At 40.6% G+C, this 144,179-nt stretch overlaps 4 protein-coding genes across 9 annotated transcripts in view; all 4 read right to left on the bottom strand.

The window, feature by feature from the left end:
* LOC131244434 (2-methylpropanoate--CoA ligase CCL4-like) overlaps positions 1-901 on the bottom strand; it is a 2,059-nt gene extending 1,158 nt beyond the window's left edge. Inside the window, exons 1-2 of the mRNA XM_058244036.1 lie at positions 700-901; positions 1-382 (exon numbers count right to left, since the gene is read on the bottom strand). The exon at positions 1-382 is cut by the window's left edge and continues 1,158 nt beyond it. Coding sequence (XP_058100019.1) covers positions 1-382; positions 700-897 — 580 coding nt within the window. The 5' untranslated portion in view covers positions 898-901. The remainder of the gene's footprint in view (positions 383-699) is intronic.
* Positions 902-68,529: 67,628 nt separating this feature from the next.
* LOC131242944 (2-methylpropanoate--CoA ligase CCL4-like) lies at positions 68,530-71,049 on the bottom strand. Its single transcript, XM_058241932.1, has 2 exons — positions 70,466-71,049; positions 68,530-70,180 (listed from the first exon to the last, which is right to left on the bottom strand). The coding sequence occupies exons 1-2, from the start codon at positions 70,661-70,663 to the stop codon at positions 68,696-68,698; spliced, it is 1,683 nt and encodes a 560-aa protein (XP_058097915.1). The 5' UTR covers positions 70,664-71,049; the 3' UTR covers positions 68,530-68,695.
* Positions 71,050-75,376: 4,327 nt separating this feature from the next.
* On the bottom strand, positions 75,377-82,021 carry LOC131242946 (uncharacterized). Of its 4 annotated transcripts, XR_009169771.1 has the most exons (3): positions 80,976-82,021; positions 80,818-80,866; positions 75,670-75,912 (listed from the first exon to the last, which is right to left on the bottom strand). XR_009169771.1 is itself a non-coding variant. In XM_058241938.1 (2 exons), the coding sequence occupies exon 1, from the start codon at positions 81,964-81,966 to the stop codon at positions 80,977-80,979; it is 990 nt and encodes a 329-aa protein (XP_058097921.1). In that variant the 5' UTR covers positions 81,967-82,021; the 3' UTR covers positions 75,377-75,525; position 80,976. The 4 variants fall into 4 exon arrangements, 3 of the variants coding, with proteins under 3 accessions (XP_058097921.1, XP_058097919.1, XP_058097920.1); XM_058241938.1 differs by lacking the exons at positions 75,670-75,912; positions 80,818-80,866 and adding an exon at positions 75,377-75,525; XM_058241936.1 differs by lacking the exon at positions 80,818-80,866.
* Positions 82,022-85,987: 3,966 nt separating this feature from the next.
* Positions 85,988-119,346, bottom strand: LOC131242945 (4-hydroxybenzoate geranyltransferase 2). 3 transcript variants are annotated; one of them, XM_058241934.1, is made up of 10 exons: positions 118,804-119,343; positions 93,387-93,522; positions 91,211-91,332; positions 89,324-89,393; positions 87,964-88,113; positions 87,706-87,841; positions 87,486-87,582; positions 86,697-86,769; positions 86,540-86,600; positions 85,988-86,330 (listed from the first exon to the last, which is right to left on the bottom strand). In XM_058241934.1, exons 1-8 carry the CDS (start codon positions 119,280-119,282, stop codon positions 86,700-86,702), a joined length of 1,260 nt encoding a protein of 419 aa, XP_058097917.1. In that variant the 5' UTR covers positions 119,283-119,343; the 3' UTR covers positions 85,988-86,330; positions 86,540-86,600; positions 86,697-86,699. The 3 variants fall into 3 exon arrangements, with proteins under 3 accessions (XP_058097917.1, XP_058097916.1, XP_058097918.1); XM_058241933.1 differs by having other exon boundaries at positions 86,540-86,769; XM_058241935.1 differs by lacking the exons at positions 85,988-86,330; positions 86,540-86,600 and having other exon boundaries at positions 87,486-87,587; positions 118,804-119,346.
* Between the last annotated feature and the right edge of the window lie 24,833 nt (positions 119,347-144,179).

A 144,179-nucleotide genomic window follows, 5' to 3' on the forward strand; every position in this document is an offset into this window, starting at 1 on the left:
TATAATTCAGGATCGCTGGTGACCAATCGCTCTCAGGCCTCACCCATCGGAATCCCGGATTTCCCTTCTCAACCAACATTTCGTAAGTAAGCTGATCATCAGGGGACGGAGGTGATGATGATGGGAGACATCGACCGCCTTCTTCAAATTCGTCCTCTATCAATATCAAACGAGGCGGCTTCTCCAACTTACCGACGGCATCCTTAACAAGGGACCAAGATTGGAAATCAACAAACACAAGCTTGGCCTCGCTATGAAGAAGCAGCGCAGCAATGGTGCGGCTGTCGAGGCGGATGTTGATGGTGTTGAGAACGGCACCGCACATGGGAACGGCGAAGTGCATCTCATACATGGCTGGGATGTTTGGGGCCACGACGGACACCTAAATGGACCATGCATAAAAACCATGTGAATTTGTAGAATTGAAAGATAGTAGCTATGTATGTTGAATTCGATGGAACCTGAATTATTGAAGACCTTTCAAGACTCGGACGAATCTGATGCGACTCGTCCTGAGTTGACTCTAACATAGTAGGAGATCCAATTTGGTACGAGTCAACCCCTACCAGTGCAAGTACTGACTCAGCTCAGACCGAATGAGATGGTCCAAGTCGCCGAGTTTCTTAACTATGATCGAAGGAAATTATTTTGAAATAGACCAACACATGAGAAAGGTGTGTATGTGTGTGTTTTTCTTACTACATGGCCTCTGCCAATGCCCATCGAGGAGATGGTTGATGCGAGCTTGATGCACCTTTGATGTGTTTGTGACCATGTATGGACCATGTCGTTGTAGACCATTGATGGACGGCTTCCATAAATGGTAGCCGCTCGATCTAGGAATCCCATGGGAGTTAGAGGAGATGAGTTGGCTGCACCTGGCTTCAAACTGTCCATATCTCTCTCTCTCTCTCTCTCTCTCTCAAAGAAGGATGTGTTTGGAATGTGCGGAGGATAAGCGTTCTTTATATTGACCGAGTTCATTTTGCATCCGTCGTGACTAAGGATCTAAGGTATGTCGCGGGTATGTTGTGTTTCACAATGATTGAACCGTGCACTGAAAGGATCTGAAAAACGACGGATAAACGGCGTGAATATACAAGGCATACATTAATTTGGGCCCCATAGTTGGGGAAACATTTCTAATTAACATGGCTTGGATTGCATGGTTAAGAAAAAATACGAATTCAGTCATCGTAGCACACGTGCCGTTGACACAAGGAACACGCCATGGATCCTCAGTCGCGGCAGACGTGATATTACCGGGAGTTGATGTAAGCTCAGCCCACGGATTTCGAGTGCTTCCTGAGGCTCAGCCGATGAACGGTGTAGATTTTACCAATACAATAAGGTGGCTTCACAGAACTTGGGTGTATCACCCGCTGTGTACCACGTGTTGTTAAAATATTTACTAAAATAAAAATTAACTTCCTTCTGAAAACTGGCCACCTGCACAGATTTTAAACTGTTTTATAAGAAATTATATTAGGTTGGGAATTATACAAAGAACTACAGGATGAAATTTACAGTTTAGTTTCTTTGTTAAAAAAGTTTTCAAATATCTACCTCACTGATCGTTATCAGTGTCATTCTGTTACGTTCCTTTTAGGGCGTGTTTGGATTCACGTATAGTATTGTTTTGCACTGTAAATGTGTACGGTACCACACTGTTTGTTTTTAATTACTAAAATTCGTATATGTATTAATTGCGGAATTCAGTGTCGATGTTTGGAAAGAGACTAATGGTGGGCTTATGATGTAGAGCGGGTCGCAGATAGTTACATGGCCAAGATGGATCGAAAAAGGCCCGGTCGACGACAGAAGTGATCCCGACCATCGAACCTTAGATCGGGGGTATCTCGCAATCCGGAATGAGTTACCTGACGTAAAATATATGATTTTGGGGTAGAACGAGCTACTTTAGCCAACCAACCCCGCTATGCCGAGTTCCACAGCCCGAAATTGTAAAAAACTCCTGGATCGACGGTCGTTTCCCTGCTTTAATTTCATTTTTACTATAAATAGTAAGTTTTAGTTTGATTATAACTCTTCATCTGTCAGGCTTTAGGAATTGCGTCCAATGTGAAAAGAGCTTAGAATAATTAGGGGAACGGTTTAGTGAAGCCAAATAGGACACTTACTATTTTTGGCCGAAAACCTTGCGCACAAGTAGACATCACGACCGTCGATAAATAGTAAGTTTACTATTTATAGTAAGTCGCGGATTCTAGGAGTTTTAGTTGTAGTTTGATTCTAATTTCTTTCTCATTGCTTGGTACCCCTATTTAAAGGGTTGTGAACTCATTTTTATTCATCAATTAATCAATTTCGAATTTCTTAGAATTTATTTCTATTTTCTGCTTTCTTTCCTCGTGGATTCGAGAAGTCTCTGTGAGGAGTCCAAAGAAGCTCCGTGGATTCGGAGTAGTTATCCTCATCACGTTCATCCCTGCGTCAATTGGTATCAGAGAGAGGATTCCCCTTGGGCTGATGGCAAACAATGAAGGTATGAATCAAAATCCTTTGGACAGTGATCCAAGGATTCGTTATTTTTCAGAAAGAATGGAAGCTTTCCACCGGGAGAGTCAGTTGACCATGCAAGGGCTACAGGTAACCCTCGACTATCTTGCGGATGCGCTACTTCTGCCCTGAGCCCTAGGCGGTGCTCCACCACCTATGGTTGCTCCACCACCCATGGTGACTCCACCACATGTGGTTGCTGTACGACATAACTCCGATTTTCGTAGAGCACTACCAGTGGAAAACTGTAGGGCTACACCGGATGATTCAAGTTCTAGCGATGAGGACCTTAATGAGGGTTTTGCCCAACGACTAATCCACAGAGGTGATCATCTAGATCGTGCTGAAAGAGACTATTGAGGTAAGGCTGAACTTCCTAGTTTTAATTATTTATTATGTATAGAAGATTTTCTTGATTGACTAGCCAAAGTAGAGAGATATTTTAATTATATGGACGTGCCAGATCATAAAAGGATAAAATTGGTAGCGTTTAAATTAAAATCTGGTGCTTCTATATGGTGGGAACAATTACAACTCTCACGAGCCTGTCAGAACAAGGCGCCCATCTCATCATGGCCACGGATGTGACGTCTTCTTCGATCACGATTTCTCCCCAGTTATTATGAGCATATATTATTCCACCAATATCAAAATTGTCGACGAGAAAATGGAACCGTCACAGATTACACTGAAGAATTCTAGCAGTTGGCTACATGAAACGATCTGTCAGAATCTAAGTCACAGAAAGTGGTACGATTTATAGGTGGGTTGCGATCGACAATTCAGGATCAAGTTCAGATGTACCTAGTCGGGACCATGGATGAAGTAGTTCAATTGGCGGGTAGGGGAGAAACACAACTTGTAAGAGCTCCTGCTCGTCCATATTCTTCAACTCGACCCCCTATGACGGGTCCCATGCAGGATCCAGTGCTGACATGAGGAAAAGATCTAGTAGGAGAACGTCCTCAACCTCCTATAACCGTAAACCGTGATATGGGGAGCGGCTCATCCAGACCTCAACATGCAGCACTCACAACAGCGAGCCCGAGTAGGATTCTAAATCCTTATGCTCCGCCAAGGTCAAACAATTGTTACCACTGTGGCCAACCAGACCACTTATCAAACACTTGTCCTCAATGTCCCGCGACACACTTGACTATAAACGAATGTGATACTGAAATGAGGCCACAGAAGAAGACCATCGCTTTGATGAACATGAACAAATCACTGAAGAAATAGCAGGTGGTGATGAAATGACGGGCGAGGATCGTGGCGAATTTCTAGTTGTGAGGCGATTGTTGTATGCCCCACGAAAGGAATTACATCCACAACGACACAATATATTTCGTACTCGGTGCACCGTCAATGGAAAGGTCTGTGATGTGATCATAGACAGTGGTAGTAGCGAGAACATCGTCTCAAGAGTGATGGTGGACAAGTTGCGGCTACCAACGATGAAACATCCTTCCCCGTACTCAATTGGCTGGATAAAAAAGGTGAATGAGACCAAGGTAACTGAACAATGCACTATCTCGTTTTCAATTGGCAAAAATTATAAAGATCAAATACTTTGTGACATGGTCGATATGGAAGCTTGTCATATGTTACTCGGTCGACCCTGGCAGTCGGACCGTGATGCGACCCATCGGGGACGAGATAATGTTTACGTATTCGTCAAGGATAGTCGAAAAATAATCCTTGCCCCTATGGCACCAGAGAACCACCCTGAAGCCTCTAAAGTGGAGGGGAGTTCCCTCTTGACCATTCGAAATTTTATGGAGGAATCCAAGGAAACCGGCGAGGTATACGCTATAGTGGTGAAGGGCGAGGAAGAGGAACCCTCAAACATCCCTCCAAGTTTAAGACTGTTGCTAAACGAATTCAAAGAAGTTTGGCCTAAGGATTTACCTGATGGATTGCCCCCCATGAGGGACATCCAACATCACATAGACCTCGTCCCTGGGGCTAGCCTGCCCAACCGCCCTCATTATCGGATGAGTCCGAAGGAGTGTGAGATACTTCAGGGGCAAGTGGAGGAATTGATCCGTAAGGGTCTCTTGAGAGAGAGCATGAGCCCATGTGCCATACCAGCATTATTAACGCCAAAAAAAGATGGAAGCTGGCGCATGTGTGTCAACAGTCTGGCAATCAACAAAATTACCATCAAATATCGGTTCCCAATACCACGGTTGGACGACATGCTCGATATGTTAGAAGGGGCCAAGGTGTTCTCTAAACTAGATCTAAGGAGCGGGTACCATCAGATTCGTATTCGACCCGGTGATGAGTGGAAAACGGCATTCAAGACCAAGGAAGGGTTGTATGAGTGGCTGGTCATGCCCTTCGGCCTATCGAACGCACCAAGTACTTTTATGCGTTTAATGAATCAAGTTCTAAAATCGTTCACTGGCCGATTTGTGGTAGTATATTTTGATGACATATTGATATATAGGCAGGATGAGGCGGAGCACAGGAAACATCTCAAGCAGGTGCTATAGGTCCTACAAATTAATAAGTTGTACCTCAACTTGAAGAAGTATAGTTTTTTAACTGACAGCCTATTGTTTCTAGGATTTGTTGTAATCTCCACAGGCATCCGTGTGGACGATGAAATAGTGCAAGACATTAGAGAATGGCCGATCCCGACAAACATTCATGAGGTGAGGAGTTTTCACGGGTTGACGACTTTTTATCATTGATTTGTCCGAGATTCTAGCACCATAGTCGCGCCTATAATAGATTATATGAAAAAAGGCCTGTTCCAGTGGACTAATAAAGCTGACAAGAGCTTTCACGAGATCAAACATCGTTTGTCTACAACACCGGTTTTAGTGCTTCCTAGTTTTGATAAATTGTTTGAGGTTGAGTGTGACGCTTCATACGTCGAAATTAGAGGAGTATTATACAGGAAGGCAAGCCAGTAGCCTTCTACAACAAAAAGCTCAGCGAAGCCCGAAAGAAGTGGTTGACTTATGAGCTTGAGTTTTACGCAGTTGTTCAGGCGCTGCGACATTAGCGGCATTATCTGATTCAAAGGGAGTTTGTTCTATACACTGACCATCAAACATTAAAGTTTATTAATAGTCAGACTAACATGAATTGTGTGCATGTTAGTTGGGTTACGTTTTTATAAAAATTTATATTCATTCTGAAGCACAAGTTAGGACAGCAGAATAAGATAGCTGATGCACTTAGCCGTCATGCATCACTACTTGTTACGATGAGCAACAAGGAGGTTGGCTTCGACTGTCTCAATGAGCTGTATGCCGAGGATGAGGACTTCAAAGATTCTTGGATGAAGTGCCAAGAAGGTCACCCCAGTGACCTTCATATACATGACGATTTTCTCTTCAAAGGGAATCGATTGTGCATCCCCCAAAGTTCTCTAAGGGAGCAGATTATTTAGGAGCTACATGGAGGTGGCCTCGGTGGACACCTTGGGCGAGATAAAACTCGAGCTCTTGTGGAAGAGCGGTATTATTGGCCGCAATTAGTACGTGATGTGGGAAAAGTCGTACAATGTTGTCATATTTGTCAGACCTCCAAGGCGCAAACTCAGAATACGGGCCTCTATACCCCGTTACCTGCGCCTGACGGTCATTGGGAGGATTTATCAATGGACTTCGTGTTTGGTCTCCCACGAACACAACGCGGTAAGGATTCGGTGTTCATGGTGGTAGATCGTTTCTCTACGATGGCACACTTTATCCCATACAAGAAGACCCTCGATGCAACATACATGGCGAATCAATTCTTCATGGAGGTCGTACAGCTACACGGGGTCCCTAAGACCATTACTTTTCCGATCGTGACACGAAGTTCATTAGCTACTTTTGGCGGACTTTATGGACTCGATTCGATACACGACTTCAATTTAGCAGTGCTTACCACCCACAGACTGATGGGCAGATCGAAGTTGTGAATCACATGTTGGGAAACCTCCTTCGCTGTATTTCAGGAGAAAAATTGAAGCAGTAGGATTTGGCCTTGTCTCAAGCAGAGTTTGCATTCAACAACATGGTGAACCGCTCAACAGGGATATCACCGTTCCAGATTATCTACGGACGAGTGCCTCGCCACACACTTAACTTGTCTCTCTGCCCAAGCACCTAGGCACGGGCATTGCAGCAGAACATATGGCAGACAAGATCATAGGCATCCATGTAGAAGTGCAGACCAAGCTACATGCCTCGAACGAGAAGTACAAGGAATAAGCGGATAAGCATCGGCGACAAAAAGTGTTCGAGGTGAGCGACCGCGTTATGGTCCATCTGCGCAAAGAGAGATTTTCGACCGGGACATACAACAAGTTGAAAAATAAGAAGATTGGACCTGTCCCAATCATTCGAAAGATCAATGACAACGCTTATGTTGTTAATCTCCCAGATGACGTGGCAATCTCACGGACTTTCAATGTCACGGACCTAACCGAGTATCATGAACCAGAGCATGACAAGAACTTGAGGACGAGTTCTTTTGAAGTGGAGGAGACTGATGCAGAGCGGGTCGCGGACAGTTATATGGCCAAGATGGATCAGAAAAGGCCTGGTCGACGACAGAAGTGATCCAGACCATCGAACCTTAAATCAGGCGTATCTTGCAATCTGGAATGAGTTATCTGACGTAAAATATATGATTTTGGGGTAGAACGAGCTACTAAAGCCAACCAACTATGCCAGGTTGCGCAGTTCAAAATTGCGAAAAACCCCTAGATTGACGGTCGTTTCCCTGTTTTAATTTCGTTTTTACTATAAATAGTAAGTTTTAGTTTGATTCGAACTCTTCATCCATCGGGCTTTAGGAGTTGCGCCCAACATGAAAAGAGCTTAGAATAATTAGGAGAACGATTTGGTGAAGCCAAATAGGACACTTACTATTTTTGGCCGAAAACCTTGCGCACTAGTAGACATCACGACCGTTTATAAATAGTAAGTTTACTATTTATAGTAAGTCACGGATTCTAGGAGTTTGAGTTGTAGTTTGATTCTGATTTCTTTCCCATTGCTTGGTACCCCTATTTAAAGGGTTGTGAACTCATTTTTATTCATCAATTAATCAATTTCGAATTTATTAGAATTTATTTCTATTTTATGTTTTCTTTCCTCGTGGATTCGAGAAGTCTCTGTGAGGAGTCCAGAGAAGCTCCGTGGATTTGGAGTAGTTATCCTCATCACGTTCATCCTTGCGTCAAAAAGTGAATTGAATGGAGTACAATATATATATATATATATATATATATATATATATATATATATATATATATATATATATCAGGCTTCTTTGTCAATATTAGGTCCACACAGTATGTGGGACCCACCATGATATGCGTGCGGGGATTCCAAACGAGAACGATATCATGTGGCATGGTCCACCTGAGATTTGTAACCCTTTCAGAAGTAACATACGGTGGATATCTAATCACCGTCAGTTTTGTGTGGTCCACCTCTTATTTATAACCCTCTCAGGAGGTTTTCAATGGTGGATATCCAATCATCGTTGAACTCATGAACGTGGTGCATATGTGATACATAGCCCTATCCAAGGGTTTTCAACGGTGGATATCCAACCTTCCTCATTCAAGTCATGATCGTGGTCCAGCTATGATTTATGGCCCTCTCAATATCACAACACTGTGCATATAATGATCTGGACCAAGACCCGCAGTAACTGTACATTTGAAATAGGATGATCAGTGGTGGGGTCCACACACTGGAGGGTTCATTTCTTTTGGGAAATGGAACTAGAACTAAATTTAAAAAAAATGTAAAAACTGTTAAATGCAACTCAGTCTTACAAAACAAACAAAATAAAGTTTAAAACAAAGTAACAGTATTAGAGAAATGAAGCAGGGACAGACATTTCCTTCAATCAGTTAAAATGCTTCCATCAGCAGGCTTATTACATTTCAAACCTCCCCTATGAGATAAGGTTTGAAACAATCCATCCGACCACCACATATATTACCAACCCCTCTATCAGAACTTTCAATATAGGGGAATCATCAGCCGAAGAATCGTCATCTCCTTTCACATCCGGAACGACAGCGTCGGAGAAATGCGGCCCATCAAACTGATCTTCATCTATAGCCGCAGAATGAGTACGTGAAGATTCAGTCTCGCGTCTCCTGGAAGGTCCCTCATAACGGCAATTATGCCTTATGGCTTACAATAAATTTTAACAAAAAATTATGGAAAAAAAGAAGTAATCTCAGACCGATCAGATGAGTGATTTCAGTTACAAAAAATCAGGACAAACAAACCACCGATGGTTCGTCTATCTAGAATTAGCAAGCATATAACATACCTAAAAGTTAAGCCAAGTTATTGCGGCCTCCTCGAACGATTTATATGACTAATGTCTACATCCTGAATATCGATATTCCTGCGGTTTTATATCCTCCCATTTGTCATAAAGGCCTGGAATTCTTCCCACAAAAACCACATAATATTTCTTCATATTTTCCTGTAAAAATAATGGCTATTAAAATCGTCAAACATTCATGTTGTGAACTAACTGTAGCTTATATAAACAGATCAGTATCCTAAAAGATGTTTGAAAAAATTACTATCTGGGTGATATTTCATAGAAGCTGTCATGAAAATTTTCCTGATAGTTATACATTCGTAGTCTCACCTCAACAATTCACACTCATACAATAACTCAACATTCAAATTCCATGTCAATGTGGAATCTGATATTTTGCTGCTGTGGTAGGATTTATACGTACCCTGCTTACTGATATAAAATGTGTACAAGTTCAATAATCAAGAGAGGGCATTGTTATCATTCAGATATCATAAGAGACAATCAGCAGTTAACATCAGAAACTTTGACTTTTAAACAAACGTAGAACCCTGGATTGAAACAAGCAGAACATCTTAGAGCAATCAAATAACCACAACAGTGTAGACATCACAAATGCAGTTTATGCATTCATTTAGAGGCAATTTTTCCTGTTATACCTGCACTTATGAGCAAAATACCAACCCTGTTTTGAGTTAGATAATAGAAGAAACTAATTATCGAGATAGATATATCAATGATGGTCCGACCATCATTACGAAAAGTTTGCAGCAAGTCCAACCAGCAAAGTGTTGGATGCTCATCGAGCACCCAAATATCCATGCATAATCCACTTGAAAATATTTAAAAAAAAAAACAGATTTAAATTTTTTTAAAAAAGAGTTTAGTTGTTTAAGATTCCAATTTCAGCCAAGTAAAATAGTTTTAGACGGACGAATTATAGTCCAAGAGCTTCTGGACCCACTCCTTGCGCCTCTCATGCCCCATTTTGATGAAAAAACTTGCACTGATAATATCTTCTTACATCAACCTAGCGGCGCGGACCTGATCTTCGCGGCTCAGACCATCAACCTCCTTTAGTATTTTCAATAATTTTTGTAGTCGGGTCATACTTTTGCCCTGTGCCATTGTTATGGTAAGGGTCTTGAAGGCCTCTGCCATTGTTATGGTAAGGGTCTTGAAAGCCTCTGCCATTTTCCCCATTCTATCACCTATGTGATCACTTGGCTTTTCCCTTCTTCCTCGAGATATGCCAGTAGCGGTGCTTTGGCTATTTCTAGACTCATGCGAGGTCTCCATAGGCCTTATGTGGACCCTCTTTGACAGGTGTTGTGATCCTTCATTGAGATGAAATGGTGCACCACTTACATGGTCATCATCCTCATCCAAAGATAGGCGGACAGTTTCAATTCCATTGTCATCAAAATCGAGTTCATCTCTTTCGCGAAGTTTGTCGGAAAGAGGAGATGAGTACATGCTGTACTGGCAAATGCACCGTGAGCACAATCATTAGCAAATATATGTGCTAAATCATTGTAGCGGTGTGTTTGCCATGCACTCTCTCGGCGTATGGATGAGACTGCAAAATAATCATATGTGTATATAAGCAACTCTGAAGATAATTCAACATATATACATAGTAAAAACTGGACGAGAAAGGTGTATTAAAGTGACACTTGGTTGAGTGAAATGCTCATGTCACTTACCAAAATATAGCCATCCCAAACATCATTTGTTGTCACAACCATTTTCAGGTCCGCATCTCACTCGAAACCACTGGCATTTAGCATATCCCAGACTGCCTAATAAATTTTTTTAAAAGTTCAGAGACGGTTGGAAATATGCTTATTCTCTAACTCCACCCCACATCTGTTGAATATTTCAGTGATGGTTGCCTTATAGGCTTCGGGCTTAAAACCAATATTACTTTTATGACCCGGATTGACATGCTCAACTAATGCATCAACCAATGCATTATCCTTTAGATCACTCCACTGAATGCGCGATGTTTTCTTACTTTCTTTGGTTCTTAGAGTGTGGGCACTCTGAGACACAGAGGACGGAGCTTTTTGAAGTGAGCTTGTCTTTGTCGGGGAACCGAAAATATTGCTTGTTGATGTGACAATCTTCTTGGGTGAAGCTATAGATTTGGAGGGAGAGGCAGTCTCATTCTTATCTTTCCCCACCTTATACGAGCTTCGAAGGAAATTCATCTTACCTACGCTACAATAATAGTTAATGGAAATACAATCTCATGATCCAAATTAAAAGACGTAAATTACAGGTTTAGACAGATTCAAGAAGATTATAATAGTGCGTACTGCAATAAAATTTAAACTAAGTACTCACATATTTTAGAATCCATATAAAGAGTTAGAAAATATAATGAAACAAACACCCCAATAGCACACATCAAAGAACAATTTATCCAAGAATACAGTACTGATGTTACAATAACAGCATAAAACAGTGACTTAAAAAAAGAAAATTAATGTTACTGTCGCGTTCGAGGAAGGTTGTCATTCCACATCTCTCCGCAATCTCATCCCTCTTTTTTGTCCATTCCTCTCTCACGCAGTCTGTCACAATAGACCTTGCGTTCTCTTCCTCTGCAATAGATACGTCTATAGGGGATGGCGAATTTTTCTCCATACTATCTCCAGTATCCTCAACTGTTTCCAGAAATCCATCTTTACCACTAATATGGATGAAGTTGTACATAACACAGCAAGCTATAATAATTTTTACTTGCGTTTTAAATTTGAATTGTGGTGCTATGCGCAGTATAAGAAATCATCCTTTTAAAAGACTGAAACATCGTTCAATTACATTCCGTAATTGAGCATGACGATAATTGAAGAGTTCCTTCTTATTAGCAGGCTTCTTCCCAATACGAAATTCATTCGAATGATATCGTACACCTCGATAAGGTGCCATATATCCTGGAGAATGAGCATATTACGCATCGACAACATAGTATTTTCTTATAAAATCAATATATAAATATTAAGCACTAGCCAAATTGCATGCAACATATTTATATTAAACTTGCAACAGTTATTCCTTATCATGAGGCACAAGGAAACAATTAAGGTGACGAGTTAATGCATTTTGCAAAACACGAGCATCGGAGGCAAAACCATCCAACCCGCTATCACATATACAAATTTCATATTAAAAATACAAGCTACCATTACATTTTGGAATAAGAAATCTTTTCGATTTCGAAAGGTTGCACTTGCTTCTTTTGGCAAATAGGTCGGTATGTGGGTATCATCAAGTGCCTCAATGCAGTCCTACAAGAAACATTAAGCTAAATTTTAGGTTTATATTACATAAACAGCAATTTAAATGTATTATAATTGCATATTTTTGGATTGTATTACCTGAAAATAAGGGCTCCACATTGGATTATCAGATATCTCTTTCGGTGTATGTAAACCGAGAAAATTTACGTATTTCGAATAAAGGCCTATTACAGCATCAAGAACTCTATTGAAATGTCGATTCACGGTTTCGCCAGACCATTCGAACTAATTACCAATGACACGGTTTCGCACGCTGTGGACAATAGTATGAAGGAACATGACTTGTTTCTCTAAACTGCATCTCCTTGTATCAGACAGCAAATTCCTATCTCTTAAAAAAGAACATAGCTCAAAGAACTTATCACGACCCATTCTTAGCTGTGTAAGACAGTCTGCGTCTCTCTTCTTTATGATTCTATTAATAAATCTATTTCTACTTATATGACAATCTCGAGACAACGACTTCATACAATAACGACGATAATATTCAGCAGCTCCCATAATACATGCAGAGGCTGCAATTGTGGTTAATGTTGTTGCAATTTCTATTTCATTCTAATCACTATTGGAGGAGTCCTCCCGGCTAGAGTCATCACTGTGAAACCCCATGGGTGATATGGGTTCTGACCTGTTACTTTTTCAAGTTACCCTGCTTTTAATAATTTAGATAACAGAAAAATCCCAAATGTACAGCAATGCCAAAACACTGTCTATAATAATATTCTTACAAGAATTCTACAAATAATGTATCTGTTATACAATATACATTTCTTTGAAGATAATAATAATCATTCATGGATCAAACGTAACAGAAGTTAATTTGTATGCTAGTTTATTCAAATTATGAAATAATAATCGGGCAACGAACATAAGTAATGCAATAATTACCAAAAAAATCAATATTCTCATAGCTACATCAAGTTTAGCATAAACTGACTAGTATACCACGCACCTGTTAACAGTTTCAAATGAAAAGTACTGATAACTTTGAGGGTCAACACTCTTGCAAGACTAGACTGTAAGAAAGGGCTACAATTAGTCCTCTTTAAAATATAGATTTCACGGTGCTATATGGAAATACACACAGTATTCCTGGAGTAACTATCATGCATGATGTGGGTATTCATTTGAAAATAAACGAAAATATTACAAACTTCATGTTCACAGGCATAATTTCTTAATATTAACAGTAATAGTGCAATTATCCCAAATAATGTCTTCTTATATGCTGCATACGAAACGTATAAAATGAAGAACAATGATGATCCTTTATAAATCTCATTGACATTGAGATTGGAATATTACCTCCACTATCCTTTAGCACCTGCGACTTAGGGGAAACCCCAACAATATTTTAGAAGAAACGGAAGCTGGTTCTTCATCTGGTAAAGAAAATTTTCTTATATAGCCATTCCCGATATGATTCTGACCGTGGAAGAAGATCATAACTTCCAGTCACATTGACATGCACAAGTCATGTCACAAGTATTTGGAGGTGAATCCATCTATGAGATTTTCTCCAGATTCATAGAAATGTCACGGTGGTACAGCAGACTGTAAAAGCTATTTCGGATGTACTGCGTGGGTTGCCCGCATCATAGAGGGAGAGAAAATCTTAGTCTAACACCCATAGAGATGCGATTGCAACTCATAGGGTGTATCGTGGTATACATGGAGATAAGGAAGACCAACATGCAAGGGATAAGATCCATCAGAACAAAGAGGACCACACGTAACCATCCATGTCTCGGATCTTCTAGATCTGCAATGATATTCTTAACCAGGATGATTAGTGAAGAAGAAGGGAATGGATGAGGGAGGGAGTATCTGCGCCTGATGGAGTATGTGCGTCTAATGGTCTGCAGGACTGAAACCTTCGGTCTTTACTTTTTCGTTGAAGGGCGGTGCAGTGTAATGACACCACTGCACTGCCTGATGCATTGAACTCTGACAGGAGATAACGCGTGGTAGCCGAAATTTGGTTCGGCGACGTACTCGGGTCTCTCTTCCATGACCGCTTTTAATTCGAATTCAAACATTGAATAACATACAGCCCACGTCTAAACACAGTGCAACACCACCTGGGCCGTGAATCCAAACACGCCCTTAAGTCTGGTTGAGTAGGCGTGCCAATAAATTGGTTGGCTGCTTGGCTGTATCCTATTACGTTCATGCAAAATCCATTTCAGCCTCTAGGTTCTTCACCTCAAGTTAAGCCAAGGTCAGAAGAGAGTGCAAGATAACAATCAGGCTCAAAACTATTTCTCTCGACATGGTCCACCATAATTACGAATGAACTTGAAGCTTTAGCCTTGGTTTTTTTTTTCTTCTTCAACATTCAACGGTTGGAGAGAGTTTCATGCAATCATCATAGTGGGATCTGTACATATTAAAGGTGGATGTCTCTCCAAATTATTTTCTTTGGTGTGGCCTGTCTCTGCCACAAGTCAGCCTGATTCTTTAACATTGGGCCTAAATTGAGATTAGGCATTTAATAGTTGGATTAAATCTTTCATAAATGGCATGGTGGGGCTTACCAAAAATTAAGTCCTCATGTTCCTCTCCAACCTTGCACAAAGAGTAATTGTTGATGCAGAAATCCGATTAGCCCCATTCTAAACTTGTTTACCTGCACAAGGAACGGAAGAGGAAGGCCCTAGCTAGAGCAGTGGACCCTCCGATGCCTAAGTCAGGAAAAGGATCTGAATCTAGTCGAGTACTGAAGGTTTAGGGCTAAAGATTGTGCGTACCTTCCACCATTAGAGGCCTCTCTATTTATAGCTTATGAGAGACGGTAGCATGGAACGGATCTTTCTTTTTGGTGACCGAAATCAGATCTCGGATCAATAAGAGGATACTTTGAGATCTTCAGTGAAGATCCAAGAATCCTGAGCGCGTCAAAGATATCCTCCGAGATCTTTGGGAGTAGACCTCGGACGGACCTCTCTTGGATGAGACTAGGAGGCCGAGGTGGCTTTGGCCGACCTAATTATGCCGACATGATTCATACTGACCTGGTGCCGACCTGGGTTGTACTGACTTGAGTCGTGCCGATCTACCTTCCTAGTTAAGCAGAAGGACATGAGCTCTTGACGAACTCTGGAGATCTTGGAGTCGATGGAGGTGGTTCTCTTACGGGCATGTCACTTTGTAGAGCTGTACACGAGCAGACTTAACTCGGTAACTCACTAGACTCATCTCAAAAAGGCTCGACTCGGCTTGGATCAAAACGTTGTTCGAACCAAGTCGAGCCTTTTTTTTGGAGCTCGGAACAGGCTTGAGAAGTAGGTCAGACCTGATCAAGTCGAATTGTTATTACTCGGTATGGAAGGTCTTCCTGTCATTAATGTTGAATAAGGTGACAGGTGCGGGTATTGAGGCGCATTAGTAATCATAGTACGGCACCCTCAAGGTGGTGTGCCACAGCTCGAGGTCACGTGGACCGTTAGGGCGCCTTTTCGGCGCTAGGCGAATGAGGCAACGACGTGTGGCATGTCCTTAGTTGTGGAGTCGTGCTGCAAGTTGGAGCACGCTATGTGTTAAAATGGGAGAGCCAAGGTGCCATTTTTCGGTCGCGCATTGATTGAGAACAATGAATGCTCGTACGCATGGCTGTCCTATAAAAGGGGATGCCCTAATCATCGGCAATGTTACTTGCCACTTCTGACTATCGCACACACCCTCTTCCTTGGCGTTAGATGATTCTCGACGACTGCATGTTCACACCCCAAGTATAGGGTTGTGATGTAGTAATAATCTTGGTAAGACCGAGGTCGAATCTATAGGGACTGAACCTTGTACGTAATCTGAAAGTAACTTGAACTAGAATGAAGAGAAGATGAAATCTAAACCAGGAAAATTAAGGGAAAAATTGTGAATAACTTTAACTAAAACTTGTGAAATTCAATGGTGGGAAACTAGGGTGTCAAGGATCCATTCGTAGAGATCAGGGAGATCTATGCTTGATATAATATTAAAAATTAAATCTGAACTTCCTTTGATCCAGTTTTCGAGAGATGAGAGAGATGTGAATTAAACTTGATTTCATCACAAAACCATGCCCATGAGACAAAGCAAACAACAGAATTTAACCAATCCACAACCAATCTGACAGAGTTATGAACGTTAGGAAAGGTTCCATCATCCAACCATGCCCAGGAGACGATGGTGAACAATAGGGCTTCCTAACTTCATAATCACAGTAATGAAAAGGACATGCTCAGAGTTATCGTAGATCTATTGTAATTTAAGTCACAACCATTAAAAACTAAAGGGATTCCTTATAATCAGAATCAAAATCAGTTCAACTTAAATCTGAATCAAAGGCAAAAAGAAAAGTCTCCCATCACACTACAAGCTTCACCTCTTAGCCCTAGCTAAGAGGTTTAGCTTGTCATAGACATGATGAGGCTAGCATCAAAGAAGAAAAACAGAGAATAAAGAAGGAAGAAGGAAAAACTTCCCAGCCAAAGCTAGCCCACGCCCGTTCTCTCTCTCTTTCTCCCTTTCTTCTTCACGTTCAAGCTTGATCTCTCCCTCTCACATTCTTCTCCTTTTATAGAGCCTGGGAGTCGGTGCTGGATAGTGGAAAAGAGGCGGTGGAGTGCTTTCTTTCACAGGTGCATGCGCAGCCGCGAAACGCAAGCTAACTTGCGTTTGGATGCAATTTTCGACCACAGGAAGCGTCGAAAACAAGGTATTTCTACATGGCTATGGTCTTTTTGGCCTAGGATTCCTCTTAACGGTTTAGATCATCTAACTGATCAAGGATGGTGGGCCACAACTCCCTGCAATCCCAGACATGTTCGGACTGCATAAATCTTACGCAGACACGCTGACATGTTCGGTGGGCCCCACAGAGATGTTTTTGGTGAAATCTACCCTGTCCATTGGATTCCTGGCAAAAACCAGTTGGGAAGGGGTGGTTTTGGTCGAGTTTGGTGCTGCCCAGAGGATCAATCTTCCCACCTTTCATCTTGTGTTTAATGGTGATCTGGGTGTGTACACATGCATAGGACTAGATAGACTCCATGGCTAGGGTCGTGCTCCCCCTCTGGATCAAATGGACGGTCCTGATAGTCCATGTGGGCCCTAATGGTGGCCCACAACATCCCTCAAGAGGACGCACGTTGGGTTCCTGCGTTAGAGAGGAAGACAAGTCAGCATGTGTTGACCCGTTTTTTAATTTTTGGTGCACGCCATGTACACATGTGCTAGCACACGCACACCTTCCAGGTGGGTCCCGTCGTGATGTTTATAAGAAATCCTCTCTGTCCATCTACCTTCCCATCTAATTTGAAGGGTCGAGACCAAATTTGAAGCATATCTAGATATCAAGCGGGCCCTAAATCGATGTTTTATGGGTTGATCTGTCCATTGGGCCACTTTCACAAGGATCCAAGGCTGAAATTTTACGTGTACAGTTAATTTATGGTCATCAGGCCAAATATAAAGTTTCAAGTCATACAGATAGTGGGAACCCTGTGATCTTGCATTCTGGATGACTTTTAGGCCCATTTAAACCTAATCACTTGATTTTCTTAGATCTTTGGCGTGTAAATTTTTCGATCTCGGTTCCCTAGGGTCCGTCCCTTTCCTTAGTGATTTCTGAGCGTTAAATTCATGCTTTTAGTACCCCTTTTCAGTCCAGGCTCCTAAATTCACCTTGCAACACAAATACCATTAAAATAGGCCGTTAAACAGTATCATGTTCGTAAAATCAGGTAATAACTAAGGTCTAATATGCAATATTTGACCCTCAACACAATCCTCAACCAGCATTTTGCTAGTCCTGAGCAAAGTATGCGAAAAATAAGTTGAGAATTACAGGATAAATTTTTATAAACTCAAGCGATTTTTGAAAAGCAATCTAGATCATAGAATTCCAAGATACATCAATGTTGGGGATTACTTTCTCCTGGACTCAAGCGCACAGTAAACTTAATAGTCAAGTTCAAAATATTAATCCATTAATTAGAACAATTCTAAACATTGAGTTCTATGGGTGTATAATGTAATCTCGGCTTATCATCATTAAGAGTCCAATCGTTAATTTTCATGATAACATTGATAATCAAACAGAACATTCCTGAATATCCCAACCTAAACCAAAACTTGCCTTACAGTTCAGCCTTTTTATTCTTCCAGCTTTTGATTTTTTCATCGATGGCTTCATGCTGTGTCAACCTTTTTAAAGATCTTTAACAGATAGCCATTTTCGAACACAACTGTTTTTTAGCTGGGTATTATTTATTTTTTTCTTAATGTACATGATGGACAAATTGCCCAGGCTAGATCCTTCCATGCTTAGTGATTACCAGGTTAATAATTCAATATCAAACTGAAACCTTAATGTGTAAGCTAGATGTGACATGTGAAATCATGACTCAATCAATGTTTAAAACTTCAAATCATGGATTAACAATTCAAACTTAACTGTGAAATCTAAAGATAGCTGAATCCAAGAGTCATAAATTACCCACATTACGTATCTTATACTTCTAAAATCAAGATTGCCCTCAAAATCACTTCGAATTCACAAGAATTTTTAAAAAAAATTTCAAAATTTTTCACAATTTTTGCTCAAGACTGAGAGAACACTGATTAGGTAACTAATCTCCCATCCCCAACTTAAAATCTACATTATCCTCAATGTAAAAGATATACGCATGCAATGCACGAGAGACAATGAAATTAAAGGAGACGTGATGGAAAGATAGTACCTGATAACGGAGTTAAGCGGCTTTTTCCCAAAGATATTTCAGTGTGAAGGCGGCTCGGCACATGAGTTAACCAATAAAAGCAAACTATCCTAAAACACTGGAAAGAAAACTATCCTAACGGCATAAAGCTGACTAACCTAGAATGACAAAAAGCAAACTACCCTAGTCCTATGAAAGCAATAAACCTACTTATACCTCCATCAGACTAGGAGATCAATCCTGGTAAACAGGATCATTCAGAGCCATGGATATGTCCTCTGAATCAAATTTCTCGACAAATGGCTTTAATCAATGTCCATTTACTTTAAAGTCATGGCCATTGTCTGGATTTCGAATCTCGATAGCCCCATGAGGATAAACATTGATAACGGTGAAAGGGCTGGTCCAACGAGATCGGAGCTTACCCAGAAAGAGATGTAACCGAGAATTATACAAAAGGACTTTCTGACCTGGCGTGAATGATTTTCGCAGAATGTGTTGGTCATGAAACGCTTTCATCCTATCCTTGTAAATTCTCGAGTTCTCGTACGCATCGTTCCAGATTTCTTCAAGTTCATTCAACTGAAGTTTGCGTAGCGAGCCAACGTTGTCCAGATTGAAATTCAGATTTTTGATTGCTCGGTAGGCTTTATGTTCCAACTCCATAGGCAAGTGACAAGCCTTCCCATAGACAAGTCTAAAGGGAGACATTCTAATAGGGGTCTTAAATGCAGTATGGTAAGCCCATAAGGCATCAGTCAATCGAATTGACCATTCCTTATGGTTAGGGTTAACCATTTTCTCCAAGATATATTTGATCTCTCTATTGAAAATCTCAACTTGTCCACTTGTCTGTAGGTGGTATGGGGTGCTTACCTTATGAGAAATACCATATTTGTTTATTAAACTCTTGAATGGTCTATTATAAAAGTGTGAGCCCCCATCATTAATAATGGCTCGAGGCGTTCCAAACTAAGAAAGGATGTTTTCTTTTAAGAATATAATGACTGTGAGATAGTTATTGTTTCGACACATAATCGGTTCGACCCATTTAGTAACATAATCTATGGTGAGCAAAATGTACAGATTTTCAAAGGATTGGGGGAATGGTCCCATGAAATCGATGCCCCAGCAATTAAATGCCTCTATAATGAGAATGAGGTTTAAGGGCATCATATTCCGACGGGACAATGCTCCCAATTTATGATAATGCTCACAAGCCTTGCAAAATGCATGAGTGTCCCTGAACATAATGGGGTAGTAAAAGCCATACTACAGAATCTTGGTCATGGTCTTTTTAGCAAAAAGTGACCACCACATACCTGTGAGTGACAGAATGAGATGACACTCTGATGCTCATCGTCTGGCACACATCTCCTTAAAATTTGGTCTAGGCAATATTTAAACAAATATGGATAGTCCCAGAAAAAGTTGTGCACATCAGTGAAAATTTTCTTCTTATCTTGCACAGTCCAATGTGTCGGTATGAAACCTGTAGTAAGATGATTAGCAATATCAGTGAACCAAGGTAAATGGGAGACTTCGAACAATTATTCGTTAGAGAACATGTCATTGATATGTACCGTCTCAAGAAAATCAAAAGGATTAAGACGAAAAAGATGGTCAGCCACTACGTTCTCTACTCCCTAATTTCTAAATCAAATTCTTAGAGTAAAAGGATCCATCTTATCAAGGGGGCTTAGCATCATTCTTAACAAGAAGATACTTGAGCGCCGCATGATCTATGTAAATGATGATCTTGGATCCTATCAAGTAGGACCTAAATTTGTCCAAAGTAAATACTACGGCTAAGAGTTCCTTTTCCGTAGTCGAGTAGTTCACTTGGGCAGGATTTAGAGTCTTACTTGCGTAATGAATAACGTAGGGCTTTTTTTTCTTTTCTCTGGCCTAAAATCGCCCCAAGAGCATAATCAGACACGTCGCACATAAGTTCAATAGGAAGGCTCCAATCGGGTGGCTGTAAGATAGGTGCAGTGGTTAACATGCCTTTCAGCTTAGTGAAAGCTTCCTGGCATTGCTCAGTCCACTCGTATGGTGCATCCTTTTGAAGTAGATTACATAGAGGACGAGAGATGAGACTAAAGTCCTTTATGAATCGTCTGTAAAAATTGGCGTATCCTAAGAAGGATCACATGTCTCGTATGTTCTTGGGTGAAGGTAGGTTAGAGATAAGATCGATTTTAACCTTATTATCTACCTTGATTCCTTTGGACGAGATGATATGTCCAAGGACAATTCCCTTACGAACTATGAAATGACACTTCTCCCAATTGAGTACCAAATTATTTTCTTCACATCTTTTCAACACACATTTAAGGCTCTCTAAGCACTCGCTGAAAGATGGAATGAAGACGAAGAAATCATCCATGAAGACCTCTAGATATTGTCCCACCATATCAGTACGGTTCCTCTTTGGATAATCACCGGGGTCTAGTACACTGCAAATGGCACTGTGTCACACCCCAAACTCGGAAACCGGGCTCATAAAATTCTCGATCGCCGAATCCGATGCCGACAACCTCCGTAGTACCCCATTCTCAGCACCCAGCGTCCATACGCCAGATTTCAATCCTGGGATCCTACAAGGAGAATTTTTCAATGTACATTTAACTCGTAATAAGCATAACCACAAGTATACCGAATTCACAAAGGCACAATCATCGTCACATATCCACTAATATAAACATTTGAATACAATATTGAAAGGAAAATACATATATCGAAGTCAAAGCTCCAGAAGATCGTTGCACGCTCCATGCTCGACGCTACAGCAACATCACCCGCATGCATTAATCATGCATAAGCTTATAGAAAGATTAGTGGGTAGTGAAAGTGTGTGCGTAAGATAAGTGCGAAGCAATACAATGTCATAAATCATACAATATTGAAATAGATAAAATATCGATAAGATCATGAATCATACGATATCGAGTAAGTGGAAATATATTAATAAGTTCATGAGTGCCATCACCATACTAAGGCTATGCAATGCAAGGCATGAATGCTAACGACCATATCAATGCGAAACATGGCAACCCAAAATGTTAAATGTCATGGATGCAATGCAATATGCGGTGTGAATGAAATGAACAAGCTAGAGTGAATTTGGAACGATAGTACGTAGTATCGCAGGCTACGGGGTCCACCACAAGGACTTATATCCAAACCAGTCCCATACCTAAATTTAGATAGTCAAACTCGATGTGGTAAACTCCTGATCTCAGGTTAGTCGCGCACCCCAACCGAAATCCTGACCATCGCGAAGGTACACGTAATAAATAGTTGCGCACCACCAGCCCGAGTGGATAGTGAATGAATGAGTATGCAACTTCTGCTCCACAAATCAGTACTGTACATCTCTGGGATCATCACCAGGGTTTAGTACACTATACATGCAAATCGACGCCCATTGACATGTGACCATGCAAGTGAAAGAGACCTCACTATCCGCCTGGCTAGTAGTCTACCAATATCTACCTGGCAAGTCGATAGCGGACACATTCACGAGCTGTTCAAACTTAGCCTAGCTATGTCCCCTACTCTCGAGCGGGTAAGGCCACACCCCCTCCCAACCGACCATGAAAGAGTGGGAGACGCAGCCTCTTGGTTTTCGGTAGTCGGGCGCTCTTGTATCCACTCGGTCTCGATGTTGGGGCGTCTCCTGGCCTCGAAAGTTTAGGGACTTTCACCTACGAATATCCAAAGTGCCCAGATGCTCAAACCAAACATTTTTGGTGTCCCATATGGCCATCTAAGACATGCCTATGGAGGTCATGGCCTTGATGTCACTAGGGCATACAGTAATCACAATCGTACAATGTAAGATGCATGAGTCATGTAGTCTAATCATGTATCAATCCTGCGCATACCATGCGCTCATGTGGGATAACTCCACCTATTAGGGAGTCTCATAAACCATCTGTACTATGGCATATGCAAGGGTCAATCACATCTCACAATAAACATGTAAATGATACGTATGGGCATGTATCATGATGCTATATTGTCACATACTCATAATCAGTATCAATAACTGGTAGCAATAATCGGCCTTAACAATGTGAACATTTAACTAACATTGCCCCCAAGGAATGGCCCACGTAGAGCCTAACGCATAATGGACCCATGGCCTCACACAAGGACCTAATATACAACATCATGGGCCTCACTCAAGAGCTTAATACACATCACGATAAGCCTCTCACATGGGCCTACTATACATCACAAGGGACTCCATCGCCTGGCCCTCAAATGCATCACAATGGACCTCATCACATAGACCTCATATTCATCACATTAGGCCCTTAAACACCAGCTGCATATATATCACATAGGTCTCGACAATCGGCCTTGGCAATCAAAATTAGCCTTGACAATTGAAATCAGCCTCGACAATCGGAATCGACACTTGAAATCGGCCTCGACAATCGGAATCGGCCTATATAATCGGCCTCAATACTCGGCTTTGACAATCAGAATCGGCCTCGATACTCGGCCTCGACAATCGGAATCGGCCTATACTCAGCCTTGACAATCGAAATCGGCCTATACAATTGACCTCGACAATCGGAATCGGCCTCGATACTTGCTTCAACAATCGGAATCGGCCTATACAATCGGCCTCGACAAATCAGAATCGGCCTATAGTTATCGACAATCGAAATTGGCTTATACAATCAGCCTCGACAATCGGAATCGGCCTCGATACTCAACCTCGACAATCGAAATCGGTCTATACAATCGGCCTCGACAAATCGAAATCGGCCTCGATACTTAGCCTCGACAATTGGAATCGGCCTCGACAAATCGAAATCGGCCTAGATACTCGGCCTCGACAATCTAAATCAGCTTATACTCGACCTCGACAATTAAAATTGACCTCAACAATTGGCCTCGACAATCGAATCGGCCTCGACAATTAGAATCGAACTATATAATCGGCCTCGACAAATCGAAATCGACCTCGATACTCACCTCAACAATCGAAATCGAATTATACAATCATCCTCGACAAATCAGAACCTCGACAATTGAAATTGGCCTATACAATCAGCCTCTACAAATTGGAATCAGCCTCTATACTCGGCCTCGACAATTGGAATCGGCCTATACAATCGGCCTCGACAAATCGGGATCGGCCTCGATACTCGGCCTCAACAAATTAAAATCGGCCTTGATACTCGGCCTCGACAATCGAAATCAATCTCGACAATCGGCCTTGACAAATTGGAATCGGCTTATACAATCGGCCTCAGTAAATCAGAATCAGCCTCGATACTCGGCCTCCACAATCAGAATCGGCCTCGATACTTGGCCGAACAAGGCCTAAGCAAAGGTCATGATGTGGACATTAAACCATCATTGCCCATCAATGTGGACATTTAACCAACATCGCTCCCAAGCAGTGGCCCACATAGAGCCAAACATATAATGGGCCCACGACCTCACACAAAGGCCTAATATACAACACAATGGGCCTTACTCAAGGGCCACATATACACAACAGGTGGGCCCTGCTCATGGGCCTCAAATACATGACATGTGGGCCCTACACATGGGTCTCATATGCATCAAATGGGCCACGTATCTGGGCCTCGAATACATCAAATGGGCCATGCATCATGGGCCTAATACATATCACAATGGGCCTTGCCCATAGGCCACGAATACATCACAATGGGCCTTGCCCATGAGCCTTAAATACATCACAATGGGCCCCATCATATGGGCCTTAATTACAAGCAAGTGGGCCCTATCACATGGGCCTCAAATATACATCATGATGGGCCTCATGGATAAGTCGCACCAATGGGCCTCAAGTGGGCTACAAATATATCAAGGTGGGCCTCAGAGATGGGCCACAGGATACACCAAGGTGGGCCTTATTAACGTCAAATCGAGCCCACCGTTCTAGGTTAGCAAACTACACCATACATCTATTTTTAGAGATCATTTTAGAGTGTTATCCAAATGAATCATAACGGGAGATCATCTGGGTCATACCACAAATAACCATGGCGATAATGGTTCTCACTGTTAAACTAATCACAGGGCCTACCATAAAGTTTATTCCCCATCCAATTTGATTATAAGGTCACAAAGACCTGGATTAAGGGGGAAAACAAATATCATATTGATCCAAAAACCTCTGTGACCCAAAAAGGGTTTCAATGGTGGACGTTCAATCTCCATTGTTTTCTACAGTGTGGTCCACCTGATCACTAGATCTGTCTTATTTTTATTCTCAAGCCTTGAGACGTTACGCCAAATAGATGAATGGTTGAGATGTAACACATACACTAGCGGGCCCTACAGAATTGCTGGTGTCGTGGGGTGTGGATATACAAACATCACATGTGGGACCCACAGATCTTGCTGACGTCAGCAGCAGTGGGACCCTGTCTCTGTAGAAATAGATGAATGGCATATATATAAAACACATACATTATAATGGGGTCCACCATCCTGGACGGATGGTTTAGATATAAAACATATACATTAGAGGTGGGGGCCATAGAACTTGCGGATGTCCTACAGTGGGATGGCCACCATCCAGATGATGAGCGACGTAGCTAGAACAGAGACATCACGGTGGCCCTACATAGCACCGTCCAAATGGACTGTGCAGATAAATACATCATGGTAGGCTCCACGGACCTCGCTGACATCACTTCCTCAACCATATACCTGGTGCGTGAGGGATCCCAGCCAATCCACTCCTCATCAGGTGGGTCCCACATGGTGCCCACCATAATATAATATTGTATTTTAATATATATATATATATAGAGAGAGAGAGAGATAGAGAGAGAAAGAGGGAGGGAGGCTTCAACATCCAGCGTTTAATCTGGACGGACGGCTTGGATTAAAACACAAGCATCAGTGGGGCCCACAGTTACTGACACAATACAGCAGCACATGGCTATGTGGGTCCCACCGTCCCACACCGTGGACAGTGAGGATCAACATCAAGGTGGGCCACAAAATGGGGAAAAGAGAGAGAGAGAGAGAGAGATAAAAACGTGGAAAGGGGAGGGACCCCACCACTATGGGCCCTCTTCATACAATGCATACGTCAAGATGGGACCCACCACAAGTGGACCTTTAAATCATCAAATCCAAGCAAAAGCTTATGAATCTGATCCTAGGAAAACACCCACCTTTGATCTTCTCCTCCTCCTTCCGTCAAATCATCCTAGAGCTCCAAAGGATGAACTTCAACGGTTGAGATAGGTTTTAGAGGGTGAGGATGGGAGATAGGAAGTGGGCCACACAAAGCTCTCTCTCATGGAGCTTGCTTGGACGTGGGTTACTTGGGAGGAAATGAGAGAGAGAGAGAGAGAGATGAGAGAGAGAGGTGTAGGAGAGAGAGGGATGGGTGAGTGATGGGGTGTGATGGGTGAGTGAGTGATGGATGTGTACTTGTGTAATAGAGAGTGTTGACTTTTGGGGAGGGTGGTTGTACTTGGGGATGGGATGGAGTGATGAGTTGTACTTTGATTGATTGATATAACGTGTCATAGAGATTATCTCAGAATTGCAACGAGCAGTGTTTTCCTCGAACTGAACGCGGGCTCATATCTCCTGGCCTTGGTATCACCTCAGCGCGCGAGATGCGCCAACGACACAGTCGCACTAGTACAAGTCTCGAGTAAAGTCAACTCAGATATGGAAGACTCGACTTAGGCTCATGGGCAAATGTCGGTTACAGGTCACGGGTTGCCGGAGTTCGACCGAGAGGACCGTAGGAGTATACGGAATGGTACGAACTAGGATACGGGTCTTACAATAAGCAAAGGTGTCGTAGGGACATGTAAACATAATCTTTTCCTGATCTTCAAGAGCTATCTCTATCTGATGATAGCCCGAATACCCATCAAGGAAACAGTAATAGGAATGACCAGCTAACCTTTCCAAAATTTGATCAATGAAGGGCAAAGGAAAGTGATCATTCCTCGTGACGATATTCAACTTTTTGTAGTCAATGCACATTCTCCAATCAGTATTAACTCTAGTTGGCACGAGTTCATTATTGGCATTAGCTACAATGGTGATTTCGGACTTCTTAGGAACCAACTGAGTTGGACTCACCCATTAACTATCAAATATAGGGTAAATTATACCCACATCTAATAGTTTAAGAACCTCGGCCTTAACTAGTTCCTTCATATTTGGATTTAGTCTATGTTGTGATTATTGAGAAGTCCTTGCATTATCCTCAAGATAAATGCGGTGAGTACAAATCGAGGGGTCGATTCCCTTGAGGTTCGCAATCGTCCATCCAAAGGCTCCCTTTACTTAATAAGAGTAGATATGAGCATACTCTCCTGTTTTGCCTTAAGGTGGGATGAAATCATCACTGGGTATGTCTCATCTTGACCTAAATAAACATATTTCTAATCAGAAGGCAAAGGTTTTAGGTTAAGCTTTGGTGCCTTAAGGTTAGACGGCAGAGGTACTTCGGTTTGGGGCAATTCTTCAAATTATGCATCCATTGGTTAACTTCAAGTACTGACGCAGTATCAAGCATGACACCCATCTCCTTAATCATGTCATTATCATAATTATGGGAGTGGGCCAGGCACGTTTCTAGAGGGTCAAAGGATAAGGTCAAAGGGGTTCTATCTTCCGTGAAAGAGTCAATCATGTTAATGTTGTGGAAATCGTCATCATCCTCTAACCGTCTACCAGTATTAAAAAAGATATTTAACTCCAATGTCATATTCTCGAAAGACATACTCATGACTCCATTCCTGCAATTAATGATTGCGTTTGAAGTGGCAAGGAATGGGCGACCAAGAATGACAGGAATCTGAGTGCTCATGTTACTGATGGGTTCCGTATCCAGGACGATAAAATCTACTGGGTAGTAGAATCTGTCAACCTGGACCAACACATCCTCAATTATCCCTCTCAGTATACGAACCAAGCGATCAACAAGTTGTAATGTGGTTAGGGTGGGTTTTAATTCACCCAAACCTAATTGTTTGTAGACCGAGTAAGGAATCAGATTTACGCTTACTCTTAAATCAAGAAGTATGTGCTCACTCCTGTAGTTCCCAATTACACAAGTGATGGTTGGGCTACCAGGATCATTGTACTTTTGTGGCACATCTTTCTTTAGGATGACACTCACTTTTTCAGTTAAAAAGATTTTCTTTTGAATATTTTACCATCTTTTAGTTGTACATAAGTCTTTCAAAAATTTGGCATATGAAGGTATTTATTTTACAGCATCAAGTAGAGGAATATTGACCTTCACTTGTTTCAACACCTCTAGAATGTCTTGAGAGTTAGAGAGAGGTTGTGGTGCAACCAACCATTGAAAAAATGGAACAATCGGTTTCCCTTAAGGTTCCGGTTCTAATTCTTGTGGAGCATGACTAGATCCATCATCTTTGTCCACTTCTAGGTCCTTAGGCTTTTCAGCCCTAACCGGAATGGTTTTGTCAATGATCTTCCCACTCCTAAGAGTGGTGATAGATTTAGCTTGCTTCATCTGATTTGAAGAGCTTGGATCACTTATCTCATTACGGTTTAGGATCGGGGAGAGGTTGAGAAGGGAGCATCCCCTTTCCCCCAATCGTTAAGTGTGACTCTATCCTTTGAATAGACGATGCAAGTGTTCCTAATACTGATCTGATATCATGGAACGTTTGTGCTGAATTTTGATTAAGTAGCTCTTGTTCTCGAATATGTTTTTGAACCGGATACTTCTAAGGTTTCCCTTGATTTGGAATTTGATTACAGAAACCTTGAGGAGTAGCAGTTTGTCCATTCCTCCAACTGAAGTTTGGATGATTTCTCCAACTAGGATTGTATGTATTGGAGGTAGGTCCATTGAAAGGTCTTTGATAATTGTCACGGCATTGGATTCCTCATTCAGCAACCCTCAGAAGGCAGGTATTGTTGGACAATTTTCAGTTGCGTGAATGTTGCCATCACAAATACCACAAATAGTTTCATTAACCTTATCGTTCTTTAATTCCATGGCCTCGAATTTTCTTATGAGATTAATCACTTTAAAATTGATATCATCGTCCTCTTTCAGGAGATATATTCCAGCCCTCTCCTTAGATTGAGTCGGCCTAGACATGGTGCTTGATTTTGGGTATATGTCCCATGATTGTGCATTTTCAACAAGTCTATCCAAGTAATCTCACACATCATCGACATTTTTATTCACGAATTCTCCATTGCACATTATCTCAACCAATAGAGTATAGAAGATGTCAGTCCATCATAGAAAAAGCGTGTAATGTGTCACGTTTCAAAACCATATTGTGGGCATGAACTGAAAAGATCCTTGAACCTTTTCCAACATTGGAAGAATGTTTCATCCTCCTTTTGGGCGAAGTTCATGATTGACTTTTTAAGGGTGTTCATTTTATGATGTGGAAAAAATTTCTTTATGAACTCTCTTATCATGTCATTCCATATGCCAATAGATCTGGGACGTAGTGAATGCAACCACGTCTTAGGTTTCTCTTTCAAAGAAAAGGGAAAGAATTTCAGTCTGACCATGTCCTCAGATACGTTTAAAAAATATAAAGTGGTTATAATCTCATCAAACTCTTTCAAGTGCAAATATGGACTTTCAGATTCAAGTCCATGGAATTTTGGAAGGAGTTGGATGACCCCTGGCTTGATATCCATGTGTCCCATATTTTCTGGAAAAACCATGCATGAGGGCGTGCTCACCCCCGCCGATTGTAAATAATCTCATAAAGTACAAGGCGGGGGCGCTTGATGCACCTCATTCTCATCCTAGACTTCCCCGACCCTAGGTTGAGGTAGTCCTTCCAGTTGATTGGCCATTGCTTCAATTAACTTTGGGGATCTTGAGTAGTGTCTAGTCTTGCGATGGATAGTCAACCCCTCAACTAATCCTCCTTCAGTTAAGAGACGTCGAGTGTTGTCACGAACCCACTTGGGCATGAAACACTCGCAGCCCTCAATCATAGATTTTAACCTAAACCTAAAGCAAAGAAAAGAATAGAAATCTAGGAAACGAAAGAGAGAAGAGTTGGAAGGCATGAAACACTCGCAGCCCTCAATTCAGATTCTAAACAAACCAAAACAAGTTAGTTTCTAGAAACAGAAAGTCTAGAAATAGCAAGAGATCCTAAAATAGAAAGTAAACTAGTTTCTAAAAAGGGAAAAATTCCTAAAAGAAAATAGAAAATTTCTAAAATAAATTAGGAAAGTTCTAAACCTAAATTACAAAGTAAGTAAGTTTCTAAAATTAAAAGAAATCCTAGAATTAGAAAGTTTCTAAAAATAAAAAATAAAACCTAATATAAAAATAGAAAGAAAAACTAGAAAATTAGAAAGAGATTACCAATTTAGAAGGTCCATGACAGGGTCCTACAAAATAGGAAAGTTAGGTTAGTTTCTAGAAATCAAATAGAAAAAACCTAAACCTAGAAGTAAAAATTAGAAAAACCCTAATCTTAACCTAATTCTAAAACTAGTTAATCTCAGAAGAACATAACCGTCAATCTCCGGCAGTGGCGCCAAAAACTTGTTCACACCCCAAGTATAGGGTTGTGATGTAGTAATAATCTCGGTAAGACCAAGGACAAATCCACAGGGACTGAACCTTGTACGTAATCTGAAAGTAACTTAAACTAGAACTAAGAGAAGATGAAATCTAAACCAGGAAAATTAAGGGAATAATTGTGAATAACTTTAACTAAAACTTGTGAAATTCAAAGGTGGGAAACTAGGGTGTCAAGGATCCACTCGTAGAGATCAGGGAGATCTATGCTTGATTCAAGAACACAACTGGAATCAAAGTCCTATCTTCATCCAGTCGGAGGATATAACATTAAAAATTGAATCTGAACTTCCTTTGATCCAGTTTTCGAGAGATGAGAGAGATGTGAATTAGACTTGATTCCATCACAAAACCATGCCCATGAGATAAAACAAACAACAAAATTTAACCAATCCACAACCAATCTGAGAGAGTTATGAATGTTAGGAAAGGTTCCATCATCCAACCATGCCCAGGAGACGATGGTGAACAATAGGGCTTCCTAACTTCATAATCACAGTAATGAAAAGGACATGCTCAGAGTTATCGTAGATCTATTGTAATTTAAGTCACAACCATTAAAAACTAAAGGGATTCCTTATAATCAAAGTAGAATCAAAATCAGTTTAACTTAAATATGAATCAAAGGTATAAAGAAAAGTCTCCCATCACACTACAAGCTTCACCTCTTAGCCCTAGCTAAGAGGTTTAGCCTGTCATAGACATGATGAGGCTAGCATCAAAGAAGAAAAATAGAGAATAAAGAAGGAAGAAGGAAAAACTTCGAAACCAAAGCCAGCCCACGCCCATTCTCTCTCTCTTTCTCTCTCTCTCTCTCTCTCTCCCTTTCTTCTTCACGTTCAAGCTTAATCTCTCCCTCTCACATTCTTCTCCTTTTATAAAGCTTGGGAGTCGGTGCTAGACAATGGAAAAGAGGCGGTGGAGTGCTTTCTTTTGCAGGTGCGTGCGCAGCCGCAAAACGCAAGCTAACTTGCGTTTGGATGCAATTTTCGGCCACAGGAAGCGTCGAAAACTAGGTTTTTCTCCATCACTTTGGTCTTTTTGGCATGGGATTCCTCTGAAAGGTTCAGATCATCTAACCGATCAAGGATGGTGGGCCACAACTCCCTGCAATCCAGGACGCGTCCGGACGTGCGTAAATCTTACACAGACGCGCTGACATGTTCGGTGGGCCCCACAGAGATGTTTTTAGTGAAATCCACCCCATCCATTGGATTCCTAGAGAAAAACCAGTCAGGAAGGGTTGGTTTTGGTCGAGTTTGGTGCGGCCCAGAGGATCGAATCTTCCCGCCCTTCATCCTGTGTTGAACGGTGATCTGGGTGTGTACACGTGCAAGGGACCAGACAGACTTCATGGTTAGGGTCGTGCTACCCCTCTGGATCGAATGGACGGTCCTGATCGTCCACGTAAGCCCTAATGGTGGCCCACAATGTCCCTCAAGCGGACGCACATTCGCTCGCTAGCGGAAGGAGAGAGAAGTTCGAGATGGGTTCGGTCAGCGTGCTTTGACCAGACCCTCTCGTTTTGGTGTAGCGCGGGTGCACTTCTGATGTGCGCGTGCATCTCTTGGCGTGGGGCCCACAATGATGGTTCTAAGAAATCTATATTGTCCATTCATATTTCCATATCTTTTAAGGCATCGAGTCAAAAATTGAGGCATATCCAGAGATCATGTGGGCCTCATATCAGTGATTTATGGGCTGATCTGTCCGTTAGGCCACTTCCACAAGGATCCAATGGCTGGATCTTTATGTGTACGGTTAATTTAGGGTCCCTAGGTCAGATATAAAGTTTCGAGCCTAACAGATAGTGGGAACCCTGTGATCTTACATTCTAGACAACTTTCAGGCCGTTTATACCTAATCACTTGATTTTCTCGAATCTTTGGTGTGTAAATTCTTCGATCTCAGTCCCCTAGGATCCGTCCCTTGCCTTGGTAATTTCTAAGCATTAAATCTATGCTTTTAATTCCCTTTTTCAGTCCAGGCCCCTAAATTCACCTTGTAACACAAACATGATTAAAATAGGCTGTTAAACAGTATCATGTTCGTAAAATCAAGTAATAACTGGGGGCTAATATGCAATATTTGACCCTCAACACTACATTTACAGTAATTTTTCCAAGCAGTACCGACCTCCCGTGAGCTCCACTTCTGCTCTCCCCTCCCTTCCCTTTTCTTTCTTTTTCATTCACTAGGTTTTTCGACAATTTTTGGCCCACAGCCATGCCGAAAACCTCAGGCATAGGGGAGGGGGATCTCAGGCTGTGATGGTGGGGCAAATAATCTACGTCCCATGTCGAACCCGCTATCACCACTGATGATGATAAGCGACGTTGATTTTTGGATGTTGCATGTGTCGTAGGTGTTTGAACGGTCCCCAGCGGAGCGGCCAGTTGAGGCAGAAGAGGACTTCTTGATGGAGGAGGGACTTGTCGAGTCCTCATCAAAGGAGGAAGAGAAAGGGCCAGTTGAATCCATGCTGACAGAGGTCAACCCGGTGCGAATAAGGTCAGGGTACCACATTCCAGATTCTATGGTACTCCGAGTTCCCTCACCAGATGAGCTTCCTAATGCACCTCCTGAGGGCGAGGTGGTTATCTTTCAAGTCGCCCTTCAATGTGGCCTCAGGCTTCCCCTCCAGCGGATAGTGAAGCGGGTGCTTGCACACTTGGGGTTAGCTCATAGGCAGCTGATCCCAAACACTTGGAGGACACTGGTGGGGTCGTTCATCATCTAGTCCAAGCTTGACCAACCCAAGCTGATCGTAGAGGAATTTCTCCATCTATACCAGGTGAAATCCAACCCTCTTCATGAAGGTTGGTATTATTTCTCCTCCTGGTGGGGTTGGGCAAGGCCATTCTTACTGACATCCCGACCTCAAATAAGAACTGAAAGAATAAGTGGTTTTGGGTGTCGGGAGAGTGGGAGACACCGGGGATAGCCGGGCTACTTTCGTGGGTCCCGACCTCCTTCACTGAGCCAAGTTGATATATCCGAGCTTGGATCTTCCCTTCCATCTTTTTGTTTCATTTGGTCATCATTTCCCTCCTTAACTTGTGTTCTTTTCTTGTAGTTCTTCCCAAGTATCCTACCGTGTTAGGCTCGAAAGCTCTTACTCGAGTTGTTGGAGTGACGTCGGTGGAGGACGAGCTGAGATCTTAGAGGGAGCTTCTCACGCCCAAGCTCTTGCTTAAATTAGGTCTTGACTCCGCCATGATAGGTATAGCTTTTGCTTGTTTGGGACTTAGAGTACTTCATAAATTTGTTGCTAACCCTTTTAGTTGTGCAGATATGCCTGAGGCGAGGCCTTCGAAACACAGGGCACCTCCTCCTACCGAGCTGGCTCAGAAGAAGAAGTAGAAGCCTACCTCCAAAAGCAAGGGGAAGGATGGGTCTTCATCCTCGATGGCCCAAGAGGTCGAGAAGGTCATGCTGACCTCGTCTCCTGCTTTCGTCGTCACCGAGGAGACCGTTGGGTTGGCTCCTTTCTTCGAAGCTCAGGTTGTTGAGCAAGCGGTTGTGCAGACGACCAAACTTCCTACGCCCAAAGTAGGGGGCTCATCCAGTGACTGCGACGGAGAGGGTCAGAGGCCTCTTAGGTCAGTTCGAACCATGCTGGAAAGCCTTCTCCCTGGGCGGATTGGCATATTTCCATGCCGATTTCACCAGCACGATGGACGCGCCGCCGGAGGGAGTCCTGCTCTAGCTGTTGCGGCTCTTCCTCAGGGTAAATTTCCTTCACTTAAGTTGGCTTTAGTTTTTCTAAGCTTGATCTAACCTTTGTTGTTTTTCCTCTTTTTTTATTTATAGTACCCCCTGGCTTGCTCAACGTACATCGCAAGATGTTGCGCCTCCAGGAGGAGATCAAAGTGGCGAAGGTGGTGTTAATGCAGAAGGGGGTTGAGGCCGAGCGACTTCCTGTCGAGGCCAAGCAATTCAGCACTAAAGCTGGGCGACACCGCGAGGAGGCCAACCAACTTTGACCTACCTTGAAAGCCCAGGCGGAGAGTTCCACGGCCGAGCTGGAGGTGTTAAAGAAGCTACTCATCGATGCCTTGGAGAGAGGGGCTCAGTGGAAGTCAGATCTGGTCGTGCTGAGGCACACCTTCGACATCAAGGTTAAGGAGGCCGAGGTAGCGGCTGTAAAGGGGTTCAAGTCCTCCAAGGAGTACATGGAGGAGAGGGACATTCTATACGGCATCGGGTACGAGAGGTGCCTCGAGGATGTGAGACTCAAATATTGTATATTTTCTCCCATTTGTATCTTATTTTATGAACAAGATAATGCTTAATGGTATATTTTATACATGTTTGTGTTGCAAGGTCAGTTTTAGAGCTTGGATTGAAAAGAATGCTAAAAGTATGGATTTAAGGCTCAAAAATTACCAAAGCAAATAATGGATCTTTAGAGACGAAGATTGAAGATTTCAAGATCAAATATTACATATTTTCCCCATTTATATCTTGGTTTTACAAACACGATAGGGCTTAATGGTATATTTTATATCTATTTGTGTTGCAAGGTCAGTTTTAGAGCTTGGATTGAAAAGAATGCTAAAAGTATGGATTTAAGGCTCAAAAATTACCAAAGCAAATAATGGATCTTTAGAGACGAAGATTGAAGATTTCAAGATCCAATGATCCAAGGAAACCAAGTAGAGAAGGAAGGAAGTCGAAAGAACAAAGCACAGAAATTCACTTCACAATTTGTGTCATTGACCAATATTCGATGACATCAAAGCCATTGTTTCGTTGACATCGAATACATGTAATGCCTCGAACTTATCGACACTCGAGCATCGAAGTTCTCAAGCATTACAATAAGATAAAACGTAATATATACGTGTGTACTATACCAATCCAACTATCCTAACCTTACATCAATGCACTGACACGAACCTAATCATTGGAATGATCTCCATACATAGATCAAACCATCTGTCCCTTGATTTATAGAAAAGACCTTCCATCTTTTGACTTTAAATATGTACTATTTCTTAAGAGAATTTGTGTATATCTATTTATTAGTAATGATTTACATGAAATTTTGTTTATAAGAATTGTTTAGAAACTACGTAAATTTGAGGCAGTTTTGCGATTTTGCAAAAACTAGCCTATAAATATGGGTTTCCTAAGTATTTTTGAGGATGTTTAGGGTTTTGAGGAGCATAGCAAAGGGGTGGAGCCGTCATCCAAGAGTTTCTTCTTCCTTTTTTCCTAGTTTTTAATGCTTTCTTTGAGGATTTTAGATCCAATCATGTCTATGGTTGGCTAAATCCCTTAGCTAGGGCTAAGGGGTGAAGCTTGTAGCATGATTGGGATGTTTTTCTTGTTTGATTCTTGTTCTTGTTGAACTTCTTTGATTCTAATTTGATATTTAAGGAATACTTTTAGTTTTTAATGGTTTGTTGTGACTCAAATTACAATGGATCTGCAATAGCTTTGAGTATCTTCTTTTCCTGAATTGAGATTGTGAAGATAGTAAATCCTGTTGTTCACCATCGTCCCTTGGGCATGGTTGGGTGATAGAATCTCTTCTAACCTTCACAATTCTCCTATGTTGGTTGTGGATTGGTATATCCTATTGTTTGTCATTGTCTCCTGGGCATGGTCAGATGATGTAATCACTTCCAATCCTTACAACTCTCATCCATGGAGAATTAGGTCAATAAAAGTTCAGATTGAATTAGATTTTAATTTTAATTTTAAAGTGTTTGGATATTTATTTATGAATCTGTTGTAAACTCTGGTACATCGGATGCTTTGAAATACAATTGCTTAGCTTGTTTGGAGAGTGAATCTATCTATAAAATTTCTTAATCTATTGTAGATTCTTAGCAAAATAGATGCCTCAACACTACACCAAAATCATGAATTTGCGACGGACCAAATCCGTCGTAAAACCAAATAAACGATGGATTTCATCCGTTGCTTGGTCCGTTGTTGTTTACTGGGTCGTTTTTTTTTGCGACAGATAAGGTCCATCGTAGATTACCGACGGATAAGTTCCGTCACAAATATTAAAAAATCTATCGCTAAAATTCAAAAAAAAAAAAAAAAACCAACCAAATTTTTCATCATTAAAAATATTGGCAATAGATAAGCAATACCTCTAAATAAAAAAAATATCGTTAGATTTTATTTATTTATTTATTTTAATCTTACACTTGATAGTCATTCATTAAATAATTCACATGATTTTTAATAAGAATCCTATTCACAAAATTGATAGATACACAGATTTCTAATTTATTATGGGGAGATCCTACTGAACAGGTTGTACACCACACATACACCCCCACAGCACTCATAAAATAAGCTTGAAGATAACACTTTTGACTGTTTACATTGTGATAAATATATGCAAAGAAAATGAGAAGTAAGCCTTAGTAACTGAGGTAGAGCACTCCACACAACCAAACGAAAGAAATCTAGAAACAAATCAAGTACACTTACCTATTCAAAATGGTGCCATCTAACAAAGGAGGATCACTAACCACAGAACCTCAAACATAGGCATGGAATTGTCTCTGGTAAATCGGGAACTTTAAAGTATAAATTGCAGAAAGAATTTTGCTTAAATATTGCTTCTCTAAGCTAACTTGGGAGTGCCCTTTAATTTTCTTCTTACATTTTTTTCACTTGTAGTAAAACCTGTACCCTTATACAAGAAAGCAATGTAGCTATAGCATAGCTGCATTACCCTTTAGGACAAAATATGCATTGCACTTTAAGACGTGGCCAGCAACCAGAAGAATTTCATTAATGAGATGATCTTGTAAAGAACATTGAACAAGAAAACAACACAACACAAAAAGCCAATTGGGGTAGCACTTTGGGAACACCGGTTCTGTTTTTCGGTAACTTTTGGGAATGGATGGTCCATTAAGCAAAAGAGCTTGTATAAGAAAGTTCAGTGATTGTATAATAGAAATTACAATAATGGTGCCTCTCGTATACTAACAAGAACCAATTTCACCAAGAGATTAATGAAATAGTTCTAGAAAAAGGCACTAAGTTACCTGAAAAAAGTTGAGAAAAGAGATGAGCCCTTGAGATGAGATTAAGTAAGATCTCACTGTTGAATTAGCTCTTTTATTTCTTTCTACATCTGCACAACAAAATGTCAAGTCATCTATGTTTGTAGGTCATAGAAACTTTGGCTCTCTAAATGCCCAATAATTTTGAATCCAAAAATCAAAAATTGGATTTGGGTTTTGAATTTGTAGAGTTGAGGCCCTAGGAATTTAAAAACCCAAAATGAAAGTTACCGTTTTCTAGCATTGGAGAGCCAAATTCAAAGAAACAGAACAACCAAATGCCATTTCAGAGTCTTCCAAAAGAAAGGTTTTAAAAAAAAAAAAGGAAAAGAAAAGAAAAACCCACTTGAGTTGTTTGGAATCCATACCATAAAGCTTGAGTTGTGTTTCAAGATCATGTCTCCCACTCGAATCACCTCCACTACTGCCATCGGGCTGTTTATCAATCAACCGCCTCCTTTTCTTGGTTATTGCTTCTTTAAGAATTCAACCTATTAAATATCAAAATACTATCAAACAGATCCCAAACCAATTTCCAAAGAAATGCAACTTTAATTCAATGAAATCATCAATGAAAATAGAGAATTCTGCATGAAAAAACACTTTTAAAAAAATGAACCTTTTTATATGGCACTCTTTCTTTGCACCAAGGCCACATCTCTTCTGGTAAGCTTTCACGTCAAATTAATGTGTATGATAACCATCAGTAATTTTTCAGAATGATCCAGAATAAGAAAGAAAGAACCAACATACAGAGGTGAAGGAGAAGGAATAAACATACACAAGTGTAAGACATGCAAAGTTGTAGGGTCTCTCCAATTACAGCTATTAAATGTCTTCTTTGCACACACAACACAATCAGATAATGATATTCAAACAATCACTGTAAGAGTCTCTCCAATTACAGCTACAAGAACATTTGTGTCTAGGTCCCATAAAATGACAACATCTTCTGCAGCAACAGCTAGAACAGAGCCATCACCAGAAAATACAGCAGTTGTCATTGACCATTTCTTGCATGGAAATCAAGTTCTCAATCAGAACGTGGACTAGAACTGTAATGGCAAAAAAATTCTTAAGCGGGATAAGAAAACCAAAGAACTTTTATTCTGATTCAAGACGAGAAATGTGAATGTAAATGCAAGACTAGAAAATATAAATTTATACAGTAAATTATAAATTCTAAAATAGTTTAGAAATCAAACTAGTTTATTTGGCACAAAAGAGTATTATCTACACAACTACACTTGCCAAAATTGAAGAGTATTTTTTTGAAAGAAGTAGAGCACTCGGTAAGGGGAGCAATGACTCACAAATGGAGGAATATATATATATATATATAAAAGTCGACATGGTTTTGCAGAGATGTAAGTATATGAATTGAGTGTTACCTTGAAGATCCCATGGCTGAAATTTCCTCAATGGTTATATTTGACAATAAAATAATGCAAACAGCTATAAATTCTAAACTAAATAAAATAAAAGAAAAATTAAGAAATGGAAAACAGGATAATATCCACTACCAGAAAAATGGAAAACAGGATAATATCCAACTGGGTGGTTACCTGGTCAGTGGGCTTAAAAGGTACAGTTAATTCAAAATACAAACATCCATCCACAGACAACAAGCGAAACTTTCCATAAATGGGTGATCAGAGCAGTCCAATCTCTATCATTTTTGGCTCATTGCTCAACAATCTAGTGACAACTGGTGCACAGTCCCAATAACTATAAATAAATAGAAAACGAGATGTGAAAATCTTATTTAAGGCATGCATTCGTAAAACTAAAGATTTTAAATATATTCCAACCATCCACATTCAAAAGAAAAGAAAAAAAAATTGCTAATTTTATGAAGTGACACATTTTATTATAGAGATTATCTGAAAATAAAAAATTATAAATAAATAGAACATGAGATGTGAATATCTGAGCTAAGGCATGCATGTGTAGATCTAATGATTCTATATGTACTCCAACTATCCACACTCAAAAGAAAAGAAAAGAAAAGAAAAGAAAAATCTTTTTTTTTTTTTTTTGCCGAATTTTATGAACTAACACCATTCATTTGACAAATTAGCTGAAAAAAATATAAAAGCAATAGAAAATGAGAAGCAAAAATCTGACGTAAGGCATGCATTTGTACATTTAATGATTCTACATGTATTCCAACCATCCACACTCAAAAGAAGAAGAAAAAAAAACTAATTTTGCTGAATTTTATGAATTGACACCATTCATTCCAAAAATTACTTGAAAATAGAAAGTTACGAAAAATGAAAATGAGATGCAAAAAATTGAACTAAGGCATGCATGTGTAGATTTAAAGATTCTACATGTATTCCAACCATCCACGCTCAAAAGAAAATAGAAGAAAAAGTTAACACTTCATTACAGCTGACACTATCCATGTATTTTATGAATTTTAGTAAAATGCTTGAAATGTCCACTTCAAGCACTCAAAAACAGGAATGCTAGAAAATTCAAATGTTATCAGCTCAGACAAACAATCAGATCAATGCCTGGAACCCAAACCATGAGGCGCACTGATATAAACTGAAGACCTAATCCTGGGACCCAAACCATAAGATTAATCCTATTCTTAGAGATCATATGTATGGTATCATTGGTGGAATGCATTAGCTTCATTAAGTAAAAAAATTCAAAGGAAATTACCATGACATTAGCATTCATATATAAAACTTCCTAGAGTATGAAAATGCACCAGTTAAAGCTCAATTTCTTAATCAATATGCCACATGTTTCAAATAATCACCTAGATAACGGATTGTTTGCATACACAAAATAGTCTTTAATTACTAGTATTCATGTTTCAAACCAAGCTTGTGCTTCCGCCTTTAGCATGTCAAGTTTCAGCCCTAAAAAAGGGAGAAAAAAATTTATAAGGTGCTAGAGTGTCACGCCCCAGACTCGGTAACCAGACTCACAAGCAATCTGATAGCCAGTTCTGACTGCAACAGCCTCCGTAGTACCCCATTATCAGCTTCTGAGGCAGATTTCGATCCTGGGATCCCACAAGGAGGACTTCCATAACCATATAACAATTTCCAATACGAGCATACCTAAGATCACAACAAGTAAATTTTAGAAATAACAAATGGACACATTACAAAATTCACTATAAATTTGAACTTTTACTAGTACACAGCTAAAAAGAAATACATCTGATAATGAAGGAAGTAGGAAGAAGATCTGCAACACTGGGGGTCCTCGGCGTAACTCTAATCCAAGCTCAGTTGCTACGACGCCGACCTAGGATCCTTTGCATGCATCAATCATGCATAAGCTTGTAGAAGCTTAGAGGGTGGTGGAAGTGTGTGACAATGGTACTCAGAAGAAGATGAAGAATGCAGAAGGGAGTCATAATCAATACCAATACCATTAGCCTTACTAAGGTTATCATGAACGCAAGGAGCTATACCAAGGTAGTACAATCATGCAGGAAACCATACTAAGGCTATATAACACAATGAGTACCGTAATGTAATGAGTACTGGGCGCCATGCCAAGGCGATGCAATATAAGGCTTATACAGCCGATGTAAATGCAATGCGAAGTAATGCCAGTGCTCATATCCAACCCACATATCGAGTATATTTTCATCATAAGGAAATCACCGGGGTCTAGTACATTGCAGAATGAGTACCGCTCTACAGACCTGCACAGTCAAACGAGCGTAGGAGACCTCATTACTCCCCTGTGGACAGTCAATCACTAACAAGGTCTGACGGTAGCAGACCCATTCACGAGCTGGTCAGACTCAGCTTAGTTATTGCCCTCTTTTCCTCAGACAGGTAAGGCCACACCCTAATCCAATTGACTACACGACAGTGGGAGTCGCAGCTTAAAGGTATAAGGCCCTCGTGCGCTCATGTTTCCACCTAGTCACGGCGCTGGAGTAGATCCTTGGTACCATGGAAGTTTTGAGAATTTTACCCGTGGGCATCCTATGCACCCTATATGCTCAAGTAACATTTTCGGTGTCCAAACATGGCCATCCACGATGTATCTATAGAGGCTATAGCCCTGATAAAATAAGGGCGATAATGTTCATATATTATGCAATGCCAGATACATGAATCACACAATCAACCATACATCAACTCCAAGCATCCAACGTACTTAAGAGAGGATACTACGTCTCTCGGGGAAGGTATCATGTAATGCCCAATGACACAATCATAACCACACACACAATGTCATTCAAGCATACAATGATGCACATGGGCCATGAAGATGAATCTAGATGCGTTATGCGGCGATATACAATGCGGTACATTCCTCCTATCCAAGAAGGGACCAAGATTAAGTATTTAGACAATATCCATAAGGAATCAACCTCCCATGGAAGCCCATTTACCAGGGGTAGTCCACGAGACTAAGCATATAAGCTACAAGACTAAATAATGAAGAAATGGTCCTAACAAGAGTCTAAGATGGGCATTCAATCACACTTAAATACTACCGAGCCTAGGGAGTCCACAATGGGGACGTTTAACCACCATTCTCCAAAAGGTATATCAACCATGAACTATATGGATAGAAGGCCTAAGGCCCATAATTAAGATAAAAATAGGTTACCACATACATATATCCCTCATAATGGGTCATAAGAAAAAGGGTCTAATGCTACATTCAACAACATGGGCCCCGAGTGGAGAATTAAGGCCCAAGGCCCAATTCCCAATGACCATAGAATTTCATACATTAAGTTAGACTTGGTGGGCAGCCTGCATACACAACGTATGGTTTAAAAAATAAGTTTAAGTTTGGATGAAATTGGCCCCACTACATCAGCCCAATAACTAGCAATTTAAGCAGGCAACCAAGGGTCCAATACCATCCTTATCTCGGCCTACAAGTCTATCAAAGTGGTGGAGTCAGCCCAATGTATGGCTGGGCCAAGTTGGGACGTCCCTGCCCATTCTGGACCCACTAGATGTCCCAAAAATCTAATCTTAATATGGGGTCCTCATATGATCACTAAAGGTGACCTAAAAGAATGCACTAATTAAACCCAATGATTATAAAATATATGCATGCAACACGTACACAAGTTCTTAATATGGTGGGTCCCACATCCAATAAAGTTTCAGCCATAACAATGTACATTTAAGGCCCCTTGATAAACTTTCGGCTCACTCAACTTCCTGGACCTGCTAAAGCCCAGAAATTAGTCAACTATGTGGGAATGATCTCATGAAGGCCAACAATACTCACAGGGGGCCCCACCAGATGGAGGGCATGTATACATCATGAAAAAGATCAAGTGGGCCTGCTACTAGACTATGAGTCTAGTAGCAACCTAAGGCAAAGAGTGCCTCCAAGATCGGGCGATCCAAGGCTTGGACGACCTGGACCAAACATATGTTAAGGTAGGCTCCACGTACATCCACATTGAGCCTCAAATAAATGACCTATGGTCTATGGTGGGCCTTAAACCACCCATAGAGAAACCCATGGGCCTATCTTAGGATCACCCAGGAGGACATCCAACCTCAACTGGTTCCCAAGAGGTAGCCCGCTTCTAACCAAATATAGATCAAGGCCCAAGGCCTAAGAAATCCATGTCCTAGTGGGCCATACACTAAGCCCAATACTTAGGCAACATGGTGGGCCCTTAAGCAAGGTTTGGGCTCAACCATAAAGATCATGAGACTACTCATTATGGTGGGGTCTAATGGGCAGCCCATTATTCTAACATATGGGTAATCCTTATATTTAAAACAAGTAAGTTGGGCCTCATATCTCGACTCAAGTATGGGTTTATTTTAATTGGCAAGCAAGGGCCCCACTACTTGAGTATTTTAGCCCATAGAACCCATCACAATAGTGTATTAAATATAGGCCCAAAGGTCAGGGGCTTATCAAGAAAGTTTCAAGTCAATGGGCCTAAGAAAACCCAACAAATAACCATGAGGACTAGTCAAATAAGATCCCAATTGGAATGGGCCTTAAATATGCACTAATTAAGCCTAAAATCTAATTAAATTTAAGGTAAGATATGTGTAATAATATCCTCAAATTTAGTGGATCATGATGCCCTAAAATATTCATTTATGGGCAGCAACTTTGGGCCTATTGTTGAAATTCCAGCCCACCCACAATCTGGCATTGCTGAAAATTCAAAAATTAATTAATTTATTTACTTATTTTAATTCTTGGTGACCCATACATGTCATAGGGGGTTCCATCAGATGAAGGAAGTAAATTAAAGACACAAATCAAATGGGACATGCTGCTGGACTAGACGTCCAACAACAGCCCAGTGGGCTGGACGTCCCATGGTGGGCAGCCATATGGGCCTGGGTATTTGGCCCAAAAACTCATCCAATGGGCCCCAATTGGATGCTACTAAAGGGGACGATGATCAAGTCCCCTATGGACCCCATATGAATGAACAGTGGGGTATAAAATACATTAAGGTGGGCCTACATAGTGGCCTGGACAGTCAGCCAAGGCTGGACGCCCCAGCCTAGGCGTCCCAGCCTGGTGGGCCACTCCAGGATGCACCACGGATGATATATGGGCCCGATGGGCCTAAACATTTTCAGAGTAGTACTTCCATGGGTGGGACATATCTCAACAAAATTTCATAATTTTTGGATAACTAAAAGTATTTTAATTAATTTAAAGAAAATAGTCTATCTAGAAAATCTGTCTGACCTGGACGTCTCAACATGGTGGGCCGGTCCAGCCCTTGCCACGGTATACAAAGGGGTCTGTTGGCCTCAAAATTTGGTAGGTGAGTCCTACCATGGGTGGAACACAACTCCACAAAATTTTATGATTTTTAGATACTCAAAAATATTTTAATTAAATTCGGAATTACAATCTATCCAGAAATTCTACTAAGTGCAGAATTCTGGATAGACCATGATTGAGCACCCAATGGGGTGGGCCCTGGATATCCAAAAATTAGGAAATTTGAATTTAAACCTTACCTAATATATGTAGTATAAGGTGTGGTCCACCAAAGTGGCCCACCTGATCAGGAACTATTTTAAAATTTTGAATTTCCAAATTGGAACCTTGCTGAAATTTCAACAGAAAATTTAGCAAGTACCCATATTGGTTCACCCTTTTGGGGACCCAAATGAGGTCAATTGGGACTGGAATTTGGCATGATTATAGGTGGGATACCCATATTTAAAAATCATATTTCACTTGATATATAATTCCCCACCAAAAGCCCCAAATCCTAGCCTCAAGTTGGCCCAAAATCTGTTCAGATAGATTTGGACAGCAACATGTACTTGAAAAAAATTAAATATAGACATCATTTAAGAATGGATTTAACCTCCAAAAATATGTTTTGGACCACCTCAGTGGGTCCCAAAAATATCCAGACCTTTCCATCACTAAAAACCCCTTGCATGTGCCCCATTAGGTGGATTTGGGGCCACATGTCTAAGGATGGACCACCATGGACGTCCAACCTCCATGGATGGTCTGAATTTTTGTTGGTCCACAAGGTGGGCCACACATACATGATTAGAATGCTAACATCAGAAAAATAAAGAAAAGAAGAGAGAGAAGAAGACAATCTGGCCATAGGAAAAATGGCTCCGCCACTATTGAGCCCTCCCAAGATCAATCACACCACACATCATACATTGATTACTATTACAACATGGATCTAGCACATGCATGGCCTATGATCAAAATGGATGGTTGGGATATCATTCCCACCATGAATCTAGGGTCTATATGACCCATCATGCTATAAAATCAAAGAAAACCACCATGATGGGGGTCCATAGAGGAAGACCCCATGCATGTGACATGCATGCATAATGTAGGCCATTTGGCCACACCTATGGGAACGTGTGGGATCTACACCATTGATTGGTGGGTCCTACACTTCTCTCATCAAGAAAAGAAAGGATCTACGCTATACAAATCAGATTTACATCCTAGAGAATTACCCACCTCAAAGGATCTTCACCAAACTTCTACCAATGGACTCCCTATGCTTCAAGCTTCCAAGATTTAAGGTTGAGATTGAAGGTGGATGGTTAGATGAGGGGATTTTAGAGAGAAAAGGGGTTGAAAAATGGGGAGTAAGGTGGGATGTCCAAGGGTAGAGAGGGAGAGGGAGAGATGAGGAGAAGAGAGGAAGAGAGAGGAATGAGATGCATTTGCTAGCAAGAAAGGGAGTTTTATTCAAAGTGATGATTATATTTGCTAGAAAAGAGGGATATGATGGTCTCTCTCTCCCTAGAGAAGAGAAATTTTAAAAAAAATCAGATTGAGGAAGAGTGAAAAGGCACTTTTAAAGGAAGAGAGAGGAATGAGATGCATTTGCTAGCAAGAAAGGGAGTTTTATTCAAAGTGATGATTATATTTGCTAGAAAAGAGGGATATGATGGTCTCTCTCTCCCTAGAGAAGAGAAATTTCAGAAAAATTCAGATTGGGGAAGAATGAAAAGGCACTTTTGCATGGGGTAGAGAAAAAGAGCTCTCTTGATAAGAGAACTCATCAACACTAGCTACCTAGGTAGGGGCTAGCAACCTAGTCTAAACTACCTACCCTAATGATAGATAGGGAGATGAAATATATGCTTAGGGATTTATACCAAATTCTAGGTGGGCCCCACAATCACGATCAATGGCCTAAATTATGCACGGCCCACATCTCATGATCTACAACTCGGCTTGCCGCACGAGATGCGACGATGGAACCGCGGCGACGATGCGGTTGTTATGGCACTAAATTTTGGTCGATCTGGGTCGAGTCTATGTGACCAGACTCAAGGAAGACTGTAAACGCTAACCAAAAGTCGCGTGTCACCGGAATTCGACCGGTTGGACCGCAGGACTAAGATAAATGAAATGCATACTCACATGCACACATGCACACATATGAACTCGGGTCGGGTCTTACATAGAGGCACAGATTAGTATATAACAATCTAAAAAATGCATAATACATGTCAACACACATACTCAGGAAAAAAAAAAAAGAAAAAAAGTGTTAGTTGAAAACATCCAGCTCTGGATTCTGCACCTTTCCTCTATATGAAATCAGTTGAAAAGTAAATACCCTTATCCAGTGCCATCCAAGCACTTAGATAAAACGATCTTGACTACTGGCAGACTATTCTTTTTTACTTAGTTTCATGGTGTTATAAGTAGTCCATTCAATGGGCATAAACTTGACATCACCAACTTACCCTTAGGGCAGGATTGGCATCTAGATGGAACATAGAAAGAGTACTCATCGCACTGACAAGCACACCCATTGGGTGTGCATCATGGGGCATCGCCTGAATAATATCCTACACGCAAGAAAATATAAGAAAAATCCATTAGAGAGAAAGTCACATTAGTAAAGTTTCTCTTATCAGCAATGTACAAATGTTTATCCTATTAGTGATAAATAAACTCAACTACCAAAAAAAATGTAGCAATAGGGCAAGAATCCATCAACATGCTAGATTATAGAAAAGGGGTGATACTTTTCATTGCACGGACCCCAAGAGTCATAAAGAAACTGATGTGGGAAAAATGTCTACATCGGTTAGATTATTAAAACACTAAGAAATATAACAATCAAACCAGAGTGAGAGATTCAATCACTACTGCAGGTCATTCTGGCCCATCAACGCCCTGGTGTTAGGGACGGGTTCAGCCCCAGTAGCATGGTGTTCCCACTGGGAAGGTACGCGACAGTAGGCGTCTTCGCCAATGTGGCAGCAATCTCCCTCGATGCCTCAATCCTCCGGAGCTCAACCAGCCCCATCCTAACAGCAGCAGTGGCTTTTGAGATCAACTTCGTAGACTCACTTTCACCCTTAGCCCAGATGATCGCAGCCCACCGCTCCTACTCAGCCTTGCCCACCACAAACTTTGACCGCTTAGCCTCCTACTGTGCAACCTACTTCTACTCAACGGCCTTGGAGAATTCGGCGTTGTAGGAAAGATGTGTGATGGCGATGTCGTCGAGCACGATGTTGATGTCACGGGTGTGGCGAATGAGGGATTCACGGACAAGGCCGGAAACGTGGATCAGTGAGAAGCTGGTCGGCATTGAATTGGGCGATGACAGCCTTGAGGCCTTGAGACCTTCAAATAAAAAAAGAACTCAAGAAAACCTAAAAAATCGGAAGAAAGAAAATGCAAAAACCGTGGAAAAATCAAATGGCGTATATGAAACCCTAAAAATCACTACTCCGGGAAATTTACACCAAAACACAAAGATTTTCTTCTATTATGATACATCATAGAAAGAAAAAGAGGAGGAAATTGAAACGAGGTACCTAAAAATCTCCCAATTGCAAATTCCTGGCAGCGTAAATGAATGTCAAAAGAGGAACTCCAGCAACTTTTGTTTGAATGAAGACGCGGCTTCCTCTACTCAAAAGATGGATTCGGAAATCCTCTTCTAAAATGAGATGTAACTTTCAAATCCGAGAATTGTGAGTTTTCCATCATTTATAAAATAAACTACATTAAAAGCCATACATATAATGAACCATTTACTAGATGATTAAGATAGTCTTATATAGGAAAAAAGTATAAATATTAGCCATTTACAACTAGACCCATTATTTAGATGGTCTAGATAACACCATCTCATTGCCACTATTGTTATGAATGAGTCACCACTATTTTACATCAAATACAAAATTCGCACATTGTCACTGTACAATAAAAAAATATCTGGTTAAGCTTTGGATCTGGTAGGCTCTATGGGCCCCACCATGATGCATATGTTTTATCCCCGCCGTCCATCCACTTCTTAACATCATTTTAGGGTTGATCCCTAAAAATGAGCTTGGTATAAATCTCAGGTGGTCCACACCACGGGAAAATACTTTTGATTGGACATCCACCATTAAAGGGGATTGTGTCCTACCCCGCCCAGATGATAATTTGTCTGGGCAAGGCTCTGTGGGGCCCACCATGATGTAACTATTTTATCCACTCCATTCATCACTTTTGTCAGATCATTTTAAGGTATGCTCATAAAAATGAAGCAGGTTCACAGCTCCTATGGAACACACCAAAGGAAGCTACAGTGATAATGACACCCCCGTTAAAACATTTCCAAGGGCCACCGTGATGTTTTTTTACCATCCAACCTATTCATAATTTCATGTAGACGTGGATGAAGTGAAAACACAAATATCAGCTTGATCTAAAACTTCTCCAGCTCCCCAGAAGTTTTTAATGGTGGACGTTCAATCCCCACTTTATGGTCCACTTAAGCCTTGGACCTGTCTCATTCATAACCATATATTGGGCCCACCTAGTTGTGATTCACATATCTAGCCCATTCATTATTTGTGTCCCACTTGGATGAGGGGTCAGACCAAGTTGCAGCCGCATCCAAAACTCATGTGGGCCCCACTAAGTGCTTTTATATATTTTAGTATGTCTTCATATAATTTTAGATGGTATGGCCCACCTGAGTTTCGTATACAGATGATTTTTGAGATATCTCATAACCTAAAGGGGACACATCAAATGCACTATGTTGATGTTCGACACACATCATGATGGGGCCCACAAAACTTACCAATATCAATTATTAGGTTCTCATATAAGTTGGGTCACAATTTTGACCAGAATATTTGACCCATTTTACATGTCTGATCCATTCACTCTATTTTACTGATCAATACCCTCAATTTGACTAGTTACTCGCCCCAATCAGGCTTCATATGAAAAGATACTGGGCATACAGGATTGATCAACCATTTGAGTGAAATTTGATTTAAACATCTGAAGTTATTTACTCTTCAATCTGGACTAATTAGATTGTCCAAAAATGCTTAAAGGTTCAATTAGTAGATGTGCCTAATAATTTAGTAAAAAATATATTTTTTTCACAGATAAATCTCAATTTCCATTTAAAAATCACATTGTTTTCAAAATGTGTATTTTTTTTTACTCTTAATTTTTCTTTGAAAACTTTTAACAAAATATCATTTTTATTATCAAATATTTCAAAAAAATTAAAATACAAATTCTAAATTTTTATTTTCAAAATCTCAAAAAAATTCTTAAATTTTAATTTTTTTTCTCAAAAATTTCAAAATGCCGATTTTTTTCTTCAAAAGCATTATTTTGTTTTCAACTTTTCAATTTTCTTTTTTAAAATGATATATAATTTTTTTCAAAATCTTAGTGCTTTTATAAATAACTTTTTCTTTTAATTTCAAATTTAGAACATTTTCAATTATTTTTCAATATCACAAATTTTTTCTAACTTCTTTATTTTCCATTTCAAAATGTATGTTTTTTGTTAAAGTATCGATTTTTTAATATCGTTTTATCTTAAAAATTCTAATTCTTTTGAACTTCTCCATTTTTTTAAAAGCATTTTTTCAAACTTGGCAATTTTTATCGAACTTGTCAATTTTATTTTATTTTTCAAAATACTAACTCTCATTTTCATTTTTCAACGTTGTCAAAATTTTCTCATTTTTTAAATTCTTTTTAATTTTATTTTTCAGGATATTATTTTTTTTCTCGAAATCAAACTGTTTTATTCACAATTATCAACTTTATTCAATATTCTTTTTTTCCCACAAAATAGATTTTTATTAAATCACGATTTTTTTTTTTCAAAATCTCAATTTTTCTCAAACATTGTTAAATTTTTTAAACTTCTCAATATTCTTTTTCATGTGATATTACAAATCATTTAAATATTAGTTTTAAATTAAAAAAATTAAAAATAATTTTCACTAATTTGGTATAAAAACAAAATAAAAAATTCTTTGCATTCAATCACTTGTTAAAAAATAATCTTAGATACAAATATGTACAATTAAACCACTGAAATTTAAATAAAATAAAATAAAATACACTCATTTGATATAAAAACAAAATAAAATTGTACTTATAAAATTCATTCAATTGTTAAAAAATAATCTTAGATATACAATTAAACCACTGAAATTCTATTAAAAACAATTCCAACTACAAAAAAACATAATTTTCCTCCATATTCTTAAAAAAATGACAAAAATAAATGTTCAAGGCCAAAGTCCTTTTATGACGGACTATGCTTCATTGCAAAAGCAACTAAAAACAGTCGAGAATTGCTATTTTGGGCCAAAATTTGCGACTGATATTCCGTTGCAAAATCAAAATATGTGACGGATTTAGTCCGTCGTCAATTTACAACAGGCCACAATCCATCGTAAATCCATCATAAATCAGATTTTAGCAACGGATTTTGGTTCGTCGCAAAATTCCGCGACGAACAGAATTCGAGAAAGTGGGATTGGCGACAAACTTTTCCGTTAGCGATCTATTAAATCCGTCGTTAAACCAAGCAATTTTTGCAACAAACTTCGTCCGTCACAAATTTATGATTTTGACGTAGTGGATCGTCTTCTAGTTACTTTCAGAATACACACAAGATTTAGTCCCTGTGGATTCGACCTCGGTCTTACCAAGATTTTTCCTACATCGCGACCCTACAATTGAGGTAGTGAACAAGTTTTTGGCGTCGTTGTCGGGGAACTAACGATTGAATTTTTCTGAGATTGATTAGTTTTGGAATTAGATTAAGATTAGGATTTATTTACTTTCTATTTCTAGGTTAGGGTTTCTTTGAATTATTTTTTAAAACTAACTTATCTTTCTATTTCTAGGTAAGGAATTTTTCTAATTTATTTTTAGAAACTAACTTGCTTTTCTGTTTTACAGGATCTTAATATAGAAACTTCTAATTTGGTAACCTCTTTCTAATTTTCACTCTTTCTTTTTCTAGATTTCTTATTGCTTTAGGTTTCTTTCTTTTTAGGGTTAGGTAAGATTCTGAAATTGAGGGCTAAGAGTGTTCATGCCCAAGTGAGTCTGTGATAATACTCTACGTCTCTTGAGTGAAGGAGGATTAGTTGAGGGATTATCTATCCATCACAGGATTAGACACCACTTGAGATCCTCAGAGTCAATTGAAGTGATGACTGCCAATCAACCGATCAATCAAGCTGAAATTCAACCTCAACCTCTAGTTGTGGAAGCCCAGAATGAGAATGAGAATGAGGTGCATCATGCACCCCTGCCTCGTACTTTACGAGATTATTTACAACCGGTGGGGGTAAGCACACCTTCCTGTATGATCTTTCCAGAAAATACAAGAAATATAGACATCAAGCCAGGAGTGATCCAACTCCTTCCTAAGTTGGACTTGAATCTGAAAATCCATGTCTACAGTTGAAAGAGTTCAACGAGATAATAGCCACTTTATATTTTCCTAATGTGTCTGAGGACACAATCAGGCTGAAACTTTTTCCTTTCTCCTTAAAAGAAAAAGCAAAGACATGGTTACATTCACTATGCCCATGATCTATTGGCAGATGGAATGATATGACAAGAGAGTTCATAAAGAAATTCTTCCCATATAATAAAATGAACACTATCAGCAAGTCAATCATGAACTTCGCCTAAAAGGAAGATGAAATATTCTTCCAATGTTGGGAGTCATTCAAGGATCTTATCAGTTCATGCCCACAACACGATTTTGAAATGTGACGCATAACAAATTTCTTCCATGAAGGACTGACATCTTCCATACTCCAATTTGTCAAGACAATGTGTAATAGGGAATTCATGAATAAAGATGTCGATGAGGTGTGGGATTACTTTGACATACTCGCTGAAACCGCACAATCATGGGACATCTCCCCAAAAACTAGCACCATGTCTAAGCCTACTCAATCAAAGGAGAAGGACGAAATATATTTTTTGAAAGAGGAAGACGATATAAACACTAAAGTGGTCAATCTCACAAGGAAACTCGAGGCTATGGAACTTAAGAAGGATAAGGATAAGGAAGTTGTCTGTGGTATTTGTCTTGCAACATTCATACAACTGAAAATTGTCCAACAATACCTGCTTTTCAAAAAATATTGAATGAGTAATCAAATGTTGTAAACAACTACCACATGCCTTTCAAAGGAACCTCCTCAAATACATATAACTCCAACTGGAGAAATCATCAAAATTTCAGTTGAAGGAATGGACAATCTACTACACCTCAAGGTATCCTTAACCAATTCATGGATCAAAGGAAACCTCAAGAGGACCCATTCTAAAACATATTCAAGACCAAGAGCTACTCAATCAGAATACGGCACAAACATTCCAAGATATCAAATCAGCATTGCGAACGCTTGCGTCGTCTATCCAAAAGATAGAGTCACACTTAACAATTGAGGAGAAAGGGATACTTCCAGCCCAACCTCTCTCAAATCCAAAACTACAATATGTGATTAGTGGCTCAAGCCTTCAAATCAAATGGAGGAAGCCAAGTCTATCATCACTCTTAGGAGTGAGAAAACAATTGACAAATCTATTCTGGTAAGGGCTGAAAAGTCCAAGGACCCGAAAATAGATGAAATTGATAGAACTAACAACACTCTACATGAGTTAGAACCAGAACTTTAACGTAAGCCGATTACACCATTCCCCCAACGGCTGATTGCACCAAAACCTCTCTCTAACTCTCAGGACATTCTAAAGGTGCTGAAACAAGTAAAGGTTAACATCCCTCTACTAGATGTCGTTAAACAAATACCTTCATATGCTAAAATTTTGAAAGATCTATCCACTACTAAAAGACGGCAAAACATAGAAAAGAAGATTTTTCTAACAAAAAAAGTGAGTGTCATCCTAAAGCAAGATGTGCCACAAAAGTACAAAGATCCTAGTAGCTTAACCATCACTTGTGTAATTGGGAGCTACCGGATTCAGCATGCACTTCTTGACATAGGAGCGAGCGTTAATCTAATCCCTTACTCGATTTATGAACAACTAGGTCTAGGTAAATTAAAACCCACTCTAACTACATTATAACTTGCCGATCGCTCAATTCGTGTATCGAGATGGATAATTGAGGATGTGTTGGTCCAGGTTGACAAATTCTACTACCCAATAGATTTTATCATCCTGGATACCCAACCCATTGTGGATATGAGTACTCAAATTCCTATCATTCTTGGTCACCCATTCCTTGCCACATCAAATGCAATCATTAATTGTAGGAATGGAGTCATGAATTTATCTTTTGGGAATATGACATTGGAGCTCAATATTTTTTTCAATATGAGCAAATAGGTAGAGGATGATGACGATCCCCACGACGTTAACATGATTGACTCTTTCGTGGAAGATAAAACTCTTCTGACCTTATCCTCTGACCCTCTAGAGATATGTCTAGCCCACTCTCATGATTTAGATGATGATATGATTAGGGAGATGGGAACCATGCTAGATACCATGCCGGTACTTGAAGTTAACCAATTGAGGCCACAATTTGAAGAATTACCCCGAACCGATGTAGTGCATCTACCATCTAACTTCAAAGTTTGAAGCTTGACCTAAAACTTTTACCCTCTAATTTGAAATATGTCTATTTAGGTCAAGATGAGACATACCTGGTGGTGATTTCTTTCCACCTGGAGCAAGAACAGGAAAATATACTTATTTCTACTCTCATTGAGCACAAAAGAGCCCTTGGATGGTCGATTGCGGACCTCAAGAAAATTGACCCTTTGATTTGTACTCACCGCATTCATCTTGAGGATAATACGAAGACCTCCTGGCAACCATAACGTAAATTAAATCCAAACATGAAGTGGTTAAGGCCAAGGTACTTAAACTATTGGATGTGGTTATCATATACCCTATATCCGATAGTCAATGGGTGAGTCCAACTCAGGTGGTTCCTAAGAAGTCTGGAATCACCATTGTAGACAATGAACTTATGCCAACTAGAGTCACTACTGGTTGGAGAATGTGCATTGACTAGAGGAAATTGCATACTGTCACGATGAATGACCACTTTCCTTTGCCCTTCATTGATCAAATCTTGGAAAGGCTATCTGGTAACTCATACTATTACTTCCTTGATGGGTATTCGGGCTACAACTAGATAGAGATAGCCCTTGAAGATCAGGAAAAGACCATGTTCACATGTCACTTTGGCAGCTTTGCTTACAGAAGGATGTTATTCGGATTATGTAATGCCCTCGCTACTTTTCAGTGATGCATATTGAGTATTTTCTCTAATATGGTGGGGCAATATCTAGAGGTCTTCATGGATGATTTCTCTGTCTTTAGTCTATCCTTCAACGAATGTTTGGAGAATCTTAAATGTGGGTTGAAGAGATGTAAGGAAAAGAATTTGGTACTAAATTGAGAGAAGTATCATTTCATGGTTCATAAGGGAATTGTTCTTGGACATATCATCTCGTCCAAGGAAATTGAGGTAGATAAAGCTAAAATTGATCTTATCTCTACCCTACCTCCACCCAAGAGCATATGAGACGTGCGATCCTTCTTAGGACACTAGATTTTACAAAAGATTCATAAAGGACTTTAGTCAACTCTCTCATCATTTATGCAATCTACTTCAAAAGGATGTACCATATGGGTGGACTGAGAAATGTCGAAAAGCTTTCTCTAAGCTCGAGGACATACTAACTACCCCACCTATCATGCAGCCACCTGATTGGAGCATTCATTTTGAGATCATGTGTGATGCGTCCAACTATGCTATTAGGGCAGTGTTTGGTCAGAGAAAAGAAAAGAAGCCCTACGCTATTTATTATGCAAGTAGAACTCTAAATCTTACCAAAGTGAATTACTGTACTACGGAAAAGGAACTCTTAGCCGTGGTATTCATTTTGAAAAAATTTAGATCATACTTGATCAGATCTGAGATCATCATCTACACCGATCATGCGGCGCTCATGTATCTTCTTTCTAAGAATGATGTTAAGCCCCGCTTGATAAGATGGATCCTTCTACTCCAGGAATTTGATTTAGAAATAAAAGATAAAAATGGAGTAGAGAATGTAGTGGCCGACCATCTTTCATGACTTGATCTTCCTAATTTCCTTGAAATGATACCTATAAATGACATGTTCCCTAACGAACAATTGTTTAAAGTCTTCCACTCACCTTGGTTTGCTGACATTGCTAATTATCTTGCCACAGGTTTCACGGCAACATATTGGACTGCGCAAGATAAGAAGAAATTCTTCCCCGAGGTAGTAAATTCTTTTGGGATGATCCGTATTTATTTAAATATTGTCCAGACCATATTCTAAGGAGATATGTACCAGACAATGAACACCAAAGTGTCATCTCCTCTGTCACTCTCAGGTTTATGGTGGTCACTTTTTTGCTAGAAAGACCATGGCCAAAATTCTGCAATGTAGCTTTTACTAGCCCACTATGTTCAGGGACACGCATGAGTTTTGTAAAGCTTATGAGCGTTGTCAAAAGTTGGGAGTATTGTCCCGCCGAAATCTGATGCCTCTAAGCCCCATTCTGATCATTGAAGCATTTGATTGCTGGGGCATCGATTTCATGTGGCCATTCCCCCAATCCTTTGGGAATTTATACATTCTGCTAGCGGTAGACTATGTCACTAAATGGGCCAAAGCGATCCCGTGCCGGAATAATGACCATCAAATGGTCATTAAATTTTTAAAAGAGAACATCATTTCCCGATTCGGAATGCCTTGAGCCAACAATAGTGATGGAGGTTCACATTTCTATAATAGGCCATTTGCAAACTTAATGAAGAAATATGACATCTCTCATAAGGTGAGCACTTCATACCACCCATAAATAAGTGGGCAAACTGAGATTTCCAATAGGAAAATTAAACATGTCTTGGAAAAGACGGTTAACCCTGACCGAAAGGATTGGTCAATCCAATTGACTGATGCTTTATGGGCTTATCATACGGCCTTTAAAACTCTCATTGGAATGTTTCCCTTTAGACTCGTCTATAGGAAAGCTTGCCACTTACCTGTGAAGTTGGAACATAGATCCTACTGGGCTGTTAAGAATTTGAACTTCGATTTAGACAACGCTGGCTCACTGCGTAAATTACAATTGAATGAACTTGAGGAAATCTGGAATGATGCATACGAGAACTCGAGCATGTACAAGGACAGGATGAAGGTGTTCCATGACAGGAACATCCTTCGGAAATCATTCTTGACTGGTCAAAAAGTTCTTTTGTACAATTCTCGATTACATCTTTTTTCAGGAAAACTCTGATCTCATTGGACCGGCCTTTTTAATGTTACTAATGTCTATATGCATGGGGCCATTGAGATAAAGAATCCAAACAATGGCAATGCTTTAAGGTCAATGGACATCGGTTAAAGCCATTTGTTGAGAAATTTAATTTAGAGGACATGTCCATGCCTTTAATTGATCCTGTATACCAGGATTGATCTCCTAGGTTGATGGAGGTATAGTTAGATTTATTGCTTTAATAGGATTTAGGACTAGGATAGTTTTCTTTCATATGTTTTTGTGCTAATCCATTTTATGCTGAGATTCGTGGGAACGCTTCAAATTTTCTTCCTCCAGGTATTATCTTTCCATCACTACTCCCTTTATTTTCGTTGCCTCATATGCATTACATGCTTACTTCTTTTTACATTGACGACAATGTAAATTTTAGGTTGGGGGTGTGGATTAGGTAAACTAATCAGTGTTTTCTTAGTTTTTAAGAAAAAATTATGGATTATTTTAAAATTTTTCAAGTTGAAATCTGTTTGGCAATTAATAATTTGTGGATCAAGAATGCCTTGAGTATGATGATAATATAGAAATCGAATTTTGAATTGTTGGAGTTTGATCAACTAAGTAACCCATCACTTATGGTTCTTGCACTAAAATTGATTAAGAAGAAGTTTGAATATTATGTTAATTCAAATCACGAAGACACGTTAAATTTGCTTTCTCGAGATATGCTAGAATTTCTAATGGCTAGTATGTGAAGCACTGATAGATGTTGAGAATTTAGTCTGGAGAATTTTATCCTCCTTAAAAGATGAAAAACCAGTTAAAAAATAGGAGATCGACAAAAAGGTTATGAATGATGAAAAGAGTTAAGAATGACAACATCTCCGAGGAGAATGAAAAAGGTCTCTGAAAAGGATGTAATGTCTAAATAAAAAATATTTATATAAGGGTGATTGTCGATATAAAATCAAAAACTAGAAAAGAAGGAAAGGGGGATAAGTTCGGAATCAGTACTTGAGTTTTCAACTTACCTTGATATGATGAACATGGCTAACATTATGAAACAATACTATTCTTATGAGAAGTGGGTTAATTTTTCACTAAGCACATTGGAAAACTTAATATATGAATTTATGTCATGATTTAATTAATAAAGAACCTATTTGATTGATTGCTTATATGATTTAGCTATAGGTTTTCAAAATCCCACCTTCTCACCTTAATTTTACTCATTCATACTTCATTATACAAAATATTATTTTCTGTAAAAGAGTTTTGATCTTGAGACTGAAGATTATTTTATGCATGTTTTGCTCGGGACTAGCAAAATGCTAGTTGGGGAGTGTGTTGAGACTCAAACATTGCATATTTTTTTCCATTTATATCTTGGTTTTACAAACACGATAGGGTTTGATGGTATATTTTATATCTATTTATGTTGCAAGGTGAGTTTAAGAGCTTGGATTGAAAAGAATGATAAAAGCATGAATTTAATGCTCAAGAATTGCCAAGGCATAAAATGGATCTTTGGATATCAAGATTGAAGATTTCAAGACCCCAAGATCTAAGATAACCAAGTGAAAAAGGAATGAAGTCGAAAGAACAAAGTGTCGAAATTCAGTTCATTGTTTGTGTCATCAACCACTGTTTGATGACAACGAAACCAGAGTTCGATGACATCGAATACAGCCCGATGACATCGAATTTCTACATGAAAATCAAGTTGGTCGCTGGACATACTAGGTACCATTCTCGATTACTCAAAGCTTTCCTTAATGACATCAAGGAGTTGCTCGATGACATCAAAGTTTGTTCGATGGCATCGAATTTTCTTAAGAATTATGAAGCAATTCGTTGGACTGTTTTAAATGCTTTTTCGATTGCTCGAAGACACGTTTGATGACTCGAAGCTTCGGTCAATGACATCGAAGGAAGGTTTGATGACATAGAGACTTACGTAGTGCGAAAGGAGAAAAGGCGCGACTTCTAGATTTAAATCCCTTCGATGACATCGAATGCATTACGTAAAGTTATGCGGACTACGTAAATCTAATACAATTTTACGATTTTGTGAAAACTAGCTTATAAATATGAGTTTCCCAAGTCTTTTTAGGATATCTAAGGTTTTGAGGAGCAGAGAAGAGGGGTGGAGCCGTCATCCAAGAGTTTCTTCTTCCTTTCTTCCTAGTTTTTAATGCTTTCTTTGAGGATTTTAGATCCAATCATGTCTATGGTTGGCTAAATACCTTAGCTAGGGTAAGGGGTGAAGCTTGTAGTGTGATTGGGATGTTTTTCTTGTTTGATTCTTGTTCTTGTTGAACTTCTTTGATTCTAATTTGATATTTAAGGAATGCTTATGAAATGATTTTAAGATGTTTGGCATTCCACGAATGCGGCAGGAGTCAACCTTCTTGGTCTTCGAGTCGATACGATCTTGGTTAGCTCATACTTGTTACCACGTAGGGTCCTTACCAATTTGGTCCCAAGGTACCCGAACCAGTTTCCTTGGTGTTTTGGAAGGTTCTCTAGAGGACTAGGTCCTCAGCTCGAAACCTTCTTGTTTTTACCCTAGAATTGTAAAAATAGGCGACCTGCTGTTTTTACCTTCTTGCTCTCTTCTTTCCTTGATGAGGTCGAGATCCAGTGATATTAGTTCGATGTTCTGTTGTTCGTCGTAGGAGCAAGTCCGAGCAGTTGAGAGTCCAATCTCAACTGGGATAACAGCTTCAGCGCCGAAGGCCAAGGAAAAATGAGTCTCCCCTGTGGCCATCCAGGCAGTAGTTTGGTATGCCCAGAGGACATTGGGGAGCTCCTCTGCCTAGGATCCTTTGGCCTTTTCAAGTTTTGTTCAAAGATGACTCTTAATAATCTTTTTGATTGCTTCTTCATGTCCGTTGGCTTGCGGGTGCCGAGGTGAGGAGTAGACATTCTGGATTCTAAGGTTTTCGCACATACCTCGGAACTGCTTGTTGTCAAACTGTTTCCCATTGTCCAAAATGATCGTACGAGGGATTTCATACCCGCATATGATGTTCTTCCAGACAAAGTCCGTAATCTTTTGCTCGATGATCTTTTCCAAGGTCTCGACTTCAACCAATTTAGTGAAATAGTCGACCGCAAACTTGGTTTGCCCTTTGCTGGTTGGCAGGGGGCCAATGATATTGATCTCCCACTAGGTGAACGGCCATGATCCGATCATAGGAGTCAACTTCTCAGGTGGTTGTTAAAGTGTTGCTTTAAACCGTTAGCATTTGTAGCATTTCCGAACATATTTCCAGGCATCCACTTAAATGGTCGGCCAGAAGTACCCTTGTCGGGTGACCTTGTGAGCGAGGGCTCAGCCGCCGGAGTGATTCCTACAAATGCCTTCGTGGATCTCCTTCAAGACGTACTCGGCTTCCTCAGGTCAAAGGCATCTGAGATAGGGGAGAAAGAATCCATTTTTATACAGGATGTCTCTGACCATGGTGTAGTGAGCTACTCTGGCTAGGAGCCTGCATGCCTCTTAACAATTTTTTGGGAACTTTCTCTCCTTGAGGTAGTCGATTATTGGATCCATCTAGGTCAGCTCTAATTTATCAGGAGAACCATGGCCTTGTCGGACTCATTGACCCTTAGTTAGGTAAGGAACTTGATCTCAATTTTTTTTTGGATTTTTTCTTTCTTTAGCTGCCTTTAGGATGAATTTAGACAGGCATAAATTAGTCATTTCATAGAATAAGAATGCCTATAAAAGGCAACACTGTAATACGCTTTCATTCATTCCTTTTTTGGCTTGGGACTCGTTAGCCATCTTGTTGACGATGGGCTATGAGTCACTATTACTTCCAGGTGTTGGGCTCCTATGGGGGCCACCAGCCTGAGCCCAGCCAGTAGCGCTTTGTATTCTACTGCATTATTTGATGCTTGGGATCTAAATCTTAAGGCATATTGTACACATGTCTGATTTGGGGCCTCCAGAACTATGTCGGTCCCATTGCCTTTGGAATTGGATGAGCCATCGACATACATCATCCATGTCAGTTGATCTGGTGTGACCCGGATCGGTTCAGACTGAATACCTAGATCGGATTTCATCTCGGCATGATTCAAGTCGGCAATGAGACAGTGTCTTAGCTTGGCAGGACCTTGGTCATGCTCGGGTATGAGCTCGACAATGAAGTCGAACACTACTTGGGCTTTGATTGTTGTTCGGGGCTGATACTTAATATCGAACTCACTAAGTTTGATTGCCCATTTCGTCAGTCTCCCCAACACTTAGGCTTCTATAGCACTTAGTAGAGAGGTTGATTGGTTGGAACAATGATGGTATAGGCTTGAAAGTACGGTCGTAAGCGTCGGGATGAAATGACTATGGCTAGCGCCAATTTTTCTAAGTCCGGGTACCTGGTCTCGGCAGAGACCAGGGCTTGCTGACGTAGTATATTGGGAGTTTTTTCCCTTCTTGTTCCCTAATCAGGGTTGAACTCACTATTGCAGTCAAAACTACCAGGTATAGCAGTAACGGTTCTCCCTATTCTGGCTTTGAGAGAAATGGCGGTGACCCCAGGTACTGCTTGAGTTACCGAAAAGTGAGATAGCATTATTTCCTCCAATCTATCCTCTGCTTCTCTTTTAATTGCTTAAAGAAGGGAAGACATTTGTCTGTAGCTCGAGATACGAAGCGGTTTAGCGCAGCTATTCTCCCTGTAAGGCTCTGGACTTCTTTTATCGTCCTTGGCGAGTTCATGTCGAGTAGAGCTTGAATTTTATCAAGGTTTGCTTCAATTCCTCTCTAGCTGACTAGGAATCTGAGGAACTTACCAGAACTGATACCAAGGGTGCACTTGCTTGGATTCAATTTCATCTGCTATTGCCGAAGGTATGCAGCTTTAATGCTCTTGACAAGCATGTCGTCAATGTAAACTTCCATGAACGCCCAATTTGGCGAACAAACATTTTGTTGACAAGCCTCTGATACATAGCTACGGCGTTCTTTAGGCCAAAAGGCGTGACCTTATAGCATTAGAGTCATTTGTCAGTGAGAAAGGTCATCTTCTGCTTGACATACAGGTGCATTGCAATTTGATTGTAGATTGAATAGGCATCCATGAAGCTCAATAGTTCATGCACAGTCGTACTACCAATGAGTTGGTCGATCCTAGGGAGAGGGAAGCTATCTTTAAGGCAAGCTTTGTTTAGGTCAGTGTAATCAACACAGGCTTGCCACTTCTTATTGGATTTTTTAACCAAAACCACCTTGGCTATCCAGTCCGGATAGTAGATCTCCTCGATGAAGTCACCTTTAAGAGCTTTTTGACTTCTTCTCCGATTATGGCATACCGCTCGGGTTCGAATGCCCTTCGCTTCTATCGGGTTGGTCAATGATCGGGGTCGACATTCAACCTGTGGACCATGACTTTCAGGTTGATGTCGAGCATATCCTGATGAGACCATGCAAAGATATCGGCATATCGTCGGAGGAAGCTCATGATTTCATCTCGTAATGGTGGCGTCAGGGATGATCCGATCTGCACTATTCGGGTTCGATCTAAATTGTCAAGTAAGACAAGTACGAGGTCCTCCATAGGACATGATCTTTCACTTGAATCTTCTTGGGGATCGAGGGAGGTGATCGCCATTTCTTGTTGCTGGATTCTTAATGCCATGGTATAGCATTGCCGAGCTTCTTGTTGATCTCCCCTGACCAGTCCAGCACTATTCTCGGTGGGGAACTTCATTGCGCGATGATACGTCGGCACAACGGCTCGTAGAGCATTGAGTGAAGGTCGTCCAAGAATGGCATTGTAGATGGACGGGCAGTCAACCACTTGGAAGTCGATCATGGTTGTTATCTGGTTCTGCCTGTCCCCAGCTGTGACTGGGAGTTGTATTGATCCTTCTGATGTGATATTATCTCCCGCAAACTCGAGCAACGGAGTTTTGATGATTCGGAGTCGAGGTCATCCGACTCCCATCTTGTTGAATTCTTCAGTGAAGAGGATATCGACCAAGCTTCCGGTGTCCACCAAAATTCAAAATACTTTGTGGTTAGCTATAGTCATAGTAACCACAAGTGCATCGTCGTGGGGATGATGAACTCCTCAAGCATCCTCTTCGGTAAAGGTTAGATCACAAAACGTTACCTTCTGTTCTTTCGAGGGTCTGCTGGTGACGAGGATCTGATGTTCTAAGCTAGAGTGGTTGATATTCCTGGTGTGAGCTCTCTGAGCTCGGTTCGAGTCCCCTCCTTCGGCAAGTTCGCTGAAAATGGTGCGGATTTCTCTGGTTGGCTCGTTGTTGATGGGTTTCTCATTCTTTGAATCTGCTCATTCTTCTCTTCTGCTGACATATTCTCAGAAGTGCCCGTTGTGGATGAGTGCTTTGATTTCTTCCTTAAGGTCGAAAGAGTCACCGGTCGAGTGGTTGTGGTCCTGGTGGAAATGACATTATTTTCACTTGTCTCGCCTGCCATCATCGGACTTCATCTTGCTCGGCCAGTTGACGATTTGTTTATCTTAGACTTCCATAAAGACTTGTTAGGGTGTCCTGTTGAGAGGATTGTACGAGCTAAACCTACTGTCCGGCCATTTGTTCGGATGCTGGTTCCTTTGTGGTTCATCTTTTTTCCTCCTCTTGCTTTCATTAGCCAAGCTGGATTCCTCTTTAGGTCGTCTTTCTTTGGTCATGCTTCCCTTGTTCTGAGTAGCCTTTCATAGGCTAAAAAGTTCTTTAGCATTTGAATACTTCCGAGCTCTGTTTAGGAGGTCGGTCATTGTTGTTGGTGGGTGTTTGTTGAGTGAGAAGAGGAACCTTCCCTCTCTTAGGCCTCCCATCATAGTGGTCAGAGAAATTTCCTCGGAATGTGCCAGTACTTGCATCATTTCAAGGTTGAAACGTTTAATGTAATCCTTCAGCAGCTCGCCTTCCTTTTGAATGATATTGAGGAGGTCGAAGGCCGATTTAAGGCTCTCCTTTTCCCCCAATAAAGTTAGTGATGAAGGCTTCAATAAGTTGTGTGAAATAACTAATCAATTGCGGTTTCAACTGTCTGAACCACTTTCAAGCTGCTCCTATTAGGGTTAGTGAAAATGCGCGGCACATGACTGTGGTTGATGCGTCGTGCAACTCCATCCAAGCCCTGAAGGATTCCAAATGCTCGGTTGGATTGGTGGTTCCGGAATATTGGGCGATCTGAGACATGCGAAACCTCGGTGGCATCTCCACGAGCATGATGTTCGTGGTGAACGGAGGTTCGGTTTCTTCCAATATTGCCTCTATTGAGGTTGGAGCGTTCTCACGATAGGCCTGCCGTATGTCGCCAATTTGGCCTTGTAGATCATTCAGCTTAGCTTCCCAAGGATCACCGCTTTTAGCCATAGCCTCAGCGGCTACCTCGGGAGCTTTATCACGCTTCTTCCTGTCCAACTCATGATGGAGGTCGGAAACGGTTAGTGCTGCAATGCCAGATATGTGAGAATGTGCCATTCTTGACGTTCCAAGTTGCCGACTCCTGTGGGAGGCAATAGGTACGTCAGAAGGCTCGGGGGGTTCCTAAATTGTTGGCCTTACTGCCTGCCTGGCTCCTTGCACAGGTTGGGACTGTAGCTGTTCCAGCAGTTGCTTAATGGAATTTATCTTATTGTTTAATGCTTCAACTTGTTGTTTGACAGAGACCAGTCGTCCTCCCCGATTACGGGATCATTGCATCGGCCTCGTGGGCACGAAATCAGCCTGCAGTTGGGAAGTGGAATCCTGGTGGCTGCAAGACTGCTCCAGTGGTACGAGGTCAGGCTCAATAAAGGAGGCCTCAGCCTTCTTCTTCCCTTTTGCCATTGTTGAACCTAAGGTGAAGTGAGGGTGGCTTTTGATGCTATTTCCCACAAACGGCGCCAAATTGTTAATGAAAAAAATCTAGTCCACTCTTTTTAGACTTTCGAATACCTGCATAAGGAACGGACAAGGAAGACCTTGGCTAGAGCAGGGGACCCTCCGATGACTAAGTCATGAAAAGGATTTGAGTGTAGTCGAGTACTAAAGGTTTAGGGCTAAAGATTATGCGGACCTTCCACCATTAGAGGCCTCTCTATTTATAGCTTATGAAAGGCAGTAGCATGGGACGGATCTTCCTTTTTGGTGGGCAGAATTAGATCTCGGATGGTCTGGATGGTAGTGGAAAGCGATTCCAAAATAGTTATCGAGGGAATTCAATCTAGGTCTAGGGGCCTCTCAATTTGTAGAGCTTGGTGTCTAGTTAATTAACTGTAGGCTAACCAATTTAGGGATTCAATCTTTGAGCAAGACTATTGATTTTATCTGGATATGCAAGCTCAAAGTATTTTGATTGTATCAGAAAATGCTGAAACAAATGAAAATGCCGACTGCTGTATTGTTGAGAAAAGAAATGGATGGATAAATTGAGTCTTTTAGCAAATTTCTTCTGTTCATTTTGGATTTAAAAAAATAAAAATAAAAAAAAAATAAAAAAAAATTGTATGTAATCTATTTTATTCATTCTGGTTTATTTGTAAACTCATTTTTACTGCCGTGCCAATACAGGATGTTTGAAAATCTGCATTTTCCCCATAATTTTATCACTTATCTGAGTTTTGTCATTTTTGAAGGTCAAGATAAGATTGCTGATTTTGAGATGAAGCTCATGGACATTGACAACGAGCATCTTGGAATTCCAGAAGCAGAGTATCATGCCATTGTAAAGATGTCATCAGCTGAGTTCTCAAGGATTTGCAAGGACCTCAGCAGCATTGGAGATACCGGTATCATCATCATCATCATTGCATGAGTTAGTATTGAGATACTACCGTACACAGAATATTGTGAACTGAATTCACCCACCATCCATCGGTTAAAATCTGAATCGAATGTGTAGGGATTCTTGGTTGTTTCATACTAATGTCCTACATTCATGTCAAGAGCACCCTCTGTATTGAAGTGTTTTAAAACACACACACACACACAAAAAAAAAAAAAAAAAAAAAAAAAAAAAACATACCCAACATGTTTAAGAATGCATCTTGACCTACTCAAAATATTTTCATACATGTGTACCGTGCACCATCCTGGTACCTGATGTCAGTTGCAAGTATTTGTTCTTATGAGCAATTATCTTGTTGCTAGTCATCTGTGTATTTTAACTTATTCAGATCACACCAACATGCCATGGGTCACAACTACACTTCTATGGGCAGTCAGCTTTTACGTATTTTGTTTTAGGATATCTTTAAAGCTCACACCAGAGTGTTATGTTTAAGAAGGTAATTCAGTTCTGCTGGAAGAAGTAGTTTCAATTGAAATGTTGTGCTGTAAAATCGTATGCTGGTCATATCAACACCCCTTTTTTGTTGGAAATCATGCCTATGTATTCTCGTTTATAGCATTTTTTGTTATCTTTGTTTGAATAACACAGTTTAACATCTTCGAGTACTTTTTAGTGTACATTACTTCTTTTGACAGGCATCAAAGGAAAAAGGTCAAGGTGGCACAAATGAGGTCATGAGTGCCCAGTAGGCAGAGGACTTGAAAACAAATGAAAAGAGATGGAGGGAGCGTGAGGTATACTGAATCTCTTGTTTATGTGCTTCTGTTGTGGCTTTGGGTTATTATCTTCCTTCTGAATGCTTTTTTCTTTTTCTTTCATCAGGTTCTAAAATGTGAGTATGCTGTCCATGGAGAGATTGTTACCCATGCCAGGTATTCCAAATTAAGAATTCATAGGAAGATTTTACTCCCTTCTCTTAATACTATCATTTTCTAATGGATAGCATACTGACCCAGGTTACTAATACAATACACCACCCCAAAAGGAAAGTACATATAACTCATTCTTGAACACACAAGGATTCCGTATATCTTAAAATTTGCAGGAATGATGGATTACAACCCTTTGTGGAAAACTTTCTTGAGTATCATTTCCTGCCAAGGATGTTTGTAGATTATTGGAAATGAAACCAGCAAGCTATATCAAGCAAGTTTCTTACAAAAGTCAGGCTGGTTTCAGATATACCCAATGTGAATGTTGAATGCATTCCCCAGTTGACTATTTCAAATGTAAAGTGTTTTTGCACGTGTTTGGTTACCCTGATGAGTATGGCCTGGTTTCTGAGCCAGGGCATGTAGACCAATTGATGCATAGATACAATGCTCCAAAGGTGCCATATTGGCATTGTGAGCATGGTTAACAGACCCAGCAACTTTGGACCGACTCAACCAGTCTTGAATTGAGTTGGAACTCGCCCGAGTCAGGGGTGACTCGTGGTGTCAAACCGGATCAAGTTTGACTACGTCCAAGTAAACTTGGATGAGTTGCGCGGGACTCCGTCATCTGAGTCTTAGAAACATGATTGTGGCTGCATGTAGAGGTGAGTTGTGGGGGCTATGCAAGTCTTGGCTCTGCCTAATTCATGTGATGCTTGATTTCTGATTATCTATTTTATCCCTGGTTTTGAGGGACGAGGCACCGGATCTGGTGAACCCACTTGTTGAATCATTTGTGGCAAGCCATGCCATGGCGAAAGCTAATGCTAACCCAAGAACTATGTGATAATTAAGGTCATAGCTTTCCCCACATTTGTAGTAGCATGAGATTTCTTCGGCTTCTAGATGTTTGCCTTCTTGCATGCTTCAACCTGCTTTTCTATATGAGTTGGACAGATAGGAGAGGCTTAGCTAATCAGAGCTAACAGTGTCGACTGTTGCAAGCCCAATGGCATCATATCTTGATTTTTCGAGTGTGTTTCCTTTTAGTACTCTATATCTACATGTTAATGCTACCTAATGGTTTGTTTTGAAAACTTTAAATGGACATAATCTTTTTATTGGTATTGTGCTTTTATAAATAGATTAAAATAAATTATTATATTTGATTGAATGAATAAATTATTATGCACAAGTTTATAAATGAATTAAAATGAATGATTTAACCTCAGTTGTTAAAAACTGTGGTTAAAAATTGAATTTACCTTCATATGGTAAATCCATCTTTAGCGTCAGTTTTGACCCAATTATCCAAACCGAGACTACAACTCTTGTGGCTAAAAGTTTTAGCCTCGGTTGTTGAGAACTGAGGTTAAAAATAAATTTAGATTCGATTGGAGTCAATTAAGGATAAAACTTAGATTTAGTCCCCGTTGAAAACAAAAGATGCTAAAAGTTTGATTTAGCCTCGTTTGGAGGCAAGTGAAGCTAAAATGGTTCTTTTAGCTTCACTTGAAGTAACAAACTGAGGCTAAAGCCTTTAGTGATAGCTCCTAATCTCTGTTTCGATAACTAAGACAAAACTAAGGCTAATAATAGCCTTAGTTTTTAACTTTTTAGCTATGGTTTTGAATTGAGACTAAAATCCTTTTTATTTTTTCTTGCAGTGCGACTTGAGTTTCAGACCCATGCTAATGTCTTAAAATAAGCCAGTGACCTAGATGGATTTCTCACCAACATTACAGTGCCCTACTTAACTTCTACTTCTAATCAAACAAAGTGCGCTGCCAGGCAATCCGCGTTCCAACAAGGAGACAATGATTTGGCTGTCAGACCCGCACCACCGTAGTGGTGCTATAGTGACGTGGTTAACTATTCTGGCGAATTTGCGTGATGTGATTGGTGGGCCACAGATAGCCCAGTACCAAAAGCTTTAAAAAAGGAATGCAGATTGCATGCAAAAGCCTCTCTCGGGGCTTCCTTTGACAGAAAGCTAGGTTGCCCCCATCAGATGTTTGTGAGAAATCCACCAAGCCCATCCGTTTTGTAAGATCATGTTAGTATGCCATCCATACGATTCAGCCCCACCAACCACATCTCCCTATGCTACCACGCCACTGCTTAAGGTGGTGCGGGCCTAACAATCTAATCTGCGTCCCGATTTCCCTAGTGAGACTCGCTTGCATACCCAAATTGGTAGGACTCGACCTTCGTATTACACCAAAGCCACATCTGTCAATAGAATAGAAACCTTATCCAAAGCAACCCGTGCTAACTCGATCGATAGCTCATCATACTGTTGTGACTCAGTTGCTAACTCAGAACCTATAAATCAGCAACCATGCCTAGCAACCCGACTTGCAACTGAATCATATACAAATACAGAGTATTATAACATCACTTGCAGCAGAAACATAATTCAACTACATAATATTCAAGAAACAAACTCATCTGGTGACTCAGTGAGTCATTCAAGAACCAGGCACGACTAAGTACACGACCTCCACCCTACATCCGACTCACTAGGGAGGAAGCATAACCCAATTTCCTGGCCATGTCCCTAAGCAAAAACTTCTGAATCTTACCTGTCGAAGTCTTTGGAAGCTCCACCCTGAAGACGACCATCTTTGGCACCATGTAGCGCGGCAACCGCTCCCTACAAAACGCGATAATCTCCTTCTCCGACGGCCTCTTCTCCTCCTTCTGGTAATCTTCTTTCAAGCTGACAAATGCACATGGCAACTCACCCCAGAACTCATCCGGCCGGGCCACCACTGCCGCTTCATTAACGGCGGGATGCGAGTACAGTACAGATTCAACTTCGACGCTGCTCATGTTCTCGCCGCCACTTATGATAACATCCTTGGATCGGTCCTTGATCTCTACATAACCATCAGGGTGCATTACACCAACATCGCCGGTGTAAAACCACCCATCCCGGAGGCTCTTGGAAGTCGCCTGGGTGTCTTTCAAGTAGCCCAATGTAATGCAGCTGCCACGCAGCACGATCTCCCCAAGCGTCATTCCATCCCGCTTCATGCTGGCCCCCGTCTCGCCGTCAATCACATCGATCTCATCCATGCAAAGAGTCTGTACGCCCTGCCTTGCTTTCAATTTCGCACGGTCGGCTGCCGGTAGTTGGTCCCACTCAGCCTTCCATGCACACGAGAGGACTGGCCCCACCGTCTCCGTCAGGCCATAAACATGGCTTACAGTGAACCCCAGTGCCTCTGTCCGGAAGAGCACGGAAGCAGGCGGCGGGGCCCCTGCAGTCATGATATGGACAGCGTGCGGCAGTGGCCGACGTATGGATTCTGGGGCATTGGCTAGCATGTTTAGGACGACAGGTGCAGCACACATGTGGGTCACACCATGTTTGATGATCATGGCATAGATGGTTGCAGCATCAAATTTCCTAACGAAGACATTGGTCCCACCCATTGCAGCAATCCCCCATGGGAAGCTCCAACCATTGGCATGGAACATCGGTAGTGTCCACAGATAGATGAGCTGCTTAGGGACGGTCCACTCAATCAATGCAGATACGGCCATGGTGAAGAGGCCACGGTGGCAGTGGACCACACCCTTAGGGGAAGAAGTCGTCCCCGACGTATAATTCAGGATCGCCGGTGACCACTCGCTCTCAGGCCTCACCCATCGGAACCCTGGATTTCCCTTCTCAACCAACATTTCATAAGTAAGCTGATCATCATGGGATGGCGGTGATGATGATGGAAGACATCGACCGCCTTCTTCAAATTCGTCCTCTATCAATATCAAACGAGGCGGCTTCTCCAACTTACCAACGGCATCCTTAACAAGGGACCAAGATTGGAAATCAACAAACACAATCTTGGCCTCGCTATGAAGAAGCAGCGCGGCAATCGTCCGGCTAGCGAGGCGGATGTTGACGGTGTTGAGGATGGCACCGCACATGGGAACCGCGAAGTGCATCTCATACACCGCAGGGATGTTGGGGGCCACGACAGACACCTAAATGGACCATACATAAAAAAAAAACCTTGTGAAGTTGTAGAATTGAAAGATAGTAGCTATGTAATTTTCAAGACTCGGACGAGTCTGATGCGACTCGACCTGAGTTAACTCGAACATGGTGGGACCTAATCCAATTTGATATGACGAGTAATTCCACCAGTGTAAGTACCGAGTCAGCTCAAGACTGAATGAGTTGGTCCGAGTCGCCGAGTCTCTTAACCATGGAAAAAGGAAATTATTTTGAAATAGACCAACAGATAACAAGGTGACTGTTTTTCTTACCACATCGCCTCTGCCAATGCCCATCGAGGAGATGGTTGATGCGAGCTTGATACACCTTTGGTGTGTTTGTGACCATGTACGGACCATGTCTTTGTAGACGATTGATGGACAGCTTCCATAAATGGTAGCTGCTCGATCTAGGAATCCGATTGGAGTTAGAGGAGATGAGTTGGGTGGGGTTGGCTTCAAACCGTCCATCTCTTTCTCTGTAGAAAAGAAGGATGTATTTGGGGTGTGTGGAAGTTGTTTCCCTGTCGAAAAGGAGGAGGTATTTGGGATGTGAGGAGGTCAATGGGAATATGAAGAGATAAAGAAAGCATTCTTTATATTGATTTGTCTTTTGCCTCAGTTGTGAGTCACGATGCAAAGTACGTCGCTGGTGTCGCTGGTATGCTGTGGCCCACAATAATTGAACCTCCTTTCACCGCTACAATAATTGAACCGTCCACTAGCTATTATCCGCAATCAAGCTTTAGAAAGGATCTTAACCTTTTATTAGGATCATTTCTAATAAATTCTCATACAACATCTAGTTGTATGTTCAACTAAGTTCGTGTGCGACAAAATCATGGTGTTTGTATGCTATCTAACCCTTGTTGTGAATTTATGTAAATCGAAAATAAAATATTTCACACTAGGCTGAATCACGTATAAAATACGCTGTCCTTAAAGCGTGATTCGCCCCCTTATCAACTGCTGGTGGATTACAGGCGAATTGCTTTCAGGATAAGACAAGCCTTATCAGGATCCAGTGTGCAGCAATCACGATAGGTCCACTGTGGAACAGTTTTGATGCAACAGATCTCTTCTGGCAGACTTTAGACTATAGAGATGATCAAAGTATTCTATGATGGAAATATGGATCGTATTTTATTTGATGGGAGAGATGAGATGGTGTGTTGAGATGATGAAATCGGATTGGAATGGTCCAGTTTATATATGCATCGGGCATAGCACTGCTGCTGTGTGGTATTCAATGGTCCAAAACGTTTGAAAACGTTTCTAGCCATTATCAATTAATTCTAAACATTTTTGGTCGTCAGATCAGAAGATCTGGCCGTTGGATTATCCCGTCTCATCCGTTTTCGGACCGTTGTGGCTTTCAAGGTGGTTATCCGTTTTTAGAAACGGCTGGACGTTTCGAAATTAAGATCCGACCGTTCTTAGTCACTTATAAAACCCAGACTCATTTTGGATTTTCAAATCCACCGCCCTAAGGCTCTGACCAAACCTATCGCACCGTCTCGCGCCGGTTCACGTAAGGTCACGAGGGAGCTACAACTCTGCGAGACGATGCGCACATGCGAAATACAAAGTGCACCATCTAGCGTCACTACAGCCAAACTACATACACCCGTGCCCGAGCCTAGCACTGGAACACGCAACCCGAGTATTACCTCCTCCAAAAACTCCAAGTAAGAATACTCTTCACAACATCTCATATAAACCACAAAATCATTCTTTGCATTTCCGATGTGGGACAAAACACACACACCGCACTTTTTAATCCAAAAAATTCAAAAAAACGTTTTGGCGAAAAATTCTCGAAATTTTGAAAATTTGAATTTTCATTTTATTATTTTGAAAAACCACTGATTTTCAACAACCCTTCCACCATGATATCACGCAATGAAATTGGGACCCCAAAAATCAGGTTGGTCCAACTATTAGATGAGATTCATTTGGAAGTGGAGGTTTTTTTTTGGATGGTTTTTCATTGTTTTCTATAATATGGTGTACCTTTTTTTTTTTCCTTCCACAAGCACTCATCCCATACACACCCATGTACTTACACTACAGTGGGATTTCCCCGTATTTAAGCCCATGACCACTATGGGCGCAGGAAGTTTTCCATTGTAGGCTTTATATCCTTGCTGCTTCCTGTGGTGTGGTGGACTTGAGCATTTCATCTGCCTCCTTAACGCGCTCATGCCCTAAAATGATCTATCAAAATAGATGGCGGAGTGGAAAAAACATATAGATCCCCAAAGAGCCCCTAACATGACAGTCGGTCTGGGGGTAGTACCCAATCCACGCCTGTTTTTTGGATGGGTGAGATGCCATACAATGACTATGGTGAGCCCCACAGGCCACCTAGCTCCGCGGGGATTTATCCTGTGTAAAAGCAAAGAGAAGTGGTTGTCTTAGAACTTTCCAGTACCCAAAATAACACCGCACCAACAAAACAATTTCTTCGCATCATCATCGTACACATGAATTAAGGTTAATTGGGAGATTAGGGCTATCCTCCACACCTCTCTAACGAGTCACTCCTTCACTGGACCCTGATGAGCCACTCCTGATGAACGGGTTTGATAAAAGATGCACACTGTTGTGGCCCCACGCACAAATTTGTGGTTGGTGTTCCATACCCATTGTTCGACATTGTGTGGCCCAATTGAATTGTTGATCTGGCTAATTTTTGGCCCCATTGCCTAGCATTGAGGTTATTACTAATATAGACCAAATAGATTTTAATATAGTGCGCCCAAAGTCCTTAAGTGTTTAAAGTGACATGTAAAATAGGTATTGTGGGCCCTGTAGACTCGCAATATGTCAAAGCTTGCTTGGTGCACACGTGTGCAATAAGCTCATGTACACTCCACATATGTGCCAGCATGGTACAATAGGTCCAATATCCAATCTCCCCATTAGAACCGCACCACTGCAATTGATGCCCAAGCCCAAGAATTAGATCGATCCACTGGTTAGGTGGGCCATAGTTAGCAAAACAAATGTACAACTTTGAAAAACTTGGCTCAAGTTTTCTAACTCATACCTGTTTCCAATATTAGGGCCGAAATGTTTAGACCGTTTTGCTCAAATTCAGTTGTTCATGCAGTGTATGTGTAGGGTGTGCTAGAGCCAAATGCAGCTTGAATTGAACCGAACACCTATGACCCTATGTGCCAAAAAACAATAGTGCCAAATAGGCCTAATCAGCTGTCTATCTATCCACCCATCAATTACAACAAATTAAGCGCCTATGACCATGGGTGCCAATAGACCGAATCAGCCATCCATACACCCATCAATCACAACAAATTAAGCGCCTATGACCTAGGTGCCAAATAGACCCAATCAGCCGTCTATCCACCCATCAATTACAACAAATTAAGCGATTTGCAAAGGGAAATGTTTGTCCATCTTATGAGTTCCTTTTGACTTCCAAATGAAAGGACTTTCAATTAAACCAGTGATAACTTATACAGTTAAACCTAACACTAAAAGGATTCTATTAATTTTTAATAAATACTTACAATCAACAGAAGTATAAATAAAAAGAAAATAAAATGGATAACCAATGACAGTTTATTCATTGCTTGATAAGATGTCAAGCTTCATAGTTAAGATAGTCATCGAGCACAACAATCCCTTTGTTGTGCAGTAAGACTTCATAGGCAAGATGATCATTAATAACAATAATTTGTTCATTGCTCAATTGAATTTCGCACGCAAGATGATGGTGGTTGACGAGACAATCGTTCATTCGTCGCTTGGCCTGAACTGGACTTTATAGGCAAGCTGCTCATGCCGGCAAACCTTCGATAATTTGTACATTGCAAGGTTGGGCTTCGCAAGCAATATAATCGTGGTTAAACAATAATCTATTCGCCACTCAAAATTGCACTTTATAAGTGAGATAATGGGTGGGGTGACAGTGCTAGGCTTTGCTTGCAAGCAAGATAGTCGTGGTTAAACAATAATCTGTTCGTCACTCAAGATCGCACTTCATAAGCGAGATGATTGGTGGGGTGACTGTCTATTCGTCGCTTAGGACCAAACTTCATAGGCAAGACAATCATGGTTGACGACTATCTATTTACAACTCACATTAAAGGTCACCCACTAACAATGAATGACCCACATCCAAGTTGGGAACTGCATGATTGACAGCCCACGCCCAAGGAGCACCCAACATCAAGGTGGGCCCTGCGAAATGTACAATCCACATCTAAGGTTGACCCCTAATGATGAATGACCAACACCCAAGATGGCCCGCATAATAAACAGTCCATAGTAAAGGTGGGCCCTACATGATGGATAATCCACATCCAATTCCTCTTACGGCTTTTGGACATCCAAACATAAAGCAAACACTTGGGAAGATTCATCGAAATAATATGTACATAAATTCCAAAATGCTGATGGGTCTAAACTACACAAATGGTTTAAATTAGAAAGTTTAGTATGAAAACTATTTTCTGTTTTCATTTTATAAAATAATATTTTAAAAATTAAAAAAATTAAAAATAAATAAATAAATAAATAAACAAAGAACTCGTTAATTAAGCAAGGAAGAGTAAAGTACAAAATATTCTTCAAATAAAGAGAAGAAAGAACAAGAGAACTAAAAGGGCATTAAATTAAACATTTGATGATTAACCGTCTCCTCCCTTTCAGTTTAGCAAGAAAGCCAGCAACCTTAATTGCTCCCTTCCATGTATATGTGATAACTAAATCCACAAATTGGACACTGGATTTGGCAATGATAAAAGAAATAATGGAGTATCATTGCCCAAACATGCCAGAATTTATTTATGGTATCAAAGGGAACCCCTAGGCTGTGAAACTAATGGTGCTAAGTGCAATTTCATCATTATGGCTTAACGGATGGATAGATAACATTTTTATACTTTGGCCATCAATAAGATATCATCTTCATATTTGCAAAATTGAAATCATTTGCTATGTTTCCAATTAGTAATGGTGCTACTGCTAGTATAAACTCCAGAGTCCAATGAAATACCAAGTTGCAAGAATTCTAAAGAGTTAAAAGTTTTGGCAATCAGATCCTATAGGGTATTGATAATGAGTTCCAGGCTCAATCTTTACTATGCAACATTTGACAATTATTAAGCAACAAATCCAAGAAAATTTGCAAAATACCAAGGCACTCAAAAAGCGCTGGCAAAGTAAGATCATAAATTTCAAAATGTGATAGTTGGACATCATAAGCATGCAGTTCCATTTTGCAGTATATATTTGACCTTCGAAACAAAATATTAACCAAAAAAAAAAAAAAAACTTCCTTAGGGAGTGTTTGGCTACCAATCGACCTGCAATGAGAAATATTTGAAACATTTGACAATGAGATCCTATAGATTATTTCTAATGACTTCCAGGTCCAATCTTTACAATGCAACATTTGACAACGTTTAGATTCCATGAAATTTTGCAAAATACCAAGGCACTCAAAAAGCTCCAGCAAAATAAGTCATAAATTTCAAAATGTGATAGTTAGACCCATCGTAAGCATGTATCTCCATTTTGCAACATTTATTCAACCTTTGATAAAGAAAACAGGAACAAAGATGAACTTCCTAAGGGTGAGTTTGGCTACCAATTGACCAGCAATGAGAAATATTTGAATTCTTTGAGCTTCAATTCCACCACCATCATCATCTAAGCCTTATCCCAACTAATTGAGGTCAGCTACATGAATCCTGTTTTGCCATTCACGTCATATAGTCAAGGTTCGTGACAAAACTTGTGATGAAAGTTTCACACCGACTGACAACCTGATGCAACCCTCATTTATCCAGACTTGGGACCAACAATGAAAACACAAAACTACCAAAGGCATTATTGAGCTCCAGCAATGTTTTAAATACCATTATCACGCGTAATGTATCGCTCCCTTGGGATATGGATACATATCGATTATCACATGGGATATATTGGTTGTATCGCATGGTGTATCGCTGTTGTTGGGAAACATGGGAACATTGGGAAATCGGTCGAATTTTTCAATAAAACTTCAAGGATTGTTGCAGAAGGCATCAATACACACTTAGAAATCAAAACATCACATAAAAAAGTGCACATAATAGGAATTTCCTTTGCATGGGGTCCTAATATATGCTCTTTCCAACTGAACTGATGCAAGTATATTCAAAGTCTATTCATATAATTTATAAATGTAAGAAGACATGTATGGAAACACAAGCAATACATTCAAAAACAAAAGAAGAACCACTAGATTAGGTTATATACATGTTTAATTTTGTATTTGGATACAAAGATTGCAACTGATTTGCAAGAAATTGAGAAATTTCGAATTGCAGTTCCAAATCTATGATTTTTCATGGAAAACGTGAAGAATCATAGATTTGTAACAATTTGACACTGGTTTAATATGATTTACAACAAAAACATGGATTGAAAATCGAAAATGCTCACTAGATCGAACGGGTGGGATATATTGACACTGCTTGTGCATTTCGTATCGCACAGGTGGGATACAAGATACATCGTGGGATATATCGGCTGATATCGTCGATATTTAAAACACTGAGCTCCAGTGCCATGTGCAGATCATAAACCATCTCAGACCCCTTGCTAATAAACCATCTCAGACCCCTTGCTAAAAAGGAAAATTTATACAATAGTCTGAATTGCTTTTTTCTTTGCATCCAAACAGGCATTCAGATGGTGCAATTTTTCAGAGATCCAGATTAGTCAGCTGGTGAGCCACACTGTAGTGATGTTATAACTCCCTCAACCCCCAATTGGAAAACCACAGCGTCCGATATTTGTCCGGCAAATGGACATCTGTACAGAAAATAAAGTCAACAGTCCATATGGGGTTAGGGATGTTGTGTGCCATGTGGGAAGACTATTGGGTGTGGTGTTTGAAAACAAGGATGAAGATTACGCTGCCCTGTTTAAGCTTGTTGCTGAGAGGGGTTTACGGGTTTCTGTGGATGGGGTCTCCTCACCAGGTTCCTCTTTCCCTCATAACAGGGAGCTTCCAAAACTTAGGTGTCTCACCGATGGGCCTTTTGGAAGCCAATCCCAAGCAGGGGAGGAATGGTAGAGGGGTAAGCAAGGTTATTCAATGAATATCCTTTCATGGGATGTGCGATGTTTGGGCTGCCCCCATAAGCGGTCTCAAGTCAAAGAATTGTGCTCTCGCTCAAAAGCTCAGCTAATAGATCTCCAAGCGACCAAGCTTCAAGCCTCAAAAGCTTGACTGATAGTTCTCCAAGAGACCAAGCTTCAAGCAATGGACAAAGGTATTGTCAACTCCTTATGGAGGAAGTAAGTTAAGGACTGGTTAGCCTTGGATGTGATCGGCTCAGCTGGAGGATTTCTTCTTATCTAGGATTCTTTCATTCGGGTTAAGGAAAATAGTTGGATTGGCCTTTTCCCAGTTAATGTGGTCTGCCGCAAGGTCCCCTAGGGGTTTCGTTGGGTGTTTTCTGGAGTTTATGGCTCATCTAGACCGTCTTTCTGCATCTCTTTCTGGTTTGAACTTTTTTTGCTGAAGATAAATGGCATCTCCCCTGGTGTGTGGGAGGTGACTTTAATGTGGTTCAGTTTATTCATGAAAAATTTAATGGGACTCGGCTTTCTTCTTCTATGCAAGGCTATTCTCGGATTGGGTGAGAAAACATGAATTCTTGCATCTTCCTATGGGGAACGTGAAATATACATGTCAAATAGTTGTTCCTCTCCTGACATGTCACTGTTAGACAAATGTTTAGTTCCTCTAATTGGATCCACCAATTCCTGTTTGCTCGCCAAAAAGGATTGCCCAAGCCTATCTCTGATTGTTGTCCAATTCTTCTGGAAAGTGATGAGATAAATTGGGGGCCCAATCTAGATGATTTCCCGATCACTTCCTTTCAATCTTTCTGGAAGTTAGTTAAATCTTATCTTCTCAACTTTGTGTCTGATTTTTTCAAATCTAATAGATTGCCTACTAAGATGGGAAGCACCTTTTTAGCCTTAATTCCTAAATTAGAAGGGGTTCAGAATCTAAAGGATTTTCAGCCCATTAGTCTTCTTGATAGCCCTTACAAAATTATGTATGAAATCCAAAGTCAATGGTTAAGGCTAATGATTCCTACGATCATATCTCCCTTTAAGACTGCCTTTGTTCAAGGCAAACAAATTTTAGACAGTGTGCTTATAGCCCATGAATGCTTGGACTCATATAATAGAGCAAGACGGTCGGGAATTCATTATAAGCTCGATCTAGAGAAGGCCTATGACCATGTGAACTGGGATTTCCTAGATTACATGTTGGAAAGGATGCTTTGGTGTAAAAGTGGAGAGCTTGAATCAGAACTTGTGCTTCCTCTCCTGGGTTCTCAGTGCTTATAGATGGCTCTCCCTTTGGCTTCTTTAAGGCTTCCAAGGGTCTCTGGTAGGGTGACCCATTGTCCCCTTTTCCTTTTGTTTTAGTCAGTGAAGCTCTTGGTCATATGTTGTCCGGGGGTCAAGAAGTAGGGCGTTTCAAGGGATTCTAGGTGAAAAAATTCCCCCAACACATCTGTCATCTTCAATTGTTAATGGCACTTTGTTGTGTTTTTGCTGTGAAGCAAATGATTATATGGTGGTTTATTTGAGTATGACAACTTGTTGGTTCAAGGTGGTTTCAAGTTTGAAAATGAACTTGTCCAAGGGTAATTTTTTTTGGATTAATTTGTCTCCAAAGGTAACATCTTCCCATTGCTAAGTCCTTTGTCTATAAGGTTGGATCCTTGCCCACTTCCCATCTGGGTCTTTCCCTTTTGTATAGGGAAACCCCCATTGTTTCTGTGGGATAAGATCCTAGAAAGAATGGAGAGGAAATTATCCTCTGGAAATGTGATCTATTATCCCTGGGTGGTAGATTGAATTTGATTAAGACCTCCCTTTCCAATTTGCCTATCTATTTCATGTCTTTATTTCTTTGCCCGAAGTCTATCCTCCTTAGAATTAATAAGCTTCCTAAATATATTTTTTCCTAGCAAGGAGGTGCATCCTCGAGGAAATTCCCACTGCTCAATCGGAAGGAGGTGTGCACTCCTTTGTTGGGGCGGAGCAGGAATAAAAAGGCTGGATGTGGTCAATGAGGCTCTTTTGGGTAAATGATTTTGGAGGGTTGGTTGCGAGGATGAGAGTCTTTAGAGGATGATTATGGCCGCAAAGTATGGTTTAACTCCTCTAGGATGGTGGACTAAATCCTCCTTTCTCTATCATTCTTCCCTTCTCTAGAAAGGTATTGCCAAGGTTGACTCTAAAGTTTTTGAGCGGTTGTCATTCTCCCTAGGAATGACTGCAGGATTAAATTCTCATTTAATCTTTGGTGTGGTTCCCCCTCTTTCTGAAGCCTTCACAACCCTCATTGCCATTAGTCCCAATTCAAATATTTCCAAAGGAGAATAAGGGGTTTGGCTTCCTCCTTTTAGAAGGAATCTTTCTGATCCCAAAATCATGGTCCTCATGGAGTTCCTTACTCGTCTGCAAGGTCAGTTCCCTGCCTCAAGTTCAAAAGATTCTCCTGCTTGATCTATTGCAAGCTCTGGTCTTTTCTAGGTGTGATCGTTCTACAGCTCTTTAACCATGCCTTCCTTGTCAGTTAGATAATGTCATACAGGAGTGGTTTGGTTCTATGGTGTGCCCCCCAAAGGTTGTGGCGTCTATGTGGCTTGTAGGTAAGAATCGTGCTAACGGTCGACAATTTGAGAAAAAGAGGCATGATTCTTTTGAATGTTTGCTCGTCGTGTCTTGAAGCTGCAGAATCAGTGGATCATCTTATCCACTACTCTTTCTCTATGGATGTCTAGTGGAGAGCTCTTCGATTGGTGGGAGGTCTCATGGACTATGCCTAAGTCTATCGATGGTTTGGCATGCGGATCCAGGTGGGGTTATTGGGAAAAATAAGTGGAGGGCTGTGCTTATGGCTGTAATGTGGGCTGAAAGGAATAATCATTGCTTTAGAAATCTTAAGATTCCGTATGTTGGGGTGTTTAATAGAGTTCTTTTGTTGTTCAGAAACTGGGCTCCTAAACTCCTTGTTTTTTTTTTTTTTTTGTACTTTTCATTTTTCTTTCTTTTTCTGCTTTGTTTTCCTTTCTTCTTTTGGCTTTGCCTGATAAAACTCTCATCTTTCGCAAAAAGATAGTCCATGTTAAACAGCTAAGAGTAATATAACTAATAATTTATCTATATAAAAAAACAGTCCATATGCAACAGGAAGAGTAAGATTGTTCAATGGAGGAGTTTAAAAGGTCGGTGGTCCCTGCATGGCAGAGCCCACCAGATGAATGACCTGGATCTCTTTAAGATGGACCGCACAAGAAAGGAATGCCCAGCCGGATGTAAATGGAAGTAGTTAAGGCCCAGCATTGTATGATGTAGAAATAAAGATTGTTCTATCGGGCAATTTTTTCAACCAAAAAATAAATAAATAAATAAAACTGTCCAAGGGGGTTGTTTGGTGATCCAAAATAGTCATTTGGTAGGCCTAATTGTCAGCGGGATATCCAAAAACATCAACCCTTGGGGCACATTCTACAGTTGGATTGGTCAATCACCAAATATGGACCATTGTTTGAAATTGACCACTTGCAACTCACCTGTTGGTGGTAGGCTAGGATAGGGGCATGACCCATCCAGTGATGTGGCCTACAAAATGGATGGTATTAATTACTAAATAGTTGGCCCCAACAAGCATCACACAAATAAAACATCATCTCATAAAACAAGAATAACCTAAAATTTAAACAAAACACACCTCAAGGTCCATTGATGAACCCTTCCTTCCGACCCTCAAACCCAGGCCGCATCAGCTTCTTCTCCCTCTTCGCAATCCTCCTCGCCTTCTTCTCCCGAATCCTCCCCAAGATATTCTCTGACCTTGTCTGCTGCTTCTCTGCCCTTGCCTTGTCCCTACTCTCCATCCTCTCCTTCCACTTCTCAGCGTTCTTCTCCTTCCTCTTCTTCTCCTTCTTTATACTCTGCTTCAAAATCCTTGGATCATCATGGACCTTAACCCCCGCAGCCCGGCTCACCGCAGCCTGCCACGAGTGCTTCTTCGAAATCACCTCCCCTTTCTCCGGATCCTTCTTCGCCTCCTCCAATCTCTTCGCCTTTTCGAGCTCTTGAGCCTTCGACAGCTTCCTCTTCTTCCTAATCTGCTCATCTTGTTCCCCGATCTTCACATGCCCAAAAGCAAGACCATTCTCTAATCCTGAAGCCTTCATCTCTTCCGATTCGAGGCCCTGCTTCCGCTTCGGCAGATCTCCTCTCTTCTTCTTCTTACCATCGATCTTCTTCTTGTTATCGTCTTTATCGGCAGTGTTGCGATTCCCTCTGAGCTCAGCGATCCGTCGGTGGAGACGCTCCCGGAGCTCCTCGTAGGTGACGGATCGATCGTCAGGGATGGGGTTTTCAATGCGGACGTCGATCTCGTCCGATTTCTCGGTAGGTGATTTCTCGTTCTGGATGGATTTCTTGAGGAGATCTAGGGTTGTAGTCGAGGAGTTATCAGGGTCGAGACGAGATCTGCGAGATTTCTTGATATTTTCGCGGGTTTCTTTCTTGAAGGAGGCTTTGGCGACCTTGCTGAGGCCTTGGAACCATGGCTTCTCTTTATCTTCGACGGGGAGGTAGAATCTCGCGGGGATTAGCTCGATTAGATTGTCGAAGAAGATGGAGTGCTTGTGGATTATGGTTTTCAGATCAGGAGGAATCGACGGTAGAGATTTCTGTGACTTTTTCTTCATTTTGAAAGAGGGAGAGAGGGAGATGGAATGGGAAGGGAGAAGCAGGATAGGGCTCTCTAGGGTTTTACCTTGGTTTGTTCAAGGAGTCGTTACACGATACCTAGGTGGGGCCACCGTTATGTTTGTGAGAAATCCACCCCGTCCATCCGTTTTGCGACCTCGTTTATTCTAGGATGTGCGACCAAACATCAGGTGGATCCAAAACTCAAGGGCCATACGAGAGGGAAGACAGGGAAAGAAATGCTTACTGTCCAAACCTTCTTGGGCTCCACCTTGAAGTTTATATGCCATCAAACCGTTTATCCTTAGTTTCATCTCGTGTGGCACACTTAGGTTTTGGATAGGCTTTATTTTTTGTCCCATAACTTAAAATGAGCCTGCAAAACCGATGAACAGGGTGGATTCTCACAAAAATCTCGGTGGGTCCCACCTAACTTCTCATCAGATAACATGATGGGAAGCTGACGCATTTCCTGCGCGAGGATGCTGCGAGGGGCTACCGCGATGTTTTTGAGAAATCCACTCCATTCATCCGTTTTACTAGATCATTTTAATACATGCGATCAAAAATAAAACGGATACAATACTCAAGTGCACGAGGCGGGAAGTTGGGGAAAGAAATTTTTATAGTTGAAACCTTCCTGAGCTCAACCTTGATGATTATATACGATCTATCGGGTTCGAGTATCCATGGGTGGTGAAAGCCTATTACGGCGTGAGTGTGTGGGGGTGTATGTGCGTGTGTAAAAAAAAAAAAGTTTTTAAAATTTAAAAAAATAAAAAGGTTACTCCTAATGGGATGAAGTGAAAACACCGAAAGATAGCCTCGTATAAAACTTTAACGACAATAGGAATGCTTCAACGGTACTCACTGAATGCCCACTGTTTCCTCTTTTATGGCACACGTGAATGGTGGATATACTTTATTTTTTATATCACTGCCTAAAATGATCTTGTCAAACGGATGAACGGAGTGGATTTCTAAAAAAAAAAAAAAAAACGCAGTGCCCCACCCAACGTCCTTGCACATGAACTTCCTGTTTTGGCAGTAAATCCGTGTACCAGGTAGACGGGCGCGGATTGGTTACAGTACCTAGAGACGAACGGTCCTATCAGGACCTCGGTAGGGCCCACCGTGATGTTTATGTTTTATCTATGCCATCCATCTAGTTTGACGTATAATTTTAGGGCATGAGCACAAAAAAGAGGCAAAGGTCTCAAGTAAACCACACCACAGGATTTATATAGGTCTATGTGACCTTATGAACGGGTTGGATGGTAAATAAGAATCACAGTGGGCCTAGTAAGTTTTCAACAGTAGGAATTCAATCACTACTAATCCCCACTACTTCCTGTGGTGTGGTCCACTTGAGCCTTCAAACTACCTTCTTTTTTAGCCAATGCTCTAAAATGATTTGTCCAGATGAAAGAAAGACATGGATGGATAAACATATACATCAGGATTGCCCACAGATCCCCTAACAAGGCGGTAGTGGGTGCGGATTGTGCATGACTTACCTCACTTGGAAAACTATGTGGGGGCGTACCGTGACGTACGTGTCATTATTCACGCTGTACATCGTTTTTCAAGAGCAGAAAATTGAAGGGAGCCGATTAGGTGAGATCCCGTGGAGGTGGGTCCCTTGACTATGGGGCTTACAGTGATGCATGTCTTAAATCCACACCGTCTAACCATTTTCAAAGCTCATTTTAGGGCATGATCCAAAAAATGAAGCGTGCCCAAATCTTAGGTGGACCACACCACAGGAAAGTCATGATTGAATCCCCACTATTAAAAACCTCAAGAAGCCCACCGGAATGCTTATTTGCCATCCAACCTGTTGATAAGGTCACAAAGACCTATATGAAGATACCACACAAATATCATCTTGATCCAAATCTTTTGTGGCCCACAAGAGATTTTTAATGGTCAATTACCACAGTGTACTGTACTATGGTTCATCTGAGATTTGGATCTGCTTTATTTTTTGGATCTTGTCCTTAGAATGAGTTTGCAATACAAATGGACAGCATGAATGTAGTCAAATACATCAAAGTGAGCCCCCACAAACAGTGGTCCCACGAAGCCACAGTCCAAAGTTGAAGCATATACAAAGCTTAAGTGGACCACGCCATAGGAAAGAGAATGATGTCCACTGTTGAAACCTTCCTAAGGCCCAGGGTAATGTTTAATTGTCATCTAATATGTTAACAAGGTCCTACAGGAATGGATGTAGGGAAAACACACATATTAGCTTGTTCTAAAACTTTTGCAGCCTCAATCAGTTCTCAACAATAGAAATTCAATTCCCATTATTTAAGTTGTGTGTTCCACTCGAGCTTTAGATATGCTTTGATTTTAAGCTCATGGCTTAAAATGATGTGAAAAGAAGACATACATCTCCACACCCATCCATCTGTTTTTACCAACTTCAATTTTAGGGCATGAGTCGAGAACTGAAGCATATCCAAAGCTTAAGTAGACTACTGGAAACATAGGTATAATGATGTCCACCTGATGAAAGGAAAACACAAATATCAACTTTTGATCCAATACTTTTGTGACCACAGGAAGATTACAATGGTAGCCATTCAATTTCCATTGTTTCCATGGTATGGTCCACTTGAACTTTGGGTATGCTTGTATTTTGGGCTGATCCCCTGAAATGAGCCTGTAACACAGATGGATGACGTGAATAAGACACATCACAATAGGCCCCACAGATTTTACCCCAGCACGTGTGCCGAGCTACACAGACACAGTACTCAATCGGCATCACAGCCGTAGGATCATATTGGTTTAACAATCTTACCCTCTGATTCGTGGATGCCAATCCACTCTCGGTGAGTAAATAGGCGAATGGTTGAACAAAAGATGAATGAAGGTGAATTACCTGTAGCATAGGCCTATACTCCAAAGATTCCTGGCCTCGACAAGCACGAGGATACACTGCTCTTTCAAGTTTTCGTTCCGAACAACAAGTTGTACGGTCCAACCCAACTTATCATGGGCCAAATCACCAACATGGTAGACCCGTGGTGGATTAGATAATCCACTAACACCTCTCCTATCAGATAATTTATTCATCTGACTCTCCCCAGTTTAATGATGACTGTGGCTTGTAATTCTCAAGTTTCATCTGATCGATGGGAGTATTAAGAGGTATCATGACCTATTTCATGAGCTCACAAGATCGATGGCGTATTACCTAGAGGTAGGTCCTAGGCTCCTAGCTGTTTTGCTGATCTTCTCTCCCGTGGAAGTAAGTTGAAAATTGCATACTTCAAAGATAAGTAAATTTAAATCAAACTGTCCAGATTATAGTTCCCACCTTAGATGTATCTGAACCAAAGTTACAGTCATCTTATTACTGGACATTTAGGGCCATTTGAATACCACCAAATAAGTTTTTTTTTTTTTTTCTACTTACAGCAATAGATAAGTGACTTATTTCAGGTAAGTATGGTATATGATTAGTTATAAGCAACTGTTTTACTTAAAAGTACATAATCACTTCAATTAATTTTTTTTTTGCTTTTCTACTTTTAACAAGTTGCTGAAGAGAGGCATCAAGAGAGATGAAAGATGGGATAAGCTGATAAGTATATTGTTTGCCAAACATACTTATCTTCTTAAGCAACTTAAGATCCAAACGCCTCCTTAATAAAAGGTTATATATGAAAAAATATCTAACAGTGCTATTTCACCTACACGTGATGTATGTCTTATCCAAGCCATCCATCTGTTTTTCTAGCTTATTTTAGGGCAAGTGCTCAAAATTAAAGCATATCCAAAGATCAAGTGGACCACACCACACACGCAAATATCATTGAGTTAATGCATGCAACTCCTACAATTTCAGAGTGCCTAGTATAAACCATCATAACCTACCCAAGTATCAAATAACTTTGCCTCTTCCAGCCACTTCTCCCACTTTTAGGTAACCACTCCATCTCTCCATGTGCATTGCCTGTTCAACATCTTCTAGTTTGTATATCCATGCTATCCAAATTGATCAGATGGAGGAGGCAAGTTGTGTCCACGTAATTTATTCATTTAAGAGGCCACAGAGCAAAGACACCTCAGAACAGCAAAATCAACCACCAGACCAACATTGGGTACTGCTCACATGCATACCAATCCTAATCCTAATAAACCTCTTCTTTTCTTTCTTCACCTTCCAGAGTCATGTTATCATAACCATACATTATTGGGATGAAATGTAAACTATCAAGTTACAAAACTGTCAATCAAATCTCACACATGAGATTTCTGCGTCAAATGAATGAATACCTCGTGCTCTACCTCAGGAATTGTACTGCAGCCAAATGTTTAATTAAATCTGGAAGTTCAATAGCAAAACCTGCAAAAACCAATGGCCAAAAGACAAGATGACAAAAAGCACAAATCTAGATAATAAATATATTAAAATTTTTATATAAATAAATATCATAGGATTATACTACCTAATGCTGGTTTTGACACAATGATTTATTTAAGGACTGTGTTATCTTGCATGATGCAAAATCCCAAGAAATATCACAGGCACATCCTGTTTTCAGATGAACTTACCCAAGTGGATCCCCGTAAATATAGGGCATGTGGACATGAGTGATCTTCTGACCCAGCATCCCTGTAGATAGATGACATGGTGAAAATCCTCTGAAGTTTATCCATTTTGTAAAATGCACCCAATCCATCTAGCCACTCATGTTAAACATAGGTATACCTATCATGATGCAAGTCTCCCTATCAAGATCCCACTGAAGACAATAGCTCCAAACCACTTATTAGAAACGAATCTGGAAAAAAGAAAAACAAAAAAGAAGACATAAAAATGGTGTTGGTCAGAGAGATTCATTAAATCAATGGCATGAGTCAAGATATGTTGAACTTTTAAAATGGTAGTTGCATTAAAACCCAAATCACTACGGAATCCATACCACAGCAACATAAGAACCCAAACCACTACTGATTATCGTATGTATACTTTTTAAGTAAAGCACGTGGAACTGCATTGCACACAAATAGGTTGTATGACATATGGGTATGAAAGACAATCAAATTTACACCCCCTATGAACAGACTGATGAAGATTGTATGACATGCATGACCAGACAATCCATGTTGGGGTAGAAGCAGAGATGATGCCCCTATGGAACTTCTTTTCCAGTCAGCAGGTGAGGGTATATTTCGATGTTGCAAGTAACTAGGGTAGGAAGAATAATTCCCATCCGAATTGATTTTCAAATCATTTCAGGTCATCTAAAACAATCCTGGTAATGGTTTGGACTGGAAAAGGCAGATAATGGAAGTTTCGAGTGTTGCAGTTTCTGTATTCTTTTGTGCCAAAATCATGCATGAATCTGCTAAAAATCAGATCCACTTACATTAGGCATGCATCCAATCAGTACCTTAGCAAGTTGTTTTTAAATTTATCTTTTTTGATGAATTACCTAAGGAAGTTGTTTGTAATAATTAAAATGCAGCACTCATTCGAGTTTATATGAATACTGACTTCCTATTGCAATCTGGACGATTTGACAAGTCAACTGTCCAAATCTGCCACCCTAACTGCCCAGCTCCAGCCATCAAAAACGCAAAATATGGCCATCCTGTTCTACATAAAAAGATGCACACAATCAGAAAGATTCCTAGAGATAATGGTGGGCCCTGTCCAACTATGAATAGAAGAACGGTACCAGGCAAATACGTGGAAAGCAAAAGCCAGTACATACCAAGTTCAGCATTGAACCCACTGAGAGCAAGGCTACTAATACACGCAATACCAAATCCACTAACCCAATTCTTTGTCAGATCCCCAAACCTCAAGGCTGTAGACTTAACACCCACTTTCAGATCATCTTCTTTATCCTGCATGTGTGGTGGTTGACATATCTCTGAGAAAAGGGGAAATGCACTACATCTGGAAAGACCAGAAGGCGAGAAGATACCATTTGCAATTGTTACAAGGTTTAGAAAATGAATTAATTTACCTGATGGGCATAAATTGTATCATACACAAGTGTCCAACATACACCAGAAAAGTACAACGGGAAGACGATTGTAGGATCCAGGCTTCCTTTAACTGCACTCCATCCCAATAAAGCTCCCCAGTTAAACGTTAAACCTAAATATGCTTGAGGCTGCAACAATATATAGACATGGAGACACATTAATTTAACTTGCTAAATGAAATTACCAATAGAACGATATTCAAAATGGGGGCAGTCTCCAGTGGTACCGATACCACCATAACCTTATGGTATTACCACTAGGGGTGGCAATGGTTCAGGCTAGGCCCTGGCTTGGCCCTAGAGCCCTAAGCCCTGGCCCTAGCCCAGCCCTAAGCCCCAGCAACGGGCCACGCTAGGGCTAGGGCCAGCCCTATAAGTTAAAGGTAAGTTACATGTGCACTATGTGTATAATTGGTAAGTGCGTGTTTATGAACCTTCATGCTCTTCCAGAGAATCAAAGTTTTTCTATTGCACGCTTGTGTCAAATAAGATCATTAATCAACCAAGAGTGTGCCCCACACAATTATCAACCATATTCATGGACTTTAATAAACGCAAAAATATATTGTTCACCATCTAAAGTGGGGTTCACAATTTGGCAGTTTATAAGTGCCTTTGTTTCATCCATCACAGTTTACTAGAGTATCAAAGTTCTTCATGTTACTTACTATAGATGCTACTATTCGGACTCTACAGTCTATGTTATTAATATCTACGTACCATGTAGCATACGCTAGGGAAACGAGGCAGGCTAGGCTATTCATCAATGGCCTAGGCCTGCCCAGCCCCAACAGTTAGCCTAGCTTTCAAGCCCTAGCCCAACCCTCAGGCCAAGTCTAGTGGCCCAAGCCCTAGCCCTTCAGGGCCAGGCTGCCCATCCCATTGCCACCCCTAATTACCAGCCAGATGTGTTAACTTAATAAATAAATAAATAATACCAGCCCCCCCTAAAAATCAGCTTGATCTAAAACTCAGGTGGGCCATAGCACACAGAATATTTTGAGAGGGAATGCCCATCATTGATTAGAGAGCCTACCATGTTGTATGTATAGAATATAGGTTGTTCAGATCCTTCATCCAGGCCTTATAGAGGGTCAGACCAAAAATCGGGTTATTTGATGACTGAGGTGCCCTTCCCTCCCACTTCTTCCCTTTGTTGTGGTCAACGTCAGTTTTGGATCAGGCTGGGGATTGGGCCTCAGGGGTTTTTGGAGCTGACATGCCTAATGGATGGGTTGGATGGTGTGAATAGATCACATGGACCCTACCTCTGGCTGCTACTCCCATAACCTTACAGTGGTACCATACCATTGGAGCGGGCCCTTTCAAGAAGACGTACCCAGAATGTCAGCCTCTTCATGAGGGGATAGGAGAAGACTAGCAGCAGCGATGACGCCCCCAGCACGATGCTGTAGGAATCAAATTGGAATAGTCAAGACTGCAGAGCTCCATAAAATTATAGAAACATAAAAATACATTTGAAAAGAATGAAAGAATGACCTCATATTAAACAGGCAAAAAGCTTGAAATTTTGAAAAGTTGAAAGAAACGATTCATGCCAAGGGGCATCTCTAAGCAAGTTTGTAGTCACATGCACACAGATCTACTAAATGCACTGTGCTTCCTCAGTTAAACCATGAGTTAAACTTAAGGCAAGGGGGCCTGATGGTTTCTTGATGGCTTTCCCATGGTTGGCATCATTGTTGTGTACCAGAATTTTGATTCAAGTGCTTGAGGCAAGTGCATGAGCCATGGGTGTGGTTGCATAATGGTTATTTTTGAGAAATTACGGAAGCATATTATATTGTTGGAGATGATGGGAATCATTTGAGTGGCTTTCAGCATGTGCACTTGATGCGGACATCAGTGGTGCACCATTTAGTGTACCAGAGGAGGAGGCGTCGCCGATAGAGTACCAGAGCGGAAGAGTTCATGTGGATGGACGATGGGTCCATCGGACCCACTTTTTGACGTGCTGCGAGTGCAGGAGCGGCATGACCACACCCCGACCATAGATCAATGGGTCGGATTTCACACCCTACCACACGGGTGTTCACCCCGACCATTGATTCATGGGTCGGATTTCACACCTTATTACACAGGTGCTTTAGTTTTAGACTTTTTTAGTTCTTTTTCTTATTTCAGAGGCTTTATTGCAACTTTCTTTATTTTTTGTCTTTTTGTTATTTTTCTCGTTTCCAGGGACTTTAGTGCACTTTTACTTTTTCCATAGCTTATACATACGTTGTGAGAAACCTTATTTTCGTTATTATTGAATGAATAGAAATTCGTCTCTTTTCTTCCTCTTTATTCAAGAGATTAGGGTTTCAGAATTGGCCCTTGGGTGTTGAGGATTCCATCCCGATTTCAGGTTTCCTTCTTTCTAGATCTTCGAGGTGCAGGAAAATGTAAGAATCATCTTCATTCTTTTCTTTTGACGATAAGAGGACACGTACTTTCTTCATCTCGAACCCTTCGTTCTTCACCCATTTCTTTCCTCTCCAGATACCTCCTTTCTAGTTTGAACAGAAAAGAGGGATGATTAGTCAGTAGGATCAAATCCAAACTTGATCGTGGACTGACTTATGCTAGATCTAGGATATCCTCATATCTCTAGGTCCTCCATTTTTACTATTTACGTGATCTTATGCTAAGGGTCATGATCCTGACGGAATAACCTCATCTTTGTGTTGAGATTTACCTAATCTCTTTGATTGGAAACGGTTAGTTAATTGGTGTATTTATTTGAATATTCTTTAACTTGATTACACATGCACCTAGGATTAGGTCATCACATGTCCCTGCATCAGCACTACATGGTGGTCAGTATTTTGATTTATTTTTTTAAGGTGAAGTTCCCTTGTTACATAGTTGATAGTGATTAACAGCCCTGAATTATCACATTGTCGATGTTGTAAACCATATCAAAGTCAGGGTCATACTTCAAGCAGGTGATTCAAAGCTTAGGCTGTGTCAGTACAAATAAATAGAGATATGAAACACCAAAAAGTTTCTTATGATAGGGAATAGGTGGTGAGAACCGTGAGTTTCAAAACCTACCCTTCGTACATTGGTTTTTCAAAGATAGGTGAGTCCACGAGCAGAGTCAATCAAATAAGTTTTTTTTTTTTTTTTTTGAAAGATAATCAAATATGTAATTAGTTGGTGACAGGTGATGGTGGTGTCTACAGATACCATCTCACAAACAATAGAGAATGGAGCTTACCTATAATTATTTAGTTGAAGGAGAATCCCTAGACCCAAAAGAAGTTGAAACCCAAGAAAAGTAAGACCCTGAAATGGTGTCAAAAGGCCAGATGCAACTGGGCGTGACTTCGTTCGCTCCACCTGTAGCATACAAAATTTTTCTATAATCAAGCAAGCATCAGTCCTCAACTTGTTGATTGTAATCAACCTGTGTAATATACTATTAGATAGGACTTAATTGTAAACAACCTATGTAATATAATATTAGATTACACTTGATTATAATCAACCCATGTAATACTCTATTACATAGTGCCTGTAGGAGTTTTCTGCTCTCATTGATGGTCTTCAAGTACATGCTTCCATACTACGGAGAACTTGTTTTATGATAATAAACTAGAACTGCTAAAAACAGAACTTAGCAATGCATAATTTAATCTTGATATGCTCAAAGAACTGGTCTACAAGTTATTAGTCCATTAAAGTAAAACAACATGAATAATAGGATCTATATAAGATAATAATATGGCGTGATAGGCATTGTAGTGGATAATGGCAACATGGATACCGTATAAAGCTATAACATGTACAACTAATGGTATAACCCAGGCACTGATGAATACATTTGTCTAAGTAATTCAGAAATAGTTATTGATATTTAAAAAATATATATATTTAAAAAAATCAGAAAATACATTTCGGTTGCCACGTGGGATCCTTTCCATTGGGAAGCCTGTGAAGCATCTCCAGGATAAAGTTATCGAAAATTATCCCCGTGGAAGAGTAAGCTCCTTTCTCTCACGCATGCGCGGGGGGGTGGGGGGTGGGATGATCTTAAGTCAGTCATCAATAGAATTGACAAACCCAGGAGGGATTGTCTTTGCATGGAGGTGCATCTTCGAGCAAATTCCATTTGCTTAATTGGAAGGAGGTGTGCCGTCCTTTGTCTACCGAATGGGTTGGGTTCAAGAGGTTAGATGAAGTCAATTCGGCTCTTTTGGCTAAGTGGGTCTAGAGGTTTGGGAGGGAAGAGGGTAGTCTTTGGAAATCCCTTATAGTTGCCAAGTACGAATCCTCTCTTATGGGTCGGTAGATTAAGGAGTTCTCCCTGCATCGTGTGTCACATATTTGGAAATTCATAGCCAAGGTCGCCCCCTTCAAGCATGAAGGTCTGGGTTTTGTGCTTGGTGATGGAGTTCATAACAGGTTTTGGGAGGATATTTGGTGTGGGGAGTGGTTTTCTTGAGTCTTGCTGCTATCTGTTTAATACCAGAGGTTTCTGTCGTTGCCTGTTTCTCATGATATGGGAAAAGGGCAGCGTGGTTTTCTCCCTTGCCGCCACAAGTTGCTCGACAGAGAGGTTGAGCAATTGGTCTCCCTCCTTTCTCGTCTACAGGTACTCATGCCTATCTAGGGCGTGGCTAACTCTTTGATTTGGAAGCAGCATCCTTCGGGGACTTTCTTGATGAAATCTGTGTATTCCTGAATCTCTTGTTCTTCAAACCTAACACTTGTCTGTCATACTGATACAACTCCAATTTGGTCTATCAATGCTCTTCCTCAAGTGGCTACCTTCGCCTGGTTAGCTGGTAGAAACCATATCCTAACTGTTAACATTCTCTGCAAGAGGCTATGGTCCTCCCTAATGCATGCCTCCTTTGTTATAAAGAAGCACAATTAGTAGATCATCTTTTCACCCATTGTCTCTTTACCAGGGAAATTTGACACAGCGTTCATCAGTCCTCCAGCATTTCCTGGGTGATGCCAGCTTCGATTGATGCCTTTTTTTAAATCCTAGTTTGTGGAAGGATGGAAGGGCAAGAAGAGATCCAAGTGATGTCTCTCACTAATGGTTGTTCTTTGGTGTGTGTGGGCTGAAAGGAATGATCATTGTTTTAAGAATAAGAGCGGTTCACCGTCAAGGGTTGTTTGTAGGGTTAATTTGTGTTTTAAGGGATTGGGCAACTAAATGGCTGTTGCATTTTTCTTTTTCTCAGGTTCTTCTATTTCCTTTCCTTTCTTTTCTTTGTTTTTCTTTTTCTTTTGACCTTTTGGCCTTGAATAAAATCAGTATCTTTCCAAAAAAAAAAAAAACAGAAAACTCAAAAATGGCTATTAATCATTCTCAAGTGGACATCAAGGAAGAACATATGGATTAGCCTGAGAAGAGCAAAAGTAATGGCACAAAGCAATACCTTTATATCAAGATCACGGTCAAGAAGATCATTCACTGTGCAACCAGCTCCACGTAAAAGCAACGCCCCACAACCAAAAAGTGACAAAAGCTTGAGATCTGGAAGGTTGCCAGGAGTTGCAGCCAAGGTAATTGACCTGCAACGGCAAATGATAGATTGTTGGAAAGTACTGGCAGAGCATCTAATTTCAATTCATTTCACAGTAGGAGAACATAAAAATTCATGTTCAACAGTCATAAATACCGTATGTAAATTAGACATGTTAAAGTCAGATGCAACACATCCCAGTACAATTAATTGAGAATGATGAAAGATATATTATTACACAAATATTAGTTGTTGTATGCAGTGTTCAAAATATCAGTATTGCGTTACGTATCGCATTCTTGGGATACGGATACGTATCGGTTATCGCATGGGATATATCGGTTGTATCATGTAATGTATCGTTGTTGTTGGAAACATGGGGAAACATTGGGAAATTGGTTGAATTTTTCAACGAAACTTCGGTGATGAATACACACTTATAAATCAAAACATTACAAAAAACAAGTACACATAATAAGTTTTCTTTGTATGGGATCCTAATCTATGCGTTGTCTAACTAAATTGATACAAGTATATTCAATGTCTATTCATATAATTTCTAAATGTAAGAAGACAAGTGGAAACACAAACAAGACATTCAAAAGCAAAAGAAGAATCACTAGATTAGGTTACAGACATGTTTCATGTGATGTTTGAACACAAAGATTGCAAACGATTTGCGAGAAATTGGGAAATTTTGATTATTTTTTTTTCAATTTTTCGCAACTCAACCTATCTCCTCCAAATCTCGAAATCGAAGCTCCCAATCCATGATTTTTCATGCAGAACATGAAAAATCATGAATTTGTAACAATCTGACATTAATTTAACATGATTTACAGAAAATAAGAGCATCGAAATTCAAAAATGCTCACTAGATCGAACATGTGGGATATATCGCACTACTTGTGCGTTTCATATCGCACCGGTGGGATACAAGATATATCGTGGGATATATCGGCTGATATCGTCGATATTTAAAACAGTGGTTGTATGTAAAAACTTATAAATATGATGTATCCAGATATATAAGAATAGATTAAAATTATCTTCAAAAAGAAAAGACTAGATTAAAATTATCCAAACTAGATGAAGAAAGATATCATCTAAGATTTTGTCCAAATAGCGATGTTGGGTGTGCATAATGCAGCATTAGAAGAAGAACAAGTAGGATCAAGCAAGCTTCTCAACAACTACAACACTACTGCAAATTAGCAGAAGTGAGCCATTACATTGTTTTTAACCCATGGCTAACAGGCATACATGACAGAGTGAAATATATTTATATATACATGCAAATGAGTGTGCACACACAGCTAGAGCTTGAATCTTTGGAGAATCCTCTAATCACTTCTTGGATGTCCAACATCCATCAATCTCTACTTCCTCCTTGCATTGTTCCCTCTCTTACATTTTCAGGGAAAAAGATCATTTTACATATTATGACGTCTACTTACATAAGGGCGCATTTGGATGTCCTGTGAAGCCGCTGTGGTGACCTGCTTTGCTGCCTCGATTGATTTGGGACCAAGAAGCACAGAAATGTGTCCTTTTCAGATTCGACGCACCCATAGCTGGGTGATCCAGAGCGTTGGCCAGATGAAACCGCCATGGATGGATGATGCCCCTATCTTCCATAATGGAACATCCTAGCTGTCCCATATTTGGCCTTTCTTTCTGGACAATTTCTGTATTTTTTTTCCTTAATCATCTATCAGGCCGTTGATCAAAGGGCAAGGATCTCTCAACTTGGGAGAGTTTTGGACTATCCTCATACACAATGGGCCCCACTTGCATGGGTGGGCACATCTTGATGATCTTCATGTTACGAGGCACCAGAGCCTTACAATTTCTCTTCTTTTCAACCATAATGAGAATGGTCAAACTCAAACATCCACTTCCTAGTATTTATGAAGAGAAATTGACCTCTAATTGCATTTTCATTCCTTTCAAATCCCACTTGTAAGTAATTTGATTGTGTTTTAAGGGCATGCTCAGAAATTGCAATTTGGTCATTTAGGGGTCGTTTGGATGGCTGAAACTTCTGTAAAATGCAAGTGACTTATAGGTGGTGTTTAGAGGAGGAAAATTACCTGTAAGTCACTTTCAACTGTTAACTAAGTTACAAGCAAATCTTATAGAGGGGCCGTGACAGTGGGGCCCACATAGCATAAATTTTGTATATCCACATTATCCATCAGATTTGCCTTCTCATTTTAGGGCATGGGCCCAAAACTGAAGCAGATCCAAATTTCAGGTGGGCCAGACTTGAATGCCCACCATTAAAAACTTCCTAGGGCCCACCATAATGTTTACATGCCATCCGACCTATTGATAAGATCACATAGACCTGGATGAAGGGAAAACACAAATATTAGCTTGATCTAAAACTTTTGTGGCCCACAAGAAGTTTTTATTGGTGGACATTCAGTCACTATTGTTTCCTATGGTGTGGCCCACCTAAGATTTGTATCTTCTTCATGTTGGGCACATGCCCTAAAATGAGCTAGCAAAATTGATGTACATCAAGGTGGGCCCCACAATCATGGCCATTGCTCTTTCTATTTTTATTAATTTTTATTTTCTTTCCATCTATCAAACTGTTGAAAATATGATCCCCATTGTGGATGAGCTATCGGCGATAAGCAATGAAATGTTTGGTCCTTTTGATGGTTGGTGCAGACTGGTGGTTGGAACTCTGATAATTAGTGGGTGTTGTCAATTCTACATACATAAATGATATAAATGAATGATTACAAGAAGTTGATCATCGGTTGATCATCGGTCATATATCATATATGATCGACTCCCTGATGGCACTGGTATGTTGGTGGCCAACCCTTCCCAAAGAATGGTCCAAATTTCACATGGTATGCTGCAAATGGCCTCTTCAATCTTCCTTGCCTTATAGTATATGGCGCAAGCTCACCATTAACATGCATTTTCTCACAACTATGTTTCTGCATTCTTCTTTGTTTCTTTAGTTAATATACAACTTCTTACCTATAATTAACTTACAAGTTACCCAAATACAAAAACCTACTTGCATGTGACTTACAACTCATCCAAACAAGATTACCTGTAAGTCACTTTCACCTATACGTCACAACTTAAGGGCCTGTTTGGATGCCTATAAGTTGGGTAAAATGTAAGTGACTTACAGGTGGTGTTTGGAGAAGGAAATTCACTTGTAAATCACTTATAACCTGTAAGTGACTTATAGGCAAATCTTCCAGGAAACTGCAGGGGGCAGGGGGTGAGAAGTCACTTCCCTGTAAGTGATTCACACATCACCGGCCACCACTAGCCACCATAGGTCTCAAGTTTCCCTTTTCCGATTAAAAGAGAAGAAAGAAAGGTATAGTGCTCCACAGTGGTAAAAAACATGGTGCACACACACTGTTTGCAGGGCCCACCGTGATTTGCGTAAGCCATCCAATCCATCTATATTAAGTCCCTATTTTTCCATCCTTGGGTACCAATTTCAAGCCAATGTCAAAATATAGTGGGCCGAACCAACCATCTGGATAATGGTGGGTGTACCTGTCACAATTGGTCCTTGTGTTGTGGCCAAGGTGTACCAAATTGGTCACATATGGGCCGTAACGGCCGATACGGTAATGATAACGGCCAAGTCCGTTACGCGATACAGAGGTCGAAACGGTGACCCCCCAGTTTTTTGCTCGGATCAACCATTGTGGGGATCGTAACGGCCATTATTGCCTTGTAATGGTCAAGGTGTAATGGCTAGTTTTTATTTTTATTTTTTTAAGTTGTGATTTTTCTCATTTTTTTGCACTTTTCTTTTTCAAATTCTTTCCTAAACTATTCTATTGCAAATTTCGACCACTCTTAGCTTGAATTTAATGATCAAAACAAGTTATTTCAAAGCTTTTGTTGAATCGAAACTCCATGGGCCATTTTCCGAAATATCTTCAAAAATAGGTATTTATACCTCTTTTTTTTTTTTTTTTTTTTTTTTAATCTCTGTTGTTATGGTTGAAGATGATGCATTATTCAAATTAGAACATATGAATGTGCATTTTACAAATTATGAAACTGATTTTCTATTTTTTGTATTCTTTTTTTATTTTCTCACTATTTTCAATCAATTTTTAAAAATTAGCAAACATCTACACATGTGAGATATTTTGACATTAAATCCATTCTAATATATCTATCATTATTATTAGATAGTTAGAAAACTAAATATATGAGTTTTGCAGTCAATTCCAAGTTGTCGGGTTCATAAAATCATCAAACCACCCGATATAGCTTTCTCACCATAGAGTGGACCGTTACACTACCACAAACACGTTCAAAATTATAAATGAATGCATATTTGGAATATTTAGAATTTTCAAATTTTTAATGGATTTTTTTTTTTGGATTTTTTTAGAACAATTTTTTTTTTTTTTTTTTTACCATTACAGTGAGTGTATCGACCGTTACGAGGCTGTAATGGCCAATACAGCTCATAACCATATCGATAACGGTGGGCATCATTACGCCCACCATTACCGTAATGATACACCTTGGGTGTGGCCCAGCTGAGTATTGTAATGGCCTAATTTTTTTGCATGACAATCAACTTGATCACTTGAATCATCTGACTTGATTAGTTGGCATATACAATTCACGGTGGGCCTCACAAATAATCATAGTTGTTTAATGGTGAGCGTCCTATGCCAACTGTTGCTTGTGGCATGACCCACCTAGTCCTTATAATGGCATTTTTTAAAGATTCCAATGAGTCTGGTGCCTCATCAAATCCATAGTCTGATTGGATTGGATGACACATATGGTCCATTGTGGGTTGCACAAATAAGCGGAATTTTTTTAATGGTCCCCAACCATCCACCCTAGCATCGTTCTGAAGTACATCGTGGATGGGCAAGGATAATTGGATGGACCTTTAGCACAATGCACCAAATTTTACCTCTCCTACCCTCCTTTTAACACCTAATTACACTTGAATTTTTAGAATTAGCTCTCATTTCCTCATTTCAATTTCCCTTTTTCCCCCTCTGGAGCCTCCCCTTCAAGTAGCTCCAACTCCAAGGAAGTCTATGAATGGTGATGAAATGGGGGTGTCAAAATGGCTCTCTATTAGTGACGATCCACTGGCAGGTACTCAGGATGTTGATGTTGTTGATTGTGGCATTAACATCATCAGTGGTGGGTGGTGGTAATACTTAGTGTGGGAATAATCTCTTGATCTATCCTAATTCCTGCTATTGCTGAAAACGCTTGCATTGTCGTGAATCTCGGGACCCACAGAACAACCATAGAGATGAGAAGAAAATGGTGGGGGAAGAAGGCCTATTTACCCTCCATTGTTTTCTTGTTTTTTACCTTAAGTAACTACTTCACATTATAAATATTTTGAATATGTGGTCCTACTTTTATGGCCCACTTGATGATTGGTTTAGCCTAAGAATCGGGTCAACTATGTTGGTTTGGGTTGTGGTTTTTTGGTTTGGGTTGTGGTTTTTTAACTAATCTAAAAGAGAGATAAGGGAGAAAAGTTCCTCCTATTGGCTTGGAGAAGTTCCTTAAGAACTTGCTTGTGGGAATAGTCCTGTATCAGATAGAGAAGGGAACCTTTTCTACTTCATATATGAATGCATGTGAATAGCTTTTATTGAGCTCTTGAATATGCTATGCCAAATACCACACATGCACGCATGCCCCCGCACGCCGCCTCACCTCGCATACGCTATCAGAAGAGGGAAGGGAGAAGCGACTTCATTGCATTCCAGATATGCTAATCGCACAAAGAAGTGGAATTTAAACGGAGACAACGCTCAAGAGCGGTGTGGCTCAAGGAAGGCAACAAAAACACTCGCTTCTTTCATAGCATTGCAAGTGCTTGAAGTAGGTGTAACCACATCAACAATTTGGTGGTTAATGGCAAAAGGATTTCAAATCAAGAAGAGAATTTTGAATCTATTGTTTCATTCTATAAAAAATTGTTCTCTAGTGATCATTGGAATAAACAACAGCTTGATTTTCTATCTTTTCAAAAGATTTCAGAGGTAGAGGTTTCTTCTCTTGAAGTGCAGTTTTCATTGGAAGAGGTGAAAACCGCTATTGACTCGTTATGCGAAGACAAAGCTCCAGGCCTCAACGGCTTCCCCATCGCTTTCTTGCAGATTTGTTGACAATTTTTAAAGAATGTCATCATGGACTTTGTTGTTGAATTTCATGAGCATAGTACGCTTTCGGTTGATGTCAGGGCTTCTTTCATAGCCCTCATTCCTAAGCTAGTAGGAATAGAGCAGTTGAAAGATTTTCAACCCATAAGTCTTATAGGGGCCCTGTACAAGATTCTAGCGGAATCTCTTGCTTTGTGGCTTCAAGGTGAGCTATCCAAAGTTATCTCTGAAAACCAAGGGGCCTTTGTTATGGGTAGATAGATTTCGGATACGGTTCTTATTGCTCATGAATGCATTGACTTTAGGTATAAAAAGAAGAAAAGTGGCATGATGTGCAAACTCGATTTGAAAAAGGCATGCGGCCATGTCGGATGGGATTTTTTAGATTATATGCTGGATAGGGTGGGGTGTGGTTAGAGATGGAGGAACTAGACATAGGCTTGTGCGAGATCGGCTTCCTTCTCTATTTTGGTCAATGGATCTCTAGAAGGATTCTTCAAGGCTTCTAGGGGCCAAAGGCAAGGAGATCCTCTTTCTCCCTACCTTTTTGTGATTTTTGGTGAGGGGCTTAGCAAGATGCTTTCAAGGGGGGAAGAGAATGGCATAGTTAGTGGTTTCAAGGTTTCAGATGCTGGGCCTCTAATAAGCCATATCTAATATGCGGATGACACTATCTTGTTTTGGAATGCGGATGTGACTTTGGTGGATAATCTTCGTAAAATCATTGTTTGGTTTGAGGCAATCTCAAGACTTAAGGTTAGTGTGGCTAAAAGCGAAATATTGGGGATACATGTTTCCGCTGAGGATTTGGATATGTAATGTTGATGCCTTCGGATGCAAGACAACCTTATTTCCGTCTATGTATCTAGGCCTGCCTCTGTGCATAGGGAAGCCTATGAGTTATCTGTGGGACAAGGTCATTGAAAGAATTGAGAGGAAGTTAGCCAGTTGGAAATGTTGGTAGCTATTTGGACAAGGTCATTGAAAGAATCGAGAGGAAGTTAGCCAGTCGGAAATGCTAGTAGCTATCTTTGGGAGGGAGATTGATTCTCATCAAAATGGTTTTTTCGAACATGCTTGTGTATTTTTTGTCCCTTTTCAAGTGCCCCAGCTCGGTGTTGAAGCGTCTAGAAAAGTCGAGGGATATTTATGTGGAGAGGGGCTCATAATGGTTGGAAATTCCATCTCTTCTTAAATGGGGGGGAAGTTTGTAAGCCAATTTTTGAAGGGGGTGCAGGGACCAAGGACTTGGGGCTGATGAGCATTGTGCTTCTTGGGAAATGGCATTGGAAGCTCTGCTACAAATTGGGAATCCTTTGGAAGGAGATAATTGTTGGCAAGTATGGTATGGGAGGCTGGTTTGTCAAGCGATCTTCTCTTTATCGCATTTCTAGCATTTGGAAAACTATTGCATCGATGGAACACTTAGTTGATAGAGGGATCGCTTTCGCAATTGGTAAGGGGGAACCTGATGCAGGACAATTAACCACTTACTCTAAAAGCTCGAACTGTTAGAGTACGGCGAATTAATCCTTTTATCTCATAGCCCAAGCCCCACATCGCATGGGTTAGGACCTCGGCCGAACCCCCTACGTGGGCCCCAAATCATATGGGCCGCCCACCCCGAGTATGTCCCCGCATCTCACGGGCTACCCCACTCGAGCCTGGTGTGAAATGCGCATTAATCACCCCCGGTGAGGAGTCTCGAACACGAGACCTCCTCCGTAGGCCGCACCCACCCCGAGTGTGCCCCTGCATCCCACAATCGACCCCACATGAGCCCGGTGTGAAAATGCCCCTGCATTATAACCGAATCAGGCTTTGGGTGGATGTGTAGTGTGGCGATAAGGCGCTTCAAGAGATCTTCCCTCAACTAGCTAATCTAGCCCCATATCGGTTTATCTTAATTTCTCATTACTTTTCTTTCTATGGCGAATTCGTAGCCGCCCGCACGTCTTAGGAGCTTGTCTGATGATGATGTGATAGAATTCATTGGTTTGTTGGACTTTCTCAAGCATGTTGCGCCTTCTTCCGAGGTGGAGGACTTGATGATTTGGACTGGGCACAAGTCTGTAAAATTTTTAGCGGCCTCTCTTTTTTAGGTTCATTTCTAATGCAGGCAACATGCACAGTCCTTCACATCTTTGGTTTCGAAAAGCTAAAATTGATGGTTGCTCTCTTTAAAAAATGGGATTAGTAGGAATTTGGGGAAGTTTTATTGGCCGGGAAAAAGGGGTGTGATGCTTTATTTCAGTCAACTTGCATAAGGACCCAAATGAGTTGGAGGTTTTTCCCTTTCTATGCGGCATTCTAATGTTCAATTCTCACTTCTATTGCAACCTTGAAACTAAATGAAAAGATTGTATTGCAAAGGATGCTACCAGACTCCATTAGGACACGAGAGTGGATTCATCGCCAATAGGCCTTTTTTCAACTTTGTGATTTATGTGATTTACGAATTTCATTTTTTGGGTCCTTGGAGAGGTTTGTTATTACATATTAAAGAAAGAAACCGAAATAGTTAGCAGCAAGTTGTCACATGTCCTTTTGGGCGTGGTGGATTTGTCCTTTATTTGTTCATGTTACAAAGGAAAGGTAGATTTCATGACATAGCGGCGGTATGTAAATCTACGGGGCTTCTTTTATAGCATTGGCACCAAAGGTTGATCGCGCTGAAAGAGTCGTTGGATTCAGACCAATTAGTCTAATTGGGAATTTTTTACAAGGTGATTGCTAAGGTCATGTGTTCTCCTTTAAGAAGGGTTGTCAATTTGGTTATTTCAGAAAATCTGACTGCATTCATTCCAGGCAGTTCTATGTTAGATAGTCTGTTTTGTTGATAACGAGATGATTGATTAGTATGGGAAAAAGAGGTGAAGGGCTTTGTTTCTAAGGTGGATATGGAGAGGGCGTATGATTGTATAAACTGGAATTTCCTCCTATATGTGATGTTCCGTATGGTCTTGGGATTGAAATGGTGGAACTCGATTAGAGCTTGTATCTCGTCTGTATGGTTCTTGATAATTCTTAAAGGGACCCCAATGAGTTTCTTCAAAGAGGAGAGGGGAATTAATAAAGGGGTTCCCTTATTCCTTCTCCTTTTCTCTATTTTAGCAGAATCACGATCTAGATTGCTCCCGAACAGTGTTTTATTGCAGGCATTATCAATGGAATTTTTGAAGAATGACGATGTTAGCGTGAGTAACCCATGTCTAATATGCAGGGTATGTCTAATATGCAGATGATACCCTTTCTTTTTGGCGATGGGTAAGTGTGTGAAGTTGGTTCTCGTATGGACATTTTGCTGTATTTTGAGGTTGTTTCTGGCCTCAGGATGAATCTTGGGAAAAGTTGCATCTCTGCCATAAATCTAGATATTGAAGCATCATTATTGGCTAGGGAAGTGGGATGTACTGTTCATAGCAGCCTTTCAAACACCTGGGTAACTCGATTTTCAGAGGCAGAGTGTGGTTGGAAACTTGGAGATATGGCTCTTATTGAAGAAATTCAAAAGAAGATTGGGAATATGAGTGTGAGCTTCTGTTGTTGGGAGGGGAATTACCGTCACTAAATCAGTACCGTCAATGTTGATGGTCAATCTTTTGGCCTCCCTCTGATGTTCAGAGAAAGTGGCCAACAAAGTGGAAGCAATTCAAAAAGAAAAAAGAAAAATCCTATGGAATGATTGGGAGGGTTTTGCTTAAGTTTCATGAGGTGGCTTGGGAGGTGGTTTGTAAGCCAATGTTGAGTGGGGGCCTGGTCTCAGGGACCTCCAGATGAAATTATAGCACTGTGCAAGTGGTGGTGGTGATTAGGGTCCAGAGAACCACCTATATTTCACATGATCTTTGCTGCAAAATATGGTGAAGGTAAAAATCATTGCGACCTAAATGATGCTTCTCGGAGGGGGTGGTTCTACATCGTGGAGACGTACTTTATGGGTAAGCTCAGTTATGCCTTAATAATCTGTATGTAAGGGTTGTATCGAACGAAAAAGTAATATTCTTGTTTGACTGTTGGTGCATTGCTATTTTGTTCACTGAAAAAATTGGAAAAACTATACTTTCTAAGGATGGGCGGCTATAGTATGGTGTCCCATCTTCATGTGCAATCTTTGGGATGAGGGGATATAGAATGTTTCTTTCTAAGGAATGTCTTGAAGCTCTATGTGTCTCCAAGGCTGGACCAGATTGAAGGATCTGGGAGCTTGACTCTGGTGGTCCATTCTCCGGATGATCATTGGTGATAGCGCCATCCAATGGTGATGGGAGGAGAACTTCAGTTTCTCCAACATTTGGAATGTTGTTGCCCCTCTCAAAATTGAAGTGTTTGTTTGAACAACATGCCTCAACAAGATCCTCAAAATTGACCACCTTAGGAACAGAGGTATGATGATCCCAAACATATGTGATGTGCTGTGCCAATAAAGAAAATGTAGACACATCTTTCTCCTTTATGCTTTTGCCAGGAAGTGTGGAACTTGATGCTTTCAAATTTTGGTGTCAAGTGGGTGCTTCCCAAATCTGTTATGGACACAATGGACTACTGTTTGTTGATAGTGTGTGGTTTGATCAGTCTTGCAATGTGGAGTTTGCTGTTTCATGCAGTAATCTGCTCGATCTGGATTGAAAAAAACTGAAGAGTATTTGAGGGAAGGTCATCCACTGTAGGTGTGCTGGAGAATAGGGATTATAGCATCATCTACTGGACAAGGGTGGACAAAAGATTCCATGACTTTTCTCTGGTCCTTTTCAAGTTGAGTTTGCCTCAAGTGACCAAGTGCTCCTAGGAAGTTTTCAGTCCAACCATCCCCTGGCCTCCCTCCTGTTGGTTATTTTAAAATCAATTTTAACGGAAGCTCTATTGATAACATAGGTGCAGCAGGGGTGGGTGGTGTAGTTCGGGACTTCAGCATCATTCTATTGAGTTTTCAGATTCAATTGGATACTAAGACTTGAATACCATGGAAGCGGCTGCACTTCTTCAAGCTGTAAAAGTGGCTGCCCAGTTTGATCGCTTCCCAGCTATTTTTGAGGGAGATTGATGCAGGACACATGATATAATTCTAGCATGCAACGTGGAGATTATGAAAGAGTCCATAAAGTAATTCAATTAACAAGAGATGCTAACCTACCAAGTAATTAAGAGTAAATGATAGGGAAAAAAAATCTGATTTAACCTAAATCACATGCCCGCATGTTAACAAATCACATAAATCAATTAAAACTAGAACCGATGGAAAGATAGAACTTCCAATTTAGTATAAGCACGTTCCACACTCAAAGGACAGATTTATAGGTTTTATGATTAGGATTAGGATGGGGAAAATCTGAAATTTGAAGAATTAGCGGGTTCATGGAAATTGAGAATTTTGGAATTAGGGTTTTTTTAGAAATTAGGAAAAATCTACGAAAGTTAGGGATTTTAGGTTTAGGGTTGGGGTTTTGGGAATGGAAGAAAGAGGTTTTGATATAAGGATGTTGTGCATGTTGGGTTGGGCTCGGGCTTGGGCTTGTCTACATGAGAAATTTTATTTTTTCTCTCTTTTGTTTTAACCATTTTAACCAAGTCTTGGGGACATGAATTGCACGTTGTAGTGACAGTGTCATGATTGTTCATTATAACATTGGCAACCACCTCAGCGCACATGGGCAAGGGTTAATCTTATATAATCTCACTTAGCTGATTAATGAGAGAGTTAAGAGAAACTTTAAACCTAGCCACTCCCACTCTCTTTCTTTGCTGAGCTACATACTCCAAACGCAACCGTTGCTCGCACCATTAAGAAGTTTGTTGATCATCTTTCTAGACAACTCAGAGACAGGTGGAATAGTCTTGGAAAATATTGGCAACTTCAAGCTTTCCAGATGCAATCCGTTGATGTTTTTATGGGCCTTCTCTTTGGTGAATTCATAGGATATATGGATACCTACAAAGAAACAACTCGAAAAAAGTTCCTCTAAGCTAAATTATGTTCCTTTAATAAAAAGGATCTGGAAAAACATTATAATGCAGTCCCGAAGATTTTTTTATCTTGAATGGCATTGATGATCCAAACCTTAAGCAAACATACTTGAATTCTTTCCCTGAACCTTCGGGAGATGAGACCTTAAAGCTTCCCAACCTAAAAGACCGCAATCTCCAACAGATATCATTTGGCTTGATTCATTCGTTCGACATCCAAGCAATAGAGAAGCTATGCAACCAGCATAAGTTCATGAAACATGGAACGCTTGGTAAAATGTCTTGACTCAGAATGTGATCAACCAGATCTTTCGATCAGATGTAAAGATAACCATAGCTATGAATGCCATACGAAAAAGAAGCATCATTTCAAGAAATTCAGCAAACTTCTGGCCCACCGTATTCCTCCCACTAAACAGAAAAGATGGAAGTTCTTCAAGAAGAAAAAATTCCAACAAAATACGACAAATGCTTCTTGTGTGGCAAACGAGGACATTTCTCCAAAATTTGTCCCCAACGTTCAAAGAAACGCAACATGGCCTTCTTACAGAAAGCAACCACTTTGGCTAAGGACTCTGAGTTCTCTGATATTGTATCTTAATGATTTTCAACCCAAAGCAGCACTTGCCGTCCAATAGGAATGCTGTTCAGTTTCCAGTAGCGAAGACGAATCCTTTGAAGTTTCTAAATCTCTACTAACCATCCTCCCTAAAGCCTTTCCAATACCCCCTCTTATCCCTGTTCATATTCTCAGTGTTCAAGTTCTCAGTATCGCTACAAGTTTCGCTGGCTGGAGATAAAGATATAAGATCGTTATCGCCAATAACCAGAAATGCAGGGAAAATGGGGGAAATATGGGGAAAATGGTGGAATTTTTCAGTGAAACTTCAGGACATGCCTAAATACACATATTTACATATTCAGGAATGAAAATTTTACAAAAAGAATGCATTAAATTAGAAGTTTCCATTTAACGGGGGCCAAAAAGTATGCGTTGCCATAAGAAATCACTCAAATAGTAACCAAAATTAGTTTATATAATACAAATGCAAGCTTACAACAATTAAGACATGCAAAAGTAAATGAATTGAAAAAAATACACATTTCTGGCCATGTTTCATCCCCACATAGAGTGACAAGGTGAATCGTAATCATTGTCCGGATCCCGTGGCAGTTAAGAGTAGTAATGCTGCCCAACATATTGGCAGTACTGTTCCCAGGTCATCCTCTGCTCGTACTAATTGAGGAACTCTCTTATGTACCTCTAATAGTCATCCTCCCCAAACTGTACGAGTATCCCTAGACGTGGGAATTGCATGACATACATTGACGGCATTTCCTGAGCAAGGTACTGAGGGAACAGATCAAGTCCAACCCCAACTCCTTAATAGTATTGTTGTCAGTCATACGGGTACCCCAAATATCCTCCTGTCAAAGGTTCATGACTCGAAGAACTATCTTCCGACTGCCTGTACCCATGGGCAGATGAGCGTGACTGAATGTCAGAGCTGCCATGGCCATACCCGTGATATACCCTATAAGCATAAGGTGGGATAGAGGTAGAGCTCCCCTGATCTGAACTTATGTCCATAGATGACAGGCTGCGTGTGAGAGCATCAGCTGCAGCGCGTCCGACTTTTTTCTTCGAACGACGCTCAAACATATATGTGGGCTCTGATGCTCTCGCCCTGGATGGTGGACAAGAACCATAGTCCTTGTCCTGAGTGGCATGGTCAAAGCTCTGCTCCTCAGTGAACTGGCCAACGGATCGTTGGCTCTGAGCCCTTGTGTACCACCACCACTGCCACCCCCACTAGTACCACCTATACTAGTGTCGGTGCCTCCATCCCCTCCCTCATCACCGTCGTCATCGTTGTCCCCAGGACCAGTGTCAAGTAGGGGTTGAGTCTCATTATCATCATCACTCATTACGACTTGATGATGAGGAGGGGACCGTGAAGATGCTTCCTCACCCTCATTGGAACGTGCCGAACTCCTCACCAAAGGATCAAAAGAGGCTGTATCTGCCTTCTGTTCCATTACTACCTGATCGACATCGATACCCAGAGCCGCTGCTCCCTCGGCTACCTGTGGAGCAGGGCCTCCCTCCACATCATCTAAATCAGCTGATTAGACCCACTCATAAAGTGGGTCCTCATCATCATCACCTATCTATGCCATGTTACCTATAGACAACAGTTCCAACGGGTCTTGATTTTCCTCCATGTCTCGGTCTACCTGCAACCGCCTCTCTTAACTTCATATTGTAATGACAGTAAACGAGCTTTTGCAACTTCTCATATGCTAGTTTGTTCCTCTTGCCAATGTGTATGAGTGATCATGTGCTCCAATTCCTCTCACACGGTGAGGAGGATACAGTCTGTGCGAGAACACGGACTGCCAATAACTGCAGTGCGGGCGTGTCGACTCCGAACATCGCCCACCACTCACCTATATATCCATGAGGAACTTGTTTTAGTTTGAAGTTTAAACGAAAAATGCAATTACCTAATTATGTTACCATACTCACACGGCATCATCGTTTCAGTTGATGCTTTTTCTAGTACGGATGAGAATGTACCCCTCGCATCCCTAAACTGCAACAACTATAAACACGGATTACAAGTCCTTATTTTTAATCACTCATATTTCTAAAGGCTATAAGGAAGAAACTTTATTGCATTACCTAGTTACTGAAATCTGCTTGCGCTGTCGATTCTGGGAACAATCGTTCGAACGCCTCGTGGACAGCTATCGTCAAATCTTGATTCTCATGGAGCCAACGTTTATAATGAAATTTGGGATTCAGGTAGTATGCTGAAACTCAAATATTAGTTACTCAGTTGTATTAACATGCAAACAGAAGTGATGCTTAAAGTACTCAGTTGTATTAACAAACTTACCAGCTTGGTGGAATGGATGCTCAAGAGTCCCAGTCCATCGACGATCAATGATATTGATCACCCACTGATACGAAGTGGGGATTGCAGTCATTATCCCCTATCTCATAATGCTCATAAGCTCATACATCGACCCCATCGAAAGCCACATCTCATTATCTACGGCTCTTAGGACCTTGTACATCGGATGCAGGAAGGAAACGACGTTGTGAACTTTATCCCAAAAGGAATCGGAAAGTACTATATTCGAACAAGTCTTTGCACCCTCAGTCTTCCTCTGATTCCACTCCATGTATCTCTCAGATCTGAACAAATTTTTGAGACTCACACAGTGCCTGTATAAGCTGTTGAGTGCGATGAAGTTCGTGGCAAACCGTGTCACGCCTGGTCTAACGATGTCCCCTCCACAACACTCACGCATTACAGCCAAAAACCATGAGTGATTGTATATAAAGTTTGTCACTTTCCTCACATCCTGTATGGTTTTCCTGACAGAATCCCTCTGGCCTATCTCCCTGAGCATTAAGCAGTGTGCCGCACACGGGGTCCAATAGAGATTGAACTTCTTCATCAATTTCTTCCTCGCCTTAACGAACGCACTGCCATTGTCCGTCACAACTTGAACAACATTCTAGGACCCAAGATCTCTAATCACTCCTTTTGGGAGAGCATATATGTATTCGTGATCTTTTATTCTGGCCGATGCATCAATGGATTTGAGGAAAACTGGTTGTCCTCTACAGTACACAATGAAATTGATAATGGACAATTTCGTGGGTCCTGTCCACCCATCACACATGATTGTTACCCCATTACTGCTTCCAATTCGGCTTGAGTCCACGTACTCAAGCCTGAATCTCCTCGTGCTCCCCATTAAGGTAGACGCCAAGAATCTCCTGTGGCGTGGGAGGTTTCACGCTGGGTCTGACACGTTGCGCCTCATCAATCATATTTTTGAAGTGAGGACTGGCTGCTGTATTTGCTGGTACATGGCTCGAGATGAACCACCTAGATATAGCGCCACCCACTTTCTCCCTAAGCCCCTTGCTCCACACAGTTTTTAATCTTTTTTTATTAATGCCTGTAATGGGTGCATCTGGGACACAAGCACTTTGCGTGCGTTGTAGGCCATGTTCGCTGCCTCCCTCAAATCGTCTGCTGCTCCCACCAGCCTCATGTCGGGACGTCCCAAACAACAACCTACTCTCATCAATCCGTCTTCTTTGCTCCCCCTCCCACTCTGAAGCCTGAGACTCACAAATCACTTGTCTAAAATCACTCCTTTCTCGAGCCGTAACACAGTCATTGAGGTTCGCGATCCCCTCATTGTCGTATTATCGTGCTTGTCAATAGCACCTAGGCCACATCTAGTGCCTCGTAGCTCCTCCCTCATATCCCTCCGCCAATCCTTTTGCTGCAGCTTGCGTGACTTCGCTTCAGTCAACACTCTGCTCATCTCCTCTCTCACTGGCCTTGTTACACTTGGACAGTCTTTCACATTCTTGTATCCCCCTGCCAAATGTTCCTTTAACCTAACAATAGTTGCATATGACTCTATATTTATTCCCCTCCACTGGTCGTCCATGTTTCCACCCAATGTCCATTGCTCCTCCTCTTCCCGATCCATACGACATTTTGCTCCCTAGTAGTATACAAATTTGCAATAATGGATAATTAAAAAAAAAAAGTGCATCGGCTCGTATTCAGTGTAATAAGCCCAAATCATTTCAAGGGCTAAGATGTTAGATCAAATCAAATTTTCATATAAATTACAATTGAGGAAAGAGTCTACAGATTGCATACTGAGTAAACTTTACGGGGCCTGCTATGATTTATACATACACTATGATGGGTCCATGTAAATAAATGGTGGACGTTATCTCCCAACTTATTCCCTCTGGTGTAGCCCATTTAATTAACTGATCATCCTTATTTTTGGGAATTTGGAGTAAAAATCACAGTTTCATAGGATGGATCCACCACAGAAAACCGTGGGAGCAATCACACCCACCGTTGAAATATTAATAAGGTCCACTGTGATGTATTTTTGAGATCCAACCTATTCATAAGTTAACATCGAGATAAATGAAGTGAAAATAAAAATATCAACTTGATCAGAAACTTCCGTGGCCCCTAAGAAGTTTTGAACATTGGACGTCACTGTCCCCACTGTTTTCTATGGTGGGGTCCACTTGAACTTTAGATCTATCTCATTCTTTTTCTCATGCCATAAAAATATCTCTCCAAATTGATGGATTGTATGGATACAACACATGCATCATGGTTGGGTCCACATAGATCAGTGACGTCACATCAGTAGCCATTTGGGTTAGCCACCCCACTGGGGGTCGATACCAAGGCCTTAAGTGTTGAAACGAGGTATCTCCGCTCAGTCTACCAGTTGAGCTATGGTTCTAGGTGTCTTTGGCTACGGCTTTTGTCAGTAGCCAATTCAGAAATCGGATTAGCTACTGAGTTACTCAATATGCTCTAAGTTGGGCCCACTGTGAATTTATGTGGTTTATCCACACCTTCCATCCGTTTTTCCATATCATTTTAAGTGTTGAGCCCAAAATTGAAGCTTATACAAGTCTCAAGTGGACCATAACACAGGAAACAGTGGAAATAATGATTTCCACCCTTGAAACCTTTCCACATAGTGATATTTATTTTTCATCCGCGCCCACGCCCATGTAGTGCAGGACTGAGATTTCCTTCCTGCGCTGCAAGCTCAGGTGGGGCCCGCTGAGATGTTTGTGAAAAATCCTCCCCGTTCATCCGTTTTGTGAGTTCATTTTAGGACATGATGCCAAAAATGAACCGTATCTAAAGCTCAAGTGAGCCTAAAAAGTGATAATTAAACGTCCACAGTTGAAATATTCGTGGGGCCACAGAAGTTTTGATTCATGTCAATATTTTTGTTTTCAGTTCATCTCAATAGTAATGACATTATTAACGGTACGGATGGCATCTAAACATCACTGTTGAACCAGGAAGGTTTCAACAGTTGGAATTTCCCAAACCACATTTTTCCTTTAGTACGGCTCACTTAAGCAGTTGAACGTGAACCAGGAAGGTTTCAACTGTGGGGTCCACCGTGATTTATGTATTTTATCCACTCCGTCCATCCATTTTAGCAGATAATTTTAGGTCTTGAGCCTAAAAACAAAGTATATCCAAACCTCAAGTGGACCACACCGTTGTAAATAGTATGAATTGAAATCTACCGTTGAAAATTTCTTGGGGGCCACAGAAGTTTTGGATCAAGCTAATATTTATGTTTTGCCTTCATCCATGTCTGTGTGATCTTATGAACAGGTTGGATGAGAAATAAACATCATTGTGGGCCCTAGAAAGGTTTTAACGGTGGAAATCATTATTCCAACTGTTTCCAATGGTATGGTCCACTCGATCTTTGGGTATGCTTAAATTTTGGTCTCAACCCCTAAAATAAGATGGAAAAACGAATGGACCACATGGATGGACCAGATACATTCTCGGTGGGCCCAACAGAATGTACTCGGTACGTTAACAGCATACGGAACCACTTACACGATCGCATTTCACTCACCTGATCCCCAAATTCCGAAAATCCCTCTCAAATTTCAAAATTCCATCTCCTTCCCACCGATTTCTCCAAAATTTCAACCGAAAATCCTTCTCCCTCATCCCAAATAAGAAAAAAACCCTCAAGATCTCGCCCCGCAAGCGGATTTAAGAAGTTGCCGGATTTTTCGACAGAAAAAAGGAAATTTTTGGGGTTGAATCTTACTGGAAATTGCCGATCTGCACTCAAGGCTATGAATTTGCATCTTCCTTCAGATCTGGGCGAAAAAATAGGTATTTTTTGGATTTTTTTTTTTACATTTTATCGCCGACAACTACCCCTCTTATCGACAAAGGGGGTTTGTTGGCTACAGTTCCCACCCGTGGTTGGTGGGAACAGCGAAATATCGACGATATTTTGAAAATACCGATAATCCGGTAAGATTATCGACGATATTTGGGAGCGAATCGAAAAAACGAGGTTTCGATATCGCATAGCTGGCGACATCGATATTATCGGCAATATTTCAATAATATCGCCGATATTTTATACACTGCATATTCTTCCTGAATCATATAACCAACCTATCCCTGTTATAGCACCACTTCTCAATATTGGTGCTTCTGCCTTCCTTCTCAACCCCAAACTCCTTCCTCATGTTATGTGGGAACCACATATCCAAGCCTTTCGCACTGTAGATGGAAAGACTTTCCACGCCTCTCAAATCAGCTGCACTATTATCCTTAAACTCTTTCTCCATCTCAAAGTCTGTCATAAATTCCTAGCCTCCAATCTTACTGGAAAAGATCTCATCATCGAGTTCAACATTCTCCATCAGCTCTACAACCTGCGATGGACTCCCCACGGCTTAGTCCATAAACAAGTCACCTTACCATGGTCTTCCATTCCCAACCTTCACCATCTTAATCCTTCCCTTGAAGAGATCGGACAGAAACTCATAACAGACTGATGCATAGACTCTCATGCCGTATTCATGAAGAAATCAGCTAGATGATTGACCAGGTAGAATGGGACTAGGGATGAAGTGGAAGTGTGGGAGACATCTTCTGAGGAAATTTCTGCGATTGAAAGAGTTTTTAAAGGTTGAAGCGTAAGGGTTTGGAGAAAGGATGGGATTAGGTTAAGGTCTTGGTCGACTATGAGAAGGACAGATAGGTCAGGATTGGAAGAGACATTGGGTTGTTTTATACGGAATGCAAGGGAGGAGATTTTGGTGTAGACAATTTAGGTGAGTTAAGATGTCTTTTGGAACGGTTAGATATGGAAGTAGAAGGTAATGAAGCTTCTTGTTGTTGAAGGTAGGTTTGGAAGGCTGCAGGGATCGGGTCTTTGAAAGGTTAGAGGTGAGGTTGATAGTGCGGGACATGGTAATGAAGTAGGGGTTAAAGGAGGAAAATATCATCCTGCTAATTTCTTCATGAATGCAGCATGAGAGTCTGAGCAGCAGTTTGTTATGAGTTTCTGTCTGATCTCTTCAAGGAAAGGTTGAAGATGGTAAAGGTTGGGAATGGAAGACCAAGGTAAGGTGACTTCTTTATGCACTTTGAATACTGATATTCTATTTTATATAAGTACTCTAATTTAGAAGAAGAGGTAGAACAAAGAGAATAAGTAGAAGTTCGTGATGGTTCAGGGATACCTAGAAGGCATGATGCCGATGACTAAATAAGGGAAAATACGACGAGGAGATATTGATTTTAAAATATGTATTGCGATTTGGCTCATGGGAGTAGGACAACCATTCACTAGAAGATTAATCCAGCAGGACAACCTTATATCACTCCAAAGTAAGAATGTGAATTAAATATCAAAGTTACGACAAGAAGACTGTAACCAGACGGACTATGAATGGCCTCATGCGAACAGTCTTAACATACAGTCAAGTTAATTGATCATTTAAATCAACTGTAAACTATGTTTTCAACTTATTCTGTCAAACCTAGTTTTCTAATATAGAAGATCCCACAAAGGGCAACTGTAGAGTATACTAATCAGGGCGCTGGAGTAAGACTTACTAGGCATAGTAACAATAAAAGGTAGACAATACGCCACAATGACAATACAGACGAAAATCAATATCTTCCAGTAATAAGAACCCTAATTAGTCATTGGCAGAGAAACTTACTCAGAAATACAAAAATTGAACATGGCTCTGATACCAATTAGGCATAAGAAAAGGATAAAGAAAAAAACAAGACCAACAAGAGCAATTATATATATATATATATGGGAAAAGGTACTATACGCTCGACCGTATTATACCTTCTATAAGGTCAAGTGCTAGCTACACGTTATTCATCGGATGGTGAAAATTTTACACAAACCGGGAAATTTTGTAAGGCCACAAGGAATTTATGTGCGAGCCTTTTGTTGTTGGAAGATCATGTGCTAGGATTCTGTGTAGGGCCCACTATGATGTTTGTGATAAATCCAACCCGTCCATCCATTTTTCAAAATCATTTTAGGACATGCAACCAAAAATGAGGAGGATCCAAATATTAAATGGGCCACATGAGAGGAAACAGTGGGGATTTAGTGACCACCGTTGAAACATTCATATGACTACAAAAGTTTGTATTGGTTTATGTTCGTGGTGTTTTCATTTCATATCAGTGAAAATGACCTTATAAACGGTTTGGATGGAATATAAACACCAAGGTGGAGCCTAGGAAGGTTTCAACGGTAAGCATTCCTTTCTGCAGTGTTTCATCTTGTATGGCCTACTTAAATTTTGGATCCTCCTCATTTTGCCCTAAAATGATATCTAAAAACGAATGGACGGATTGGATTTCACACAAAGATCACAATGGGCCCCACATAGAATCCTTTCACGAATCTTCATGGGAAAGGCTCTAGTAGGAAATCCGCGTCATTGGGTTTGGCAAAAGGACTGGTTACTCCCCTGCAATCGGCCAATGGCGGGTGGTCAGTGTTATGTGGGCCCCACCATGTTGTATGTGTTTCATTTATGCTGTCTATGTTTTTCTAGATCATTTTACGGTAGTGGGACCAAAAATGGGGTATATCCCAATCTCAAATGGACCACATTACAGGAAACAGTGTTGAATGGGCGTCGATCATTAAAAATTTTTTGAGAGCCATAAAAGTTTTGGATCAAGTTGATCTTTGTTTTTTTCCTTCATATGGGTCTGTATGACCTAATCAACAGATTGGACGTCAAATAAACAGTACAGTGGGCCTTAGGATGATTTTAACCGTGAGCATCACTCTCCACACTTTTTTCTATGGTGGGGTCCACTATAGCTTTTGATCTACCTCATTCTTTGGATAATGTCGTGATATGATCTCTCAAAATGGATGAACGGTGTGGATATAATACATCATGCTGGGACCCATAGAACTTGGTGACATGACTTCAGCTACTCAACCTCTCATTAGGTAATCCGCGTCCCACTCCGAGACGGAAGCATATTGGTGTATTAACGTCAACAAGTTTTGTGGGTCCCATCATGAGGTATGAGGTACGTGTTATATCCAAAATGTCCATTCATTTGGCAAGCTCGTCTTAAGGCTTGAGCCCAAAGATAAGACAGATACAAAGATCAAATGGACCACACTGCAAAAAGCAGTTGAGGATTGAACGTCTACCATTAAAACCCTTTTGGGGTCACAGAAGCTTCCAATCAATATGAAATTTGTTTTTCCTCTTCATCTATGTATTTGTGATCTTATTAACAGATTGGATGGAAAATAAAAGTTATGTAGGCCCTACAAATTTTTTAACGATGAAAATCATTGTCCTCACTGCTATTTTTGGTGTGGTCCATTTGTGCCTTGGATATGATTCATTTTTTGTTTAATGGTCTAAATTGATCTCGAAAAATGGATGAAGGGTGTGGATATAATAAATAAATCATCGTGGGGTCATGTAACTATCTCCTTTGAACCGTTCGTGCAACTCGAAGCTCGAGGAGCGTCGGCACTTGTCTTCGTGCGACACGTATCTACACTAGCTATAAAGCTGGTGTGGTGTGTAGTACACCAGCCAATCCACTTCCCTCCTAGACGGAAGGGGATTGCTCAGCTTACTAAGTAAACTGTGCGAGGTCCACCATGATTTATGTATTTTATCTTCTCCGTCCATCCATTTTCCCAGATAATTTTATGGCTTCATCCCAAAAATGAAGTATATACAATGTTCAAATGGACCACACCACATGAAACAGTTGAATTGAACTTCTATTGTTAAAAATTTTCTTGGGGGCCACATAAGTTTTGGATCAAGCTTATATTTTTGTTTTCTGTTCATCCATGTATGTATGATCTTATGAACAGGTTGGATGACAAATAAACATCACTATGGGGCCTAACAAGGTTTCAACGGTGGAAATCATTATCCCCACTTTTTCCCAGGCATGATAGACTTAATCTTTGGAAATGCTTCAATTTTGGGCTCAACCCCTTAATTTAGATGGAAAAATGGATGGATGGCATAGATGAAACACATACATCATGGTGGGGCTCACATAAATTGATGAGGTCACTTCGACAGTGAGTCTCGCTACTCAACCCCCGTCGGTATCTAATCCGCGTCCATGCCTTCTGCTAAAGCCTTTCCCATGAAGATCAGCTGAAGAATTCTGTGTGGGGCTCACTGTGATCTTTGTGTGAAATCCAATCTATCCATTTGTTTTTAAATATCATTTCAGGACATTATACCAAAAATGAGGAGGATCCAAAATTCAAGTGGGCCATACGAGATGAAACAATGGGGAAAGGAATGTTTACTGTTGAAACCTTCCTAGGCTCCACCTTGGTGTTTATATTCCATCCAAACCCTTTATAAGGTCATTTTCACTAAGATGAAATGAAAACACTATGAATATAAACCGGTACAAAACTTTTGTAGCCATATGAATGTTTCAATGGTGGTCACTAAATCTCCACTGTTTCCTCTCATGTAGCCTATTTAATTTTTGGATCCTCCTCATTTTTGGTCTCATGCCCTAAAATGATTTTGAAAAATGGATGGACAGGTTGGATTTATCACAAACATCATAATGAGCCCTACACAGAATCCTAGCACATGATCTTCCAACAAATAAAGGCTCCCACATAAATTCCATGGCAGCCCTATAAAATTTCCCGGTGACAAATAACGTGCCACTAGCTCTCGACCTTATAGAAGGTATAATAAGGTCGAGCGTATAGTACCTTTTCCCTACACACACACACACACACACACACACACACACACACACACACACACACACACACCTTTTCCCTATATATGATACAGGACAACTAACCACTTGCTCTAAAAGCTCGAACTGATAAAGCGTAGCGAATCAATCCCTTTATCTCATAGCCTAGGCCCCACATCCCATGGGTTAGGTTCTCGATCGAACTCCCCTCATGGGCCCTACATCACATGAGCTACCCGCCTTGCACAAGTGGGGCCCACCTCATACGAGCCATCTGCTTCATACTGGCCGCCCACCCCAAGTATGCCCCTGCATCCCACAGGCCACCCCACTCGAGCCAGGTGTGAAAATGCCCCTACATTATTTATATGTGTGTGTGTGTACGCTATGAGGTCAACCTCATGGGAACTTCCCATGAGGTCGAGCTGCGTGGGGCCTACCATGATGTGTGTTGAACATCGACGCCGTGCATTTTATGGGTACCCTTTAGGTTATGGGATATCCCAAAAATCAATTGTATACGGAACTCGGGTGGGCCATACCATCTAAAACCATGTGAAGACAAGCTTAAAACTTATAAAAGCACTTAGTGGGGCCCTCCTGAGTTTTGGATGCTGCTGAAACCCTCATCCAAGTGTGACACACACAATGGATGGGCTGGATTTGTGAACCACATCTCGATGGGCTCAATAAATGGTTATGGATGTTTTTATGGAAGGGCAGCCCCTCTCAACTATTGCATGTGGTGTGGCCCACCCAACTCATGGATTGACTTGATTTTTAAGCCTGTGGCCCACCATGGAATGGTGCATCTGACTGATGGGGTAGATGTTCAACACACATCATGGTGGGGCCCACACAGCTCGATCAGCGGTTGTATATCAAAGGCAGTCGCAACAGAAAATCTGGATTTGTTAACTCTTTCCAGAATAGGACGCGAATTGTCTTCAAGAGAGCGACCTGGTTTCATGGCTCCATTGATTCTTCTATTGCCTTCATTATTAATTTCTGTTCAGCAGATCAGGTGCACACGTTATGCATATTGTTAATTCTTTTTTATTGTTGTTATTAATCTATTTCGGTTAATTGTTGTTATACCAAGTATAGAAACAATAAACTATTCATCTAAATGGGCTTAACAAAATGGCATACTTTTTACCAACCTTTATTATGTGTCATTTAGATTTTGGAACGATTCCCCTCTCCAAGTTCTGCTTGGTGTGAATATACCGCTTTTGACCATAACAAACTTATAGGTTATCCAAACACAAACCAACTTGCCTGTAAGTGACTTATAGCTTACATCCAGACGGGATCACCTGTAAGTGACTTTCACATGAAAGTGACTTGTAAGTCACTTGCAACTTAAAGAACTTACAAGCATCCAAACAGGCCCTAAAGAACTTACAGGCATCCAAACATACCCTTAGCTTGGACTTTATCAAATGAATAATCACAATTCAGTACAAATAGTACATCCAAACACAATGTATAATTCCCAATGCAATTCGAAAACTTCTTAATTTTCATCTAACAAACTCATCAAACAGTTTCAATGTAGAGAGAGAAGCTTACCACATACATGGCCAGGCCAACAACCACGTCCCGATCGGCTTATCCAACCGTGCGAGCCGAGCATACACGCGGACTGGCTCAGGCAGATAGAAATCAATCCACGAGGACGATGAGGCCTTGCTCGATCCTCCACGATCAGAACCGCTGCCGCGCCCATCCCCGCCTGCTTCCCTTCCATCCGCAACACCAGAAGAAGTTGAGATGCTCGCGGTGCTCAGATTCGGACACAAACGGTCGATTCTTCCCGCTGGAATTTCAGAAATTCCGCAGACCCATTGGGAATTCGGATTCCGAAAAGCGGTTTCTAGGGTTCTGGAAAATGTGAGGGTTTTGAGAAAGGGATTTTGTGAGGGTTTATCGTTATTAGGTGCAAGGAAAGAAGATGGAGGGAAGAGATATTGAAGAGATGGTTGGGTGAGAGAGAAAGGGAAGGAAGATCTTTGGAACCTTCTAGAAGTACGGGAAAACCACAACGCCATCTCTCGCTCCCCTGAAACGGAATGTGTAGAATGAGATACGATGGTCGGCCGAAGGTTCGGACACGGGAAGCGGATTGGCTGCTGTAACACACCACCCACCTAGCTGGTGTGTTGACGGTACCAAGTTATGTGGGTCGCATCACGAGGTATATATTATATCCAAACCGTCCATCCATTTTTTAATCTCGTCATAAGTCTTGAACCGAAAAATATGACAGATCCAAAGATCAAGTGGACCAAACTGCAAAAAGCGGGAGGGGATTGAACGTTTACCATTGACACTCATAGAAGCTTTATCCATCTTTTTTGCATTTGGCTCACGGTGTTACGTGAAATTAGATCGGATGGAATTGCATCTGGTATGGTGCAAATTTCACCATTTATTTGGAGAGAATGTGAAATTGGGATTAGATTATATAGATTTTCATTTGATCGTTAAATTTTTTTAAAGTGCAGTAGATATGAGCAAGTTCCGTAGGTTCCTTTATAATGTATGGAATATATCCACACTATTCACCTATTTTTACATATCATTTTACGGTATGGCCTCAAAAATCAAGTATATCCAAAGTTTAAGTGAACCTCACCATAGAAAGAAGTGGAGATTGAGCGCCTGCCGTTGAAAACTTCTTGGGGGCTATTAAGGTTTTGGTTTAAGCCAATATTTGTGTTTTAGATTCGCTTCATTTTTAAGCCCCTGCCATAAAATGAAGTTGCAAAATAAATGAACGGTACGGATATAACACACATATATTATTCTCAATTACTGTAAATGATAATTAATATTTTTATTTAATGGACAACAAACTAATAACTGAATACCATCATGACACAAATAAGGCATGAAGTTATGTTTGTGTCATGGTATCTCATGGTAAACGTCATGCACAAAACACCCTCGTGAATAGATTGGATAGAAAATAAACGTTAACTTATGAATGTTTTAACAGTGAGAATTATTATCTCCACTGCTATTTGTGGTGTTGTCTAATTGAGATTTGGATATGATTTATTTTTGGGCTAATGCTTTAAAATGATTACACCAAAAGAATTAATAGTGTGGATATAATAAATAAATCATTATAGCCATGTAACTTCGATCTCTTTTGAAATGTTGGTACAACTTGGAGCTTGGGCATTAGCGCAAGTTTATGCTAGAGCATATTGCGTAAATTCTATAGGGCTCACCGTGATGTATTTGTCTTATTCATGCTGTCCATCCATTTTACGAGCCCATTTTAACATATTAGCCTCAAAAATGAAACATGTCCAAAGCTCAAATGGACCACACCTCAAGAATCAGAGGAGATAATGATGTAAACAGTTAAAATCTTCCCAGGGCACATGGTGATCCTTATTTGTCCATCCAACCTGATTAAGGTGATGCAGACGAGGATAATGGAAAAACACATATATCAACTTATCCAAAAACTTGTGTGGCCCCAAATAAGTTTTCAATGGTAGGCATTTAATTGGTATTGTTTACTAATGGTATGGTTCACTTGAGCTTTTTGGATGTGCTTCAAATTTTAAGTTGTCATAAAATAAGCTGAAAATCAGATGGATAGCATGGATAAAGCACATGCATCATATTGGCCCCACAGAGTTTACTTACTAAGCTATAGCCACGTCTGGGTGATCAGAACACTTGTACGATGGCCCAGACTCGTGCCACTCTTGTGTGCTACTGCCCTCCATCTATTTTCCCACTGATTTTATGGCATGAGCAATGATAGATCCATATCTGAGGTAAACCACGCTAAGGAAACATAGGTGGTAATTGAATGCCTGTTAAAATTTTCTTAGACACGATAAATAATTCATATACATCATGATGGGATCCATATCATTTACAATTTGCTTACATTGGGCACTACACCGGACCTAGATCAAGATAGATATTTGTGGGACCACTGTGATGTATGTGTTTTATCCAAGCTGTTCATCTATTTTGACAAATCATTTTAAAGCATGAGACAAAAAAAGAGGTAGAGTAAAGACTCAAGTGGACCACACCACAAGGAGCAGTGGGGATTGAATTCTTACCTTAAAAAACTTCTCAGGATGACAATAAGAATTCAATCCCCACTGCTTCTTCTGGTGTGGTCCACATTAACTTTTAATCCACTTTCTTTTTAGGCTCCCGCACTAAAATGATGTGTCAAAATGGTAAGACAATGCGGATAAAACACATACATCATGACGCCCCTGTAGAGCCCTTGACAGGACCTTCTCTCTGGGTAGTACCCAATCTATGCTCATTTACCATAGCACACCATATTAAGGTCAGTGTTGTGTACTACCTACACAATCCAAGTCCCTGTGGTAAAACGGCATATGCATTGGACTTGGGTAGCATGGTTGCTCATGCAGGCACCACCTGATAGCCTGTGTTGTGTGCTACTGAAAAAGCTTTGTAGGCTTTAGCATGATAAGTATGTTTTATTCACACAAATCTTCTATTTTGCAAGCTCATTTTAAAGCATGACCCTAAAAATGAAGTAAATCTAAATCTCCAATGGACCATATTATAGAAAACGGTAGTGATTAAACACGGGGCATTAAAAACTTCATTTTGTATTGTTTTCCTTTCATCTAGGCTAATGTGACCTAATCGAAAGGTTGGATGGCAAGAAACACTTTGGCAATCCTTAAAAAGTTGTTAATGATGCACGTTCAATCAACATTGTTTCCTATGGCTTGGTCACCCGGGATTTAGATTTGCCTTTTTTTTTTTGGCTGATGCTCTAAATGTGAAAGAAAAATAGATAGATAGCATGGACAAAATACAAACATTATGGTGGGCCATAAAACTTTTCCAGCGGGGTACAGTCCATATCCACCCGGGATCCTCCACATGATGTTTGAGCGCAGATTCTGTCATATCCAAACCATGGGCCCACCTTAATGTGTGTGTTGCATATCCAAACCGTCCATCCCTTTTTCCAAGCTAATTTTAGGACGTGGCCCCAAAACTGCAGTAGATCCAAATCTCAAGAAGACAATAGGAAGCGGTAGTGAATGAGTGCTTAACATTGACAACCTTTTAGGGCCCACTATAATGTTTATTTCCCATCCAACCCGTTGATAAGGTCAAGCGGATCTGAATGAGAGGAAGATACAAATATCATCTTGATCCAAAGTTCTTATGGCTCACAGGAAGTTTTTAATTGTCAATCACCACTGTTTCCTGTGGTGTGGTCCACCTGAGATTTCCATCTGCTTCAATTTTGGGGACATGATCTAAAATTATCTGGAAAAATAGATGGAAGGCTTGGATATCTAACAAACACATGGAGAGAAGCCCCATGGTCATGACCTGACCGAACCTGGTCACATCCGGACCAGACTGAATCGGAGCTCACGATATTTGGCTAGACTATTTTCCTTCGTTGATTATACTCAGTAGGGGCCATAGTATACACGGTTGATCAGTAGGGCCACACTATCAACGGTTGATCACTGAACAATAGGCTCACTTGTACAAAGGGAACAGCATGAACATCCTCTCCAAGGACGCGGATTGCGTCGTCCTATCCCCCCTCGTCTCCAGCTGGGCCGGGCAGGAGCTTTGAGTGGCCACCGTGATGCATGGGTCTTATCCACACGGTCTATCATTTTAGAGTATAAGCTCAAAAATGAGGCAAATCAAGGCTCAAGCGTACTACAGAATGGGAATTAAAATCTTACAGTTGAAAACTTCCAAGGACCACAGAAATTTTAGATGGAGCTGATATCTGTGTTTTCTCTTCATCCTGGTCTACCTAACTTTGTGAATAGGTTGGATGGAAAGTAAACATCACGGTGGACCCTAGAAAAGTTTCAACAGTAAGAATCATTATCAGAATCATTATCACCGCTGCTTTCTGTGGTGTGGTCCACTTGAGCTTTGGATCTGCCTCATTTTTGAGCTGACGGTGTGGATAAGATCCATACATCATGGTGGCCACTCAAAGCTCCTGCCCGTTCCCAGCTGGAGAAAGGCAGGGAAGGACGCAATCGGCGTCCCTCCAACGAGCCCAACAGCCCATGTCTCTGAAGCTATGAATTCACTAGCCTGATTCTAGGTTGTATGGCATCCACTGCGGTGGGCCTGCAAAAAAGGCAACATGGAAAGCGCCTTAAAACGTGCAAATCCAAGAGTTGGGCCAACCTGATGGTTAAATTGCCTAATTTTTGTGCATCTCATCATCATAGAGGGGGTTTGGATGGCATTTTTTGGTGGGTCGTCATGGTGTGGCCCACCTGATGCATGCATCCATATGCTTTTGGGCTCCATCACGCCTAATTAACTATGGACGGGTTAATCTTCAAAGCTTTTAAATGACACATGTTACAGCCATCTGAATGGTTCGTTCAATCATCCAATTAGGAACGAGCTCCAAACACACCCTGATCAAACAATGTTTAACCTTTGAATGTGGTTGATTTTATTTAACCGTTAATTTTCCATGAGTCATGGATTAGACGGTGTGCATCATCAAACCTAAATACCTTCGTTGGAATCATAAGATTGCATTGTGGACTAATATCAGTTGGGCCCATTTTGTTCCTCCCTTCAATCTTAACCATCCATATTTTATGCTTTTGATCGGCTGGTTTAGATGATCTGATCTGGCTGGCTTGCTCGCAATAGTACGATTGAATGGCTTCACTGTCTCGATTGATAGCAAGGAATGTCATGTGTTAGTGAGGGCCTGCTTGGATACCACCGAATAAAATACTTTTTCTACTTACATAGGTAGATAAGTAACTTAATTGAGATAAGTAAGTTTGGTTTATAATCACTTATATGTAAATTCTTTTTTATTTAAAGTTACCTAATTACTTCAGTTTAATAATTAAAAATAAAAATAAGTTACTTGAGGCATAAGTAACTTACTAGCCCCCTTAAAAAACTCCTAGCGGATTTTTTATATAGGCTAATTCTCAAGGGAAATCGGATTGTGTATTGTGTTACTCAGTACGCTCTTATCGTACTGAGTAAACTCAGTTGTGTTGGGGATTTGAGCTGCGGAATCACACAGATCTAGATCTACGATAGCAATCCAATAACGTCAGGCAATCACAAGAGAACACAAAGTTTTAGCGTGGAAAACCCTTACGGGAAAAAAATCACGACACAAAGCAACAGAAATCCACTATGAAATAGAAATTATAAGAGAGAGGACTTACCTGATTCGAACAACCACGAATCTCATCCTTGCTACACCCTTTGATAACCTTAGAACCCTTTAGGAACCCTTAGAAAACTTTTAGAAAGCCAGAAAAGTGTGAAAACTGCCTCAAATTTACGCAGTTTGCGCAAGATCTGCGTAACCTTGACTGGTCGAGGAACCCCCTCGACCGGTCGAGTCATCCCCTCGACTGGTCGAGCGGCCCGGACACCAAAAACATGTGCTCGCTGGACTTTGAGTCGAGCAGTGCTCGACTAGTCGAGCCGCTCCCTTGACCGGTCGAGCAACCCAAACAATAAGTCAGATTGAAGGCTTCTAACAATAATCTCCACCAAGTCTTCAATCTTCAACTGTGTAGTTCCTTGGCCTCTTCTCTTATCTCTTCATCGCATCATAGCTTCAATTAATGCTTCTTGTGCACACTCCGTCCTTCTTTTACGCCATCGCCAAGCCTAGAGAAGTTGCACAGAACTTGAACTTCTCTATAGAAATGACCTTGGTGAGCATGTTTGCTGGATTCATGCTGGTGTGAATCTTCTCCAGTGTTACGCCTCCTTCCTCAAGCACCTATCGGATAAAGTAGTGACGAACATCAATGTGTTTAGTACGTGAGTGATAAATAGAATTTTTAGCCAAATTGATAACGCTCTTGCTATCACAGTTAATCGGCATGACCTCCTGCTGAAGTCCCAACTGATTTATCATGCCTTTGAGCCAAACAACTTCTTTAAACGCTTCTGTCACTACCATATATTCTGTTTTAGTTATGGAAAGAGTCACCACGGACTGAAGCTTCAACATCCAGCTGATTGCTCCACCCGCTAGTACAAATGAGTATCCTAAAGTAGACTTCATGGAATCTATACTGCCTGCGTAGTCAGAATCTACATACCCTACCAACTTTGTCTCTATTTTCTTAAAAGTTAAGACATAGTCTTTCGTACTTCGAATGTATCGAAGTAGCCATTTTACCGCTTCCCAATATTGCTTGCCAGGGTTTGACATGTATTTGCTCACAACACTGACTGCATGTAAAATATCTGGTCTTGTACAGACCATGACATACATTAAACTGCCAACCGCATTCGAATAAGGCACATGAGACATAATTTACTTTTTCTGATTTGATTTAAGACATTATTCTAAGGAAAGGTTAAAGTGAGCTGCCTGAGGAACACTCACCGGCTTTGCTTGGTCCATACCAAACTTGATCAGCACCTTTTTAAGGTAATCTATTTGTGATAACCAAAGTCTGCTCTTCTTCCTGTTTCTATGAATATCTATATCGAGAACCCCCTTTCTAGCCCCCAGATCTTTCATCTCGAATGTCCCTGATAACTGAGTCTTTAGTATATTGATTTCAGACATATCATAACAGGCGATCAACATATCATCAACATACAGTACTAGGATGGTGAATTTTTCATCACTCAGTGTCTTGTAATAGACACAGTGATCGTATTCACTCCGAGTAAATTTCTGACTCACCATGAAAGAATCAAATTTTTTATATCACTGCCTAGGCGACTGTTTTAGGCCTACAACGACCTCATTAACCTGCAAATCTTTTTCTCTTCCCCTTTAACTTCGTAGTCCTCTGGTTACTTCATGTAGATCTGTTCTTCCAATTCTCCGTGCAGGAATGCAGTATTCACATCCATCTATTCCAGCTCGAGATCATATTGGCAACCAGCGCCAACACTAATCTGATAGATACCTATTTAACCACCGGCGTGAATATCTCTGTGAAGTCGATTCTTTCTCTCTAAGCATAACCCTTGGCTACCAACCTTACTTTGTATCTATCCTATTTCCTTTTAAATAATCACTTACATCCGATCGCTTTTCGGCCCACTAAAAGCTCCACCAGTTCTCATGTGTGATTTTTGTACAACGAGTCCATTTCATCGTCCATAGCCGCCTTCCACTTTTCTTCATCAGGCTTATCAAGAGCCTCCTGAATAGTAGACGGATCGTCCTCATATGTAATGAGGGCATATGCAATATTAGAGTCGTCCCTGTATCTTGCCGGTAACCTGCAATCACGCAGTGGGTTCCTTATCACAAGTGGTTGCTCCAATTGATCTTGTACCTCTGTCTTCGCTTCTGTCTTTGCCTGAGTATTATCTGTATCAATGTGGACATGTACGATCACCCTTTTTGGTTCCTCTTGATCCTTTTGATCGTTCTTGCGAAATATGGAGATTTCATCGAATCTGATGTCACGGCTAGTGATGACTTTGCGTATGACCTTATCGAATAACCTGTAACCTTTCACATCAATGCCATAGCCAACAAAGATATACTTTTTGGCTCTACGTCTAGCTTATCTCTCTCAACTGACGGTACATGAGAGTAAGCCTCACAATCAAATATGTGTAGATCTGAGTAGTCGATTTTCTGACTACTCTATACTTCTTCTGGGATCTTACATTCAATTGCCGTTGAAGGAGACCGATTCACCAAATAACAGACCATGTTAACGGCCTCAGTCCATAGGTCCTTGCCCAACGCAGCATTACTTAACATGCATCGGGCCCTCTCCAAGATAGTCTGATTCATTCGCTCAGCCATACCATTTTGCTCGGTCATGTGGTGCACTATTTTGTGCCTGATGATCCCTTCATCCTTGCAAAACTCATTAAACTCAGTGGAAGTAAATTCTCTACCATTGTCAGTCCTTAAAACCTTTTATTTTCGCCCTAACTGTTTTTCCACCATTGCGTTCCATTGTTTGAATATGGTGAAAACTTCGGATTTACATTTCATGAAGTAAACCCAAACTTTCTTGGAGTAGTCGTCAATGAATAAAACAGACCATGACGACCCCCATTGGAAACTTCTGGTAATGACCCCTATACGTCAGAGTGCACATAATCAAGCACTCCCTTACAAACATGTTTTCTAGATTTAAAAGACAATCTAGATTGTTTACTATATATACAATGCTCGTACATATCTAAATCAGAATTTTTAAAAGCTGGAATTAAACATCGATCAGAAAGTACCTTCATGCCCCGCTCGCTCATGTGGCCCAGACGAGAATGCCACATACGCAGAAACGTGGAGTTTGTAATAGTTGCTGCCACTCCACCTGTTGAAATGCTCCCAATCAACTTGTAAAGGTTTCCGTACTTTTACACTCTCATAACCACGAGTGCCCCTTTTGAAACTTTAAGGACACCATCAATACTGGTGAACTTGCACCCAAACTTTTCTTCATATCAAGAACATGTCTGATATCAGTCAGGGTACGCTCCATTCCATCAAACATCTTAATACTCACCGTACCAATGCCACAACATTATAGGCATTGTCATTGCTCACAAAAACCTGTCTACCATCGCATTCATTGTAACTGACGAACCAACTCCGATGAGGAGTCATGTGATATGACGCTCGTGTGTCTAGGATTTATTCATCTACATGATTGTCGTGAACATGTCCGATCATGGACACAGACAGAACTTCACCACCACTTGTCTCTATATCAGATGTGACAACATTGGCCTCCTTGAAAGAAGTCGTTGAATTTTCTTTTTTCGTTTTAGGATTTCTACAATCCTTCTTCATGTGTCCAGACAATCCACAATTGTAACACTTTAATTTTCCTCTGCCTTTGCCCCTGGATTTGGATCTAGGCCTTGAGGATCCTGTACCTCGCTCAGAATCTCTGCCCCTCGTAATTAGTGCATCGAAAGATGTCTCCATATCACTGTTTAGCTTTCTCATAGCCTTCCCTTAAAGGGCTGAGATAACGGTGTCAACACTTAGGATTTTATTTGCGGTGCACATCGTGTCCCTGAAAGACTCATATGATAAAGGAAGAGAATTCAATAATATACATGCCTATTCCTCATCTTTGACCACTTCCTCCATATCCAGCAATTTACACATGAATTTATTAAAGTTGCTAATATGGGCTTCTAGATCTCCACCATCTGCCATCTTGAAGGTATAACACTGTAGCTTTAAGTGTAGGTTATTTTCAGAGGACTTCTGTGCATAGATGTTCTCTAACTTCGCCCACAAACTAGCCGTAGTTTTCTCCCTCAAAACATTATAGAAAACCTCATCCATGAGACATAAACGGATAGAGTCTAAAGCATTACTATCAAGGTTTTCCCATTCATCATCTTTCACGGTAGATTTTCGCTCCTTAAGAGCCTTAATCTCGTCTTTCTTAGTTAACAGGCTAATCATCTTAACCTTCCATAACTCAAAATTATTTTTGCTCGAGTACTTCTCAATATCAAACTTGCCATTTCCCATTATTACTAATCTTACGGATTCAGATCTGTGCCCCAATGATTGCTTTGATACCACTTGTTGGAGATCTGAGCTGCGGAATCACACAGATCTAGATCTAGGATAGCAATCCAATAACGTCAAGCAATCACAAGAGAACACAAAGTTTTAACATGGAAAACCCTTACGGGAAAAAAACCACGGCACAAAGCGACAGAAATCCACTATGAAATAGAAATTACAAGAGAGAGGACTTACCCGATTTGAACAACCTCTAATCTCACCCTTACTACACCTTTTGATAACCCTAGAACCCTTTAGGAACCCTTGAAAAACTTTTAGAAAGCTTTTGAATACATTAGAATAGCCCAAGGGACCCTTATTTATAGTTTAGGAAACTCTACTTACGCACCTAGTTTGAAAAAGTTCGGAAACCGCCTCAAATTTACGCAAATGGCGCAGGATCTGCGTAACCTCGACTGGTCGAGCCAAGGCCTCGACTGTTCGAGGAACCCCCTCGATTGGTCGAGCGGCCCGGACACCAAAAACAAGTGCTTGCTAGACTTTGAGTCGAGCAGTGCTCGACCGGTCGAGCCTGACCCTCGACCGGTCGAGCAACCCAAAAAAAAAGTCAGATTGAAGGCTTCTGACAACAAGTTGGGCCCACCTTGAATGTATGTAGTCTATCCACGCCGTCCATCCATTTTTCCATCTAATTTAAGGGGTTGATCCCGAAATTGAAGCATATCCAATAATCAAGTGGATAATACCACTGGAAACAATGGGGATAATGATTTCCACCGTTGAAACCTTTCTAGCCCCACAGTGATGTTTTTTTTTTGGTCATCTAACCTATTAATAATATCATACATACACTGATAAAGGGATTAAAAATATATGCTTGATCGAAAACTTATGTGGCCCCCAAGAATTTTTCAACGGTAGATGTTCAATTCAACTGTTTCCTGTGGTGTGGCCCATTCAAATATTAGATATCTTTCATTGTTGGGCTCGAGCACTAAAATTATTTGGTAAAATGAATGGATGGAGCAGATAAAATACATAAATCATGGTAGACCCCACAGAGTTTACTCAGTACGCTAAGCATAGTGAGTTACTCACTATGCAATTCGCTTCCTTCTCAAGGGCATTGAAAATGGGATTGAAAAAGGTTAGGGAATGTTTTCGAATTGGTTAGAACTTCTATTTTTTTTTAATGGGAGATAAAGAAGTGAATTTAATTAAGAAATTGTTGGACGTGGATTGGCAACTGACGCTACCAGTAGCCACTACTACTCAACGTTCTATGAGCCCCACCATGATGTATGTATTCTATCCATGCTGTACATCCATTTTTCTAGATCATTTTAGAACTTTTTTTTCCCAAAAATAGAAAGGTTTAAATGAAATTGCAGGTAAATTGCTATAAGTAAAACTTAGAGATATGTTCAGGCATCCTAGAGGGGGTGAATAAGACTATTCAAAATTTTAATATCTCCTTTTGCAATACTTCTAAACAATTAAGAGGAGAGGATTAAACAAAAATCAGTGCACAAGCAAAATTAAGATCGTGACATACATTGAAGTGGCTTTTCATCAAACATGTATTGTTCATATGTTGAATAAGGCATGGATGATCATTAATTAACACAAAACATGAAGTAAAGCATTCACCACAATACAACGATATATAGTGGTTCAGCTAATACCTACTCCACTCTCGGCTGACCCGCTCTCTTATAAAGTGTGCCGAATTTCACTATCTAATTGTTTTAAATGAGGTTAACCATAAACCTTCACAACCTACACAAGGTTACTAAGTTGCCTACACAAGGCATACACAAGTTCTACACAATAACTACAAAACAGTCCTAAATAAAGACACTATACATACTCTCCCGTCGAAGGCCTATGAAAGGACTTGGCGAGTTTGATGAATGACAAACTTTGAATCCCAATTCTACACAAGGAAAGGTTTTCAGACACAAGATGGATTCGAGTATTTACTTAAAAGTGAGTGAGCCACATTTAGCATAAATTATGAAGATCTTCAAGTTAATAAAGAGTCTTTAGCTCCCTTGAATTGCAACCGATTGTAGATGCTCCAATGTTGATGCCGAGGTTGGTAAGTCAATGAGATTTGGGTAAATCCTATGTAGTTAATGATGAGTCTTTGTAAGCTAGAAGGGATCTCCCAAGTTAAGCATTCAATGTATCCGACTTAAAGATCTACCATTAAGAAGGTTGTTGGATCATTAATGAAGGTCAAAGTTTATACTTCAATATAGGCAATGAATGTCATAATGATTGCCTTTAAGCCATGGATTGAATGATGAACTCATATAAGGAGAGGAAAGAGGGTTTGATAGAAAAGGTATTTACTCTTGTAACAACTCTCTTAAAGCTCTCTTTAATACTCACTTTATTTTTTATTTATTTTTATTTTTATGGGTTAGCTTATTAGTACACACCCATGTCAGTACACACACTCCATGTTAGCCACACCCGCTAGGGATTGATACCAAGACCTCAAGTGTTGAAGGTATCTCCACTCAGTCTGCCAATTGAGCTATGGATCTAGGTATTCTTTAATACTCACTTGAAAACCCTAGAAGCAACCTCAAATGATTTATAAAGTAAAATATCAATGGTAAAAAAATGGGCAGAAAACTATTAGGTTCGATGTCATCGAAGGGTCTTCAATGTCATCGAAGTTTCCTTCGATGCCATCAAACCTTTTTCGATTCCATCGAACCCTGCAACAAGATTTTCAAATAGTTGTTGGATAGTTTCTGTCTGATGTCATCTAGAGTCTTTCAATGTCATCAAAGGAAACCTTCGATGTCATCTAGATTTTCTTGAAAAATGGCCTAAGGTTGCTCGACAGTTTGGGTCAATTTATGATGCAATCGAATCAGCCTTCATGTCATCGAAGAGATACTTCGATGTCATCGAAGGTAGTTCAATGCCATCAAATCAGTCAGGATATATACCTATTACTTGATGGATTGATTGAGTTCATTTACAATGTCATCGAAGCTGTTTTGATGTCATCAAAGGTTTTATGATTTACTTGAAAAAATCTCTGGACCTTTGAGTTCATTTGCGATGTCATTGAAGCTTAAGTTCGATGTCATTGAACATGTACATATTTATCTTGAAATCTTACTGGATAGTTTTGAGACATTTATGATGACATCGAAGGGAGGTTCGATGTCATTGAACCTCTTTTGATGTCATCGAGAATTTTCAGATTTTTCAGGTTGGTTGCTGGACTGTTATGACTCATTTTCAATGTCACTTTGATGACGTCGACAATAGTAGAATTTCTAGATACTCTTTTAATTCTTTTGGCTACTAACTTATACGTTTAACATACTTACTAAGAGATGTTCCGAGATGGTTTTGGTCAAGTATGGTCCATGTTTTAGGGGGGTTATTAATGGAAGGGTTTGGTTAGGGTTGTGAGGCTTAGTTTACCTTTGATTCACACTTAAACCTCTTAACATGTTGAGTCTTTAGTCTTGTATTCTTCATTTGGGGCTCACCTGACTCTAAGAGTCAGACTTCACGTTAATGGACAAACAAGGGCACTTTCACTAAATCTCAAGTGAACCACACCATAGGAAAATAATAGTGATTGAATGCCCACAATTAAAAACCTCTTCAGGCCCACTGTAACGGTTATTTGACATCCAATCTGTTGATTAAGTCATACAAACTTGGATGAAGGGAAAAAATAAATATCAACTTGATCCAAAACTTTTGTGCCCCAAGAAGTTTTTAATGGTGGGCATTCAATCATCACCATTTCTCGTGATGTGGTCCATTTGAGAATTGAATCTATCTCATTAATCAACACTATTTCTTGTGATGTGGTTCATTTGATATTTGGATATATTTGATTTTTTTTAAGATCATGTTATAAAATGATCTACAAAAATGGATTAACACCGTCTATGAAACACATACATAATTGTGGAGGGCATTGACCAATGGTTATTAACAATGTCAATAACCATAAAGTTGTTTTCTTTTTTATAATTAATTTTCTCATGAACAAAGTAAGAAGTAATTGTGATAAGAAATCTATAAAATTTTCACCAGTTATGTAAACAAAACTCTTAAATGTGAATTGTGCTTACACAACATTTTGAAATATAACTGGTGCAGGTAAAATTGAGTTGGCCTAATGTATGAGACATGTGGCATAGAGACCATCAAAATGTACTCTCCGAACTACCAAAGGACTAAAGGAGATGAGTTGAGTAAGGAGACTCAATGATCAATCTAAAACTATTAAACTGGTTTGGAAATAAGACTCATCAACATACCTATAGGTCTCGATTACGAGCACTGATCTCGACCTCGGATGCTAATCTTGACCTTGGATGTCGACATCTAGTACTGACCTCAACCTTAGGTACCAACCTCGACCTCAACCTCAGAATTTTAAATATCTAGAGAGAATCTTGCGACATATAAGGATAGGATCGATTCAATGGTTTTATAGTAAAAAATCACACCAAACGAGTCAAAATCGGAGATATTCTTGAAATTAGAGTCTGACTCCAATATGGGCCCCTCCAGCGTATTCAACAAATCCACTCAGATACACAGATGTTGAGACTCAAATATTACATATTTATCCCTTCAATTACATTAGTTTTATTGGCATTTAATTGATAATTTGATTTAATTATATACTTTTTTGCCATGCAAGGTGATTCAAAAGCTTATGATGAATATGTGCTTAAAAGGATGGATTTAGAGCTAAAAGAAGATAATAAAGAATTGGAGATTTGGAAGTTATTAATGAAGAATTTACATGCTAAAGATCTAAGGAAACCAAGTGAGGAATGAAGAGAATTGAAGATTTGAAGTGAAGAAAAGGAATCCTGAAAATTGGCTAGAAAAATAATATTCTAAAACTCCGAGTCTAAAAAGAGAAAGTTCAAAAATAATTCCCAAAATAAACTTCAATCACATCAAAGGCATTCGATAGCATTGATAATTTCAGAAATTTTGGGCTCAACTCGTTGGACAGTTCTAGATGATTTTTGATGACATCGAAAGTGTTATCAAAGGTCTTCGATGACATCAAAGTTTGCCATCGAAGATACGCAGAGTATGTAAATTTGAAGCAGTTTGTGAACTTTTCCAAGGCAGTGTGAAAGTTTAAGTTGCAAAACTATTTAAAGAAGTCCTTAAGCTACTCCAAATCATCTTTCAGGGTTTGGAAAGGGAAAGAAGGCCTCGGTGGAGCGTCAACAACATTCTTCCACTTCGATTTCTTTATGGTTCTAGTAGATCTTTTAGTTTTTCTTTTATTTTTGAGTTAGTTATGACTAACTAATCTCTTAGCTAGAGCTAAGAGGTGAAGCTATAATTTATTTTGATGCTTCTTTTACTTTGATTCAAGTATATGATGAATTCCTATTGATTTATAGTTTGAATAAAAGAAATATTTTTAGTTTTCTGTGGTTTATTGTGACTAAAATTATAGTAGATACTGTGCAAGCTTTTGATATCTTCTTATATGTTTTAGAAGTGTGTGATCTGTAAAATTCATGATTCACCATCATCTCTTAGGCATGGTGGATGGTTGAATTCTCTGCAATTATCACATGGATGCTTCATAAGAGAACTATGTTGATGGACAATTCAAATTTTTGGGTTTTTACTGCTCTATCATCTAATTGGATAGGATAGGACTCTAATTCCAGTTATAGCTCTTTGAATCAAGTAAGGTAGCATCTTAATAGCTACATATGGATCCTTGGTGCTATAGTTTCCCTTTTATTATTGATTGTTAATCATCATTGATCTCTCAATTCTTTAGATTATTAGTTTAATTTAGTTCCTAGTTCTAGTTTATTTCAGAAGGACACACATACAAGTCCCTGTGGATTCGACCTTTGTCTCACCGAGTTATTACTACATCGCGACCCTGCACTTGGGGTTGTGAACAACACACCGCCTAGAAAGACTATAAATACACCCTCTCCCATGGGTAAAAGGTATGCATAACCAACCCGATTCTACTATGCCTATTGTGAGCCCACACACCTGACCTAGACATTAGAGGGTCCCCGGCCACAATCGGCGCCCTTATGTCTTCTCTCTCTCCCTTAAGTTGCAGGTACCTGACGGGTTGCAAGAAGTTGAGGAGGATCGACTAGGTTTGAGTAACAACAGTTTGGCACAGTCCGTGGGAGCAATAATAAAGCCATCCAGAAGTTCCCATTACATCAAAGCTAGTTGTCCCCTCTTTCATTGATCCTGTAATGGCTAAGGGTAAAATAAGGGCTTTGATTGCCATTATTGAATCCTAATCCTCGAAGAACAGCTCAAGAGTCCACGAGCACCGCAGTTGGATCCTCAGCCCTGTTCGTCCCCATTTCAGCCGTATCCTGTTACGACCAATCAGAGCAGGTTACGTGTGATTTGTAATGATGTGCATGTCACGCTTAAAGATCTGTAGATATGTATGGAGATCTCTCGGGAAGTGGAGCCACAATGTATCATTTGGTGCTGTGTATCACTAGAGCGGTCGAGAGAAAAGCGATCGAGCTCGAGCAGTCGCTTGACATGTGGAGAAAGGAGAAGTAAAGGAAGCAGAACATGAGAAGCATATAGAAGCCAAGTAGTGGAGAGCGGTTACAATAACAGTCAGAATGTGGGAAGGATCTAAAACAGTTGGATCAGAGCTATAAATAAAGAAGAATATAGCAAGGAAAATCATCTCACACTAACCCAAACAAACCAAATCTATCCTTTAAATTATCCTGTCAATTTACATTTCCTAGTGTAATCCATTACTTTCCTTATGAAGTAAAGTTTACGTTTCCAGTGTAATCTTTAGTTTTCAAGCCTGTCAATTTACATTCCTTAGTGTAATTCATAGTAGTAATCCTTTAGTAAGTAACTCTAGCTATAATTCGAGTCTACGCTCACATGTTGAACTTAGTTCATCAATCAGAAAGGTGTTCTTCAGCTGCTCTTTGCGACCGACTGTAAGGATTTCTTTCTCATTTCATTTCATATATATTGAAAAGTTCTTTCGTACAAAAGGCAAAGAAGTAACCCACCATTAGAGGACTAACCCCACCCTTTGACTATCGCATGAGCCAATTTACACATTGAGCGGGTGGTTAAATAGGCAACTGATCTCTTCAGATCTCGGTCATGCACTACGTGTCTGCCTGCCTTGGTGCTCGAGGTCATTGTTGTTTAGAGCTGCAAATCACATGTATCTGCCTACCTCGGTGCTCGGGGTCATTGTTATTTGGAGCTACAAACCCAATTCTAGTACGCCTGCGCACCAGTGCAGAAACAACAACGAACAAGCCCGACCCCCCCTCCTTCGACAATCACACAAAGGTCCCAGAACATGGGGGTTGGCTTGCCTCTTTAGAGAACCAAGTTGAGGTTTTGACAGGTAATATTGGCAGGATAATGCGGATCTTGGGGAGACAACATCCTTTCCCCAGCTAGGGCGTAGAGGCAAGGACGATGACTAAGAAATCTCTACCTCCACCCACACCTCACGATTCATATGTGTCGAAAGATCAACCAGCATAAAGCAGGTTTGTCTCTGCGTAAACCATGGGAACAACCAAGCTCACTAAGTCCGATCTACGACACACTTTGGAGAAGAGAAGGTGAGGTAAAACTCTCAAGGTCATTGCCGAGAGAAAGGTTCCTTGGGAAGTTGAATAAAAGGAAATTTGAAACTAGCTCAAAGACATTCAACAAGCACGTAGGGCTAAAGCGCTTTCCTCTGTCGACGATCTGCTCAAAAAAGCCAAGCCCCCTTTTGCTGACGACATCATGAGATCCCAGCTACCATCCAAGTCCCGGATGTCCCAGATCACCCCTTATTCTAGATCTGAGGACCCAGTCGAACACCTGGAAGCCTTTAGAGCTTGGATGGAGCTTCACGACGCTTCTAGGCTCATGATGTGCAGAGCATTTTCCATGCCATTATCGGGAGCAGCATAGAAATGGTATAGGGAGCTGAAGCCAAAATGCATGAGCTCCTTCGCCCAACTTAGTAAAGCCTTCGTTACTTAGCTCATCGATGGGAAAGACAGGAGAAAGCCAACAACTCACCTCCCTACGATTACCCAGGGAGAAGATGAATTGCTAAGAGACTACATTATTCATTTTAATGCAGAGGCAATTCAAGTCGATGATTACTTTGACTAGATAGCTCTAGCCACCATGGTCGCTGGTCTCAAACAGGGGAATTTCTTCTTCTCAATCGGCATGAATCCCTTGACCACTCTTGCTGACCTACTTAACCGAGCATAAAAATATTCAAACACTGATGAGCTCTTCAGTTCTCAGAGGGGTACTCGTACTCAAAACAACTTGGCTAAGGACATGAAGCCAAAGGAAGAAGGGGAGCCGTTTGTTGTTAACAACAAAAAGAAAAAAGAGGATGACAAGAGCATAGGCCAACGTATAAGCCGACGACCAGAAAGACGATTCCACTCGCATACTCCCTTAAATTCTACGCTTGAACAAGTACTCATGAAGATACGTAATAAAAGAATCTTGAAGTAGTTGAGCAAGATGAAGGCCAATGCTGAGAAGAGGGACAAGTAGAAATACCGTCATTTCCATCGGGACCATGACCACAACACTACAGAGTGTTTCGACCTTAAAGAAGAAATTAAGTCCCTCATCCGGAAGGGGCACTTGCGAGATTTTATCGATAAATGAAGGGACGACCGACCAAATAGGCGAGATGAGTAACACTATGATAAGAATGACAAAAAGGTGATAGGCGAGATACGTACCATATTTTGGGGGCCAGTAGATGGTGGAGACTCAAACAGAGCGCATAGAGCACACACACAAAATATGAGCAATAGAAACACAGAGCATCATGTATACCTCACCAATAGGATTGCAAAAGAACAAAGGTTAAGCTCATGCAATTTAACCTTTACAGAGGAAAACGCCCAAAGAATCCATCACCCGCATGCCACCGCCTTGGTAGTCATCATGACTGTGGCCAATCACAAGGTGCATTGAATACTGGTCGACACCGGCAGCTCGGCCGACATTTTGTTCACCACCACCTTTGACAAGATGGGAGTCAGGATGTCTAAATCACAATTTGTCCACACTCCCCCGGTTGGATTCACAAGAGAAAAGATTACCTTTAAGGAAGCATACTGCTACCTGTAACCACTGGTGAAGATATTAACCAGATGACAACCATGATCGACTTCCTTATGGTAGACTGCCTATCAGTTTATAGTATAATCTTGGGCAGACCGTCACTAAACATCATGAGAGCCGCGGTGTCCACATATCACCTCACAATGAAGTTTTATAACACCATTGTTCTTGAAACCCGAGGATGATTGCTTGAGTACGAGAACCCAAGGGTTACATCATAAAATGAAATTATCATGCATCTACCCATTAACAAACTACATAACATATAAGGGTAACTACTGTATAAACTGGTGAAAAAGATTTCAACATACATGTGTGGAAGTAAAGAAGTAAGGTATGATCCCACAGCAGGGGATTTTTAATTACAATTCTTAAATTAAGAAAAACAAAGATAATGTCTGAAACATGAAAGTAAATCTATAGCTTATATTATCAATCGAGCCCCAACGGCTCAACCATATCAGCATACGGTTCCTCCTTTCCATACTCTTCCTTAGCCGCGCCAGGAGCATCATCATAGGCACCATCTCCCTCCGTCATACTTGTGTCTATTTGGTGCAACCACACGATTAGGTGAGTGAAAACTCAGTGGAAATTTCCTGCAGGCATTCATGCTTATCAATTTATTCCAAAATAGTTTAAACCAACATGTTACATCATAATGGAAATAATATAAACTCAAACGTAAATGTATGGATGTATGAATGTATGTTCAAGTCACAGACCTGGGGATGCACATCCAGCTGTCAAAATAAAGGGTCGCCAAAGGAGGACTAGTCACCCAAAAAAATATACAAGGTAAGCCCAAGGAGAACTAGCCACCCGAAAAAGACTATGCAGGTGAGTGAACCCAAGGATATCTCCTGAAAAAATACATGGGGTATGCCCGAGGAGTGTCCAATCCCGAAAAAGCCTCATGAAAAGAAAGAACATCCAAAGTGACCCAATTAAACTAAAGTGTTAGAACTTTTAGTAAATTGTATAGAGTATGACTTACATTCAACACTCGGAAAAACTCATATGTTATGCATGGATGTTATGTACCATGATACTCATGTACATTCCATAAGATTAACAAGATTGCTTTCATATGCATAATCAAGGCTTTTAGTCTTTAATAGGGTATCAGGCATTTGACATGAGCTCAATATAAGTATTTTACCTCCTCTAAGTCTAAATGAGGGCCCACAAGTGTGACATTCAAAATATACTAAATTAGTAACAAATTCCCTACACGTCTTAAGAAAGGAGACACTCTACTCCTAGCATTTATGGTACAACTTATGAGAATGGAGGTTTCATACTTCCTTTCTTCATTTATAAAACTATATATAAAATTTGGTGATTGTTAAGATAACCTAAGGGGTGCAATTCTAAGTCCTAGTCACAAAATTATTAATCATAGGACTTGACTAGTAGAAGTTAACGAAGTAACTCATGTTCACCATATCTAAATAAGAACTACAGGGCCGAATCATTTATTTAAAATATTTTAAGTTTCCATTGGGTTTAAATGATAACTAATCTAGCATGTGTTGGGAGTCAAGTGGAGCCTACTTATTATGGAAATAAGATTTATTAACACTTAGTGCAATTAGTAGAAGCATACACGTATATAAGCAATTTCAAATGTAGCATGATAAGCGCCATACAAATCTTATAAGATGGATTAGAGTAACAACATTCCTACATAATTATCCAGGTTGATTCAAAATTATAGGAATTACAACTACCATTTACACAACTATGATATCTTCATTCACTTAGGTTTAAATTATCTTAGAACTCCATGAAATGAGGAAGCCAAGTGGGATACCCCTCACCTTGAATGGATGTCTCCCTTGTCTTGAATTTTCTCCCAAGTGAGCTTATGAGTTCCTAATTCATTGAATTAAGAATTAATTTCTATTCTATCTAATGAATGGACTATGGTTGCATTGAGGTTGGTTTCACTTACTTGATTGAAATTGATTGAAGGAAAGTGTCCTTCAAGGATATCAATTGTAAACAACACCTGTAGGAGGCATCATAAGCTTCTAGTGAGTCACGATCGAGTTTACTCGGGGGGGGGGGGGTTCTCAACTAACAACTAGTTGAGTTTGTTTCAAGAGTCTTGTTAACAACCAAGTTAGATTAAAGATCCATTGAACCCTAGGCTTCTCAAATAATCTACAGATGATTGGAGTCAGCTAGACTCAGTCAGGAAACTGACCGAATCAACCCGCCACTGAGTATAGAGTTGACTCAGTTGTATAACTACTGAGTTTACTCACTCACAAGTTGAATGTAGAACTAATCAAATGACTGAGTTTGATTGTTATACCTGGGTAGAGACTATCTTCTATTGTTGATGAGATTGCATCCTGAACACGCTCTCTACAATGGCTGACTGAGTTTATAAATTTGGTTTTGTAAATAGCCACTGAGTCAGCTCGTTAACAGGACATTTGAAGTAGAGTTTGCAGGGACGAGTTAGATGTTATACCTGTTTTAGGGAAAGGTTCTATCTGCTAGTGTAGCGAGGTCAGGGTGATTCTCACAATGTGTTTAATCAAATCAGAACGCTGATTTTGGGACGTGACTAGGCTCGTGAACTCGTCCAGCATCCCAGAAAATCAGTGCAGAGTGGATTGGAGCTGGTTCGATGTGATTAAAATGGAAGTCAGATCGATCCCTGGATCGGACTAGTTGTTGGTCGAAGGAGCTTTCCGTTGCTAACTCTTTCATTCCCTCAGTAACAGGCTAGTCAGTTCTGATCAACTCACTATCGGGTGTGGCTAGGTCGAGTTACAACAGAAATTTGTAACTCACACCAACAGCCAATCCATTTTCCCCCTCCATCTCTATCCATCTCTCTCGCTCTCTTTTACGATCCTTTCTTAGTGATGAATGACTCAAGCTGAGTCGAGTTGCTACCAGGCTTGCAACTCGCTCCAGTAGCACCCAGGACTCTCTCTCTCTCCCTTTCTATTTCCTTCCTTTCTCTTTTCCTTGGGATTCGCCTTAATGCATGGCTAGGAAACATCCATAGCTAATCGTAGGGATTGGCGTAGAGTTAACTAAGGAAGCATTAAGAAACCCATCGTCAGGGTTCTCATAAGTCTTTGATCGTATGCATAGGCCCAAATAATATCCTCTGATGAGTTTTAGGTGGGATGGGCCACATGGTGAACGTTTTGGATTGGAGAAAAGATCAACTTATCAAGATCCGTTAATGCTGGTCAGATCGAGGAAGATGACTAGCTGATAATGGTGTTTTCGCATTGGACGGTTGATTTAACGATCTAGGACGTTCATATGATCCATATGGTGTCCATCAGGCTTGTGGGGTCCATCACACGGTGATAGCTAGTTCGTTGATGATAATATGTTGTTAAAGTGGAGTCGATTTGAGTCCTAGCGGCGACTTGCCAAAATCTCGGCTCTTCTTATGAGATTTTCAAGCAACCCTAGACCAAACACCCCAGATTACTTGGATGAAGCTTCTAGAGGGTGAGGGAATGGATGGGATTGGTAGTTGCTAAGAATGGAAAGGATTCTTTCCACTTTTTATTGAGTAGGGAGCTGAAACCGGAAATGGTAGGGGTGACGGGGCTGCTGCTGCGTGCGTGACTTCTGCCTAATGATTTCCAACGGTCGGATTCGCTAGTGGGATGGCGTATTGGCTATACTTTCCTCGTCAGCATCTTCCGCTCGCAATGTTCGACCGGTCGTTGCTCGAGCTTGTGCAGGTGACTTTCAATCGCTAATTTAAGCATGGTTAGGGTCAGTGGGACCCTCTTTATCAGATGCACGATTTAAATTAAATAACCGTATTCGGACGAACGTCATTTGCATTGTCAAACGGGGTCTAGTTTGAAAGAGCGTCGGGCGGGAGAAAATTTCAATTCTCGCTGGCGACTTTTTGGTTTTTATCGGGTCAACGAACGTTTAACCCGATACCTAGGCGTGGTGCATGGCGTGTGCACATTATCTGTGTACACGCATAGATCTAATGTGGGGTCCGCGTCATGATCCAGGCCGATCAACACCATCCATTGGTCTTATAAGGTCCTCTAATGGCTACAACTTAAATTTGGTAGGTTCAAGTGTTTAAGTATTCACCCTTTTAAGAGTTTAAGATCCTTATTTGTAGGTTATTATGGGTCTTGATTATTAGTAGGTGAAATTTGAGCCGTACGTTCCTCATACTCGGTTTATTAATTGTTCTGGACTGAAGATCAATCTATCTTTATCCTTGTAAGGGGGTCCTACTTGCAGATTTATCCTTGATGAGGGTTGATCATTTCAATTGGGCTATTAGTTTCTATTTTTGATATCAAGTTAGTAATCCTAAGGTGCATTTAAAGGAAGATAGAATCTTTCTTAGTATTGGGATCTTGCTACTGGGTGTAGGTTAGATCATAGTGTTGGAAAGTGGGGTGATTGGTCCTATCTCAAGTTGAAATTTATGGTAAAATTTGAGGGTCGTTATAAGTTCCCAACCAAGCATGGTGTTGGCCAAGTTAGGGGTGACCAACATGAGGCTCAACAATGCTATTAAACAATGCTCCAAGCAAAAGCCCAATGACAAATAATGACCATCACCTCATTGGATCCACTGGAAGAATCCACAGGGAAACCAAATTAGCAAGTTAAAATAACCGACCCGTTGAAGCAACACACTGACATCTTTGCCTGGTCTCACCAGGACATGCCTGGCATAGATCCGGAGGTGATGGTTCATAGGCTAAACATCGACCCCAACCATAGACCAGTAAGGCAAAAGTGATCTGCATTCGACCTATGACAGTATGCGACCATTGATGAGGAAGTCGACAAGCTCCTCGAGGCCAAATTTATTGAAGAAGTCTACTATCCCGCCTGGCTAGTAAACATCGTATTGGTGAAGAAGTCTAAAGGCAAATGGCGAGTATGCATCAATTACACCGACTTGAATAAAACATATCCAAAAGATAACTTCCCTCTCCTGAGGACTAGCTAGTCGATAACACGGCACATGAGCTTCTCAGCTTCATTGATGCATACTTGGACTATAATCAGATTGCCATGCATAAGAACGACAAGTAGAAGACAACCTTCATCATCGACAAGGGACTCTACTATTATAAAGTCATGTCATTTGAGCTAAAAAATGCTAGAGCGACTTACCAACACCTCGTTAATAAAATGTTTACTAAGCAAATCGACAACATAATGGAAGTCTACATCAATGACATGTTAGTCGAAAGCACCAAAGTGACAGATCACGTGACCGACCTAGAAGAGATGTTCATAATTGTAAGGAAGTACTAAATGAAACTTAACTAAAGCAAGTGTGCTTTTTGTGTCAGCTCAGGAAAATTCATCGGCTTCTTTGTCAATAAGAGGGATATAAGCGAATCCCGACAAGATCTGAGAACTATTAGAGATGAACTCCCCAAGAACCATAAAAGAGATCCAATGCCTCATAGGTAGAATAGTAGCCCTCAATAGATTCGTCTCTAGAGCTATAGATTGGTGTCTGCCATTCTTCAAACAACTAATGGGGAACTCAAAACAGACTTGGACAAGCGACTGTAAGCAAGCCTTCCAACACCTTAAGGAGTACCTTGGGTCACCCCCATTGCTCTCCAAACCTGAACCAGGGGAACCACTGTTGCTATACTTCACCGTCTTGACCATTGCAGTCAGCTCGATCTTAATACAAGAGGTTAGGAGAAAACGACTCCTCATATATTATGTTAATAAAGCCTTGGTTCAGACCGAGATATGGTACCCCGATATAGGGAAGTTAGCGCTAGCCTTGATTATATCATCGTGACATCTTCGACCATCCTTTCAGGCCCATACCATCATCATCCCAATTGATTGACCACTTCGCCAAGTGCTCAAAAAACCTGAAGCGTCAAGGTAGATGGTAAAGTGGGTAATTGGGCTCCGTGAGTTCGATATCATATATCAACCCCGAGCTGCGATTAAAGGTCAACCCGTGGCCGACTTCATCGCCAAATTTACCTACCTATTACTCACACAAGAGGTAAAGGACGAGATAGAAGTCAATCCGTAGGAATGGATTCTACACGTCGATGGGTCGTCGAACTCAAAAGGTAGTGGGGCATGTCTAATCCTCATCGTACCTGACCAAAACTAAGTACAATACACCCTGAGATTTGGACTCCCAACCTCCAACAATGAAGCGAAGTACGAGGCACTCCTCGTCGGGCTCATGTTAGTCAAAGCACTAGGGGCTTGAGCCCTGAAGATTCATAGTGATTTCAGCTCATCGTCAATCAGG

This window comes from Magnolia sinica, chromosome 4 (assembly GCF_029962835.1).
Source record: "Magnolia sinica isolate HGM2019 chromosome 4, MsV1, whole genome shotgun sequence".
NCBI lineage: Eukaryota > Viridiplantae > Streptophyta > Magnoliopsida > Magnoliales > Magnoliaceae > Magnolia > Magnolia sinica.

Bases quoted from the DNA above. Each gene is read 5' to 3' on its own strand.
- LOC131242944 (XM_058241932.1), bottom strand. From the start codon at position 70,663: ATGGACGGTTTGAAGCCAACCCCACCCAACTCATCTCCTCTAACTCCA. The intron at 70,181-70,465 runs GTAAGAAAAACA...TGGTCCATTTAG, and splicing joins GCATTGGCAGAGGCGATGTG to GTGTCTGTCGTGGCCCCCAA.
- LOC131242946 (XM_058241938.1), bottom strand. From the start codon at position 81,966: ATGAAGAAAAAGTCACAGAAATCTCTACCGTCGATTCCTCCTGATCTG.
- LOC131242945 (XM_058241934.1), bottom strand. From the start codon at position 119,282: ATGGCGTTGTGGTTTTCCCGTACTTCTAGAAGGTTCCAAAGATCTTCC. The intron at 91,333-93,386 runs GTATTGCTTTGT...TGTATGCTACAG, and splicing joins ACCGTGATCTTGATATAAAG to GTGGAGCGAACGAAGTCACG. The intron at 87,842-87,963 runs GTAAATTAATTC...CCACACATGCAG, and splicing joins ATACAATTTATGCCCATCAG to GATAAAGAAGATGATCTGAA.